Genomic DNA, 101,142 nt, shown 5'->3' on the forward strand with positions numbered 1-101,142 from the left:
TTTTTTAATGTTAGTAGGTATAGTATAGTATAGCGATATATAAAAGATTTCATGCCTAAGGCATTGAGGTCCCAGGTTCAATCCCCTGCACCATCAGCCAGAGCTAAGCAGGGCTCTGGTGGAACAAAAATCTGGTGCGAGTGCGTGTATATGTGAGTGTGTGTGTGTATATGTAATAGACATAAGGTGTTTGAGTAGAGTGATTGCTGATCATACTTCAAATGATCCAGAAATAAGTCTAGTCTGGACTGAACTACAGTTTTCCTCTACCTGTTTCCTCTATGAACTGATTGGTTGCAGTCTGGGAAGTGTTGAACTGTATAAAGCATTGGACTTGCAAGCAGAAAATCTGAAGTTCGATCCCTGGTAGTGCATGTACCAGAGTGATGTTCTGGTTCTCTTTCTCTCCTTCAATCTGTCTCAATAATAAATAAATCTCTCTTAAAAGGATTTTTTTTTTTTTTTTACCAGAGCACTGCTCAGCTCTGGTTTATGGTGGTACAGGGGATTGAACCTGGAACTTTGGAGCCTCAGGCATGAGAATCTGTTTGCATATCTATTATGCTATCTCCCAATCCCTCCTTATATCTTTCTCATAAGTAAAGAAATAAAATAATTTATTCATTCAGAAGTGAGAGTGAGAAGGACAGCAAGATATGCAATACCAGTGATCAGACTCTCAATCTCATGATTGAATTCAACACTATCCACAGACCCAGCTTCCAGGCCCTTGGACTATACATTTTCTTTTTTATTTAATTTTTTTATTTTATTTTATTTTATTTATTTATTCCCTTTTGTTGCCCTTGTTGTTTTATTGTTGTAGTTATTATTGTTGTTGTCGTTATTGTTGGATAGGACAGAGAGAAATGGAGAGAGGAGGGGAAGACAGAGAGGAGGAAAGAAAGACAGACACCTGCAGGCCTGCTTCACCGCCTGTGAAGCGACTCCCCTGCAGGTGGGGAGCCGGGGGCTCGAACCGGGATCCTTATGCCGGTCCTTGTGCTTTGCGCCACCTGCGCTTAACCCGCTGCGCTACAGGCCGACTCCCTTTTATTTAATTTTTTAAATTATCTTTATTGGATAGAGACAGCCAGAAATCAAGTGGGAAGGGAGATAGGGAGAGAGGCAAAGAGTCACCTGCAGCCCAGCTTTACCACTCGCAAAGCTTTCCCCCTGGAGGTGGGGACTGGGGAACTCGATCCTGGGTCCTGGTGCATTGTAACAAGAGTGCTCAGCCAGCTGTGCCACCACCCGGGCCCATGCATTTTCAACTGATATAAAATGGAGTTTAATAAATCAGTGTTTCCTAAATTTAATAAGATTGGGGCAGTCCCTCACACATGAAATTTTTGTGAAATGTCAGTATTTCATGAAGATCTTTCTTTTTTTCCACTCCCCACCCCCAAATCCCCCACCCCAACCCTGCTCAGCTCTGGCTTGTAGTGACGCAGAGGACTGAGCCTGAGACCTCCAAGTCTCAGGCATGAGAATCTGTTTGTATGACCGTTATGCTATTTACACCTCCCCCACCTCATGAAGATATTCATTTAGCTTCACACACCAAACACCTGTGAACTGTAAACCAACAAACTTAGATTTTCAGATGACTTTATTAGATAGTTTTTTAATTTTCTTACTGGACAGAGACAGCCATAAATTGAGAGAGGAGGGGGGAGATAGAGAGGGAAAGAGACAGAGAGACACCTGCAGCCCTTTTCCCCTGCAGGTAGGGACCAGTGGCTTGAACCCGGGTCCTTGTGCACTGTAATGTGAGCACTTAACCAGGTGAGCCACCGTCTGGCCTCGACTTTATTAGATAATACTAGGGACTCCAACCCAGTGAATAGCCTTCACATAGCTCTGGGGAAAAAAAAAAAGCCAAAAACACTCCAAAACTGAGTCCTGCTATAGATTTTTAAAAAATATTTATTAGTTATTATTTATTCCCTTTTGTTGCCCTTGTTGTTTTATTGTTGTAGTTATGATTGATGTCATTATTGTTGGATAAGGCAGAGAGAAATTGAAAGAGGAGGGGAAGACAGGGAGAGAAAGATAGACACCTGCAGACCTGCTTCACCGCTTGTGAAGCAACTCCCCTGCAGGTGGGGAGCCAGGGGCTTGAACCGAGATCCTCATGCCGGTCCTTGCACTTTGTGCCACCTGCGCTTAACCCGCTGCGCTACCGCCTGACTCCCTAGATTTTTTTAAAAGTCATTTTTGGGGCTTTCTTTCTTTTTTTTTATTCAGTCTGACTTCTTCCTTTCTTTCCAGAACAAGACAGAGAAGGAAAGATATCAGAAAACATAAGCCTCCTTCAGTGTGGTAGGAGCCAGAATTGAACCTGGGTCGTGTACATGCCAAGTGAGCTATTTTGCCAGCCCTATTATAGGTTATTTGTTTGTTTGTTTTCTTTATTATCTAGAAAAGAGGCAGAGCACCATCTGGCATAGGCTGGGTAAAGAAAATAGAACCCCCAGCTTGCAAGTCCTGCACCACTAGTGTAAATATCCTTATTTATTTACTTATTTATTTATCTTTAATTGCCACCAGAGTTATAGCTGGGCTCTGTGTCTATGTGATGAATTCAGTAATTCACTGACCCTAGTGGCTGTACCCTCTATTTCCCCCCTTATTTTTATTTATAGAACAGAGAGAAATTACAAGGGGGGATAGAAAAGGAGAAAGAGAGTTACCTGCAGCTCTGTTCCCCTGCTCATGAAGCTTCCACCTCCATGTGTGGACTGAGGGCTTGAACGCATGTCCTTGTGCATGGTAGTTTGTGCTCGACTTGGTGTGCCACCACCCAGCCCCTAGTGTAGATCTCTTATATGTGGTGTGTGAAGGGAGGTTACAATCAGTGTCTAAGGAGTTCTACAACACAGTAGCAATTAGACAATGCCCCCTTCTCCCCCCTTTTGTTGCCCTTGTTTTATTGTTGTTGTTGATGATGTCATTGTTATTGGGTAGAACAGAGAGAAATGGAGAGAGGAGGGGAAGACAGGGCGAGAGAAAGACACCTGCAGACCTGCTTCATCGCTTGTGAAGCGACTCCCTTGTAGGTGGGGAGCCAGGGGCTCCAACTGGGATCCTTAGTAGGGTCCTTGCACTTCAGACCACTGCGCTTACCCTGTTGTGCTATAGCCTGACCCCCCCAGTCAATACCTCTTATGACTCAACATTATCAGCATTGAGGCAAAGAAGCAAGGTCATTTTATTTTTTTTCTTCTAGCCTACTTCTTTTAAAATATTTATTTTTTCCTTTTTGTTGCCCTTGTTTTATTGTTATATTGTTGTTTTTGATGTCATTGTTGCTGGATGGGACAGAGAGAAATGGAGAGAGGAGGGGAAGACAGAAAGGGGGAGAGAAAGATAGACACCTGCAGACCTGCTTCACCTCTTGTGAAGCGACTCCCCTACAGTTGGGAGCCTGGGCTCAAACCGGGATCCTCACTCAGGTCCTTCTGCTTTGCGCCACGTGTGCTTAAACTGCTGTGCTACCGCCTGATTCCCCCCAGACTACTTCTTTAACTCATTCTCTTATTTCCCTTTCTTCATTTTCTTCCCCCACCCCCCTTTCCAGATCACTAGCTCATCTTTGGTATATGGTGATGCTAGGGATTGAGTCTGGGACCTCAGAGCCCCGGGCATTAAAGTTTTCCTTTAACTCCTGGGAACTGATGTCTGGTTGTTATACTGCAGTTACTCTTCCTCCACCTTGAATATCATGCTGGACCCTTTCTCTTTCACAGAAGCGGGGAAATTCCAGAGGCAGCTTCTTCAAAGGGCCAGTTCAAAGGACCAGGCTCACATCCACACTGTATTAATTGATTTATATTGAATAATTTGTAGTTGAAGATCCATTCGTGAAGGACAGACACATAGTTTACTATCCCTTTGTGCTTCATTTTTTATACACACCCCAAATCTCTATTTGAACTGGGCATATGAATACCTGGGTTGAAAAGGCCACAGGCTAGTGAAAGAACACATGTGGACAGTGAGCTGCCTTGCCGTTTGTGTGACCCCAATTCACGTCTCGTGACCACTGCATTGAAGGAAGCTTAAGCGCTGTGGTTTCCTTTACTCTATCTGTCTCTACCTAGAAATAAAAGTGTTTATTTTATTTTATTACTGGGTAGAGACAGAGAGAAATCAAGAGAGCAACGGGAGATAGACACCTGAAGACCTGCTTCACCCCTCGTGAAGCTTCCCCCCTGCAGGTGGAGACCGGGATCTTGAACTTGGGTTCTTGCAGACTGTAACATGTGCACTCAGTTGGGTGCACGACCACCTGTCCCCCTTAAAAATAAAAATATAAAGGGTCGCCTCTGAACGCATGGCTTGCAAAGGCACGGCCAATGATCTTTTCCTCTAATATTCTTCTAGGCAGCACTGCTTCTGAGTGTTGTACAACCGAAGAGCAAGCAGAGATCGGTCGCGAGGAGGAGCAAATTGCAGCAACAGCCGGAGAGTAAGGTGTCCGAGACCGGTGTCCTCCAGAGAACTACAGATCCCAGAACCACCTGCTCCTCGAAGGGGCGGGGCCAACGGCGTGTGGGCGGGACCTGCAGAGCAGCTCGCGCGAGAAGTGGCGGGAGCCGCACGATGGAGGCGCGGGAGAAAGAAGCACAGGTGATGGGCTGGGGCGGGCTTTTCGGGCTGCGGGACCTAGCGGCCGCGGGGCTCTCCTGGGCCGCCACTCCCCTTCCTCTGCCTCCGCCCACTGTCCGGAGGCTCTGGGTGCCCCAGTGCTGCTCCCCGCGGGGCGTGGACACTGATGGTGTCTGTGCTGGGTCGTAAGTGGACATTGCTGGGCTCTCCTGGTGTGGACACTGCTGCCCCCCTGGCATGGACGTTGTTGCCCTCCTGGTGTGGACACTGCTGCCTCCCTGGTGTGGACACAGCTGGTGACTATGCTAGGCCCCCGGTGTGGACACTACAGGCAGCCCGAGTCCTGACGGTCCAGCCGGGCCTGCGCTTCCCTGTCACTTGCTGCTAGAACTCTGCACCAGAGCCACTCCTGCTCCAGCGTCCCACTCTAGGTACCTCTCACACTGCAAGAGCCGGGCTGTGTTGGGATCAGCCCTTTAAAAAAAAATAATAAATTTATTTATTTATTTTCCCTTTTGTTGCCCTTGTTTTTTTATTGTTGTTGTAGTTACTGTTGTTGTTGTTATTGATGTTGTTAGGACAGAGAGAAATGGAGAGAGGAGGGCAAGACAGAGGGGGGAGTGAAAGATAAGACACCTGCAGACCTGCTTCACTGCTTGTGAAGTGACACCCCCCCACCCCCCCACCCCCGCTGCAGGAGGGGAGCGGGGGCTTGAACTGGGATCCTTACACTGGTCCTTGCGCTTTTTTTAAAACAAAGTTTTTTTAATTTATTTTTGAGAGAGATGCAGAGAAAGACAGAGAGAAACACCAGAGCACTGCTTAGCTCTGGCTTATGGTGGTGCAGGGGATTGAACCTGGGACTTAGGAGCCTCAGGCATGAGAGAGTCTGTTTGCATAACCATTATGCTATTTCTCCTGCCCGCTTTTTTTTTTTTAAAGATTTTATTTATTTATGGGCCCAGGTGGTGGTGCACCTGGTTAAATGTACATATTACAATGCACAAGGACCCAGGTGCAAGTCTCCAGTCCCCACTTGCAGGGGGGGAAGCTTCATGAGTAGTGAAGCAGGGCTGCAGGTGTCTCCCTGTCTCTTTTCCTTTCTAGCTCTCCGTCATAACTTCTCTCTGTCCTATGAATAAGATTTAAAATGTTTTTTAAAAAGATTTTATTTTATTTATTAATGAGAAAGGAGGAGAGAACCAGACATCACTCTGGTACATGTGCTGCCAGGGATCCAACTCAGGACCTCATGCTGGAGCGTCCTGTGTTTTATTCACTGCACCTCTGCTTGGACCCTGGGATCAAGTCTGGACCAGACTTTGCAGGTCTACTAACAATGCGCTAGCGCCACACTGTGAACTTGGAGGTGATTTGAGTGTGGCCTCCTGTTAGTCTGTGTCTTATCCAGTTTGGGAGAAGGATGTGTATTTCCCTGGGAATTCTGACTCTTACTGTTGGTCATTACATTTGCTTACTTTTTTTTCTGTCCCTTAAAAAAAAACAAACCTTTATTTATTTGTTAGAGACAGCCAGATATCAAGAGGGAAGGGGGAGATAGAAAGGAAGAGAGACCAAGAGACTTGCAGCCTGCTTCACCACTTGAAAAGCTTTCCCCCTGCAGATATGGACAAGGGCTTGAACCTGGGTCCTTGCACACTGTACCATGTGCTCAACTAGGGGCATCACCACCCGGCCTTTTTTTTTTCTCTAACCAGAGCACTGTTCAACTCTGGCCTATAGTGTGGAAGGACTGACCTGGGACTTCGGAGCCTCAGGCATCCAAGTCTTCTTGCATAACCATTACACATAGTCAACGACTGCCACCTCTCCAGATTCAAAGGAGGTCTCGAAACTTTACATCAGGCTCAACCTGACGCTGTTGACTGGCTACGGAAGAAGGGCAAACGCTAGAAGAAGAAACCATTACACCTTCTCCCCAGCCCAGTTGTTTGCTGGCATTTGTTCTCAGTCTCTGTAAGGTGTGAAGCACTAGGAGGGCATCCTGTACTTGGGTTAATAATCACAGAAGCGTTTAATTTGCTTTCGATCGAGTCTGTCATTACTGTGCTGTTGTAATAAACAAGACTTATTTTATGTGTCTTCCTCTTAACGATTAGGTTGCTGCATGGTTGAAAAAAATATTTGGGGACCACCCTATCCCACAGTACGAGGTGAACTCTCGGACTACAGAGATCTTACACCATCTTTCAGAGCGCAACAGGACACGGGACAGGGACATGTCCCTGGTGATAGAAGACCTGAGACAGAAAGCTGGTGAATATGAAGCAGAAGGTAAGATTGGTTCCTGAATTAAGATCCATTTTATTTATCACATCTGATCTCGAGAGTCACTTGGAGCAATGAGAAAAACAAACCCCACCTTCAGGGGGAAGCTTTGCAAACCGTGTAGCTGGGCTGCAGGTATCTTTTTGTCTCTATCTCCCCCTTCCCTCTCAATTTCCCCAACATGTTCATATTTATTTATTTATTTATTTATTTATTTATTCCATTTTGTTGCCCTTGTTGTTTTATTGTTGTTATTGATGTTGTTGTTGGAAAAGACAGAGAGAAATGGAGAGAGGAGGGGAAGACAGAAGGGGAGAGAAAGATAGACACTGCAGACCTGCTTCACCACTTATGAAGCAAGCCCTCTGCAGGTGAGGAACCAGGGCCTCGAACCAAGATCCTTACGCCGGTCTTTGCACTTTGCGCCACCTGCACTTAACTTGCTGCACTACTGCCCGACTCCCCCCTTCTCAATTTCTAGCGGTCTCTATCCAATAATAAATACATAAGTTAATTAGAGAGAGAGAGAGAGATGAGCACCACTCCTGTCCATGCCTTGCCTGGAAATGGAACTAGGAGCCGTGGGCATGCAAGTCAGATGCTGCACTGGCTGAGCCATCTCCTCACTTGCTGACTGTAGAATTTTGGATTTTGAAGACAGCAGAGGTCATCGATTGCATGACACCATAGTGTTGTGTAAGCTGCTAGTGTAGCTCTTTTGTTGTACCTAGATTCGTTGTCATGATAGCTTTTGTTTTTTTTCTCTTTCCCACTCGAGCTTTGAACCTGGGCAACTCCACCGCTCCAGTGGCTTGCTCTCCCCGCTCCTGTTTTGTTTTTTTAGTTTGTTTGTTTTTCTTTTGTTTAAACCAGAGCACTGCTCCTGCTCAGCTCTGGATGGTGGTGCGGGGGATTGAACCTGGGACTTTGGAGCCTCAGACATGAGTCTCTGCATAACCATTATGCTGTCTCCCCCCCCTTACTTTTTTTTTCTAGGCAGAAGAGAGAGACAGAGAGGAGAGTGAGCACCGCACAGCTCCACTGCTTTTGATGCTGCCCTTTTGCCTGTTGCTGCGATGTGGTGACTAATAGGCAATGGAACCCTGCACATGGTAAAGTACACTCTGTGCTGGTGCGGGGGGCCTCTCCCAGCCCCCTTATTTCCTTTCTTTTTCTTTTTTTAGTCAATAAACAATAGAACTACCATTTTGGGGAGTCAGGCGGTAACGCAGTGGGTTACACACATGTGGCATGAAGTACAAGGACTGGCGTAAGGATCCCGGTTTGAGCCTCTGGCTCCCCACCTGTAGGGGAGTCGCTTCACAGGCAGTGAAGCAGGTCTGTAGGTGTCTGCCTTTCTCTCCCCTTCTCTGTCTTCCCCTTCTCTCTCCATTTCTGTCCTCTCCAACAACGCCAATATCAACAACAGCAGCAGTAATAACTACAACAGCAGTAAAAAACAAGGGCAACAAAAGGGAAAATAAATATAAAAAAAAGAATTACCGTTTTGTTTTGGCGTACTATTAAGATAAGTAGATTGCAGTACCCCCACAGTCAGGATGTAGAACAGTCCTGTCCCCTCATAGACCACCCCCCCAACCCACCCCTGTGCCGCCCCCTTGGGCTTACACTTCCACCTGTGTGCTCCCCCCACCTCACCGTACTGGGATTTTGCTGCTCTGGACAGATGGACAGAGGATGGAAAAGGCCTCACAACTCTGAAGCCTCCCCTCGTGTGGGGGTCCAGGCTGGCACCCAGGTTGCACACGTGGCAAAGCAGGCAGCTCCCAGGGGGGTTACTTTGCTGGCCCACGTGTGTGTGTTGGCAGTTTTATTTCAGGGAGGGAGCAGGATAAAGCACCTGCCTCACCAGATGCAAGGTTCTGGAGTTCTGTGGGGTACTAAGGTGGCTGGGTAGCTGCATAGATGGTGGTGTGGTGCTACGAAGTCCTCCTCCTCTTCCTTTCTGTCTCCCCTCCGCTATATGTATGTGTATGTCTAAAATGACTATACATGATATGTCAGATATTTGAGTAAAGCTGTTAAAAACTAAAAGAGAGCATCTCCATCACTGTTGAACTCATGTCTTTTCAGCCAAGCAGCTTCAAGACTTTCTCATGGAGAGTGTGAGTCTCTCCCCTGCCAATCTCTCCAGCACAGGCTCCAAGTTTTTGAGTGCCTTGGTGGACAGTGCAGTGGCCCTTGAGACAAAGGACACTTCACTAGCCAGGTAATTCTTGCCGAAGTTTTGACTTCTGCAGCCATATGTGTTGTATGGTCTGGACCTAAGGATCTTTGGATTTGCAGGTTAATTTCATTTAGAAAAATGGAAAATAATCTCAAAATCACCTTACTTAATGATCTCCTTAGCGTTGCTCTCAAGGATAAATAACTTAGATTTATTTGGTATTGTGTATAGTGTTTTCTTCTAAGATTAGGTTTGCAGAATTACTCTGTGGACGTGTTTGGAAAAAGTTGAAACGTCACAATAAAGGAATCAACAGGGTTCAGGTTGGTGGTGCGGAGGGTTAAGCACACGCGGCGTAAAGCACGAGAACTGCTGTAAGAATCCTGGTTTGAGCCCCCAGCTCCCAACCTACGGTGTGGGGGGGTCACTTCATGGGCGGTGTAGCAGGTCTGCAGGTGTCTTATCTTTATCCCCCCTCCCCGCCCTCCCCTCCTTTCTCGATTCTCTTTGTCCTATCCAACAACAATGACATCAACAACAACAATAATACTAACAACAAATAATAATAACAACAGCAATGATAAACAACAAGGGCAACAAAAAGGAAAAAGTAGCCTCCAGGAGCCAGTGGATTTATAATGCAGGTACCGAGCCCCAGTGATCACCCTGGAGGCAAAAAAAAAGGGGGTATCAACAGACTGGGGCCAGAGGTAGTTGACTGGAAAGACATGTTCTGGCCATTCACACAGCCCAGCTTTAAGCCCCAGCAACACAAGGGGAAGTGCCGTGCCACTGGAGGAAGCTCTCACCCTGCTGTGTGTCAGTTTTTGTCTGTCCCAAAGAATATATGGCCTACAGTGGCAGAACCACACATGTGCAAGGCCCTTGCTTCACAGAGTTAGTGAGCAGGTGTAGAAGGGAACCAGCAAGCTGAGTGGTCTGGCTGAGTGGTTAATCTGCATCATGTCCCATCTACTGAGTAGAGAAGGTTAGGGGTCTGCATCCTAGTTACAGAACGGCTCAGCTCCTTTCCTCCCTTCCTTCCTTCCTCTCAAATCTTTTTTATTTATTATTGGATAGAGACAGAAATTGAGAGGTGAGGGAAAATAGAGAGGGAGAGAGACACCTCCAGCCCTGCTTTACCACTCATGAAGCTTTCCCTCTACAGGTAGGGACTGAGGACTTAAACCTGGGTCCTTGCTCACTATAATGTGAGTGCTTAACCAGGTGCACCACTGCCTGGTCCTGAGAGCAAATAATATTTAGAAATGAGGACCGATTGTTATTATTGTCCTTTTATGTGACCAAGACTTTTTCTTTTTTCAGTTTTATCCCTGCAGTGAATGATTTGACCTCTGATCTTTTTTGTACTAAATCCAAAAATGAAGAAATCAAGCTTGAGTTGGCAAAACTTGAAAAAAATCTAACTGCAACTTTGGTGTTAGAAAAATGTCTACAAGAGTAAGTAGTTGCTTCAGAAGTGGTGGCAGCCTTTTCTAGAAAGGGGCACTGGTGGGGGGGACAGCTTCATGGTTCTGCAGAAAGACTCCCAGCTGAGGTTCAAAGGTCCCTGGTTTGGTCCCCCGCAGTCTGAGCAGGGCTCTGGTCAAATACATAAATGATGCATGGCAGGCGGTAATAGACACTGTGGCATTTAATCTTGGCACTCAGTAGGATGTAATGTGCCATGTGAGGGAATGGGGCCATTAAACCTTAAATGGAACTTGACTTGGGTGTGGGCAGAGGTGGTTGGTACAGCCTTTCTCTTTTTTGTTTTGTGCAGTTTCTTTTTTTTTGGTCACAAACAACTTGGATTTTATAATTTTCACAATTTTACTGTACAACTTAAAAGTTGTTTTAAAAAAAAAATTTTTTTTAATTACTGTGACCTGGGCAGTGGTGCACCTGGTTAAGTGCACATATTGCCATGTGCAAGGACCCAAGTTCTAGCCCCTGGCCCCCATCTGCAGGGGGAAAGCTTCATAAGCAGTGCTGTTTCGGGTCTAATACTCCCTCCACTAAGCCGTTTCCCAGACTACAGCATGGACATTTTTTAGGTGTCCAGTGCCCAGAGATTAGAGATTGTGGGTCAGGAATACGTGTGCACAGTAACGTGGTGGTGTGCAGTCTTACTCAGCAAATAGTAACAGGTACAAGCAGTGTCACATTTAGAAGTGAGGCTTCCAGTCCCTCCATGGTTACACTTAGTTGTTTTTTTTTTCCCTTTTATTGCCCTTGTTGTTTTTTCATTGTTGTTGTAGTTATTATTGTTGTTGATGTCGTCATTGTTATATAGGATAGAAATGGAGAGAGGAGGAGAAGATAGAGGGGGAGAGAAAGATAGACACCTGTAGACCTGCTTCACCGCCTGTGAAGCGACTCCCCTACAAATGGGGAGGCGGGGGCTTGAACCGGGATTCTTATGCCAGTCCTTGCACTTTGCACCACATGTACTTAACCCGCTGCGCTACTGCCCAACTCCCTTGTTTTTATTTTTATCTGATTTATTTTACTTGTGATTTAGAGTTCCATGTGAGAGAGAGAGAGAGAGAAGCCAGAGCTCCACTCTGGTGCATAAGCCACTGGGAACTGAAGTGGGAGCCTTAGGTGTTCAAGTCCTGCCCTCCACCAGCTGAGCTCTTTCCTCAGAACCACCTCCATAATTTTAATCATCAGTAGGACGTATTCAGCATTTTTAAGCAGCAGATTTACTTTCCCCAAGAGTACTTGATTAATAATAATTTTATCTTAAAACTATTTAGTATCCTTTGAGAAAAATCTAGATGGCCACTTGGAAGATAACTAGTCTAGGTTCTCAAATTTATGGAGCATAATCCCGCCAGTGGATTACCTACTCTTCACTAATTCTGGTTGAATCCAAAACATAGGAGGATTTCTTTCTTTTTTTTTTAATATTTATTTATTTATTCCCTTTTATTGCCCTTGTTTTTTATTGTTGTAGTTGTTGTTGGATAGGACAGCGAGAAATGGAGAGAGGAGGGAGAAGACAGAGAGGAGGAGAGAAAGAGACACCTGCAGATCTGCTTCACCACCTGTGAATTGACTCCCCTGTAGGTGGGGAGCCGGGGACTCAAACCCAGATCCTCACTCCGGTCCTTGCACTTTGCGCCACCTGCACTTAACCCACTGTGCTACCACCCAACTCCTGGATTTCTTTCTTACAATAATTTCACTGAGGAAAAATTTGATTTTGGCTTTACTTCTTCAAGCGATCTCAAGAAGGCAGAGCTACACCTGTCCAGAGAAAGAGCCAAAGTTGACAGCCGTCTTCAGAACATGGGCTTCCTTCAAGCCAAGTCGGGGGAGCTCAGACTTGCAATCAAAGCTGCAGAGGTGTGTACACAGGGCTGAATGTAATTTTCCACACTCATTCAGGCTCCTTTTCCTTTTGTTTGTCAAACGAGTCTTTGGGCATTTCCCGTGTGGGTGACAATTAGTGCATGTATTTATTTTCCCTTTTGTTGTCATTGTTGTTGTAGTTATTGTTGTTCTTGATGTCGCCTTTGTTAGATAGGACAGAGAGAAATGGAGAGAGAAGGGGAAGAGCGAGAGGGGGAGAGAAAGATAGACACCTGCAGACCTGCTTCACTGCTTGTGAAGCGACTCCCCTGCAGGTGGGGAGCCGGGGGCTCAAACCGGGATCCTTATGCCATTCAGTGAGCTTAACCCGCTGCACTACTGCCCGACTCCCCCCAGGGTTATTTTTAAAGAACGCTTTAGGGCAGGGGTAGATAGCATAATGGTTATGTAACGAGACTCATGCCTGAGGCTCCAAAGTCCCAGGTTCAATCCCCTGCACCATCATAAGCCAGAGCTGAGCAGTGCTCTGGTAGGAAAAAAAAAAAAAAGAAAAAAAAAGAATGCTTTATTGGGGAAATGTTGGTTTACAGACCATTGTCACAGGTGACACACAGCTCCCTGACAGGTGTCAGCACAGGACATCCTGCACCACCTGCACCTGCTCTCCATTTTCCTCCACAACAGGGGATGGACCATCCCCCCCTCCCACCTCTCCTTTGCAGTCCTCGAATCTGCTGCTGTCTACCATATCTAAGTGAGTTTTGGGGCCAGGCAGTGGCACACCTGGTTAAGCACACACATTACAGTGCGCAAGGATCCAGGTTCAAGCCCCTGTCCCCCACCTGCAGAGGGAAAGCTTCACAAGCAGTGGAGCAGGACTGCAGGTGTCTCTCTGTCTCCTTCCCTCTCTACCCCCCCCTCAATTTCTCTTTGTCTCTATTCAATAATAAGTAAGTAATAATTTAAAAATATCTCTAAGTGAGTTTGACCCTGTGCTGTTTGTTTCTCAAGTCCCACCTCTGGGTGAAATCATCCAGTGTTCATCATCTTTCTTTCTTTTTTTAAATTTTTTAATATTTATTTATTTCCCCTTTTGTTGCCCTTGTTTTTTATTGTTGTAATTATTATTGCTGCTGTTGTCATCGTTGTTGGATAGGACAGAGAGAAATGGAGAGAAGAAGGGAAGACAGAGGGGGGAGAGAAAGATAGACACCTGCAGACCTGCTTCACTGCTTATGAAGCAACTCCCCTGCAGGTGGGGAGCCGGGGGCTTGAACCAGGATCCTTATGCTGGTCCTTGCGCTTTGCACCATGTGCACTTAACTGCGCTACAGCCCGACTCCCTCTTTCTTTCTTTTTTTAATATATATATTTATTATTTATTTTCCCTTTTGTTGCCATTGTTGTAGTTATTGTTATTGTTGTTATTGATGTCATCATTGTTAGATAGGACAGAGAGAAATAGAGGAGGGGAAGACAGAGAGGGGAAAAGAAAGATAGACACCTGCAGACCTGCTTCACTGCCTGTGAAGTGACTCCCATGCAGGTGAGGATCTGGGGGCTCAAACCAGGGGCTCGAACCGGGATCCTTACTCCAGTCATTGTGCTTTGTGCCACGTGTGCTTAACCCGCTGCGCTACCGTCTGACTCCCCCTCATCTTTCTTTCTTTTTTTTAACATTTTTTTTATATTTATTGATTTTCCCTTTTGTTGCCCTTGTTTTTTTTTATTGTTGTTGTAATTGTTATTGTGTAGTCATTGTTAGAACAGAGAGAAATGGAGAGAGGAGGGGAAGACAGAGAGGGGGAGAGAAAGATAGACACCTGCAGACCTGCTTCACCGCCTGTGAAGTGACTCCCCTGCAGGTGGGGAGCCGGGGGCTCAAACCGGGATCCTTGAGACAGTCCTTGTGTTTTGCGCCATGTGCGCTTAACCCACTGCGCTACCACCCGACTCTCCTCATCTTTCTTTTTATGGCTTATTTTACTTATAACGATTCTTCTATGTTGATTCTATGTTCTATTCTTCGTCCAAGTTGTAGCAGAAGAGAGAATTTCATCATTTCTTAGCTACTGAGCAGTAGTCCATGGTGTATATACACTGTAACCCCTTACCTGCTTATCAGACATCTGGCTTGCTTTCAGACTTGGGCTGTTTTTATGGCTTCTTTTGCTGTGCAGACTTTTCAGTCTGTTGTAATCCCACTGGTCTCTTGTTTTTGTTTTCTTGCTATTAGACTCAGAGTCTCTGAAGCAAATGTCGTGAGTGTCCTGCCAGTGTCTTCTCTTATGTATCCCATGGCTTCTGCTCTAGCATCCAAGTCTGATTGGTGTGCACAGCTAGAAGTGATGGGCCCAGGGTTTCCTCTGGCTGGAGATTGGTGCTTCTACCTGTCCGACAGTGCTGATGATCTGATCTAATGGGTATGCCCAGTGTGCTTAGTGTCTCTGTGGCTCCACAAGGGCTGAGATGCTGAGAGCAGAAGCAGCAACATCCCGTCTGGGCCTGTCAACTCTGAGCTGAGAAACAGACCTCTTTTTATACCTTTATCCTCACAACTAGGTAGCGCTTTTGTTTCCTCTCAGGAGGAAATACAGAGGAAACTTGTTACTGCCAAGAGAGTTAACTTGCTCAAGACTATAGACCCAAATTCATAGCCCACAGGCAAGCACTGAGACTCAGACTCCTGCAGCTGATTGTCGAAATGAGTCACGTGGACATAAAAATACATATACTTTTTTTTTTCTTATTCTTTTTTGTTCTGATAAAGAGAAATAGAGAGAGAGAAGAGAAATACCTGGGATTTGCGGGACAATGCTTTAGGTGTCTCTTATTCTCTCTTTCTCTCTAAGCCCTATTTAAAAAAATAGAAAAAGTTGCCCCTGGTAACAATGGATCATAGTGCAGGTGTTAACCCCCTGGTGATAAAAATGTCTTTTTTTTTTTTTTTTTTACAACTGAACCCCCTTTGTGTTGTGATTGCAGGAACAACTTCCATCTAGAGGCATGGATGCTTCTCTGTCTCACCAGTCACTAGTGGCTCTTTCAGAGGTAAATGCAGTTTTACTTTGTTTTACTTATTTTTTTAACCAGAGCCCTGCTCAGCTGTGGCATATGGTGATGTGAGGAATTGAACATGGGACTTTGGAGCCTCAGGCATGAGAAGCCAGAGATGATCAGTGCTCTCATAAAAAATTAAATTAAGGGGCCAGGTGGTGGCTCACCTGGTTGAGTGTACATGTTAAAATGCGCAGGGGCCCAGGTTTGAGCCCCCAGACCCCACCTGCAGGGGGAAAGCTTCACGAGTGGTGAGGCAGGGCTGCAGGTGTCTCTCTGTCTCTTTCCCTCTCTGTCACCCCCTTCCCTCTCAATTTCTGGCTGTTTCTATCTAATAAATAAAGATAATAATAAAAAAAAGTAAATTAAATTGGGGCTAGGCATTGGCACAGCTGGTTGAGCACACATGTTATAATGTGCAAGGACTCACGTTCAAGCCCTGGATCGTCACCTGCAGGGGGGAAGCTTTGACAGTGACGAAATAGGGCTGCAGGTGTCTCTCTGTCTCTCTACCTCCCTCAACTTCTGATTATCTCTATCCAATAAATAAAGATAATTTTTAAAAAATAAAGAGGAAAGTGCTTCATTAAATTTTTTTTTTAAGTAAATTAAGTTGGGTGGGTGTAGGTAGCATGATGGTTATGCAAACAGACTCTCATGCCTGAGGCTCCAAAGTCCCAGGTTCAATCCCCTGCACCACTATAAGCCAGAGCTGAGCAGTGCTCTGATAAAAAAAAAAAAAAAAAGTAAATTAAGTTAATAATAGTTAATAAAGTTGACAGTTCATGCATCGTAGGAGGTGGTGCTGTGGATAAGGTGTAGGATTTTCAAGCATAAGATCTTGAAAATGTGCCAAAGTGATGTTCTAGTTCTCTCTCTCTCTCTCATTAATTAATAAAAGAATAAATCCTAAAAAAAGAACATTGACAGTTGATGTATTTTATGTCCTGGTTCTACCCTTACATCTTACTTCTTCCTAGTCTCAGCATGTTGCACTCTTAGACAGTAGACCTGAATCCTATTCCTCTTATTGACCAGAGCCCTGCTCAGCTCTGGCTGATGGTGGTGCTGAGGATTGAACCTGAGACTTTGCAGCCTTAAGTATGAGAGTCTGGTGCATAACCATTGTGCTATCAACCCATAAATCCTGTTCTTAATAAGCGAGTGCAACCTTCCTACCCTACAAGTATTGTTTGTACTGGAAGTTAGTTGTCTGTGCATTTATCTTTGAAGCTCTCTATCTGATACATTATTTAAAATATCCTGATCTTAATGTTTTTAGTCATATTCTATTTCAGAAACGGGCATTATGAATATCTTTATAACTCTGTGACACTTTGCTTTTTTTTTTTTTTTACCCCTAGAAACTGGCAGACCTAAAAGAACAAACAATACCTTTGAAGAAAAAATTGGAGTCTTACTTAGACTTAATGCCGGTAATTATTTTTATGAATTATTAAAAAAAAATACCTCAAAGAGCAGTTAAATAATAAAGGAAATTGTCGGTTTGTGTCTAAGTATTTGAATTTTATGCCAAATTCTGTTATATCCACCTAGGATATACTTCTGTAAAAAAATTTGTTTTTGAAAAGAACTGTGACATTTGTTCTTCAGAAAATGAATTGATGCAATATGACCTTTTCTTTCTTTCTTTCTTTTTTTTTTTTAAGAATCCATCTCTTGCTCAGGTGAAAATTGAAGAAGCAAAACGAGAACTAGTAAGTTCAGTTTTTTAAAATTAGGCTTCTTAAATGAAATAAATGAAAAGTTAAAAGTAAAACTCCAGCTTTCCTTCTGTTCTCCGAGGTAAAACCACAGCCCCCAAGTTTCCATATGTCATCCCTGTGACTCTTGCTACTTTGGGGCACAATGATATATATTTTCCCTATAAAAATGCATAGTAACCTTTTATATATTTTAAACTTTTGCTTATTTTCCTGTATGGAAAAGACATTGAGATATAGAACATTCTAGACAGGACAAATTGGCAAGGGCTTGAGAGATGAACAGTGGAGGTCTCTCGCAAGTTTTGGCAAGCGCTGAGGGCTAACTGCTTAGTACACAGCAGAAGACAGGTCTGAAAAAGGTTAACTGTTTATAACCCAAAGAGCTGTAGGGGCCGGGTGGTGGCACATCTGGATGAGCACATGTTATAGTGTGCAAGTACCCAGGTTTAAGCCCCTGGTCCCCGCATGCAGGGGGAAAGCTTTGCAAGTGGTGAAGCAGAGCTGCAGGTGTCTCTTGGCCCCCTCCCATTTTGATTTCTGTCTGTCTCTATTCAATAATAAATAAACAAATAAATGAATAAGATATTTTTTTTAAAAAAAGAAAGGAAATGTATTTGTCTCATCATGACTCACCTCCCTAAAGGTTTCTTTTCCCCTTTAAATGTTTATTAGGATCAGGAATCTGAAAGACATTAAAGGAGGAAGTGTGGGGTTACGGGCAAGGTGTAAAAGTAAGGGGATGCTTCAAAGCATATTTGATGCTCACAATCGTATTTAAAAGGTTTCTTTCAGTGTTTTTCTCTTACTTTTCTTTAATATTGAAACACTTACTTTAGTCCTTAATAATATATGTGGCATTTCTTTCTTCCTTTAGGATTTCATTGAAGCTGAACTCACAAAGAAAATTGACATGATGGAACTCTGACCAGAGCCAAATAAACATTGTTTTCCCACAAAGTAAATTTGATAAGATTTTAAAGAGTTGCTTTCTCTTGGTCTTCCTTTAAAAATTTTTTTATTAATTAATTTATTTACTTTGAGTAGAGACAGAAATTGAGATGGGAGGAGATTGAGAATTAGCTTGAGATAGAGACTCTGCAGCACTGCTCCCCACTCACAGGTGGGGATTGGGAGCTTGAACCTGGGTCCTTGCCCGGCCCCTCTCTTGGCATTCCTTACTGATGTGCTTCCTGTGTCCTCGGAGGAGATGGCAATGTTATTCATCAGATGTCCTCTTACTGTTATTGCTCCCTTAGCTTCCCATTTCTAGTGGGAGCTCCCTCTGCAGTTCAGCTGCCTGGGTGTTTCCAGTGGGAGCACAAATCTAGGTCCCACTATGGATGGACATGGGTGTCTGCAGAGTCTCCAGGTCCTTGTGCACTGTAATGTGTGCGCTTAGTCAGGTGTGCTACTACCTGGCCCCTGTTAATTTATTTCTAAAGATTTATTTATTTCTGTCTGTGTATGTGCGTATGCATATGTGAGAGAGAGAGATAAGGAATATCACTCTGGTAAGATTGAACTTGAGACCTCACGCTTTTCCAGTTTAATGCTGTAACCACTGTACTACAGTCCAGGCTGCTGCCTCTGGGATTCAGACTAGATTGTTAACCAAAGGTGTCATGGACCAGGAGCTGCACAACTCTAGTGACAACCAAATAAACACAAACTTTCAAGATAAAGGAGGATGGCATCTCTCTCCCTCTCCCTCTCCCTCTCCCTCTCCCTTACCCTCCCCCCCTCCAATTTAAAATTAAATTTGAGCCAGGCGTTGGCACACCTAGTTGAATTCACTTATTCCCATGTACAAGGACCTGGGTTCAGGCCCCTGATCCCCACCTGCAGGGGGGAAGCTTCACAAACAATGAAGCAGGGCTGCAGGTCTCCCTCTCTCTCTCTCTCCCTCTCCCTCTCCCTCTCCCTCTCTCTCTCCTTTCCTCTCAATTTATTTCTATCTCTAATAAAATAAAAATAAAATAGTTTGAAAAAATTAAAGGAAGTAGGATGGTGGCACATTTGGTTGAGTGCACATGTTACAACACTCAATGAATGACCCAGGCTCAAGCCCTGGGTTCTCACCTGCAGGGGGGAAGCTTCACAAGCAGTGAAACAGTGCTGCAGGTCTCTCTTCTTTGTCTTCTTCATTTTCCCCTTCCCTGTCATTTTTACTGTCTCTATCCAATAAATAATAAATAAAATATTTTAAAAAGAAAAGTTAAATAAAAGGCAGGGGAGATAGCATAGTGGTTCTGCAAAGAGATTCCCATGCCTGAGAATCCAAAGTTCCAGGTTCAGTCCCCATGCACCACCATAAACCAGAGCTGAACAGTGCTCTGGTAACATACAGACACACTGATTGCCAGCCCACATAAAGTTTATAGTTGAAAAGATCTTGCTATCTTTTTTTAAAAAAATATTTTCTTTATTTACCAGAGCACTGCTCAGCTCTGGCTTATGGTGGTGTGAGGGACTGAACTTGGGGACTTTGGAGCCTCAGGCAGGACAGCCTCTTTGCAGAACCACTATGCTATCTACTCCCACTCCTTATTGCTTTTGTGACATCAGACACAGTGTCACCTTCCACTCTTCCACCCTTGTCCCAGACAAACTCAGTAACCTGACCCCACAGCTCTTAATGTCTGTGCCTCTCTTACTGTCTGGGAGTTTGAAGGGCACGGATGCTTAGAATGTTAGCAACAGAGGACAGTGGCGTCTAAAATACTCTGAGAGCCGGAAGCCCTGTCATCTGAGAATATGCCTGTGCTGCTTTGCTTCCCACCCACATTGGAGCCTCCTGTGCCCCTCCTAGAGACTGCACAGCACTGCAGGAAGCTGTGGTGGTGTGTGTTTCTCCCTCTCTTTCTCCCTGCCTCTTTCATCAGTCTATCTGAGAAATTTGACTGGAGTACTGAAACCCTTGTGATGACAACACAGGTAAGAGAACAGACAAATCCATAAACAGACAACACAAAAACTTTTAAAAAAAGGAAAAACAGGACAAGCCCTCCCCTCATTTTTTTTTCTTTCATCACAAGAGCTTCACCGCTGTTGGTTGACTTCTTCAAGTAGACAGAAACAGAGGGAGAGATACCCCAGTACTGAAGCTTCCTCCAGTGAAGTGGGGATGGTGATGATGACCTCCAGGGTTATTACTTTGGCTCAGGGCCAGCAATAAAAATCCACTGCTCCTGGCGGCTGTTTTATTGGAAAGGACAGAACTTGAGAGAGGAGGGGAGATAGAAGGGAGAGAGACAGACAATCTGCAGACCTGCTTCACAACTTGTGATGTATCCCCCTGCAGATAGAGAACTGGGGGCTCAAACCCAGATCCTTCCACAGGTCCTTGCACTTAATACTATGTGTGCTTAACCAGGTGTGCCGCTGCCCGGCCCCCTATTATTACTGTCTTCTGTAGTGCCATAAATAAGCACAGGGCCCCAGGCATATGCTATGCTCCTGGAACAATCCCTCCCCCCCCCCAGCCCCAGCTCAGTTTTCTGTTTTTAGAGATGGAGAGAGGGAGAAAGGGAGGGGGTGTGTGTTAAAGCACCACTCCACCATGCCTGACCACCTGTGTTTTTTTGGCCTGGGCCTTGGTTGGGTTGTACATCACTATGCAGCAGCCCAGGTGGCAGGCCAGGAAGGCGGAGAGAAGAGTGGTATGCTGGTCTCATAGCTGGGACAACCTCTGCTTGGAGTGATATTGTTTGTTGTTTTTTGTCACCAGGATCTCACTAGGAATTCACACTGATGATTCCACCACTCCCAAGAGACAAATACATTCTCCCTTTTTTTTTTTTAATTTCTTTATTGGGGAATTAATGTTTTACATTCAACAGTAAATACAATAGTTTGTACATGCATAACATTCCCCATTTCTTTCCTTTTTTTTTCCAGATAGGAGGTGAGAGATAAAGTAAGAAGGAAAGACACCACAACACTGCTCTACCAGAGCCCTGCTCAGCTCTGGCTGATGGTGGTGCAGGGAATTGACCTGGGACTTTGGAACCTCAGGCACAAGTGTTACTTTGCATAACCATTATGCTACCTACCCCCCTCCCACCACTGTTTTTTGTTTATTTGTTTTATTCTTGGTGTCTGTAGTGCTCCTATGTGATGCCAGGGATCAAGCCTAGAGTCACACTCTCTACTCAACCCCCTTCTGCTCCCCCCACACCCCAAAAAATGCTTAAAAGACTCTCCCTCCCATCCAGAATGATCTGGATCCACCTATGCTTATAAAACCTGGAAGTAGCTCAGGTGTCCAACAACAGATGAGTGGCTGAGAAAGTTGTAATCTAGGTAAACAATGAAATACTACTCAGCTGTGAAGAATGATAAATTTACCTTCTTCACCTCATCCTGGATGGAGCTTGAAGGAATCCTGTTAAATGAGAGCAACCAGAAAGAGAAGGTTAAATATGGGATGATCTCACTTGTGGCCAGAAGTTAAAAAAAATAAGAACAGAAGGGAAAACACGGGGAGTCAGGCGGTAGTGCAATGGGTTAAGCGCAGGTGGTGCAAAGTGCAAAGAACGGAGTAAGGATCCCAGTTCGAGCCCTCAGCTCCCCATCTGCAGGGCGGTTGCTTCACAAGTGGTGAAGCAGGTCTGCAGGTATCTGTCTTTCTCTCCCCCTCTCTGTCTTCTCCTCCTCTCTCCATTTCTCTCTGTCCTACCCAACAACGACATCAATAGCAACAACAATAATAACTACTACAACAATAAAAAGGGGGGCAACAAAAGGGAAAATAAATAAATTTTTTAAAAAAGAAGGGAAAACACAAAGTAGAACTTGGACTGAATTTGGTCTGTTGCACCAAAGAAAAGGACTTGGATGGTGGTGGTGGTGGGTGTTCAGGTCCTGGAACATGATGGCAGAGGAGTACCTAGGTGGGGGTTAGAGTGTTATATGGAAAACAGAAATGTTACACATGTAGCAAGTGCTGCATTTTACTGTTGACTGTAGACCATTAATCCCCCCCAATAAAGGAAAAGGAGAAAAAGGCTCCTCCTGAGACAGGCCAGAGTCAAGTCAACTAGGACTCACTGCTATGGGCTCGCAGACCGGCAACCTGCCTGCTCTCCTGCTTCAAGTCTGGGGGTGCCCCGAATTCTCAGGAGCTCTGCTTCTCTGACACCTGACTCCGCTACAGGAAGGTAGAAGGGTTCAAAGTCAACACTGCAGAGAAAGTTCAGTGCGCAGGAAGGGCCAGCACCTGCCACCCATTCCCCAATGAAGAATGCATCTACGAGCGTCAGACTGTCTCCTCTGCTCACTGGAGGATAGTGCACCTGCTTTGTGATGGACACTGCTCAAGAGTTGAGCCCGGCTCCCACTGCAATGAAGAAAACATCCATGCTCTGGTGTGTTCCTGTCTGTCTTTGTCTGAAAAAATCAGCTGGGAGGGGGCCCCAGCAGTAGTGCATTGGGTGAAGTGCACAGAGTATGAAGTTCAAGGACTTGAGCAAGGATCAGGGTTCAAGCCCTTGCTCCTCACCTGCAGGGGGGTTATTTTGCTTTACAAGTGGTGAAGCAGGTCTGCAGGTCTCTCTCTCCCTCTCCCTCCCTCTTTCCCTCCCTCTTTATCTCTCCCTTCCCCCTCAATTTCTCTCTGTCCTAGCCAATAAAATGGAAACAAATGTCTCCATGAGCAGTGAATTCATAGTGCTGGTATCAAGCCCCAGCGATAACCCTGGAAAAAAAAAAAAGTCAACTGGAACAGTGAGGTGCTGGTGGAGATTAAAAAACAGAGCAATACATAAACAGCTCTGCATTGGGCTGGAGAGAAAGTGAATATTCAGGTGACAAAGAGAGACTTAGCTCACACAACAGAGAGAGAAATCAGTTTAGCTGGCCTGGGCCAAAGAGCATGCAGTCAAGATGGTCCTTCCCACCTCCCAGGGGAAGCCAGGGAGCCCCCTAAGGCTGGCTGCTCTGGACAGTGTCCAACCTGGCCCTTAGCATGCTGCCAGTACAGGGAGCTTCCACAAGCTCCAATTCTTCTGATTCCTCTCTCTGGTTTGCGAGAAGGGCTCTATCTCCAGATTGTTTGTTTTCTGGATAGAGACAGAGAGAACTTGAAAGGAAAGAGGGAGACAGGGAGAGAACCTGCCTCACCACTTGTGAAGCATGCCCCCTGCAGGTGGGGACTAGGGACTTGAACCTGGGTCCTTGTACATGGTGATATATGCATTCAATCAGGTGTGCCACCACCTGACCCCTTTATTATTATTATTTTTGTTAAAAATATTTATTCCCTTTTGTTGCCCTTGTTGTTTTATTATTGTAGTAATTGTTGTTATTGATGTCGTTGTTGTTGGATAGGGCAGAGAGAAATGGAGAAAGGAGGGGAAGACAGAGGGGGAGAGAAAGAGAGACACCTGCAGACCTGCTTCACCACCTGTGAAGCGACTCCTCTGCAGGTGGGGAGCCAAGGGCTCAAACCGGGATCCTTTTGCCAGTCCTTGTGCTTTGCGCCGCCTGTGCTTAATCTGTTGTGCTACCGCCCGCCTCCCTAGTTATTATTTTTAATGTTTTATTTTATTTTATTATTTTAATGAGAGAGATACAGAGAGAAAGACAGACCAAAAGACCAGAGACCTGTCCAGGTTGGCTGATGGTGCTGGGGATTGAACCTAGGATCTCAGAACCTCGGACATGAAAGTCTTTTGCAGAGCCACTATGCTGTCTCCCCAGCCCCCTGAATTTACTTTTAGAGCAGGACTGGGAGGCTGAGAGCGCTGCTCTGGCTTATGTGGTATGAGGACAGAAGCAAGACTGCCTGTCCTACCCGTCTTTCCCAGCAGCCCCTGGCTAGTCTTTTCCCCATCCAGGTTCCTTTGCCTTCTGCCAAGGTGGCTCTTTTCCCAGGGCCGGGTCCCCACCATGCTGGCCTAGAGGTCTGGGTGGCCTCTGCACACACTGGAGCTAGACAAACAAAGCCCCGACTCCCCAACTCCCATTCAGCCCCCCATTGCCCACCTGCCTTCTATCCCAGGGCATCCAGGCCCTGGGGCTGGGGTCCCCAAAGATCTCAGCCTTGTCACCTCTTGCTCTTCTTCCCTTTGAGCTCAAGAGCAGCTCTGCAGCATGTCTCTCAGACCACATGCTGATGGACTGTGCTCTGCCTGCCAGGCCCTGGGGCTGCCACCAGGGGCCAGGAGGAAGCAGGAGCAAGAGCTGGCTCTGGGGGCACTGACTATCCTCCTCCTGAGCTTCTGGGTAGAGTCCAGACCCTTGGGGCAGATTCCTGGATGGCTCCTCCTGGCCTCTCACCCACTTGGCACCTGGCATTGCTTCCCTGTTTGAACATCCTTTCTGGTTTCAGAGCCTCCCTGCCAGATGCTGAAGGGAATGTCTGCGCTCAGGTCCCAGCACTGTGTTGGTAGGTGTCAACTCTGAGGATCTGCACTTTTGTCAGTGGATGAGAAAGAGGAGACACAACAGACGTGTGGAGCAGGGGTGTCCTGAGGGGCACTAAGCTGTGGTGATGGGCAGTGGGGGTCAGTCACCAGGGTGTCAGGGGAGCCCTTGTTCCTCCCACCTTGGGATTGCTCACTGCTCCATCCAGAGCTCCTCCTCCTCCTCTTCCTGCTCTCTTTCTTTCTTCCTTCCTTTCTTTCTTTCTTTCTTTCTTTCTTTCTTTCTTTCTTTCTTTCTTCTTCTTCTTCTTCTTCTTCTTCTTCTTCTTCTCCTCCTCTTCCTCCTCCTCCTCCTCCTCCTCCTCCTCCTCCTCCTTCTTCTTCTTCTTCAAGATTTTATTTATTAGTGAGAAAGGAGGAGAGAGAACCAGACATCACTCTGGCACATGTGCTGCCGGGGATCAAACTCAGGACCTCATGCTTGAGAGTCCAAAGCTTCATCATTGCATCACCACTTGGACCACACCACTTTTTTTTTTTTTTTTTTAACCAGAGCACTGTTCAGCTCTGGCTTATGGTGGTGCAGGGGATTGAACCTGGGACTCTGGAGTCCTTCTCTTTCTTCTTAAAGAACCAATCTTTCCCATTTTATTTTGTTATATTTATTTGATGGAGACAGAAATTGAAAGGGAAGGGGGAGACAAGAGAGGGAGAGATACAGAGAGACACCTTCAGCACTGCTTCACCAGTATTAACACTACCTTCCCCCTGTGGCTTCACAGGTGGGGACTGGGGTCTTGAGCCTGGGTCCTCACACCTAGTAACTTGTGCGCTTAATGAGGTGCACTACTGCCCAGCCCCCCCCCCCAGAGCATTTCTTTTTATCAGAAAAATGAGAGACATGTCTTAAAAATAGCTCTCTCAGGCAGTGTGCTCTTTTGGTTTGTGCATGAACCAGGTTTGGGCCTGGTCCTCACCACATTGAAGGAAGCTTTTACTTTGGTACAATACACCAAATCTAGTCCAAGTTCTGCTTTGTGTTTCCCCTTCTGCCCTTATTTTTCAACTTCTGTCTATAAGTGAGATCATCCCATATTCATCCTTCTCTTTCTGGCTTATCTCACTTCACATGATTCCTTCACGTTCCATCCAAGGTGAGGTGAAGTTACGGGCTAACCTGAGGGTGTTTCTTCCTGGGCATGTGCTCTCTGGGTTGGAGAGAACTTGACCGGAGCCAACCTAGGCTGCTGCTTACTCAGCGACGTGGGAGAGGAACTAGGAACTCTCGTGGCTGAGAGGGAATGCAATGCAATGCTTTTATTGATCAAAGAAAAATGCCTTTATATCTTCTGAAGCGGAAGTGGCAGGTCGGAAAAAGAAATGGCTAGGAGAGGGGGCGGAGTGGAAAAAAGAGTGCAAAGGTAGCAAGCTTCCATCTAACCAGTGGGGATTAAACCAATGCCCTGCAGGCAGGGCGGGTCTCAGACAAAACAATGATTATGTAAATAGACCACAGCATCAAGCAGTGGAGCAGGGGGGAGCTGGTGCAATGCCCAACATCTCCCCCTTTCTTTTTATCTAAAGGCCATTGTATTAGGAATGCAGTGCACTTTGTGAGTCTGATAGGAGGAGGCACACCTTTGGGGTTCTACTGTCCCTCTTTGTTCAACCTCTCGGTAGAGAGACTAACAAGATTGACACACCCCTCAGGTTCAGGCCCTGCCAAGCTCAACCACATCCTCAGAATTTCCCAACATCTCCCTCTTTCTTAATGACCATATATAAATGGGTCAATGTCTGTAAAAGACTCCATATCTGTCAGGGGAATAGCATTGGAGGGGTGAACAGAAACCTATATTGTGCAAGCGTTTTTAAAAGAACTGGAATAAGACATGGAGGGACAAGTAGGAGAGCAGCAAGAGCCAGTGTGATGTCGGGAGCCTGGTAGGTGGAGAGGGGGTTGCCTGATGGGTGGAAAGGGGGTGTTGCCTGATAGGCAGAGGAGTGGGAGCCTGATAGGATGAGGGGCGAGAGGGGTGATCTAGCATTGCAAAGTCCCAAAATAGCTGGTGGTAAGGTCTATGGACTGCTACAGCCAGTCTTTGAGAAGTCCAGCAGTGTAAAGGGAGTGTCCAAAAGTGTATCAGCAAGTCTGATAGAAGCGTAAGTCCAATGCCAATGACCAGGGGAAGAAATGCGGCACGTCTATCTTGATGGGGGAGGACAGCCACTGGAACTTTGCTTCTCTGTGGTCACATCATGGGTTTTAGGGGGTGCGTTGTAGTCATGCCATCTTGTGGTCAATGTCAGAGGACAGGGGTCCAAATGGATTTCCAGGGATTCCATATGAGCAGATGCTTCTTCATGTGAAGGCTTTGACATAGTTATAGTCAATTACTTGTGAAGAAAAAAAAAACTTTTGACAAGTTGGAAGTTTACTATAATTGATAACTCAATGATTATAATTGGTTTAAGTATCTTTATAATTTTGTTTAAAGGTCATCTTATGTGACCTAGTGTAGCAGTCTCTGTACAGCAGCATCTTCAGACCAAATTTAGGTAAAATATATGATTTTTAACTATTTTTTACTTTGGACTTTAAACAAACTCAGGTTACTTGAGAGCTAACACATGTTAGTGACAATGTGTTTTTTTTTTTTTTAACATTTACAATGTCAGATTGATGCCAGATTTGTTGTGGGTTAATTTCCACAGGATTTGTTTACAGGGCATTTTTTTTGGGCCCTCCAAAAATGTCCTGTATAGAGAATTTGTATTTTAATTTTGGAGATGATGAATTGTCACGTTGAATATTTAGACTTTTACCTTACTCAGTTACTTTAGCGAATTAATTTTACCTTTATAAGAATCATGTTGAAAACTCCTTCATTTAACTCTGCCTGGTAAGAATGCAGCTTCAAAGTTACACTTTTAACCATTAATGTTTACCAAACTTGAAACACACACATAAACATGTAGTTTATAACACACAGGAGGAGAAAAACCTTTGTTATGAAGACATATAATTTCAAACACAAATTTAGATCTGTACTGTCTTAGTTGAACCATCTTTACTCACACAGTTTAAGACTAAACGCTTCATATTTATACCAAGACTTAAAAAAATAAAAAGAGGAAAAAACAAGTTTTTTGGACTATTTCTGGATGTCTCCAGAAACCACGGCTGCGTCCAGCATTTTTACATAAAATCAATTAAGTTTCAGAGTACTCTGAGCAAAATGGGTCACACAAAAAATTTTGGTCATTCAACTCACTCAAAAATTTTTTTTAGTCATTCAACTCACTCATGAAACACAACTGGCCAGTCATAGCATAAGACATTCGGAGAAGGAGGGGGGAGAGGGCTCTGTGAATCAGATTTTTCAGATTCTGCCGTGTCGTATTATGGGTCCTGGGGTGCGTCCTGCAGTCAGTCCTCTTGCAGTGTTTCTTGTTCCTCAGGGATAGCAGCGCCATCATGCAGGTATTGCTGGACAAGGCGGGCAGGAAGCCAGACAGGTTTTGAGTATTTCTGCTGAAAAACGCATGTGAAACCCCTCCCCATGGTCAATAGGGGGTCAGGCCCTTTCCAAATTTTATCAAGTGGGTCTTTCCATTTGACCTTAATAATTGGGAGGGTGGATGGTGTTTACCAATGAAGGATAATAGGAGGTTGGTCTGAGTTTTTGTAAATATTAAAGAGATTTAATGTAGTTAAGGCTTTTGCCAGCTGGATATTGGCGGGGTATATTCCCCCTTTTCTTTATTTAATTGTGCCTTAAGGGTTTGATGGGCCCTCTCTTCAATGCCTTGTCCCTGTGGATTATAGGGAATGCCTGTAGTATGAGTAATGTTCCAGAGGGAACAAAAATCTTTAAATTGTTTGCTGGTAAAGGCAGTCCCATTGTCAGTTTTAAATTGAAGATGTATGCCCATTACAACAAAACAGGAGAGTGTATGGATTATAAGCTTTTTTGAGCTTTCTCCCATCTGAGCTGTAGCCCACATAAACTTAGAGAAGATATCAATTGAGACAAACACATATTTTTGTTTGCCAAAGTTGGGTAAGTGGGTGACATCAATTTGCCAGAGAGTGTTGGCTTTTAAGCCTCGGGGGTTAACCCCAAGAGTCTGAACAGCAGATGTCTTGATTAGACCTGCACAGGAGGAGCATGTAGCAAGAATACGTTTCAACTGTGCCAGAGGAATATCAGGAAATCGAGCTCGAAGGCCTTTAAGATTAACATGGGTTAGGGAATGAAAGTCAGCAAGATTAGTGACAGAGGCTAGAATTCCTGTGGAGGCGAAGCGGTCGGCTGCAGCATTCCCTTCAGACAGGGGACCAGGAAGAGGGCTGTGGGAATGAAAGTGTTGAACATACAGTGGCTGAGTTCGAGAACAGAGCATAGAGGCAATTTGAATTAAGAGAGGAGAAAGTGGGTTGTCATCAATTCTCACATAAGAATGAGTAAGCCATGGAAGTAAGTTAACAGTATACACACTGTCAGAAAAAAGGTTGAAGGATTCTGGTACAACTTTTAATGCAAGGAAAACAGCATAAACTTCTTTGTACTGAGGGGAATTATCAGGGAGCTCAGTAAAGAGAGGTTTGGGGTATTGCTGGTCTGGATAATATATAAGGGCAGCAGCTCCCTCTTTTCCACCATCAGTGAAGACTGTAGGAGTAGAGGGGATGGGATCTCGAGAGAAAAAGTTTAGGTACTAGTAGAGCCAAAATTGGTAAAGAAGCTATCAATTTATTAGAAGGAAAATGATGATCTAATTGTCCTGGAAAACCCATTAAACTTATGGCAAAATGAGACTGGTGATGTATGAGCCACTCTGCAGCTGTGAGGGAAAAAGGAAGAATAATTGAATCCGGTTCCCTTCCTAAGATCTGTATCGATTTGTTTCTTCCTTGGCGAATCGTAAATGCTAAGGCATCAATCTCGGTAAGAAGTCTTGGAGCTCCCCCTACTGGCGTATGAAGCCACTTGAGAATGCCATGCTTCTGCTACAGTGCCTCCACTACTGTGGGTGTGGAGTTAAAGATTAGAAGATTTACCAGAGAGGAGGGGGAGAACCAAATGAGGTGCATGTCTTGTAGAGCCTGGTTAACCCTTTCCAGTGCCAAGGAGGCTTTGGGGGTTAACATATGCTTTGAAGAGGGCTGTTTGTTTCCTTTTAACAGATCAAACAACAGTTGGAGGCAGCTATTAGGGAGATAAAGATACTGCCTAAGCCAATTTAAATTTCCAAGAAAAATTTGTAAATAAGCAAGAGTAAGATTAGAAGGAAAAGTAACACAAGGTTTTAAAGGATGAATCTGCATTAGGGACATCTCTGAGCCTAAGAAAGATATTGGATGAATTAGCTGTACCTTCTCAGGAGCTACATTAAGGCCACTTTTCTTTAAGGCAGGGATAATGAAATCACGTAGGGCAAGAGAGATCTGTATCTAATTCTCCCCATATTAAAACGTCATCCATATAATGATTCCCGTGGGAATCGCAGAAGAGGCAAACCCCTTTGGGGGGAGCCCCAAACCTGCATGGTTTTATTAACCACATGGAGATCTTGGAGGAGGCGCCATTTTCTGGAGTGGTTTTTAATCACAAAGAGTATTTCATGGGCTCCAGGAATGGCGAATGTGTACCAAGGACAATTGCTCTTGGATGAGCTCTTTTAATATTTCTAGCTTCTCCCTAGGCAAAGGCCACTGCTCCACCCAGACAGGCTTGTTAGAAAGCCAGTCTAAACGGGGAGTTCTGTTACGAACAGTGGCAGTTAGTATTGGGAGGTGCTGGTTGGGTCTAATAGCCTCGCAGGACTGAGTGTGATGCCCTGCAGAGGCGTCTGAGGATATTACTACATCAAGAGATTCCAGCAAATCTCTGCCCAATAAATTGGTGCTAATATCAGCTATCAAAGGACAAAAGCATACGGTAGTTACTTCTGGGTCTTCCCACACAAGCAAATCTTGTGTGAGGAAGGCTTGAGTCAACCCTCCAACACCATGTAAACATGGTCCTGGAAGGAGTTCCCAACTCTGGGGAACCTCTGCTTGCCTTAAAATGGTCTTGTCTGCTCCGGTATCAATCAAACATTTAAAAGGAATATTACCAATCCTTACTGTCATAGGGGTGAGTCCCTATTCTGGCGCCAGATGCCGGGCTAGCCTGAGGTTGTTTCTTCCCAGGCACGTGCTCTCTGGGTTAGAGAGAACTCGACCGAAGCCAACCTACTAGGCTGCTGCTTACTCAGCGATGCGGGAGAGGAACCAGGAACTCTTGTGGCTGAGTGGGAATGCAATGCAATGCTTTTATTGATCAGAGAAAAATGCCTTTATATCTTCTGAAGCGGAAGTGGCAGGTCGGAAAAGGAAATGGCTAGGAGAGGGGGTGGAGCGGAAAAAAGAGTGCAAAGGTAGCAAGCTTCCATCTAACCAGTGGGGATTAAACCAATGCCCTGCAGGCAGGGTGGGTCTCAGACAAAACAATGATTATGTAAATAGACCACAGCATCAAGCAATGCAACATGGATGGGGGGAGCTCGCGTAATGCCCAAAGTGAAGAAAGTGAATTCACCATTTTTAATAGCTGAGTAGTATTCCACTGTGTATATATATACCATAACTTACTCAGCCACTCATCTGTTGTTGGACACCTGGGTTGCTTCCAGGTTTTGACTATTAAAAATCGTGCTGCTATGAACATATGTGTACACAGATCTTTTTGGATGCGTGTGTTTGGTTCCTTAGATATATCCCCAGGAGAGGAATTACAGGGTCATAGGGAAGGTCAGTTTCTTAGCCTTCTGAGAGTTGTTGTTCTTCTCCTCCTCCTTCTTCAAAAACAACAATCCTTTAATAAACAAAATGAGCCCATCTCAAATTCCCCAATACTACGTTTGGGTGAACCAATTAGAGACAAAATTTCAGTTTAGAAGCCCAAGGAGGCTCAGTACAGATAGGGCTTCACTGACTTGTGCTTGGATAGCAGAGCTGAGGTGTGAGGAGGGAGGTGGGGCATCCACACCAGCTGCAGCCCGAACTGGAGGTGATGCACCCACTCTAGCAGTGGTCCTCTCTGTAGTGCTGGTGCTCAAGTTGCACAAGGTCTATTCCTGGGAGCAGATCTCAAAGCAATTGGAAAGTGCCCACCCTGGAGGACAGCAGGGGATGTGCCAGGCAGAGGTGCAATCCCCCCTCTCCTGCCATGTTCTGGATCCCAAAGTCTTTTCTGAGAAGCACCAGGCAGAGGTGACCGAAGGTCTGCAGCCCCCCCCCCCCCCCCAGAGCACGAGTGTGTGTCCTGCTCCCCTGGGCCCTCTGGTCCTGGGCTGAGCCAAGAGTTGCCCTGAGGATTGCTGGCATCTAGGGAGGAGATGGGCTGTGGGCAGTGGAAGAGACTCCGAGGAGTGAGGGGTAAATGCTCAGTTCTTTCTGTGAAAATGGCTTTCTTTTTCTCCTCCTCCTTCCTTTTTCTTCCTCCTCTTCCTCCTCCCCCTTCCTTCCTCCTTTTCCTCCCCCTCCCCTCCTCTTCTCCCTCCTTCTCCTCCTGCTCCCCTTCCTCCTTTTCCTCTCCCTCCTCCTCCCCTCACCCCCTCCTTCTCCCCTTACTTCCTTCTTCTCTTACTCCCTCCTTTTACCCCTTCGTCCTCCCCTTCCTCCTCCTCTCTGAGCTGTTCACTCCTCCGCCGCCAGGGGCGCTGTGCTGTTCTCAACCACAGGCTCTGCGCTGTCCCCGCTGCAATTCCCTCTTTCTCCGTCAGGGGCGCTGTGTGCTGTCCCCGCTCAGTTCCTCTTCTCCGCCAGGGGCGTTATGCTGTTCCTTCTGCTGTAGTTCCCTCCTCTTCCACCAGGGGCGCTGTCTGTTTTTCCCGGCTGCAGCCTCCGGAAGCCGCCGCTCCTGCAACCCCCCCCCCGCCGCCGCTCTAGCCGACATGCGCTCTGTGGTTCCGGGCGGAAGTGGGAGCCCAGCGGAGCGGCCTCCGGTGACATTTTCTGCGGGCGGCGCGGACGCGGCGGGGCTAGTGCAGGCGGGGGACGGCGGGTCTGAAGCGGCGTCTGTGTCCTGGGGAGCGGCGGCCCGGGGTCCGGCTGGGGTCGAGTCGCCCGAGCGCAGGTGAGGCGAGTGAGGGTCGAGGCTTTGGGTCCGAGGGGTCTGGGCTGAGTGCTCCGCGGCGTCGGGATCCAAAAGTCCGGGCTGAGAGGCTGAGGACTTCTTAGGGGTCCGGGGGCCGAGGGCTTTGGGCTGAGGGCTCCGCGGCGTCGGGGGCCCAGGGTCCGGCGGGGGTCGAGGACGAGGGCTGCGGGTGAGCCCGGGGTTCGAGAGGTCCGGGCTGAGGGGCTGAGGGCTCCGCGGCGTCGGAGGTCGCGTCCAGGGTGCGCGGGCTGTGCGGGCACCCAGTCCTCCTTGTCCCGGCGTCTGCGGCGACTTAGCGGCCCGCGGGGACGCTCCTCAGCGGACGCCCGGCGGGTGTTGCACGACTTGCCGCCCTCACGGCCCCGGAGCCGGGACCCGGCCCCCAGATCGAGGACGAGCTATGCCCCGAGATCCGAGCCCGGGTCCGATCTGCGCCATGTGCCCAGGTCCGAGTCCGGGATTCCGCGGAGCTGCTGTAGCGGTGCGAGCTCGTCCGCTTTTCCTCCTTCCCGCATCCTGGTCACCCTGCGCGGCCCAGCGGCGGGAGCTGCGGGAGCTGCGGGTTTTGCCATTGGCGCTGCTGGGCCGGGGCCACCTGGGTTCCTCCCACCCGGCGGTCTGTCCTGCGGTCTGTCCTCTCCCGGGTGTTGTAAGGACGGAGGCCATGAACTTAACTTTCTTCTTTTTCTTTCCTTTGCTCCCCGGAGCCTTACTAGGCTTGGGTGATGGTGTGCGGGGAATTGAACCTGGGGCCTTGGAGCCTCAGGCAGAAGAGTCTCTGTTGAACCGTGATGCCCGCCCAGAGTCTGTTAACTTTCTGATGTAGTTTATCTGACCTTGGTTGGTCCCCTCCCCTCCCCTCCCCTCCCTATTCTTCATCCCTCTGGGGGCGTGGACCCAGGGGCATTATGGGGTGCAGAAGGTGGGAGTTCGGCGGCTGTAATTGCTTTCCCGCTGGACGTGGGCGATGGCAGGTGCATCCACCCCCTCAGGCTGTTCAGTGGTGGGCTTGGGCTGAGCAGCTGGAAGCCCCCTGTCCTCTCCAGGGGTGTTTTGAGGACGGAGGCTGGTAACTTTGTAGTGTAGTCGATCCCACCCTGGCGGTCTGGCTGCTTGCTCCCGGTCACTGCCGCCTTTGGGTTTGAGAAGCAGTTTCCAAGGGCAGGCGCAGCAGATCCCTGCGTAGTGCGCTGCTCAGCCATGTGCTTGACGGAGGCTGGAGCTCGGCCGCACCGAGGGGAGTGTGGATGCTGTGGCCCCTTTCAGTCTTTCTCTGCCTCTCTGTCTCTAAAATAATCAGTCAATACGTAGGTGCATTACCCGATGCCCTGGCTCCCAGGCCTAACCATGAAGCTGCTTTAGTAGGAAGTACAGGGTTTTTGGCCCCGCTACTCCAGTAGCATAGGGCCAGGCTGAGTTACTCACCGAAGGTGCTTTCTTATTGTCAGAACTGTGATTCACGTCTGACTCTAGGAAACTGAGCTGAGGCTCCTGTGACAGGCTGTGCTGCTTTCTGAAGGAAGTGAAGTCTCAAGCCCCTGCCTTCCCTCAGGTAGAAAACAAGACTAAATCTAGATTCCTCTAAACCAGATTCCTTCAGGTGCCTTTCGCTACCTCTATCTTAGAACTTCAAAGATTTCTCATACTGTCAGCATTTTACACATGTAAGCGTCAAGGAGAAAAGTAGGAGAAACCTCAGAGGATCAGATACTATGATTTCTTTTCTTACTCCTTTTAATGCTTTATATATTTATGTATTGGATAGAGATGGAGAGATTTAGAGGAAGGGGGGAGATAGAGGGAGAAAGCGACACCTGCAGCTCTGCTTCATTGTTTTTGAAACTTTCCCCCTGCAGGTGGGGACCAGGGACTTGAACCCCTATTCTTTTTTTTTTAATATTTATTTATTTCCTTTTGTAGCCGTAGTTGTCTTCTTGTTGTAGTTATTATTGTTGTCGTCGTTGTTGGATAGGACAGAGAGAAATGGAGAGAGGAGGGGAAGACAGAGGGGGAGAGAAAGACATCTGCATACCTGCTTCACCGCCTGTGAAGCCTTTGAAGCGACTCCTCTGCAGGTGGGGAGCCAGGGGCTCGCACTGGGATCCTTATGCCGGTCCTTGCGCTTTGCGCTATGTGTGCTTAACCCGCTATGTGTGCCCGACTGTGTGCCCGACTCCCTCAAGATGATTTCTCAATGAAGTTTATCCCTGTAATCTCTTCATGGAAAGTGGTGCAGATTTTCCCCATTGCTGGCTCATACTGAATTCACAGTGAAGTTGTTTAGGTACTAACAAATTCAGTTTCTCTTTATTGTACTTATGTAGGAATAAGGAGTCAATACTTTGTTTTGTATTGTCTGTAATCATCCAGGGCTTATACATTAAAAATACATTTAGTATTAGATTCTCATTTTAAGAAGTTCTGTTAGAACTGAATACTTAAAAACAAGTCTTCCCAAGGTGTGTGTTTTATCATTGGCATTGGCATTGGCATCATGCAGGTTTCCTTACTGATACAACTGGTAACGTGTGAGTGTGTGTAGGCGCTCTGTCCAGGGCCTTGTTCTTGTCATCCCAAGTCCATGATACTCATGACTCTGTCTTGGGTATTTCTTACTCTGGCACTTGCCTCCAGGGCCATCTGGTCTTACAGTTTTGTTTTGATGAGTGCACAAATTGAATTCATGTACGAACAATTAGGATTTTTTCTTTTTGTTCCTTCTATTTTTAAAATTTTTAAAAAATATTTATTTTCCCATTTGTTGCCCTTGTTTTTTTTTTAATTTTTTTTTATTTAAGAAAGGATTAATTAACAAAACCATAGGGTAGGAGGGGTACAACTCCACACAATTCCCACTGCCCAATCTCCATATCCCACCCCCTCCCCAGTAGCTTTCCCATTCTCTATCCCTCTGGGAGCATGGACCCAGGGTCATTGAGGGTTGCAGAAGGTAGAAGGTCTGGCTTCTGTAATTGCTTCCCCGCTGAACATGGGCGTTGACTGGTCGGTCCATACTCCCAGTCTGCCTCTCTCTTTCCCTAGTAGGGTGGGTCTCTGGGGAAGCGGAGCTCCAGGACACATTGGTGGGGTCTTCAATCCAGGGAAGTCTGGCTAGCATCCTGATGTGTTGCCCTTGTTTTTTACTGTTGTAGTTATTATTGTTATTGATGTCATTGTTGGATAGGACAGAGAAATGGAGAGAGAGAGAGGGGAAAAGATAGACACCTGCAGACCTGCTTCACTGCCTGTGAAGTGACTCTCCTGCAGGTGGGGAGCTGGGGACTTGATCCGGGATCCTTAAGCCGATCCTTGTGTTTCACGCCATGTGTGCTTAACCCTCAGCGCTACTGCCCGAATCCCCATTCCTTCTATTTTTAAGAGAATTTATTTAGTGGGAGAGAGAACCAGAGCATCACTAAGTGACACATATGCAAGCTGTGCATTTTAAACTCACCATCTCTCCCACTGCTGATGAGTCTACTTACTCACATTTCTTTATTTACTTCCTTACCAAGGTTATCCTTGAGGCTCTGTGCCTGCAGGATGCCACTGTTCCAGGAGTGCATCTCTCTGTCTGTTTTCCTTAGAACAGTGCTCACTTCTGGCATGTGGTGGTGCTGGGGATTGAACCTGTGACCTCAGAACTCAGGCATGAAGGTCTTTGCGTAGCTATGCTATCTCCCCAGCCCGCTATTTCCTATTTTTTTAAAAAATATTTTACTTATTTATTAGATAGAGACAAGAGAGAAATTGAGAGGAGAGAGAGATGAAGAGAGAGACAAAGAGACACCTGTAGCCCTGCTTCACCACTCATAAAGCTTTCCCCCTGCAGGTGGAGACCAGGGGCTTGAACTTGGGTCCTTGTGCACTATAATGTGTGCTCTTAACCAGATGCACCACTGTCTGGCTCCCGCTATTTTCTATCCTAAAGTTTAATGTTGGTATTTACTGCGGTTGGAAATCCTACATGTATTATTTCGGTAAATACAAGGTCATTCTTATTTTCCTGTACGTAGCTGAGGATGTGACGGCAATGTGTATTCATGTCACCAGAATTAATAATACATGAGAGAACCTATAAGAAATAATCCACTCTCTTTAACAGTTCACTGCTGTGTGTGTGTGTGTGTGTGTGTGTGTGTGTGTGTGTGTGTGTGTGTAAAGAAAAGAGATATGGGGGAGTGAAAAGGGGTAGGAGACACATGACAGCCCTGAAGCTTCTCTTTATGTTGTCCTCACTCTCCATGTAGTGCTGGGTCTTGAACTTTGCTTCTGAACAAGGCAACAAGCAGTCTTTCTCTCTGACCCAGAAACATATTGCTACTATTCATGGTTTTCTTTTTAACTGTGTTTATTTTTATTATTCTGTAATACTGTAGAAAGTTTGGAGCCAAATGCAATCTTGGGTAGCTATAATTGTGCAGTAGAAGTGAAACAGACCTACTAGTAGCTGAGTAAAAACTTTTCAAGAGTGCAGAAAAGGGGAAGAGCTCTTGTGAAAACTTTGATAAAATCCTGGGGACATAATATTTGGGTGGTATGTTTTTATTCTTTTTATTTATTTATTTTCCTTTTTTGTTGCCCTTGTTTTTCTATCATTGTTGTGGTTATTATTATTGTTGTAATTGATATTGTTGCTGGATAGGACCGAGAGAAATGGGAAAGGGAGGGGAAGACAGTGATGGGGAGAGAAAGATAGACACCTGCAGACCTGCTTCACCGCTTGTGAAGCAGTCTGCCTGCAGGTGGGCAACTGGGGGCTCGAACTGGGATCCTTACACCGGTCTTCAAGTTTCATGCCATGTGCACTTAACCCACTGCTCTACAGCCCGACCCCCATTTTATTCTTTCATCACCTATTTCTTGTTATTTTATTTATTTATTTATTTATTTATTTATTGGGGAATTAATGTTTTACATTCAACAGTAAATACAATAGCTTGTGCATGCATAACATTCCCCAGTTTCCCATATAACAATACAACCCCCACTACCTCTGTCATCTTTCTTGGACCTGTATTTTCCCCACCCGCCCACCCCCACCCCAGAGTCTTTTACTTTGGTGCGATATATTTATTTTATTTATTCCCTTTTGTTGCCCTTGTTTTATTGTTGTAGTTGTTACTGTTATTGATGTCATTGTTGGTTGGATAGGACAGAGAGAAATGGAGAGAGGAGGGGAAGACAGAGAGGGGGAGAGAAAGATAGATACCTGCAGACCTGCTTCACCACTTGTGAAGCAACTCCCCTGCAGGTGGGGAGCTGGGGGCTTGAACTGGGATCCTTATGCTTTGTGCCACCTGCGCTTAACCCACTGTGCTACCGCCCAACTCCCCACCTATTTATTTTCATATATGTTTTTTTTTTTTTAATGTTTAAACATTTTTAAAGCTTTATTTGATAGGGCAGAGTGAAGTTGAGAGGCAGAGGGTGTGGAAGACAGACGGTTGATACCTGTAGCACTGCTTCATTGCTTCAGATTCAAAGGAGGTCTCGAAACTTTACATCAGGCTCAACCTGATGCTGTTGACTGGCTACGGAAGAAGGGCAAACGCTAGAAGAAGAATTGCTCATGAAGCTTTCTCCCCATAGTGGGGACTGGATGCTTGAACCTTGGTCCTTGTGTGCAGTAGCACATGCTGTTAAGCAGGTGTGCCACTGCACTGCCCCCTTCTATGACCAACTTACTGGTTACTTGCTGTGTGCCAGGAGTGCCAGAGTTGCTAGAGATTTAATGGTAGATGAGGTGGACAGGGAATATTGTTTGCTGTTGCCATGGCTTCTGGAGCCTCTAGCCTATGCTTTCAGATAGAAGGAGTGAGACAGGGTGGGGGAGATACCACAGTACCAGGCTCCCCCGTGCTGGGTGCTACTTAGGGTCACGCATGGCCAAGCTGACACACTGAGCAGCTCAAGGAACTTAGACGTTCAAATCTGAGCTTTAGGATGGACTTGGAGGCAGGCGGCTCAGGGAACAGTGATCTCAGATGGCAGTTTGGCCGGTGCCCAGAGCTCACAGAGGCATAGGCACCAGTAGATGAATGAAGGTGGGCCAGTTTGCAAAACTACGTGAGTCTGCTGATGAGTTGCTACCATTATTTTACTAAGGATTTGTTAATCGAACAAAGCAGAGTGTCACTCTGGCAGGTCACACTCAGACTCGGGGCCAGTGCTGGCAGGTGAGGCTGTAACTGCTGCCTTACCTCGTGGCTGTTGAAGGTTTCCTTTAAGTTCACTGAGTTTTATTTATATTGAATTTATTTCTTGGGGTTGCTTCTTGATCATCAGACTAGAATAATTGGACTGTTATTATTATTTTTGTCTAAATCTAGCCCTGAATTTAAATTTGGCTAGTTGCAAAACTTACCTAGACTCTTGCAGGTTTCATCTCATTGTACCTACTCTCCTAACTCTCTCAGGATCAGGATGGAACTGGAGGAAGTAAACAGTGTTTCTGCTTCTGTGTGGGCAGCTACTCAGTGGTCAGTTCATCCTCAGCCTGTAGTTCCTTGTGCTTTAAGACATACTTTGCTGCTTTTATTCTCTGCTGAGTTCCTAGCTGTGAGGAGAGGAAGTGTGTGTTGTCTGTACTATATATATTTACCATGTTGTTAGCTGCTGGGTAATCTGGAAGTCAGGTTTTCATTAGCATGAAGAGACTGAACAGAAGAATCAGTAGAAGGTGTTTATCCATATTTCTGAGTTATATGTTATTTTAACATTATTTTCTATGTCAGCATTTTGTTGCATACTAGAGAAAGGTAATGTTGGGTAGGGAAGTGGGGTGTGGATCAAGATGCTAGTGAAACAGGATTGTTTTCCTTTATGCATTTAAGAACAAAAACCTCGCTGCTCCAAGTCTTTGATTGTCAGAGAAATGCAAATAAAGACAACAGTGAGTTACCATTTCACTCCTGTGATAATGTCATACATTAAAAAAGGTAGCAGTAACAAATGTTTGAGAAGTTTTGGGAACAAAGGAACCCTCCTGTACTGTTGGTGGGAATGTAAATTGGTCCAACCCCTGTGGACAGTAGTCTGGAGAACTCTCAGAAGGCTAGAAGTGGACCTACCCTATGACTGTGGAATTCCTCTCCTGGGGATATATCCTAAGGAACCAAACATACCCATCCAAAAAGATTTGTGTATACCTATGTTCATAGCAGCACAGTCTGTAATAGCCAAAACCTGGAAGCAACTCAGGTGTCTAACAGCAGATGAGTGGCTGAGCAAGGTTTGGTCTGTATACACAATGGAATACTACTCAGCTATTAAAAACAATGATTTCACCATTTTCAGCCCATCTTGGGTGGAGCTTGAAGGAATCATGTTAAGTGAGATAAGTCAGAAACAGAAGGATGAATATGGAATGATTTCACTCATAGACGGAAGTTGAAAAACAAGGCAGAGTTTGGACTGGAGTTGGTATATTGCACCAAAGTAAGACCCTGGGGTGGGGGGAGGGTTCAGGTCCTGAAACATAATAGCAGAGGACCTAGTGGGGGTTGTATTGTTATGTGGGAAACTGGGAAATGTCATGTATATACAAACTATTGTATTTACTGTCGACTATAAAACATTAATCCCTAATAAAGAAATTAAAGAAAAAAAAACTCATCTGGTCAAGCTGTTTAAGCCTTGATGTAGCTTCCTATTGCAGCAGAATTATTGGGCTGGTGACCAGTTCACTTGGCTGGTGCTCTCAACCCAGGTTTGAGCCTGGCCCCTGCTACACTGAAGGAAGTTTCAGTTTCAGTACCTGTGGTGTCTTTTTTCAGCATCACTGCGCACACATATCCCCTAAGGAGAAGGATCAGCTGCATGGTTTATCAAGAGTTTCCTATAACTTTTCCACTCCACTTCACTAAACAATTTGCTCTGAACCTGAGGGCATGTATAGTGAGGCGATTTTGGGCAACACTTATCTTGGGGACCACAGTATGTGGTGACCTATCTTATTTATGTCTTTTTGCAGCCTATCCCTATGTGAACTGTTTTCTGAAGGAGAGTGAAAGTGGGCAGAGGAGAAATCCTGCAGGAAATATAGTGTCTGCTTTCAGTTCTTCTGATTTACAGATGGTACTTCTGAGAACTCAGAGTGTCTCCTGTTAGCTGTGGAGCCTTTTTTGGTTTTTGTAATTTCCTGGGCTTGTTTGTAGTGGTAGTGCTAGTGCTAGCCCAGAGACCTGTCCATGGTGGTGTTATCTGCAGCGTGAAGTGATTTGAGGGCTGTTACCACTCTTGGCCTATTTATAGAGTTTTTCTCAGTGGGGAAAACTGCCGCTGGTAAACAGGTTCAAAGCTGTTCTCTTCCTGTGGTCACCATCTCCCAATTAAATTTCTTTCGGTTCCAGTTGGCCAGACTCCGCTAGCTACTTTCTTCCAGCCTTTTAGCACTTAGATTTCTTTTTTTAAAATTTAATTTAATTAATTAATTAATTTATTTTATTTATTTATTCCCTTTTGTTGCCCTTGTTGTTTTATTGTTGTAGTTATTATTGTTGTTGTCGTTGTTAGATAGGACAGAGAGAAATGGAGAGAGGAGGGGAAGACAGAGAGGAGGAGAGAAAGATAGACACCTGCAGACCTGCTTCACCGCCTGTGAAGCGACTCCCCTGCAGGTGGGGAGCCGGGGTTCAAACCGGGATCCTTGTGCCGGTCCTTGTGCTTTGCGCCACCTGCGCTTAACCCGCTGCGCTACAGCCCGACTCTCAGATTTCTTATTCTACATTTTAAATAGAGACTTCTTTATTAACATGAGAGAGAGAGAAACAGAATTAGAGCATCACTTGGATGTATGCAATGCTGGGGACCTCAGGCCAGTCAGCCTGACTCTATACATGCGGCACAGTCTCCTGCTCTTCTCTATCTCTGTGTGTCTGAGACAAAGAGAGACAGAGAAAGACTGTAAGTGATGCCAGAGATCCACTTAATGTGACGCAGGGATCATGCAGGCAAGGTGTGTGCTCTCCTGCGGAGCCCTCTCTGTGCTCCCTGAACTTCACTGGTGAGAAAATAAAAAGCAAATAATTGTTCTCACACTGATGAGAGCTTAACAATAGTTCCTTAGCATGATGCCCAGTGCTCTGATTTCTCAGTTGTCTCATGAATGTATTTCTGGTTGTTTAGATCAAGAGTGATGTAAGGTCTATGCTTAGTTTTGTGTTCTGTAGGTTCCTCCTCCATTTCTTTTTTCTTTTCTTTCTTTTTCTTCAATTTTTAAAAATATTTATTTGATAGAGACAGCCAAAAATTGAGAGGAAGGGGGAGACACAGAGAGAAGGAGACAGAGGGACGCCTGCAGCACTGCTTCATCATTTGTGAAGCTTTCCCCCTGCAGGTGGGGACCAGGGGTTCGAACCCGGGTCCTTGTGCATGGTAACGTGCACCCAACCAGGTACACTACCACCTGGCCCCCTCCTCCATTTCTGTTTCCTGCTAAATGTGTTGAATAAACAATTCTTGTTAATTAGTTTTAACATTAAAGACGTGATCAGATTGGGGCTGGGCAGTGGCATACCTGGTTGAGTACATGTTACAGTGTGCAAGGACCCTTGTTGTTGGCCATTACGCCAGCTCCCCTGCATTGCTTGATGCTGTGGTCTATTTACATAATCATTGTTTTGCCTGAGACCTGCCCTGTCTGCAGGGTATTGGCTAATCCCACTGGTTAGAACCTTCACAACAGCTGCTATGGAAGCTTTCTGCCTTCGCGCTCTTTTCTTTTCTCCACCCCCTCTCCTAGCCATTTCCTTTTCTCACTTGCCACTTCCGGTTAAAGATGTGTGTGTGTGTGTGTGTGTGTGTGTGTTGTCTCTGATCAATAAAGGCATCACATTGTGTTCCCGCTCCGCCACCAGTTCCTGGTCTCTCTCCCGCATCACTGAGTAAGCAGCACCCCAGGTTGGCTCTGGTCGAGTTCTCTTCAACCCAGAGAGCACATGCCCGGGAAGAAACACCCGCAACGCTAGCCTGGCACCTGGTTTCCACCTTCAGGGGGGAAGCTTCACAAGTGGTGAAGCAGGGCTACAGTTGTTTCTCTGTCTCTCTCCCTCTCCGTTTTCCCCTTCCTCTCAATTTCTGGTTGTCTCTATCCAATAAATAAAGATAATATTAAAAAAAATTAAAGAAGACTTGATAAATTTAGTTTCTATAGACTTTATGCTCTTTTTTTCACTTTTGTTTCAAGGGGGTCAAGAATGCTTTATAGATGATGTTGAGTCCTGGTGTCAGGAGACATCATGTTTGCTTGTCTGCCCTTACTGCCCATCTCCATTAATTACTCATAATCCTGTACTCTAAATGCTTCTCGTCATTACCAGTTTTCAGTTTCCTCTTTCTACCAGGATTATTGCCAGGACTCAGTACCTGCATGACAACTCCACTGTTCTTGGTGGCTTTTTTTTTTTTTCCTTTGATAGTGATATTAAGAGAGAAAAATATCATTTAGTATTTATATATGGGCATTAGAAGAGGCTTTTTTATTTCAAAGAATTTGGGAACATCACAGTTCTTATTTAATTAATTAATTAATTAATTTATTTGCTTCCCCCCCTCTTATTAGTGATTTAATATTAATTTACAAAATTATAGGATAACAGGGTATAATTCTGTACCATTCCCACCACCAGAGTTCTTCCTTTCTTTGGAAACTGTAGTAGTTCTCCCAAGGTCACAGACATGGGTTGACTTATTTCTGTAACTATATTTATATGTACTTGCCTATTTTTTCTATGTCCCCATGTTCTCTTCCTAAGTCACACCTACACCTGTTACTACTTTCTGAGTGTCCTTCCTTTTTCCTCTTCTCTCTGTGGGTCCTGATGGAATTGGAGTTCAGAGCCCATATATAAATACTATTTAAATGACAGTAGTGCTCTTAAATAAGTTCAATATCTCGAAACAAAATTTACTTTCAAAATAATTCCTTTCAGTTGTGTTAGGATTTGATCTTTAGTTGTCCACTAAGAAGATGATAGTTCACCAGTGAAGATTCATTCATGGTTTGTCATGCAAATGACCCACCTTTAGGCCAGTACCTACAACATTGGGGGAGTGCTGGTGTTATGGTTTGTGTTTTATTCATCAGTAAATATTATATAAATATTGGCTATTTTTTCCTATATGATGGCTACCTGCTAAGTCCTGTAGATATATTTATTGAGACAAAGTTCCTTATTTCTGTTTTGTAGAGATCAGTATTCAGAACTCTCATTTTAGTTTAAAGAGGCTACTTATGTAGTGTTATGTAGCTTTAGGTTAAGCAGGTTGGAAGTTCAGAAACTGTTCTAAATATATCTATCTAAATATATCTTGGCCATTGGCCTACATATTCTTTTCTTAGAAATGAGGATTATACATTTCAGGTTAGCTGTGAGCAATAATTAATAAAAATAATTAAAATGTTCTGAAAACCTAAATAGAGATGTTTAGTTATCAGTGTTGCTAGACCACTTATTCTCTGCATGTTCTTACATTACCTAAAAATTACTTAAAGTCTGCAAATAATGAAACTTCAGAAACATTGAGGAACCTATGCTATCTGACTTGATTGTGCTTTCACTAGTGCTACAGGGGGCCAATGAATAGGCCACATTCCCTTTGTGTCAAGTCTATAGAGCAGAGCCACTAACTGCCAGGGCACTCTGTAAGCCATGGCCCTACACCTAGGAAATGTTTAGTGGGAAAAGGTCTATTGGATGTATGTGTATATGTGGCCTGTGTGAAAAAGATGAAATGGGTTTGTGCATGGTTATATGTGTGTGCCACAAGATGCATCACTGCCGGGCCCCTCCACAGGCCCATGATGAAGGCCTGGACAGTGAGCCAAGAGTCTAGTCATGGTAATTAATGTCTGGCTGAGGTTTCAGCACTGAGGTTTGGCTTCTCAGTAGTGAGCAGAAGTTTAAGGTTGCAGGTGCTCTACAGACTGCTTGTAGGACAGACACGCAGCAGGCCACTCACGGTAAATGGTACCTGGCTCTACAGCCAGACCTGGATCTGTTACTATGCCAGCAGAATTCTAATATGGCTGCCTCCATGCTTCCCTAATCAGAGGAAGGCTCAAGCTTCAGGCTCCCCTCTTGGATTATAGTTTTTATTTCCCGTTTCCTTCTGTTATAAAGTGACCAGCATAAGATTGTAAGATTGAGACGCTGTAAATTTCTGTTCACCCAGCCTCTTGGCTTGTGCAATTAAAGTTCTCTGTCTTATACGGTCTGTTTCTGATTGTGACTTATCCTGCAAAGGAGGTTTTCACTTTGGGTAAGGATGTCTCAGTTACCAGCCTGGGTGCTGTGCTTTGTGTTCCTGGATGTGGAAACTTGTTGGAGATCCAAGCCCATCCTCTCTCCTTGTCTCCCTCCTCCCTCCCCCCTTCCTGTTCCTCTCATCTCCCCTCTCATTTATTCCATGAGATAGCAATAGGTAGAGAGAGACTACAGCAGCACTCTGGCATACTTGGTGCTGTGGGCTGAATTGGTGATCTCCTGTTGGATGTTCAAAGCACTACCATTACACTGCCCTACTTACAGGCCCCCTCCCTCTCCCCCTGCATGTGAGAGAGAACCAGCAAATTACTTGGGCATGATGGTGGGGACTGAACTCAGAGCCTTGTGCTTGAGAGTTCAATGATTTATCACAGAGCTGCTGCCCTACCTGAGATCTGAGCTCATTTCTGTGCTGGGTTTTCCAAGTAGACAATGGTGGAGGGGAAGGAAGATAAGCCCTGTTGCTCAGCTGCCTTGGCTCAGTCTTCTCAGTTTTTATTTTCAGCCGGGCTTTCTTCTCATAAGGTAAAATGGTTTCCTAGCACCTCTAAACTAACAGCGCTCTTCAGCAATAAAAAAAAACCCACATTTAATGGCAAATTTAATGTATATTACAGATACTGTTATGCAGTGCTACATCAGTGAAAATTATAAAACTAATTTTATTTTATTTTTTTATATTTATTTATTTTCCTTTTTGTTGCCCTTGTTTGTTGTTAAAATTCGGAGGCTCTTGCCGGGCTGGCTTGCTTCACGGGCGGGTAACAGAGACGCGGAGACAACGGCTGGGCAGGGAAGCTGTATTTCTTTATTCAGGAACAACGATTCATAAACTAAGACAAACTAATCACCAAACAGAACTCTGCTGTCTCTTTGCGGCGGCACAAACACTCTCTCTTACTCTTGAACTCAGGAACTCTCCAACTCTGGCACTCTGGAACTCTCGTACTGGGGAACCCTCTGAAACTCTTCCACTGTGGAACTCTCTCTTACTCTGTAACCCTGAAACTCTCGAACTCAGGAACTCTGGAACTCTGGAACTCTCGTACTGGGGAACCCTCTGAAACTCTTCCACTGTGGAACTCTCTCTTACTCTGTAACTCTGAAAACTCTCGAACTCTGGAACTCTGGAACTCTCGTACTAGGGAACCCTCTGAAACTCTGGCACTCTGGAACTCTGGCGGGTTTCCTTGGGGCAGGGCCAAGCGGGCCCGCGAAATTAGCAGGACTGATCCAATTCTCTTGGTGGGGGAGGGCTAGAACAAACCAATGTAAAGCATACGACACTTGTTTTTTTATTGCTGTTGTTAGGACAGAAAGAAATGGACAGAGGGGGAGAGAAAGATAGAGACACCTGCAGACCTACTTCACCGCCTGTGAAGCAGCCCCTGCAGGTTGGAAGCCAGGGGCTTGAACCAGGATCCTTACGCCGATCCTTGTGCTTCGCACCACATGTGCTTAACCTGCTATACTACCGCCCGACTCCCTAAAACTAATTTTAATACCTTACAATTAGTATTTCAAACTTTAAAAAGATTTATTAGCATGGGAAAGAAAGGGATGGAGGGAGGGAGGAAATAGCATCACTTAAGCATAGGTGGTGTTGGGGATCAGACTCAGGCTTCATGCACAGTTTCAGGGCCATTGCTTCAGCCACTGTGCCTCTGAACTCTTGTCTTTTCTTCCTTTTTCATTTCTATTCCCTACTCCCTTCATCAGCAAACCTTTACGCACATACCAAGTGTTTTTTGCAGCACCTCCGCAGCTACAGATTTTCCCATTTAAATGAGTGTGTGCGTATGTGCATGAGTGTTATTTGTAACATCTTTGAGATCATTTAGAGAGTATCAGAGAGATTTGATCATCTGTGTTTGGTAATCTTTGGAAGAACTTTGGGCTAGAGATAGGACTCTGAGAACCTGTATGTGGATGACATCACCTAGAACTAAAAATAAAGAGAAAAGAGGGCCTAGAACTGAGCCATGAGGAACTAAATTTAAAGAGATGAGAAGGAATGAGTCACCAAAGCAGATAGAACTAGGTTGAGTTGGAGGAAGAAGGCAAAAGTAGGATAGTATGATGGTATAGATATCCATGGATGGGATTTAAAAAGCTGTGTGTTTATTGGTTAGAGACAGAAATTAAGAGGGAAGGGAGAGATAGAAGAGAGATAGCTTTACCATTTGTGAAGCTTCCCTTCTGCAAGTAGAACTGGGGCCTTGAATCTGGCTCTTTGCACATAGCAACATGTGCACTCAACCAGGTGGGCCACTGGCCCCAGGATGGACACTTTTTAGAAGGAGGGGATGGTAAATTATCATATTTGCTGAGGGAGAGTAAGGAGAGGAATAAAGGGTCTCTTGAATTTTTTAACAAGGGATAATAAAACTAGGTGGGGTGATGGGCAGAGAACTTAGATTGTACTGGGTTAAGCTGTGGAAGATGAGGGATTGGAATCGGTAGCTAGCAGAAGTGGAAGTAGATTTATTATTTTCTTTTGGTTAGTAATTCATAAGATTGCAGGGGTAAAATAGTTCCACACTGCACTCACCACCAAAATTCTGCATGTCGTGTCCATGTCCTGTTCCATGTTTGGCTGATGTAGGCCATTCTTCACAGGTATGAGGTTTCAGAATCTCAATGTGGTTTTAATTAGTATTTCTCTAATAGTAAGTGGGGCATTTTTTACATTACAGGGATTTAAGAGTCTCGGGCATGAAAGTCCTTTGCTTCATCAGCAGAACTTTTTCCCCTGACTGCTGTCTTATATTTTTCTTTGCTCATATATGTAGACAGAATTTTTGTATCAATTTCAAATGAAATGAAGGATGTAGTAGACTGAATATTGAGAGAAAGCTATGTTATAAATCCAACTGAAAAGTGTTCTTTTAAGGGAGATTGATACAGACTCTATCAAATGATATTACAGGCTAGCCTAAAATAAATCAGTAGAGGCATTTTTCTTGTAATAATTCTTCATTGTGAGAGTATAGCTTTTATTCTGGTAAGCAGGAGCTTTCTAGTTCTGTCAGTGAAAATTTAACCCCTTCAGTGTTGCTTTTTTGCTTTCAGAGATGGCTGTACTTAATCACAATCTAATTATCTTTTGAAAGATTTATGATTTTTCTTTAAAAATATTTAATGAAAGAGAAACACAGAAAGATGCACGGAGAGACAGACACATGCACACACACCAATAGTGCTCAGCTTTGGCTGATGTTGGTGCTGAGGATTGAACCTGTGACCTTAGAGCCTCAGGCATGGAAGTCTTTTACAGAACCATTATGCTGTCTCTCTAGCCCCCTGAACAGTATAAACACACCACCACCACCACCAGCACCACCACCAGCACCCCTCCCACCCCCTCGGCATGTGGAATGCTGGGGGTTTGAACAGACATGCAAGTTCTTTCTTACCTGAGTCACCGTCCTGATCCTCAGAGTGTATATAGTGTTTTGCATAAGAGCAGAGTGGGAAGTCATGAAGCAGTGATACTATGTACTGTGTGTGTGGAGATGCAGTTTATTGTTTTAGATGGCCCATGATGGAGGTGTTAATCGCTTGTATTTCATAAAATTCTAGGGTGGTAATAAGGGCAGTATTGTCAGCAGTTGGAATGCTTTATTTCACTTGCCTGAAGGAGCAGCATTTAATGAGTGGTGTCTGTGTTGACTTGTGGTTTCAACGGAAAAATGATGTAGCAACAGTAAACTTGTGATAACAGGTAACTTCGGTTGGCATTTGCCACATCAGGAGCGATACTTTAGTTTCAGTTTATGCATTCATTTTTGTGTCACTACAGTGGTGTGAATGGAGATTAGTGATGGTGGCTCACAATGGATGAAATTGAAAGGTGTAAAAAGCAGGACTCTTACTATGAGTGCTTAGTGATTCTCTGTTGCTATATCCAACCCCCATGAGGGTTTCCTGCTGTGTTTGGTCTTAGATAAGAACCAGTGTTGAACAGCCATTAATCATGGTCCTTCCTCGGCATCCAGTGTGCCAGAAGGTTGTTAAACATTAGACTGTGCTGCATGAAGGCTTCCTTCTTTCTGGCTACTTCATTGATAGCTCTTTTATCTATTTATTTATTTGTTTGTTTGTTTTTGACTCTGATTTTTTTTAATTGGGGAATTAATGTTTTACATTCAACAGTAAATACAATAGTTTGTACATGCAAAACATTTCCCAGTTTTCCATATAACAATACAACCCCCACTAGGTCCTGTCATCCTTCTTGGATCTGTATTCCCCCCCTCCCCAGATTCTTTTACTTTGGTGCAATACACCAATTCCAATTCAGGTTCTACTTGTGTTTTCTTTTCTGATCTTGTTTTTCAACTTCTGCCTGAGAGTGAGATCATCCCATATTCATCCTTCTGTTTCTGACTTATTTCACATAACATGAATTTTTCAAGGTCCATCCAAGATAGGCTGAAAACGGTAAAGTCACCATTTTTTGTAGCTAAGTAGTATTCCATTGCATATATATATATATATATATATATATATATATATATATATATATATATATATACATACACACACACACACACACACACACACATACCACAACTTGCTCAGCCACTAATCTGTTGCTAGACACCTCGGTTGCTTCCAGGTTTTGGCTATTACAAATTGTGCTGCCAAGAACATATGTGTACACAGATCATTTTGGATGGGTGTGTTGGGTTCCTTAGGATATATCCCCAGGAGAGGAATTGCAGGGTCATAGGGTAGGTCCATTTCTAGCCTTCTGAGTGTTCTCCAGACTGTTCTCCACAGAGGTTGGACCAATTGACATTCCCACCAGCAGTGTAGGAGGGTTCCTTTGAGCCCACAACCTCTCTAGCATTTGCTACTGTTACCTTTTCTGATATATGACATTCTCACAGGAGTGAAGTGGTATCTCACTGTTGTCTTGATTTGCATTTCTCTGACAATCAGAGACTTGGAGCATGTTTTCATGTGTTTCTCGGCCTTTTGGATTTCTTCTGTGGTGAATATTCTGTCCGTGTCCTCCCCCTATTTTTGGATAGGGTTGTTTGTTGCCTTGTTATTGAGATTTGCAAATTCTTTATATATTCTGGTTATTAGCCTCTTGTCTGATGTATGGCATGTAAAGATCTTCTCCCATTCTGTGAGGGGTCTCTTGGTTTGGGTAGTAGTTTCTTTAGCTGTGCAGAAGCTTTTTAATTTGATGTAGTCCCATAGGTTTATGCTTGCCTTAGTCTTCTTTGTAATTGGATTTGTTTCATTGAAGATGTCTTTAAAATTTATGCGGAAAAGAGTTCTGCCAATATTTTCCTCTAAGTATCTGATAGTTTGTGCTTTAACATCCAAGTCCTTGATCCACTTGGAATTTATTTTTGTATTTAGTGAAATATAGTGGTTCAGTTTCATTCTTCTGCATGTTTCAACCCAGTTTTTTCCAACACCATTTGTTGAAGAGACTCTGCTTTCCCCATTTAATAGTCAGGGCACTTTTGTCAAAGATTAGATGTGCATAGGTGTGGGGGCTTACTTCTGGGGTCTCAATTCTATTCCACTGGTCAGTATGTCTATTCATGTTCCAGTACAAAGCAGTTTTGATGACAGTGGCCCTATAATACAATTTGAGATCTGGGATTTTGATGCCTCCGGTTGTTTTTTTTTCCTCAAGATTGTTTTTTTTTTTTTTTTAATTTTATTTATTTTTTTATTTAAGAAATTATTAATTAACAAAACCATAGGGTAGGAGGGGTACAATTCCACACAATTCCCACCACCCATTTCCATATCCCACCCCCTCCCCTGATAGCTTTCCCATTCTCTATCCCTCTGGGAGCATGGACCCAGGGGTCATTGTGGGTTGCAGAAGGTAGAAGGTCTGGCTTCTGTAATTGCTTCCCTGCTGAACATGGGCGTTGACTGGTCGGTCCATACTCCCTCTCAAGATTGTTTTGACAATTCTAGGTCTTTTCTGGTTCCAGATAAACATTTGTAGCATTTGTTCTATTCTCCTAAAAAATGTGCTTGGGATCTCGATGGGGATAGCATTAAATTTGTATATGGTTCTGGGCAGTATATTCATTTGTTGATGTTAATTCTTCCAACCTATGAACATGGACTATCTTTCCACTTCTTTGTGTCTTTTTCAGTTTCCTTGAGTAGTGTCTCAAAATTTTCAGTAGACAAGTCTTTCACTTCTTTGGTTAGGTTTATTCCTAGATATTTTATTGTTTTTGTTGCTATGAGTGCACATATTATAATGCACAAGAACCCTAGTTAATTGTCTTTATTATTGGATAGAGACAGTCAGAAATTGAGAGGGAAGGGGGTGACAGAGAGGGAGAGAGACAGAGACACCTGCAGCACTGCTTCACCACTTGTAAAGTTTTTCCCTTGCAGGTGGGATCGGGGGCTCGCACCCGTGCCTTGCACATTGTAACATGTGCATTCAACCAGGTGCACCACCACCTACCCCCATATTTTCTATTATAAAAAACAAAACAAAACAAAAATAATACAAGTCAAATGAAAGGCAGTGGTAGACATTTGATGCATTTAGATGGCTTCTCATTGGGTGCATAGATGTTAATAATTGTTAAGTCCTCTTGATTGACTGATCCTCTGAGCATTAAGTAGTGTCCATTCCTATCTTTTTTAATCTTATCTATTTTAAAGTCTGTCGTTTCAGATATGAGAATAGCTGTTCCTGCCCTTTTTTTGTGGGCCATTGGCTTGTATGATAGTTTTCCATCCTTTCACTTTAAGTCTGTGTTTGTCTTGTTGAGTTAGGTGGGTTTCCTGTAGACAGCATATTGTTGGGTTGTATTTTCTGATCCATCTTCCTACTCTGCGTCTTTTTAATAGGTGAATTCAGGCCATTGACATTTATTGATATCAAAGATTGAAGATATTTTAACATCATTCTTGCAGAGTTTTAGAGTATTCTGATATATGGTGTATTTATGGTGGTCTGACTGTTTATAGGAGACCTTTCAGAACTTCTTTCAGGGCAGGCTTGGTGATAGTTGATTCCTTCAACTGTTGCTTGTCTGAGAAGGTTTTGATGCCTCCATCTAGTCTGAATGATAGTCTAGCAGGATACGGTATTCTTGGTTGAAAGCCTTTCACATTGAGTACTCGATAGATATCTTGCCATTCACTTCTGGCCTATAGTGTTTGTGTGGAGAAGTCTGCTGCTAATCTTATGGGTTTTCCTCTGTAGGTGACTGTTTTTCTCTTGCCACCTTCAGGATCCTTTCTTTATTCTTATTCCTTTCCATTCTAAATATGATGTGTCTTGGTGTCTTTAAGTCTGGGTTAATTCTGTTTGGGACCCTCTGGGCTTCTTGAATCTTTATGTCTTTGATGTTGTCTAGACTAGAGAAGTTTTCAGCTATTATGGCCTGAAGAATGCTTTCTTCCTCTCCCTCTCTTTCTTCCTCTGGTAAGCCAATAATGTGTATATTGTTTCTTTTGAAGTCATCCCATAGGACTCTGTTGTTGTTTTCAGTATCTCTTAATCTCTTCTTGAGATCTCTTACTTCTTTTTTAGTTGTCTCTAATTCATCCTCGATCTTGCTAATTCTTTCAGCCTCATTGATTCTATTCTCTCTCCCCTCTACTGTTTTCTGGTGTTCATCTGTTTTGTTACCCTGTTCTGATACTATTTTAGCTTGTTCAGCTAAATAGCTCAGCTATTTCAGCTTTCAGCTCTAATAACCTTGAGATAATTAGTGTTTTCTTCCATAGTCTCATTTGTTCCTGTATTTCTGATTACAATTCTTTCAAACTCTTTACTCACTCCTCTGTTTATTTCCTTAGCTAGTGTTTGGATGTTGACCTCATTATTTTGTGCTTCACCCTTTGGGGGGCTTTTAGCTGGACTCTTATCCTGGTTCATTTCTCCAATATTTCTTCTTGTTGGTTTAACTACTTTATATATTATGTTATGAGTTCCCTCTCTCAGTACTTTTCAAATTACTGATCACGGTTGCCTGGAATGACTTGTGTCTAAGTAAGGTAATTAAAGGGTTCACAGTGGTGGAAGTTAACAGTTGTTTCAGTAGTATTTTAATCCCTGATTTAGAGCTCAGTGGCTTAAAAGCCTCTTTTGTGCTTTTTCTTCCCTGTAGGCTATGGGAGCCTGAGGGCTTTTAAACTATAAGTAGGCTTCTTAGCTTAATCACTGACTCCTGACCAAGAGATAAAGCAGGGTGTGGCAGAGATAATCCAGTGGTTATGCAGAGAGACTTTCACAGCCCCACTGCTATGGTACCGAGGTATAGGTCTTCTCCTGAGTTTCCTGGTTAGATCTCTGTCCCCCAGTGACCCTCCCTGCCGCTGCTCCAGATTCTGAGGACAGTAGCAATGGAGACTCAGAGTTGCACTTGGTGAGTCTCAGGGGAGTCCTCTCCTCTCTTCAGTCGTCCCCTTGTCGGTGGAACAGACTGGAGGTGGTGTCTCAACTGATAAACTGCCGGACTGTTACCAGCCACTTAATCTCTCCCTAGGCTCCTCTCTGTTCACCAGGCACACGTGTTTGCACTCACTGGTGATTTGGTGGGTTCCTGAAGTCGTTCTAGTCCTGTCTTGTTTCAGTTCCCAGGTGGTTTCCTTTGGTATTCCTAGTTGATCTGGGAGAGGAGAGAAACACATCTGCTGCTCGTAGCCGCGCTTCCGGAAGTCTCCATTGATACCTCTTATTTCCCTAATCAAATCTTACCTACTACTGTAAAGTGTATTAATACTTTTCTCTGTTCAGTCCGCTTTCTTCTTTGAGCTGATGTTTTCATTTATTATCTCTACTGATACTGACGATGTTGTCTTTTATGGTTCTGTACTTTTAGTACAACCTTTATCCTCTTAAAATATTTATTAGAGAGCTGGGCAGGAGAACGGGCCCAGAACACTGTTCAGCTGACACAGAAGGTGGTGCCAGGGATTGAACATCTGTTGCCTGGGACCTCAGGCAAGCTTTGTGTTCTGATACACTGGGATACCTTCCTTTCCTCTGTATTTTTCTTTGAGGCTTGTGTTCCTATGAGTATTATTCAGCCCAAATCAAAGTTGATTATTTTTTAAAAATTAATTTTTTTATTATTCTATTTTTTTCTTTGACCTGAGCACTGCACAGCTCTGATCTTTGGTGGGATGGGCATTGAACCTGTGACATAAGAGCCTCAAACATTAAGTATTTTGTATAAATCACTATGCTGTCTCTTGCAGCTGACCCTTTCTTTTCCTCTCTCCTTTTTTTATATTAAAATTTTGAAAAATCCTTTTAAAAATACTTATTATTTTCTCCTGTGAGTGAAAGAGATTATGAGGAGGGGAAAAAAGAGAGGTCAAGCATGTACTGTGGTGAACAGGGTGGAACCTAGAGCCTCAAGCATGTAAATCCTGAACTACTGGTTTGCTCCCTCCCCCACTGACCACTAAGAAAGACACACACACCTCACACTGACACACCCCATGCACCCCATACACCACACACACATACACTCATACCCATCTCCCTCCATATGTATTTAGTGGTCCTGAAGGTGATGTAGTAGATAGCATTCAACTCTCAAGCATGATGTTCTGAGTTCATTGTGGGCAGCACATGTACCACAGTGATGCTCTGGTTTTCTCTTTTTATCACTAATAAATGAAATCTTTTTTTTTTAAGGCAAAAATTCAGTATTTAATGAGGACAAGAGAAAAGCAGACCATCACTCTGCACATGCAGTGCATGTGGGTAAGGCTGAGATCTCATCTGTCATCACGTTACCTCTCCAGTTGCCAATTTCCCAAGATCAATTTTATTATTTCATATGAATTTTTATTAATATTTTTTAATTTTTTAAGATATTTATCCCCTTTTTGTTGCTCTTGTTTTTATTCTTGTAGTTACTGTTATTGTTATTGATGTTGTTCGCTGAATAGGACAGAAGTGGAAAGAGGAGGGGAAGGCAGAGAGGGGGAGAGAAAGATAGATCTCTTTCACTGCCTATGAAGCGACTCCCCTGCAGGTGGGGAGTCAGGGGCTCGAACCGGGATCCTTAAGCTGGTCCTTGCACTTTGTGGCACCTGCGCTTACACTGTGCTACCGCCCAACTTCCTTTTATTAATATTTTATTTTAATGAGAGAAACACCAGGGCACTGCACAGTTTTGGCTTATGATAGTGCTGGGGATTGATTCTGGGAGCTTGGAGGCTCAGGTATGAAAGTCTGTTGAAGAACCATTATGCTGTCTCTCTGGCCCTGAATTTTTTTTTTTTTTCCTAAATAGGGACAGGGAGTAGGGGTAGATAACATAATGATTATGCAAAGAGACTCTCATGCCTGAGGCTCCAAAGTCCCAGGTTCAATCCCCAACACCAACATAAACCAGAGCTGAGCAGTGCTCTGGTAAAAAAAAAAAAAAAAAAAAAAAAAAAAGCAGTGGGAGGGACAGGTAGAGCTAGAAGAAGTAGAGAGAAGTATGGTGGGAACCATTCTCAAAACTGGATCATGCACATGGCAAAGCTTCACACTATCTATGTGAGCTGTTACACTCGTGTGGTTTTAAATAAGAAGCCAGAGCACCGCTTCAGTGCATGCGGCACTGCAAACTGAACCTGCAGATTCACCTTGTCCCAGCAGAGCTATTCTCCCAACTGCAACAAGCCTATGTCTCTAAGACCTGTGTGATTACAACATTTAGCATCCACTTAGGAGATAGACATGCTGTGTTAAAAAATTTGCCACTTGGGAGTCGGGCAGTTGTGCAGTGGGTTAAGTGTAGGTGGCGCAAGGATCGGCGTAAGGATCCCAGTTCAAGCCCCCGGCTTCCCACCTGCAGGGGAGTTGCTTCACAAGCGGTGAAGCCGGTCTGCAGGTATCTATCTTTTCTCTCCCCCTCCCCTCTCTGTCTTCCCCTCCTCTCTCCATTTCTCTCTGTCCTATCCAACAACGACGACATCAATAATGAATACAACAACAACAACAACAAAAACAACAAGAGCAACAAAAGGGAATAAATAAATAAATAAATAAATATTTTTAAAAAATTGCCACTTGGGAGTCAGGCGGTAGTGCAGTGGGTTAAGCGCATGTGGCGCAAAGCACAAGGACCCAGTTCGAGCCCCCGGCTCCACACCTGCAGGGGAGTCGCTTCACAGGCAGTGAAGCAGGTCTGCAGGTGTCTTTCTCTCGCCCTCTCTGTCTTCCCCATCTCTGTTCATTTCTCTCTGTCCTATCTAACAATGACATCAATAACAATAGTAAAAAAACAAGGGCAACAAAAAGGAAAATAAATTAAAAAATAATTTGCTGCTTGTGTTCATTGATTTTATTTTTGTTTTGTTTCATTCCTGTGCAGGTTCCTTTCCTATTATATCTTTTTCGACATTTCCAAGAGTCTGCTCCATGATTTAACTTAGAAAGTCTGAAATGAAGATGGAGGAGGCAGTGGGGAAAGTTGAAGAACTCATTGAGTCTGAAGTCCCACCAAAAACATCTGAACAAGAGACAGCCAAGGAGGAAGATGGGTCCGTGGAACTGGAATCTCAGGTTCAGAAAGATGGTGTGGTGGATTCTACAGTCCTTTCTTCAATGCCCTGTTTGCTGATGGAACTGAGGAGGGATTCTTCTGAGTCCCAGATTGCGTCCACAGAGAGTGACAAGCCAATGGCTGGCCAGGTGTATGAGAGCGACTCCTCTAACCACTGCATGGTTTCCCCTTCTTCTAGTGGCCACCTGGCTGACTCAGATACTCTGTCTTCCGCTGAAGAGAATGAACCTGCCCAGGCAGAAACAGCGGTCGAAGGAGACCCTTCCGGAGTGCCTGGTGCCACAGTGGGGCGCAAATCTCGGAGGTCCCGATCCGAAAGTGAGACATCCATGATGGCTGCTAAGAAAAACCGGCAGTCCAGTGACAAGCAGAATGGGCGAGTCACCAAGGTGAAAGGTCACCGCAGTCAAAAGCACAAGGAGAGAATCCGACTCCTGAGACAGAAACGGGAAGCAGCTGCGAGGAAGAAGTACAACCTATTGCAGGACAGCAGTACCAGTGACAGTGACCTGACTTGTGACTCGAGCACGAGCTCGTCAGACGACGAGGAGGAGGTTTCAGGGAGCAGCAAGACAATCACTGCAGAGATACCAGGTAGAGGGTGCTTTTTAAACTGACTGTAGACTGCCTGGTGGCATCTCTCAGCTGTCAGGTTCAGTTAGAGGAGTGACACTTGGAGAACAGACCCAGGAGCCCTGCAGCTCTGTGTAATACCAAGACTGCAGAGCGTTCCTGAGACCCAGTCTGTTTACAAATCCATCCTGAGGCTTCTAGTGCCCTTTAGCACATCGGCAAACATATACCTAATGGTTCACAGGAGGGACGAGAGTACTTTTTCTCAATGGAATTTATCATAAGTCTTTCTTTGTAACAAGTGGTTTGAACTCCCATCATTGCCTTCTTAGCACTGCTTAGGTTTAATATGCCCAGCTTTGTCGCTAAGTACATTTTCCTCAGGAATAGGCACCTTGCTTTATTGTTATATAGCCTCGGCACTTGAGCTTATGGTGTCTGAAAGAACCCATTCCGACTCTCAAAGTTTTCTAATAACAGTTCCTCTTAACGCCCGGTTTTATGTGTCTTCCCCCAATTTGGTGCATGATAAGCCAGTTATCCTTGTTGCACATTTTTTTCTATTCTAACTTGTCACTTGCACTGAAAGTAATATTTCTTTTTCCTTCAAAATTTTTCTCTTAATCTTCCAAGCTTTGGAATTTGTTAGAAGTGTGCTTCTTCTGGCGGTCATTGACAAGAGCCTGCCATTTATTTTCTGTGCTACACCTGCTGTCTGCATAGCATTACAGCTGCTTCTCTGTACTGCTAGGCAAGCTGGGGATGGATGTCATAGCACAAGGAACAAGAGATTTGAATGGCTTTTAATTGAAGAGATAATGATCACAAACATTCTGTAAATCACATAACATTTACAAGAGCAAATCACATAACATTTACAAGAGCATCATAACGTTGTTTATAGCTACTTTAAAGAGGGTAGTTTCGATTTCCCAAAGTTTTGTGGTCATTTTTTTCTGCTAGTTCTCTGAAGGTTTGTTTCTATGTGTGAAGAGAGCATAATGCTGATACACCAAGATTATCTCAAGAAAAATCATATTGTGGTTAATTAAACTATTACTAACTAATCATATATAAGTTCAGCAACAAGGCTGATTGGTTTAAAAGCACCTCCTAGATATTCAATTTATAATAATAAAGGCCTCATCCACACAATATATGAAGCTTTTTTTTTTTAACATAGTATATTCACAGTGCTTTCTTTTTACTCCTGTTGTGTGTGGTCCTTTGGTAGTTTCTTTTTTAATGTTACTTGGAAGAGGGTTTAATTGAAGGTTAGCAGTTTAATGCAAAAGAAAAGTATATTTTTTTTGGGGGGGACTTGTTCTCAGGCAAGGTCTAGATATATTTCAGTTTCATATTTAGTAATATTTAAAAGAAAACATTGTTAACTAAAACTGCTTCTGTATTCTTAAATTGTATTCTAATCTATTAATTAAGATTATGTTATATCTATTGACACAGTGCTGAATTCCACTCAGTAAATAGGTTCTTATGTAACCATAGCAATATTTTGCTTTTTTTATGGAATGGGAACTTAACTATAATTTTTTTCTTCATACCACTTAATGTTTGGGACTTTTGAAAGTTTTTAGTATTTTCTAAGTTAACTGTGTAGAATCAAATGGCAGGTAAAGTGCAGGGCCACTTTGTATGAGCACTTCAGTGGGGCACTGTGGTCTCTGCAGATGCCGTTCGCATGAGGACATGTATGAGCGGTCCTCTCTGCAGTTGTGCAAAGCAATGAAGATGGACAGAGCTCAATTTAAATATCAGGAGTTGGTATTTTACTTCTGAAACATTGTGACACTATGTTTTAATGTAATGCCTATGTATCCCTGGGGAAGGTAGATGTGCTCACCCTCACAGAAAGGGTGGTGGTCCTGAAGTATAAATGACAGGTACAAAGTAGGGACTGACTTGAGTGCAACGTGGATATCAGGTCAACTTAAACTGGATGTGCCTAACAAAACTCTTGAATGTTGAAATTTGAACCCAGCTACTTATACAGAATGGAAACCTAGAAGAAAAGCAAACTGCTGAGGTTCTTACTACACCTTTCTTCACCCAGGTGCAGCTACTTTAGTAATTCAGAAAATGGTTTGTCATCTGTTATTTGGTAGCAGATTAAACATTGAAGGGGTTATGCTCAGTGTTCTATTATGCCAAAAGATTTACCAGTGTGTTTTATTTTTAAAGCATTTTCTCATTTGGTTTACTGAAAAACAATTTACTTCTTTACTTTCATGAGTGAGAAATACACAGGGACTGCTTAGCCCTGACATAGGGCAGTATTGGGAATTGAACGCAGGTCCTCTGAGGCCTCAGGCATGCAAGACTGCTGTGCTACCATTGTGTTATTTTCTGGGCCTAATGTACTTTTAAAGAGTGGGAATGATTAATGATGCGGACTTGCAGTGCTTGATAATGCTTGCTTATTGAGTTTGATATCTGGGAACATATGTTTATAAAGACTTATTTTTAAAAAAGCTAACAGTTAATGACAGACAGCTTAGTGCCCACAATAAATCATTTTCTCCTTGAAGTTTTTGAAAATACATACAGTTTTTAGAATGTAAGTAGCATATCAAGGTAATTCTTGCATTTCTTTTTTGGGGACTTAGTATTTTGTAGTCAGTATTAATATAAAAAGATTGTAGTTATTTTGAGTAAGACTTACTAAATGTCCTATTAATTTTTTGGATGATCTGTTTTTTTTTGTGCTATTCTATGCAGTTTTATGATCAAAACATTTGGTTCTCCAGGTGAGGTCAACTTTCCTGTAAATAAATTGAGATAGCCTCAAAATAAAAGTAGCTATTTTTGTGAGAATTGACAGCAGACTTCATTTAATTCCAGTGGAATAATTTGTGTCAGTGTTTGGACAGCTGGGAAAAATTCCTCTAGTAACTGTTATTTTCATAATTGTTTAGCATATTGTAAGCCTCAGGACAGCTTCATCTTGACTTTTGGTTATAGTATGTGTGTTGTGGTTTAATAGTCTGTTCAGACTGAGGTCCCAAAATTAATACTTATTTTGGTAGGTAAGTGTTAGTTGAAGCAGTGGACTACTGGCAAAAGGTTAACTCCCAAACCCATATCAGGAATCTACTGGGGGGCTGGCGGTAGTGCAGTGAGTGGGTTAAACACACATGGCACAAAGCGCAAGGACTGGCATAAAAAATCTCCTGGCCTTCCTGAATCATGAAGTGATCAATAGCTCCTAATCCTCATTTAAACCCCCCCCCCTCTAGCTTTTGTGTTTTGATAGCTAGTTGGGAGACTTATTACACACGTTGATCACAAAACATCTGAACAGTGAGCTGGTGAAAACTGCCTAAAGTAAGTGCAGACGAGGCAGACAGTTGATGAAGTTTTCAGTCTGGCTGCTACTTAGAATTACTTGGATCATTTCAGATCTATGGCTTGCAGGCCCCATTTTGAACCAGTGAAATCAGAATTTGTGTATGACTCAGGCATAGCGTTCTTCTCAACTTCATTGAGGTATAGTTGACATTTAACAAGGTGTAAAGTTAAGGTGTATAATGTGCTGATTGGTTGTTTGTATTACCACAATAAAGTTGGTCAGCACAACTGTTACATCATAAGCTTATAATTTGTGTCTGTACGGGAGTCAGGCGGTAGCGCAGCGGGTTAAGTGCACGTGGCGCAAAGTGCAAGGACCAGTGTAAGGATCCCAGTTCGAGCCCCCGGCTCCCCACCTGCAGGGGAAGTCACTTCACAGGCAATGGAGCAGGTCTGCTGGTGTCTTTCTCTCCCCCTCTCTGTCTTCCCCTCCTCTCTCCATTTCTCTCTGTCCTATCCAACAATGATAACAACAATAACTACAACTACAAAACAACAAGGGCAACAAAAGGGAAAATAAATAATAAAAAAATAAAAAAGATAATTTGTGTCTGTGAATAATGTGAATATGTTGAGAAGTTTTAGAATCCACTCTCATACCCACCTTTATACACACTAGTGTTAACTAATTATATATATGGTACATTATGTACTGAGAACTTTCTCACCTGATAACTGGAAGTTTGTACCCTTCAGTTATGCATGTGCACACTCCTATAGTCCGTGTCTCTGTGTGAGGTATCCTTTAGATTCCACATGTCACTCTGTATGAGTGTCTGCCTTTCTCTATACTTGATTTCCCCTAGTGTGGAGATGTGAGCATCTGAGTCCTTGGTGGTGGTATTGAGCAACATGCTCAGTTAAGCAGCTGAAAGTCTCCTAGAGCTAAAAGTCATCATGGACCTGGGAGTTTGGTTCATTTCTGTGACTTAATGGGTATCAAGTTCCAGACAGTGGAATCTAGTTTTAAAAAATTTTACTAGACATAAAAACTCCAACATAGTTCTGCATTAAGTAACAAGCATAGGCATCTTTTCTTTCATTCCATTTAATTGGCTATTTTAAAAGTAGCAGTGTTTAAATGTGGTTTTCTCTATGCTATGGTGTCTCAATAACAGTGTCTCAATAACAGCACCTTGAACTGGAGGCTTTGAAATCTTTCTGACCATATCTTTTGGCAAGACCTCTGGTAGTAAAGCACTAAGTTGTTCCTCTTGAGTTGCCTTTCCAAGTGGTTTTCTAGAGAGTGTCTACATTTACTCTGTCTAGGCAAAAGCATAAGTTTTACTTTAGGTATGTCTTTTTCTTACAGTAGGCTATATCTTAATGTTAATAAAAGGAGAAGTGTGTACAAGGTGAGAATCCGGCCCCTAGCAGTGCATTATTTTGCTGTTGTTGTTTGGAGTAGTTCCAGGTTCATAGCAGACATGAAGCAGATGGCACAGAGATCTCCCCCATGTTCTTTGCCTTGCACAGCCTGAATCTCTGCTCACTAGCTATAGTTGAAGAACCTCAGCACATCGTTGTTGTTTCTAGAATCCGTTTACTGAGGACTTTTAGTGAATATTGTATGTGTTTTGACAGATGCATAGTTGGCCCTTGTTAAGACCTCAGAATGTCGTTTCTCAGTCTTTACGCTGATAGCTACTTTTATGAAGCTGCAGATTTTCTCCCTCTCCCTAGTATGAATGAATATGCTCACCATTTTCTGTTTCAGTTTTTAAATATCCATGTTTTGGTGCTTGTTGAAAATAAGCAGTGCCACAATCCAAAACAAATAAAACGTAGCCATTTCACTTCCTGTTCAGCATTTATAACAATAGATGATAAGTTGCTTAAAGAAAAGCTTGTCTTTAAATTCTTTAAATTTAAAGTCTTCCATAAATATACTACAGTTAGAAGAAATGTGTGTTTTCCTTGAAAATTTACACATATGAAGTATAAGAGTTTTTTTTTTTTTTTTTTGGTTTGTTTTGTTTTAATATAAAGAAAGGGGACAGAGTAGTGAGGGGGAAAAAGGATTAAGTTAAACATTTGGCAACAGTATGTCATGAGGTTTTATTTGTTCATTAAAATTGGGCTAAAAATATGTCCTATAGCCTTTCAGGCATTGAAAATGGGGACTAGATTGATATAAACCATTATCATTTTGATAGCGAGAAATGGGAAATCTTTCTTCTGCATCTTCCTAAAGAGCCTTGACATAACAGCACCCCATATTTCCAGATGCACCCTGAGAAAAGTTCATTAGGACTATTCTGCAGGGCTGCTGTTTATTTTTATTTATTTTTATTTTTTAAAAATGTATTTATTCCCTTTTGTTGCCCTTATTGTTTATTGTTGTAGTTGTTATTGATGTTGTCGTTGTTGGATAGGACAGAGAGAAATGGAGAGAGTAGGGGGAGATAGAGGGGGAGAGAAAGATGGACACCTGCAGACCTACTTCACTGCCTTTGAAGCAACTCCTCTGCAAGTGGGGAGCTGGGGCTCGAATTGGGGTGCTCACGCCGGTCCTTGTGCTTTGTGCCATGTACGCTTAACCCGCTGTGCTTAGCCCGACTCCCAGGGCTGATCTTTATAAGATCTGATGTAAACATGTCTTGAGTTGCACAAGGCAGGTTGACTTCTCCAGTCATTCACTTACTCAGTGGTGACTTGAGCATCTTACTACTGGGCATAGGGCATTCAACCATGAACAAAGGTCTGTACCCTCATGAAGCTTAATAATCATGAGGAAGTGCAGTAAGTGAATTTAAATACATAAAACACATAGGGATGTGACCTGTGGGTAGTAATAAATCATGATGTATGATAAAAACTGAATAGGAGTGGGTAGGAGGACTTAGCATAGTCAGGAGTGGTCTGAGGAGGCTACATGATTAGTAGCTTCATAAAAAAATCAGAAGTTCAGTGTAATTGGCTTTATTAGAGACCCAAGTTGTGTGAGCATCCAACTACAGTTGAAGAATAAAACATGTAGGATAAAGCAATATGGTAGAGTACATTCCAAATTGATTCCTAAGAAATCACTGTTCTGCTGGATATTAATAGCTGCACATATCTTCACACATTTGCATAGTATGGATTGTGTGAAACAGCCATCTTTCATTTAAAAAATGTTTTATTCATTTATTGAGTAGAGTCAGAGAAATTGAGAGAGAAAGGGGATATATATAGAGTAAGAGAGACACCTGTTGCCCTGCCTTGTGAAGCTTTCCCCCTACTGATGGGAGCCAGGGGCTTGAATCCAGGTCCTTGTATGTAGCAACATGTGTGCTCAAGCTGGTGCCATCACCTGGCCTCCCCCCCCCCTTTTTTCCCCCAAATCACTGCTTAGCTCTGCCTTATGTGGTGCAGGGGTTTGAACCTGGGACTTTGGAGCTTCAGGTATGAAAATCTCTTTGCACAACCATCTCTCCTACTCTCAAATCTTTTTACTATCGGACAGTTCAGAGCCACTAGTAGACTATAGAAGAGATGGTTTGTAACATACCCCAAACTTAACCATGAAATTTATAGAAAGCTAATCTAGTGGTCTATATGGATGGTGTATATTTTTTATGTAGTTTTTCATAAGGAGCTTAAAAAACAAACCAAGATCATTTGATGAGACTCAACTAGCTGAGAACTAATGCAGATAATATTGATTTATTTTGGGTTAGCAGCTAACATGATTTAGAATTTTAAAGAAAAAAAGTCAGTGAAAGTATCTAGGGCTGCACTGGTCATCAGCCAAGGTTGTACATTTAAGTCACCTGGAGGACTTAAGACAGACAAACAAAAACCTTCTGGTGCCTTGGTTCCTACATAAGTCTTGTATTTGTTAAACTGTCCCAGATTTTTTGTTCAGCAAAGGTTGTAATCCATTTACAGGATAGTCGTTGGTTGCACAGTAAGAAAATACATAATCCCAAGGAGATAGATGTATTGAAATTATAGAAACTGGTAGCTTTGCTTTTTCTTGGAATTGCTTTTCATTTGGTCACTTTGTTTGTTGTTGTATCTATATGACTGTTCTTAGTAGTGCTTATGCCATCTTTCTGAATTAACTTTTATCAAATGACCTCACTGTCTTGAAAGATGATTCCTGTCATGCTGGGGACCCTGGAGGAGCGCCCAGGGAAATGCCACGAGTCCTTGACAGGGTGCTGTGTGTCTTAGGAACTGCGTAGACAGTATGCTAGGAGAGGTCTTGAGCTGGTACTCCATGGCACAGAGGCAGAGAGAGCTGCTGATGGATGGAAAAGTTCACTCATCCTGACAGTAACAAAGAGAACCAGCAACTACCGGAAGTCAGGGGACTTACCTAATTAGTTGGCCAAAGAAGTTTCTGTCACCCAAACAGGTGCTCGCCTGCAGATGTGGGTTCCCACACACTGCACAGCAGCCTTTTGGTCCTTAATGACCTGCTGAAATGTTGACATTATGATGACCAAAGACAAAGCTTTTCAACTTGACTGGAAATGGTAATATCACAGAACCTTTGCCTCTCACAAAATTAACCGTGGTATGTGTGTGCTTTTTGCATTGTGTAAGAAGGAATATGCTTTGTCCATTGTATCTTTTGATGATGATTTAAAATGAAAGTCTTCTAAGAAACATATTTGAAATTTAAGGTACAGTTTGATAAATTTGAGCTTAAGTTTTGTTTCATAAGATTGGAACATGGAACCATTTTTGCATAATAGTGGCTTTCATTTTCATGCTTTTTATGTCAGAAATTTAGATAAGATGTAAAATAGAATTTTAGTAAATCAAATCGGTAATTAATATTGTGAGCATCTCTTAGCATTTTTTTCCCTAGCACTGTTGATTTTCTTCTGATTCTCATGAGAGGAATCAGATTAATTTGATCTGAAGATCATGAATGAAAAAAGGAAAAAAATCATGAATGAATGTCCTGCATGAGCATTTTTATATTTCATATTGCATTTAATGAATAAACTTGTTGCTAGTCTTTAATGATTTATAATATCAAGTAGCATTTATTTAGGAAGAATTTTAAAAATTAAAGCAAATAGATATGCAAGATTAACTCTAGGGAAAGAAAATTAGGCTCAAATCTGATTTTATGTATTATAGAGTAGTAGTTTTCATTTTTTATCTTAAGCTTTAAGTTCTGAAAGCTCTGTGTTTAAGACAGTAATCCTCCAGACACCATCTAGTGACATTGTTTTGTATAAAAGATGCTCTTAAAGGATACAGCTGGAATGGTTGTTCTAGTAGTTGTACATATTGAATGAGTTTTTAAATTACTAATGACTATTAGCTAATATATTACTAATTTAATTTGTTTTCAGTCTCTGGATTAAAAGGAAGGGGTCATTCAGGTGCATAAAACTAGAGTTTATGGGGCATGTGAAAGGGGAGAAAATAGCTCAGAATTGAATGACATTGTGAATATTTTCATATGTGACCTGTCATTGGGAAGCACGGGTATTTTATCTCTACTGACTTCGTAGGAGTATTTTGAGAAACAGCTACTTAAGTTCCTATTTTTCTTTCTTTCTTTTTCTTTCGTTCTTTCTCTCTCTCTCTCTCTTAAATATTTTATTTAGCTGTTAATGAGAAAGATAGGAAGAGAGAGAGAAAGAACCAGACATCACTCTGGTACATGTACTGCCAGGGGTTGAACTTGGGACCTCATGCTTGAGAGTCCAGTGCTTTATCCACTGAGCCATCTCCCGGACCACATCTGTTTTTCAATAGTAATATGCAGTTCTGCTAATATTTGCTGGTACATTTTCCAGAATGGTTCTATGAAACTTAACGTGCAATTTAAGTTGATTTTTCCCTTCAAATCTGTAACTAATAACTTCTCAATATGGAAAAAAAAGTTTATTGTAGTAGGTAATGATGCAGATTTGGAAAAAATCTTATTGTGTTCTAGAAGAGGAAAGACATGGTATATTTGTGGTTTCATACATGAAGTTAAGACTTTAAGCTTGTGTTGATGTGTTATCAGTGACTATGTGGAAATACTGTCCTCACTTTTCCTATTTAGTCCTGTATTTAAAGTTTGCAGTTTATTAACTAGTAGGCTAAGCTGTTTTTTTTTTTTTTCCTTCTTTTCCCATTTCTACTTTTGAGTTTGGAGATAATTATTGATTTAACTTCCAGGAAAGCTTGTTAATGTGCTCAGTTTTCACTAAGAATATGTCTGAAGAGATAAAAAAGAAAAAAAAAAAGGCTAGTTGTCTCTTCTTTCACTATGGGGTCTGTCAGATTTTATGAACTTGATATATGAAAAACAGGGCTTAGGTCTATATATACCATTAAGACTTGCTGTAAATATCTTAAAACAGGTTAAAGCCCTTATATAACACTAGAGTTTACACACACACTATAACCAATGGATTTTTGTCTGAAAAGATATTGTAACACTTGTGAAGTAGTTCAGTTAATATAATTTAAACAACAACACACTTTATATTAGTGGGAATAGCAGAACTGGAGGTAGTTCAGTTGTCAGCGTGTGCGTTTCTCCATGCAAAAGGCCATGGATTCAAGTCATGGCATGGTATGGGAGCATTATGGATGGCACCAGGGGAACTTCATGGATGGCGGAATAGTGCTGTGGTGTCTTCCTCTTAAAAAGGAAACCGGAAGAACATCTCTAGGTTTGGGTCACTGACCAGATTTTAACCAGCATTAATCTTTACTTGGGGTTGAGATGTTTCTAGGGAAGGTGGTTGTTTCAAGTTTTGTTCTGTAGTATCAGATTTGACTAGACCTGGAGTCCTAGACATAACAAGTAATTTAATTTCAGCATGTTACCGTGACTACTTTTCAGTGCACATATGTACTATTTCAGTTAACTAATAGGTCTCTTACTTTATGATGTAATATTTTATATAGTAAGCATGTACTGCAATGCTTTTGAAAAAATAGGAATTTGTCTGTAAGAGTAATTTAGGCAAATTACTCCCACTATCAACTGGGTGTATCCTACTTTTATTGTTAGTCTATAGATGATGTTGCCTTTATGAGAGAAAAGTTATAAAAAACATTCAGTGGAATAGAATTATCAAATTTAAGTTTTAGTAATTAATATTCAAGATAAGAGCATTTTGAATATTTGAGAACTTCTTAAATTAATAATTTTGAAGCCTTTTCTGTTTTAGGTAAAGAGGGAAGTAAAGGGCTTGGCAGAAAAGGAACAGTAAAATCCATTGATGTAATCCATGGGGCATGCCAAAACATTTTGGTTTGAAATGCTTAACCCAAGAATTTCATAGCAGAGACGTTAGTACCTTTTATCCTGATTGTCAGGTTCTCACAGTGCCTTGATAATTTGTTGTGTATGGAAAGAGTGTTGTTTTGAGAAAAAGTAGATTTTTAACAAATTGTGCTTTTAAATGATTGCACCTTTATCAGATTGCAGTTTAAAAGTTCCTCTTTTAAGAAAGATGTTTTTGTGGTATAGGCATTTTAAAGAAGTGTCAAGTAAATGAAATAGTTATAATTAAAAAAAGAAAGCATCAGTGCTGTGTGGATAACTGCATTTTATACTGCCTAGTAAAGTTGTCTAGAAGTGGGAAATAATTTTTGTTTTTTTGTGATGGTATTTTTATGTAGGTATTGTTTTGGAAGTGCCTAATGATCTTCTCTTAACTTATGTGTCACTTTAAGAGGAATAAGAAATGTATCCTGGGTGGGGGTAGACAGTGTAATGGTTATGCAAAGAGATTCTCCTGCCTGAGGCTCCCAGGTCCCAGGTTCAACCCCCCAAGCCACTAGAAGTCAGAGTGGAGCGGTGTTCTGGTAAAAAAAAAAAAAAAAAATCCTCAGGCATTTTTGTTGTCTGTCAAGAGCAAACACTGAAAAAGAAACTTTTTCAAACTTACCACATAAATTTAGACATTTTTATTTAAGAATAGAATTCCATGCCTGAACTAGTGTCATTCCTGTAATGCATGCATATGAAATTTTGCTGCTGATATTTAAAAAGGGAAACTACATCCTCACTAAAGGTGAACGTTTTCTGATAATCTGTTTACAGACAGTTTTCTGCCTAGTTTAGTCTATTGATAGCTGAGTGTTCCTAGGACACTAGCTGCCTACCTACTCATTTCAGGAGAATTTAACTAGCGGAACTGTCTTGAGCCACTCATCAGACAATAATAATTAGATGCATTGTTAAATTTCATTGTAATAAAGGTCCCAGTAAAGTATTAATTGAGAACACAACATAGTAAAGCTAAACCTTTCATTTTAATATTTTACGTGCAGTTTTTTTTTTTAACTTAGAAATAAAGGGTTCTGCCACCTTGGGAACCCCAAGAGAAAACCCAGTTGTTGTCGTTTTTAATTTTTTTTATTTAAGAAAGGATTAATTAACAAAACCATAGGGTAGGAGGGGTACAACTCCACACAATTCCCACCACCCAATCTCCACATTCCACCCCCTCCCCTGATAGCCCTCCCATTCTCCATCCCTCTGGGAGCATGGACCCAGGGTCACTGAGGGCCGCAGAAGGTAGAAGGTCTGGCTTCTGCAATTGCTTCCCCGCTGAACATGGGCGTTGACTGGTTGGTCCATACTCCCAGTTTGCCTCTCTCCCTCCCCAGTAGGGTGTGTCTCTGGGGAAGCTGAGCTCCAGGACACATTGGTGGGGTCCTCAATCCAGGGAAGCCTGGCCAGCATCCCGATGGCATCTGGAACCTGGCGACTGAAAAGAGAGTTAACATACAGAGCCAAACAAATTGTTGAGCAATCATGGACCCAAAACTTGGAACAGTGGAGAGGAAGTGTTAGGGAGGCACTCACTGCAAACTCTAGTGTACTTCTGCCTTCAGGCATATATTTTGCAGTAGTTTATGGATACGTGTGAACATAAGCTCTCTCTCACAGAAACTGGTGTATATCTAGGTTTTGGGACTTTGTTAGAAAGTGAACCACCTGAGATGAAATCAGAGTGTACTATAAAAGGAAAGGTCCCACCCGAGTAATGAAGCTGAAGGGTTGTCACTCCACACGTGAAGTCCCCGGACACAGTCCGAGGTGAAGCATGTTGAGGTGGCAATCGTTGGCGCTGGTTAGGTTGTGATCGGCAGCTGCAACATTATGTGATATGGATTGGGAGAGGCATACGGGAAAGTGGGCCCCATCCAAGGGCTCCAGGACTGGGGGAAGTAGGGGCTCTATAGTGGAGATGTGAGGTTCCCGCTGTCCTAGGGAGAAAACCCAGTTTTATTTGCCTGTTATCAAGTCAGAGGAATAAAGATTCTGTGTGTGTGTGTGTGTGTGTGTGTGTACGCATGTGTGTGTGTGTGTGTACGCATGTGTGCGCGTGCGTGTGTGTCTGTCTGTATCTCCGTGTCTAGCATTAATACTGAAATAGTTCTGTGTTTCTTACTGTTGTGTTTGGCAAATTGTTAGAGCTAGGTGGCTATGCAGTAGCGCCAGGGGTTTTTATGGGTTCAGGCAGTGGATACACTACCCATCTCTTCTTGAATGTATGTAAGATTAAAAAAAAAAGTCCTCCACATACATTTTGAAGGAGAAAAGGAGTATATCTTTTCTAAAATTAAAAACAAAGGCAGGGTTTTTAATTCTGTTTTTCCCTAGCAAATTGAGTAAAATATTTTACATTTAGACTTACAATACAGGCTCTGTTTGGTCATTCCTTACTGTTATGTAGATTGAATAGCTAGAGTCTGTGGGCATAGGTACATCTCTGTTTAATTAAGACTTAATATGAGTCTTAATTAAATATGAGGCCACAGTATTGAAAATGAAGTCATTTAAAATGTTGAACATGCTTGTTAAGAAAAGAAATAGTGGAATGTTTTTTGTTGAGCAGTACTCCAGGATGCTATTACTGCTCATGTTGACACACACGTAAGTTTGTGTTCTGATATAGTTATGCAAAAGTTAAAGGAGTGATTTGAAACAGATCTTGTGTTTTCATTTGTTTAGATTTACAAACTGTAGGCAGAGGGAGATTTTTTTTTAAAGTCGTTTCAGTTATATTTGTTTACTGGTTCCTTCCCCCCTTTCTCTTTTTGCTTTATGTAAACAGTACAGTGAGAACATAATGTAAAACATTTGTGCATCACTACACTGTGGAAAATGCAGGTTAAAACAGCTCAGCAAATCTGTCAGACCAATCTATTTGATCTGTTTGTGAAAGTTGTCCTCAGAATCCTCTCCTCAGTTGTTGTATGTGTAAAAAGCCTCTAATTTGTCTACAAGAGTTGTACATGAATAATTTGCAAGTACTACACTTTTAATTTTTGTTTTCTGTTTTTAATTCCCCTGAACTTTAGAAAGCTAGTGGGAATTAGAACCAATTTGTTAATTTACCAGTATTGAGTCAATATTTTCGGTCTATTTAGTTACCACAAAATAAAGTAGCATCTTAAAAAAAAAAGGACTATAATCCATAAGGAAGTGCACTTTTTAGTAATAAAGTTTTATTTATATTATAAATTTAAGATTTGGTAACAGTGTTATCATCTATTGTGACTTCTACTACTTTCTAACTGTGCATTTGAAGTGTAACAACTAATATAGATAAATAAAATGTTTAAAAGTGATTTGTTTCTTGTAACTCTATTGAGTAGTGTTGTATTAGTTAATTCACTCAGATGTTTCTGAGTCAAGAAACCTGCTTTTATATAGTTAAATAAATGGTATTAGTTTGTAGTTAGTATATTTGATACATTTTTAAAAGTAAAATAAATAAATAAATAATAGTGGGGGCCAGGTGGTGACACCTGGTTGAGGACATGTGTTATAATGCACAAGGACCTGGGTTCAAGCCCCTGCTTCCTACCTGAAGTGGGAAAGGTTTGGGAGTGGTGAAAGCAGTGTTGTAGGTCTCTCTTTCTTCCCCCGCCCCCTTCCCTTTTGACTTTTGGTTTCTGGCTGTCTCTATCCAATAAATAAAGATAATTTAAAAAAATTTAATAGTGATTTATATTATAGGAGATTAGGAGTATAATCCCACATCACTCCCATCATCAAAGTTTTGTGTGTCCCTCCCCCATCATAGTTATGTGTCATATATATTCTTTTTTTCAAGTTCATGACCTAACACTTAAGTTTTTACATGATATTTTGGGGACATAATTTTCAGGGTTTTTTCTTAACTGTTGCATTGAAAAAAAAAAAGTACCAGTGTTACATAAAAGCTACATAGATTCTTTTTCTTTGGATTTCCTACTAAGTCATTCTGTTAAAATTGAGGACTATTTGAAAAGCATCAAAATTGAGACTAACCTGGGGAGTATGGCCTGAATAGATGGGTATACATATGGGAAGGTAGCTAAAATCTGATCTAATTGTTACGTTCTTCAGTGTATGTAGTATGGGTAATTTTAGTTTTGGTTCTGTAGGTCCGAATTCTTAAAGCAGTAGGTTGTAGGGGGCTGGGCGGTAGTGCACCTGGTTGAGTGCACATGTTACAAGGCGCTAGGACCCAGGTATGAGCCCCCACAGGCCACATCTTCCATTGCCATTGCACTCCATGTGGTGCTGAGACTCAGACCTGGGCTGTGTATATAGTAGTGGACAGGGCTGCCCCATAGAAGTGATGACTGAGGTGTGAATATAATGGAAAAGCCCTGGAACAGACATTGACTTAATTTTGTTTTAAAAATGACTTGACCCCTAGATGTAAAATTTCAATGCATATTGTTATTTCATTTCCATTTAGTCCCATTTTCTTCTGATTTTCATGAAAACAGTAACATGATATTGTTCTAGTAGAAATGTGCAGCTTTTGATATTTAAAGACGTTTTCTTAGAGATGTGACTTTCTTTACATTTCTTTCTCTTTTGATTGAGGTAATCAGCTTTCTGAGATGCTTTAAGATTTTCAGATTGTTCTACGTATATTTAACATTTTTGATTATACTAGTAAACTACAGCATAATTACTGATGGTTATAAGTATTTTTTCTTATTTGCAAATAGAATTTTTTGTTGTTTTTATTGACTAGAGCTTATAGTACTGGGGATTGATTGAGCCTGAAACTTGGACTTAAGGAATGAATGTCTCTTGTGTAAGCCACTGTGATGTTTCCTTGGTGCAAATACAAATTTCTGCCTTTCTGTCTGTAAATATTTTGACTGTCATTTTATTGGCTAGATTCTACCAAATTGCAAATTCCTGTCTTCAACTCTTGTAGTATGATCCTTCCCCTCAATCTCTCATGCCCTCTCATTCTTTCTCACTCCATTCAAGTTATCTGCCTACCCCACACACCTATTCTCCTTTGGCTAGGTCATTTCTATTAATTCTTTTCAGTTGTAATATTTTTTTTTCATTTTTTAAATGAGTGATTTATAAAATTATGAGATAACAAGGGTTTAATTCCACACCATCCTCACCACCAGAGTTCTGTCTCCCACATTCTCTTGGGCCCTAAAACAGAAAAAGAGGAGCATCTTTCCTAGTACCTGGAATCTGAGAGGAACCCTCCTGACTTCATACTGAAAGGCTGGTACTATTTGTGTTAGTGGAAGGATTCTGTAGATAAGAACAGTCTAAATACTAAATAATCCAAATGTGGCCTTTATTTCACATTGAAGAAACACTTGTATATGAACACATCTAAGACAACACTTCATTTCAAACAAAAATACAAAAGCCATATTTGTGATGACTTCATGAATCCAGTCAAAGCATTTACTTAGCCAGCTGGTCAGTGAACACTGTCAAGCATCATCCCAGACAGCAATGCTTCCTCAAAGCATTGTATATTATCTGCAGAGGGGCAACACAGCACATGCTTATTCCATAGGAGAGGGAGCAGTGGGCGAGGATTTGAATTCCTTGTATTCTGTGTTAGGTCTTCTTGACCCTCAGTATGAACTTGTGGAGAAAGTGAGTCTTACAGGTTAAAGAGCAGTAGGTAACACCTTGACCTGTATATTTGCCCCACCCCTCCCCCCAGGCTAACTCCAGGTCTCATACTATGTATTCCTCACTTCTTGAACCCTGTGAACAGCTATAAACTCTTCTGGTCCCACCTGAGATTCCAGTTTCTCCTTTATAGAATGGGAACAGTAAATTATGTAATTACCTTGTCTAGTTGTAAAGTTCTATGCTTCTGATTGTCATATTTGAAGAGGAATTTATGAAATAAATGTAGTAAAGGTTGGATTTTTGTTTCTCTTACTCAGATCATTTGCATGATGTTTAGGATAGAACATTTTTTAATTCAAAGAAAACATTGGATCACAATAATTAGAAGGTCTGTGGTTCTACATAGACAAGTCTGAATCTCACAGTCAGCAGTGTGCGAAGAGACACATGCAACTGGATTTTGTTATTTGAAAAGTTAGAACCTATGAATAGACTTGGAGGGCAGTTAGAGGGTGCGAGCCTATTTTTAGCATAAATTGGATGAGTGGATATTCTTTTTTTATTGTTGATAGTTTTGTTTTTAATTGAGGGGGTTAATGCTTTATAGTGCAGTCATTGACACGTGTACAATTTCATTATGTACTAGGCTCCCAGTGCATATTCTAGTTGGTGTAGGGTTAGGAAGACATATGCAAAAAGACTTCCAATGTCTGAGGCACAGAAGGGCTCAGGTTCAGTCCGCATAAACCAGAGCCAAGCAGTGCTCTGGTAAAAAGAAGAAAACAAAGACAAAAAAGTACTTGTATTGCAGACCTGCTTCACCACCTGTGAAGCGACTCCCCTGCAGGTGGGAAGCCAGGGGCTGGAACTGGGATCCTTACGCCAGTCCTTGCACTTTGCACCACGTGCGCTTAACCCGCTGCACTACCGCCTGATTTCCAGTTTGGATACTCTATTATATACATACATATATATATATTCCCTTTTGTTGCCCTTGTTTTATTGTTGTAGTTATATTGTTGGTATTGATGTCGTTGTTGGATAAGGCAGAGAGAAATGGAGAGAGGAGGGGAAGACGGGGAGAGAAAGATAGACACCTGCACACCTGCTTCACCGCCAGTGAAGCGACTCCCCTACAGATGGGAAGCCAAGGGCGCGAACCGGGATCCTTACGCGGGTCCTTGCACTTTGCGCCCCGTGCGCTTAACCCGCTGTGTTACTACCCGACTCCCATTTTGGATACTCTTAACATGTGGTATATGCTTACACTAATGACTGGATTTTAAATTGCACATATTTCTACGTTTAACTTTACTTGAGGTGATTGTTTCAGTGTTTTTCAAAGTGAAATAATCTTAATAGCAATGCAGTCATTTTATTAGTATAGAGGAGAGGCCCGGTGAGGGTAAGGACAGTATAGAGGAGAGGCCCATAGAGGAGAGGAACGGTAAGGGGAAGGACAGTTTAGAGAAGAGGCCCGGTGAGGGGAAGACGTTATCACCAAGCTTGTCAGTTCTTCAGTGACTAAAGGGAGTTTAATTGGAAGCACAAGTATCTGCTTCTGCTAATAGCTGGGTTTCCCTAGCTCTCCTCAGCTATCTGATCACCACCCCCCTTCAAAGAAATACTTTTGAAAGGCAGATAAAAATCAAAACAGATTCTCTTACCTCATTTTTAAAGTTTGCATGGTAGCAAGAATCACATTTTAAGAGAATATCACTGACTGCCAGCATTCATGGATTCACTAGTACCGAGTAGTTCAGAGTCCAAGCCCGGATGTCAAATGCTTTGAACATACCATATTTAATCTTGGTTTGCTTATGATAGGTTTAAGACGACCTTGAAGTACAAGATCCTTAATTCTGGTATCTTGTTGGAAGATAAACTTAGCAAGGCAGCCATTCATTCCTTTATTTATTAAAGTTTATATAGTATTGACTTATTTCTATACTGGAAGTGAAAAAATTACAGTGATAATCTGTTTTAATGTTGACTGTAATTAAAATATAAAAAAATTACTCTTTGTTTATGATGAATACTAAATGTAAGCTAAGCTATAAGGTGTGCTGTGTGGAAGTATGGAAGACTCAAGACTGGAGCCAGATAACAAGGTTATGCTTGTGTTTCCTTCTGATGAAGACTTTCAGACAAGTTATCTCCATGGGTAGGTGATGTCGCTCTGCATGTACATGTCCACTTAGACTTTTTGCATGATTATCCATGTTGGAGCAGTACAATCTTGACTGTTGACCTGTTTCCTTGTTTTGATGGTCGGTGGGTGGGGAGACAGAGCAAAAGACTGAGTTTTACTAGTGATACAAATTTTAAAATCATTTATTAATTTACAAATGCAAAATGCTCAAAAAAGAACCAAAAAAAAAAAAAAAGAAGAAGAAAAAAGAAGTATTTGGTCAAATAGTCAATATTGTACTTGACCCTCATATCTTCCACACCCAAGTTTTGGACATCCATAATACTGATTGTGAACTCTGACGAGGACTCCAGACATGACACAACTTTCTTTTCTTTCTCAGAAAAGAAAAACTTGGAATAATTGCTTTTTGAGCTAAAATCCCACTACCAACTGATGCTGAGACTATACTTAAATTAAACTTAACTGTTGGGGGATTGGCAATTGTTCTCCAGTAGCCAAGTGACAGTCTTGATCGTCAGAATTTCATATCCCGGCACATCTTTATATGGCAGCGCTGAGCAGCCATTTACTTAACACATTTGAGTCAACTTTTTTTTTTTAATTTAAAAAAGCTATATAAGCATATGGTTTAGGGACTTCTCTTTAAAGGCTAGACAGTACGAGTGTGTTCCATGCTTCATTCAGCGATTCACACAGTGGATGTTTGTACTAAGACAGTGACCCTTCTGTGTTTTATTTTAACAGTTTATTGGCATATGCATTCTTCATAGCCAAGAGTTTCATAAACTGGTCGTGTTTAATGTTAGTTTTTAGCTATTTAAAAAATCTTTATGGGGCAGGGGAGATAGGATAATGGTTATACCAACAGACTCTCATGCCTAAGGCTCTGAGGTTCAAGGTTCAATCCCTATACCACCACTAGCCACAACTGAGCAGTGCTTTGCTAAAAACAAAACAGAACCAAAAAAAAAAAAAAAACTTTATGAAAGTAAGTGATTTGCTTGCACTTCATAAATGGCTTTTGGGGAGAAACATATTCATTTATTTCTGCTTTATTCTAAAACAGATAGTAGCAAGGGTATGTCTCATACTTGAACGAAAACTTTAATTTTGCTTTCTGCTGTAGCATCTGAAAAGGAGTAGTAGTAGCATTTGAAAGCATGTTATCTGCAAGCATGATTATTGAGTTCTTTTAGCATGCATTGCTGCAGTGTAATTACTTTGGGGGCCTCAGCTGCCTTTTTCAAACTAGCTAGGGTGATTTGAAGGTGGAAGGGATCTCTTTTTTCTCCCAGTAAGAACTTTAACATCTTGCTCTACGATGACCCACAAAATTGTATATTATTTCAAGCTAGTGTGGACTTTTGTCTTCCTCATGGGAAAAAATAGAACTTTTCCTTTGTAAGACAACCAGAGCTAAAATTCTGAAGACAGGGTTCTGTGAATAGTCTAGAATTTTGTAGGTGAGACAACACCCCCTGGTGTTGTGAGAAGGCTTTTCTGGGACTAGACCATCAAGTAGAGCTCTTAAGTGTTTCACCTCCTTTCCTTAAAAATCAGAAAAATAATTATTTAAACTCCTTCTCTATCTGCTGGGAACTTTTAGTATTAGCTACTAAGAGAGACTATATTCATTCAAAATACAGATTGAATTTTAGTAGTCTACATCAGTTTTTTTTTTTATAAATCAGTTGTGCTTTCTCTGTGAAGTCTTCGCTTTTTTTCTTACCTTTTGCTCCCGAGGAATGTGGCAGGAATTCAGTGAACCATTGTTCAGTATAGTCTTGTCTTCTGTTCTTCATAGTAACACTCTTACCTCCTTCCAAGTGTGTCCCTCATCTCTGTAAGCTCGGCAATTAGCTTTTCCACTTTCACATCATGTACGAGCAGTTATATGTGTGAAATGCAACTTTCCTGCTCAGATAGAATGACAAGATGAAGGCAGCTGACATTCAGAAGACTCAGTTTCAGGAATTTTTTTTTTTGCTTACCCCACAAGTTAGATACAAGTGTACATTTTCTTTCCTCCCTAGATGGACCTCCAGTTGTAGCTCACTATGATTTGTCTGAAACCAGCCCTGACCCAGAAGTGGTAAATGTGGACAATTTATTGGCGGCTGCAGTAGTTCAAGAGCACAGTAACTCAGTAGGAGGCCAGGACACAGCAGCCACCTGGAGGACCAGCGGGCTTCTAGAGGAACTGAATGCGGAGGCAGGTTGGTTGCCCTCCCTCCCCTCTGATGTCTAATGTGCATGCAGCCTGTCAGCACTTTCCTGAGTAGTAGGTCCTGCAGAGCAGGGTAGGCAGCCAGTCAGCTGGGACCAGAGGGCTGGTCTATGCAGGGTGCCCTTTGTCACTAGGAAGACTTGGGCAGTCTGTCATGCGTCTTTCCAAGTGGGAAGGAAGCTAAAACGAGCCAACACAGAGATTGTGAGTCACAGGCCTGGGTAGTAAATCAATAGACATGTTTCTTGGGGGTAACAATGTCTCCTATATGCAAAGACTACTCAGATGACCGGACCCTTCCTTCCCTCTTCACCCGCTTCTCGGTGCAGGACCTTGCAGCTTAGGGAAGGAGTGTTACTTGTCTTATGGGCTACTCTGAGACCTTGCTGCACCATTTCTTCTGCCTCTCAGTGTGCAGTGTCCCTGTGTGAATTCCTCTTCAGTACTTGTCATGTCTGTCTCTTCTAACCCTTTTCTTTCAGCTCCCACTTCAGTTGTTTTAGGAAGACTCTCATGTCCTACATTGTCTTAGCTCTGTGACGGTTCTTGGGAGTGATATTTATTTACTCAGTAGATGAACCCAGTTGCTGTTACTGTCTTTGAAAATCTTGCACAATATCCTCAGTTCTCCATGGATGTGCTCCTCAAAACTCTTTTTACTTTTCTTTTCAATTTAAACCTTTTTCTAAAAGTACTAATATTTAAATTTATGATTAGAGAGGGAAAGGTTAAGAAACTTTCTTTTTTTTGTTGTTGTTGTTCTTTTTGCCTCCAGGGTTATTGCTGGGGCACAGTGCCTGCATTATGAATCCACTGCTCCTGGAGGCCATTTTTCCCCCCTTTTGTTGCCTTTGTTGTTGTAGCCTTGTTGTGGTTATTATTGTTGTTGTTGTTGATGTCGTTTGTTGTTGGATAGGACAGAGAGAAATGGAGAGAGGAGGGGAAGACGGAGGGGGAGAGAAAGATAGACACCCGCAGGCCTGCTTCACCATCTGTGAAGTGACTCCCCTGCAGGTGGGGAGCCAGGGACTCAAACTGGGATTCTTATGCTGGCCCTTGTGCTTTGTGCCATGTGCGCTTAGCCCGCTACGCTACCATCCAACCCCCGAAACATACTGTTTCTGTAGTTACATGCCTTTGATATTATTAAGATTATAATTTCCTAGTTAATTTATAATTTGTATTGACTTTATGAACTAATAATAGTAATATAATATTATTACTTTCATTCCCCCACCAGAACACTGCTCAGCTCTGGCTGATGATAGTTTTGAGGACTGAACCTGGGACCTTTAGTGCCTAAGACATGAAAGTCTTTGCATAACCAAAATGCTATCTCCCAGCCCTGGTATAGTTATTTAATCTCTGCTTAAATTATTATGTTTGGGAAATGAGTTTTATATTAAAAAATAATGGGTTATAGTGTGTGTGTGGGTGTGTGTGAGAGAGAGAAAGAAGAGATAGAGATATCAGGGTCTCACACATGTGATTCCACTGCTTCTACTTTTTATTGTTTATTGTCTTTTATTATTTTTATTTCAGATAGAAAGAGGAACACCACAGCACTGCTCCATCATTGATGGGGCTTCCTTGGTGCTGTCTATGGTGCTTCCATATAGTACTGGGATTCGGACACTTGGTAAGCTGGGCAGTTTATGGGTATGCTATCTCCTGTCGCCTAGAACTGAAAACAGGAGACAGAAGTTAACAAATTGTTGTTCTTTGTCCTTAGCTCTTTCATAGTCTTTGGTTGAAATAAAATGAAAACTTTTTATTTGTTGAGTTTCTGGTTACTATATTTGGCTAACTTTGGAATAGAACCTGGGTATAACTTTTACTATGATTTGACAGCTAGCTGCCTATGTGGTCTTAGACAATGCTTTTTTTTTTTTTTTTAAATCTAGACTTGGTATTTTGTATGTATAAATACTCTGGCAAGGATCTTTTAAAGTTTTATACAAATACTTGAAAATTAATTAGGCATTGATGTTTTATATCAAAGGAGGGTAGTTGGACCAACTTTGTGCATTGTACATTTCTAAAATATGTAATTTGTTTTTCCCCTCCCCCCTAAAATACATACTTTGTTCTGTGTACTGGGTAGTTTTTATTTCATTTGTCTCTGCCATTAAAGGTAGAGCACTTGATAATGATTTTGGGGGGAAAGAACAACTGCTTTCCCCCTTCCATATAGACTTTGTGTGGACGTATGGAAGCACTAATTTATTATTACATGTCAATCTACAAGAAGCCTGCTAGTTCCATACAGTTTAATTTAGTTACGGTCTTGAACTGTCATTAAAGTCATCAGCATGGGTCTAGCATAACATTTTCAGATTCAAATTACTGTTAGCCTGGTTAGTTAAGTGTCACTTGTCTTAATGCCACTTAATTCTATTTTGATTGCCTTTCTGAATTTCAATCACATAAAAATATAAGATATGTCACTGGTATGTTTATTTACCACCATTCTTTTTTTTTTTTAATATAAATGTTTTACTTCTCTTCTATTTGATAAGACAAAAGGAAATTGAGAGGGTAGGGTGAAATAGAGAGGGAGAGAGACAGAGGAGAGACACCTGCAGACCTGCTCCATTCTTGTGAAGCTTCTTTCCTGAAGGTGGGCACCAAGAACTTAAAATCCGGTCCTTTTGCATGGTATTGTGTGTACTCAAACAGGTGTAGCACCTCCCAGCTTTCTGACACTATTCTGTAGAAATCGTGGTGAGGGCTGGGGAGATAGCATAATGGTTCTGCAGAAAAGTTTCATGTTTGAGCCTTCAAAGTCCCAGGTTCAGTCCTCAGCACCACCATCAGCCAGAGCTGAGCAGGGCTCTGGGTCTTTCTGTCTGTGTCTTTCTCATGAGAATAAAATTTTAAAAAGAATTTAAAAAAATGGCATCAGTTTATGAGGAGGGACACTCCCAGGATTTTAAATTGTTTCCCTTACTTTTCCCCTTCCACTCAACAGTAGTTGTGCATTTGGAATCCAATGTTGGCATTCCTATGTTTTTCTTAATATTTTTATTGTATTAATGTATCTGTGAACAAACACATTTTACTACTAAGTGGTTTAACACTGAGGTGACCATTGTAGCTTGCTTTTGTAGGTCAGCCTTTTGTAAGCTTTGTTGTTCTGATAAATGTGAATACTTCATTTTTTTGGCTAACTTGCTTTTATTGCTATTTGATATTCCACTATATTAAATTAAATGATTAACTTACCAATCTTCTTAATGAATTACCTTTGTGGTACCATTTCAGATGACAATGCCATGGACACTTCTTGTTTATATCTGTTTCTCACCTCTGTTCTAGTAGGAGGATAGAAAAAAAAAAGAATTTCCTCACAGTGAAAAAAAGTTCTTTTTACATAGGCAGAGACATAGGCAGAGACAGCCAGTTGCCACTAAGCTAAATAAAGCTCTCTGATTTATTTTCAGCTTAATATATGGTAATTGTGGTATCTGAATTTTTCTTCAGGGCTTATTCATGAACTAGAATAGGAAAAAACTACCACCAACAACAGTATTTGAATTTCTTTATGTATCTTTGGCTCATTCTCCATGTGTGCTTTATGCACCACTCTGCCATTGGTTTTCTGTGAGGTCTAAACGGGGCAGAAGGTAGGGGAGATGATGGAGAGTGGGCCTCAAAGGAAGAGAAGATCCTGCATCTTCCCAGGAACTTCCAGAGAAATATGTGTTATGCTGAAAAGTATGAGTGAAGGCCTGGTAGCTGGTTTTCAATTAGAAGAGGGACTGTATTCTTAGCTGTTGTAGAGCACGGCATCCCACAGACATGGTCTGGGTGCCCATGGACTCACTGTCTCTGACAGGAAATGAGACTAAACCCTCACACCATTTGGAGTCATTAAAACTCACCCGGAAATTTGTATTTAACTCCCCATCGTTAATTGTATTTTATCTTGCGCTCATTTTTAGACTAAACAATCAAGATGCCGGCTACACAGACCCTAACTGATTCTTAAGTGATCAGTTTTAGAGCACCATGCGGAATTTGTAAGATGCTAATGCCAGCAGGGCCAGATTACAGTCTTAAAGCAGAATTGCAATGCAAGAATGGTTTGGATTGACTTAATAGTGTGTAAATAGAAATGCTTAGTTCTAGATCCATAGTGGATAAAGAGTTAGAAGAGTCTTAGATATTAATGACGAGTACCTTGTTTTTCCTAAGATATTTTAACCTTAGGAGCAAATGTGAAACAATTTTGTTTTTCTTTTCTTTTCTTTTTTTAAAGATATATTTTTTAAAATATTTATTTATTCCCTTTGGTTGCCCTTGTTTTTTTAATTGTTGTAGTTCTTATTGTTGTTGTTATTGATGTTGTTGTTGGATAGGACAGAGAGAAATAGAGAGAGGTGGGGAAGACAGAGAGGGGGGGAAAGACACCTGCAGACCTGCTTCACCACTTGTTAAGCGACTCCCCTGCAGGTGGGGAGTCGGGGGCTGGAACCGGGATCCTTACACCGGTCCTTGCACTTTGCTCCACGTGCGCTTAACCCGCTGCACCACCACCCGACTCCCACAATTTTGTTTTTCATTTCACTTCCCCCCCTTCCTGAAAAAAGCTGGAGTGATATGTTCAGATAAAAAATGAAGTGTGCAGGGTCAGAATGAGGAACCTAGTCAGTAAAACTGTTTATTGAGGCATTTCAGAAAACACTCTGCAAGGTGGAATTAATTATAAATTAAAACTTCTGGAGATGGAACTGGGAGCAGAGATACCGAGAACTAATTATGTCATCATCTTCTGTTTTCTTTCTTTTTTAAATTTTTTTATATTTATGTATTTTCCCTTTTGTTACTTGTTTTTTATTGTTGTAGTTATTGTTGTTGATGATGTCTTTGTTAGATAGGACAGAGAGAAATGGAGAGAGGAGGGGAGGACAGAGAGGGGGAGAGAAAGATAGACACCTGTAGACCTGCTTCACCACCTGTGAAGCGTCTCCCCTGCAGGTGGGGAGCTGGAGGCTCGAACTGGGATCCTTACACCTGTCCTACCGCTTCGCACCACGTGCACTTAACCTGCTGTGCTACCACCCGACTCTATCTTCTGTTTTCTTAACTGCTGTTGTTGAATAATTAATGAAATGTTTGGTTGTAGCTTGTCTGTTTTAGGACAGTGAGTGCTCCGTCTCTGGGAGTCTACCACAGGTTGTGGGGTCTCAGTTCCTCTAGGTACTCGGCTTCCCAGTGAGTAGGCCTAGGAGTTCTGGGAGTGTGGTGGTAGCTGTCCAGACTATCCATAGGCAGGGACGCCCTAAGCTGGGAGCCAGTGGTGTTCTGTGAGTGTGAGACTGTCCTAGGCTCAGGCTGTGAAAGGGAGACACCGTGATGCTGGTGTAGGCACATGGGCCCAGGGGCAGTTGCTCTTCAGAACTCTGGTCCCCAGGCAGCAGAGACACTTCTGAGGGCTGCAGGAAAGGCTGCTTTTCTAAGGAGGCTCATTCTCACTACAAGCTCCATAAGCTTGTACTCTGGAGTGACCCAGAGGTGCAGGCACTTTCACTTCTCATGGCTGTTGGTCGTCCTTACCTCTTCCTCTTCATGGTGCTTCTCCCATTGAGCTTTCTGTACTCTCCTACTGTCGTCTCCACAGTAGTTCTCCACCACACTGAGCTCAGCTAACCTGTTAGCAGTCAGTCCCCTCTGGCTTCACCTTTTGCCCTGTTCGACAGTCTGAGTGACACACTTTATCTAATTGCTATCAAAGCTCTGTGAGCCCTATTCTCCTTCGCCAGTGCCTCAGCTCCTTACAGAGTTGGCTTGCTTATTTATTTGGTTTATTTTATTGTACCAGTCTGATCCCTGGACCCACTTCGTTGGCCTGCACTCATACTGTTAGGCACAGCCGGAGAAAATGACCTAGTTTGAGAGTTAAGGGTCCTGCGGTTTCCTGGCCTGTAGCGCTGCCCTACCACCCCCACTGCCTGAGCTGAGGCACTCTCTTTGCAAGGATCTGCTTTCGCAAGTTTCACTCTGCTACCCCACCCACATTTGTGCTCAGCAGGTGACTTGCTGCCCACTCACTGCTCAGGAGTGTCTCACTCTTCTGCCCTCAAACCTGTTTTTCATTGCCTCCCATCCCCAATATCGCCAGTTCTCCCCCATCTTTAAACACTGAGCAGCCACCTATGCTGTTCACCGAAGGCCACTTCACCTCCACTCAGGAGCCTGACCCAGAAGCCTGGCATCATTTTCACTTCCTGTGTTCCCTCTTTTCCCTGATAAACATCACATAAAATATTGCCCATCTTGTTTCCTGGTTCAGCTGTATTAGTATTTTTTATTTACTCCTTCAGATTTTATTGAGAGATTAGAGAAAGCTGGAGGGACTAGAGCACTGCTGAGCTCTGGCATATGCAGTGCCAAGGTGTGAGTGTGGGAGCTCTGGGTCCCAGGCACACAAGTCAGCCTCCCCCAGTCCCAGGAAACTGCAGCTCTTCTCTTCTGCCCTGCTGCCAGGTCCATTCCACGTTGTGTGGACAGGAAAGGCATTTTCAGCCCTTACTCAGCCTCTATATTTCAAGGCCAAGGCTCACCACTGACACTGCCTCATGTCTTCACTGAGAGTCAGCTGCCTTCACCCCCTCATATTTGGGGGATATGCCCTTTCTGCATGCTTCCAGGGTGCTCTTTTTTAAAAAGATAAGGTCCCCCCCACTGTTGTTTTATATACCTTTTAGAGGATTGCAGAGTATAATTCCACACTGAACCTGCCACTATGTTAATTCTGTGAAGAACACTCTTTTTTGCTGTGCTAATCTCACTGCTCTGACTGACTGCCCCTCCTCTCCCGGCAGAGAGAGACACAGAGATGGAAGAGCACCATAGCACCAAGCATCCACTTGTGCAGTGGGAACCTGACTGGGGCCTGGGCTGTGGGCTTGACGGGGCTGAGACAGACAGAGCTTGAGGGCAGACTACTGCATTGAGTCTGGTCTCATACAATAGAGACTGGTCTCATGCAGGAAGCAGGTGCCCTGCTGCCTGAGCTATCCCTATCCCATGGCCCCTAAAGTACTGTTTTTCATTATCTCAGGATGTACTGAAGCCTCATTGAGCAGAGAGACCAACGTGTTATGTGGTACTTACTGTAGAAACCAGTAAGCAACATAAACTGCTATAGCTACACAAAGTGAGACTGTTAGAAACATTAACTGTGGACAGGTAGACTTTTAAAAAGTAAGTTAATTTTATTTATTTTTTTCTTGCCAACAGAGTTACTGCTGAGGCTTGGTGCCTGCACAGTGAACTCACCACTCCTAGTGGCCATTTCACCCCCTTTTCCCCCTTCCCTTTACTGGACAGTAAAAATAGTGAGAGGATAGTGAAAAATTGAGAGGGAAGGGGAGATAGAGAGGGAGAGAGAAAAAGAAACACCTGCAATACTGCTCAACAGGGGTTTGAACCCAGGTCCTTGCTCATGGTAATGTGTGCATTCAGTTTTGCATCTGCTGTTTACATTAACTCCTGGTTCTCCACAAACCCATTCTTTTCTGCATATTGAGGAGCCAGGTGTGGAGACTGAGTTAGGCTAACTTTGGCCAGAACTGTTATGGAGCTTGTATCCTTTTATGCTGTGTCACTGACTATCATGCAGAGTCCATGCAGTGTGTGGTTCCTGCTCGCACTTGGAGAGTGTGTCTCACTGTAACTGCACTGACACACATTCTGAAGACCCTTGTGCCTGAGAGCTGTGAGCTGTTGTCCTTCCCAGAAGGTGATTTGGCTCTGTCTAGAGAGCGGCAAAGTGTTGGCTATTTTGTTGCTCAGCGCAAAAGAGGTGACTTACCCTTCCTTGCCTTTTAGATGTGCTCTGGGGCCAGACTTCACTGGTAGTTCAGTGTGAACGTGGCTCCGACGGCTTCTATTCCATTTACTGCTTGGGACCTGTATGGTTTAGAATTTGTCCTGTTAAGGATAATCAGTAGAGAACCCTGTTGTCTTCTAGGAGGTGACAGGCCTGTTTGGTTATTTAGAAGCAGAGTAGAGTTAAAGTTCAATGCAGAAGGGTTTAGCACAATAGTTTTAAAACTTTACTCTTGGCTCCCTAGGGCCTTATCGCATGATTTTACTGCTTTGGGCCAATTTTTCTAGAGGAACAGACCAAGATGTTGGAGGAGAAGCCCCCATGGCACTAGCTCCCCCCAGGGGGTATTTCTCCTGTGTGGCGTAGCTGGGCCATGTGGGTGCAGACTTGGGCCACTTAATGTCTGGGCAGGCACCCAACCAGATGAGCTATCTGCTACCCTGTTTATATAAATACGTACTCACCACAGTATTCAAAGTGGTGTTTTTTCTGGCTGGGGGGGGGGGGCAGTCATCCATCATTGGGGTTTCATTGTTCCAGACTAACATTTTCAGATAGGAAGATGGAAAGAGACCACAGCACCAGAGCTTCCTTTGTGGTAGGGTCTGGGCGTTAAGCTGGGTTATGTATATGGCAGAGCAAGAGTGCTGTCCCAAGTTTTCTCCTAAGGAATTGGAGTCAAGTGAGACTTGAGTGTTTTATTTTCCCATATTCCCACATTATTTGATTTTTTTTTTTAAAGCCATGAATGTGAATTCTTCCTCCATTCCTCCTTCCCTTTAGCAGGCCACTCACTGTCCCAGTTGATTTGACATAGGTAACAGTTTTACTGTGGCAACCCATTATAAGGCTATTCAGTTTCTGTGGTTAAATCTGATGAGAAGGATGTCATCACGTCATTTCCAGTGCTTCTAAGAAGTCAAACTGTAATGCTTTTCGCCCCTTCCTTTCTCAGGTCACTTGGATCCTGGATTCCTAGCAAGTGACAAAACATCTGCTGGCAGCGCGCCCCTCAATGAAGAGATTCATATTGCATCTTCAGATAGTGAAGTGGAGATTGTGGGAGTTCAGGAGCACGCAAGGTAGGGTATTAATTGGGTTACTGTGATGGTTTAAATTTCGAATGTTATTTTAACCAAAAAGCAAGTGAGAAGGAAATGTGGGCATGGTGGCATGACTAGTATGTACTGTGGAAGCTGTGACTTGACTTTTCTTTGGCTTAAGAAGCTTGTTTTTTGACTATGTGAGGTTTTGGAATGTGAAGAACATTGTAATTGTATGCCTGGTAATCTCCCTTATTTTAAGCCTATCTCTGTCAGTGGATAGCTATGGGGAGTTTCTTTGTGTGTCTTTGCAGGGAACACTCCTTCTCATCCATATTCTTTTGCTTTTCACTTAATCTTAAGATGTATTGGGAGCAAAAGATTTGGGGATACTTACTCACTGACATCACAGCTCCTTTTGCTTTTCTCCCAGAGTACCTCTCCTTGTCTTTCATGAAAACTTTGTTGAAACCAGTTATTTTGATATGGTCATAAAAAGTGCATTTCAAGTGGTGTTTTTGTAACTCGAGGAGCGCAAGTTCTCAGGATAAAGTAAAAAGAACAAGACAGTACAGCAGTGTGCAGCATTACAAAGCCAGCTTTATGGCAGCCAGGAGGTGGCCGAGCAGTTAGAGTCCAGGGCCTGCATCTGTGAGGCCAGGGTGGTGCTCTGCTCTTGTTTCCATTGCTCTTTTTCTACCATGTGTGCCTGAAGTATTAGATTTTGGAATATCTGTGTTGTTTTCACAGATAGCTTTTTTTTTTTTTTTTTTTTTTTCCTCCTCCAGGGTTATTGCTGGGCTCGGTGCCTGCACCATGAATCCACCACTCCTGGAGGCCATTTTTTTCCCCCTTTTGTTGCCCTTGTTGTAGCTTCGTTGTGGTTATTATTATTGCCCTTGTTGACGCAATTCGTTGTTGGATAGGACAGAGAGAAATGGAGAGAGGAGGGGAAGACAGAGAGGGGGAGAGAAAGATAGACACCTGCAGACCTGCTTCACCGCCTGTGAAGCGACTCCCCTGCAGGTGGGGAGCCGGGGGCTCGAACCGGGATCCTTACGCCGGTCCCTGCGCTTTGCGCCACATGCGCTTAACCCACTGCGCCACCGCCCAACCCCCATCACAGATAGCTTTTTCTATGTCAAAATAATACTTCCTCAAGTAAGTATGTATACCACAATGTCTGGTAGGGGATAGACAGCATAATAGTTATACAAAGAGACTCTCATGCCTGAGGCTCCTAAGTCCCAGGTTGAATCCCTGCACCACCCTCTCCTTCTCTCTGGTTCTCTCTATTCTGGTAGGAAAGACTTTTCATTATTCAATCCATCCTTTTGTTTCATTATTTCTTCTGCCTTGACCAAAAACTTTCCCCATAAAATTTCTCATCCATTTTCCTGTTTATCTTAAAGTTAACTTATCCATCACACAAAGAAGACAGAATTTACAATTTCTTCCTTCATCTCAGCATTTTTGTCATTATTTTACTTCTCTGTTGTTCCTTACAATATAGAAGACATCATCATTTTAAGCCCTGTATCTGGCCAGATCTTTGTAAAATATTTTAGCATTTTTTGAAAGTTCACACTTCATGCAACAAAACTTACCTTGCCAGCTGACAGGTTGATGTAGATCCATTATCTTCAGCTTCACCAGGGGCACATTGTCAGTCCACCAGCTTTCTTTTGAGTGACTTTTCAGCGCCTGTATTGTTACTCACATGTCCCTAGTTAAACAGTGAGGCTCCTGTATTATTTTATACAGTTCTCTAGTGACATTTACCAAGTCTCCCCTCTTCACTGTTTCTTTATGCTTGGAGTGAGGCATTCTGATTTTTAGCTTCTTTATTTGACATTACCTTTATCATGAAATCTTTAGTGTCATTTTGGGTCAATATTTTTGGTGTTTGGAGTTAAAATTATGTATCTGTAAAAACTCAGAAATTTAAATTTTACGTCCTTGCCCAGACCTAATACACATACACACTCACGCGAACACACATACAGACACTGTCCAGTGTACAATGTCTTGAAACTTGCTTTTCCATCCAGCTTGCCACTGGACTTTAAACATGCTAGCTCTGCTCTTGAACTTCATCAGGTGATCTTGGCTACATTTTAAATATATCCTGCAGTGACAGATCCATTCTGGTGGTTACACTGTGAATTATGGCATGTGGAGCAGGCAGATTCTGTGAGAGTACTTTGAGTTCACTCACCCTTTTGAAGGGATCTTCTATCTTGTCTTTGGATCTTAAGATTGTGTAAGAGTCACTGACTCTATTCTGTCTTTCTGGAATAGAAAAGTAGTGTATTCTTTCATTCTTGTCTTCCAAAAAGAAAAGCCACCTGATAATTTTCTAGACATTGAGATTAAGAAATGGACAAGCAGGTGGGTGTAGACTTTCCTCTTGGTTATGCAGAGTTGTCCTGTTGGTTGCCTGTGTCTCATCTGGAATTTATTTCTTTACAGATCTAGGGTTGCAGTTGTGCAGTATTGATGGGCCTCTGGCAGGGTCATCGCTTGGAAAAAGGTTTTAGGTTTTGATCTACATCTTTTTGTTCTAATTTGCTCTGCATGCCTCAGTAGAAATGTTTTGTTTGGGCTTAGTCATCCTCTCCTTGTTTTTTTCCTTTAATACATTACCTTGTTTGTGGACATTCTGAGTATTTAAAAGGCAAACACTCAGTCTTGTTTCTAAGTTCTCTTTGGGGTTGTGGTTGCTGTGGCTGCGTCAGATCCAGGTTCATGCTTTCATACTGGGAGCATCTGGTCTGACTGTTACACTTAGATTTCTTAGTTGCGATGTGCCTACACAAGAATAAATAGTCGTTGTCCTTTCCTTTCCTTTCCTTTCCTTTCCTTTCCTTTCCTTTCCTTTCCTTTCCTTTCCTTTCCTTTCCTTTCCTTTCCTTTCCTTTCCTTTCCTTTCCTTTCATATCCCTTTTGTTGCCCTTGTTGTTTTATTGTTGTAGTTATTGATGTCATCGTTGTTGGATAGGACAGAGAGAAATGGAGAGACGAGGGGAAGATAGAGAGGGGGAGAGAAAGATAGACACCTGCAGACCTGCTTCACCGTTTGTGAAGTGACTCCCCTGCAGATAAGGAGCTGGGGGCTCAAACTGGGATCCTTAGGCCGGTCCCTGCACCATATGCGCTTAACTCGCTGTGCTATCACCCAACTCCCTCTTTTTGTCTTTTATATACCAGTCTTATTGTAATTGCTCTGAGACATGAATCAGCATGAGAATTATGTTGAAACATGGTTTTCTTGTTTGCTTGTTTTTTCTTTTTGTATCTGTCTTTTGAAACTTACGGGTAAATACAGCCTAAGCCCATTTTACTGTGGTCTTTGGTCTGACGGCCATTGTTAATGTTGGTTCATCCTTTAGCAGAAGTCTGAGGACAGTACCTGTGGAGGGAGCCACAAGGTTTCTTTTCATCTCTGAATGGAAAAACAAGGAGGAATGTCACCTGAAAGGCCACACTCAGGCTCTGTAAATGAGCAAGAAAGAAGGATTTTTACTGTTGTTTCCTTAGGTTAGTAAGTTCGCTGTACCCAGTTGGCCACCTGAGCCTGCTTTCTTTCTGCTCTTGCTTTCCGCATGAAATCTCTGTTACTGGTGTTAGCACATGTAGGAGAGGGAGTTTTTCTTTCAGAACTCAGTTTGTAAAGTTTCTGTGAGGCTTCAGAGAGTGAAGCTTCCAAATTTGGTTTTATTGACAAGCCTGGAAATACAATCCTAGGCTATGTTTTATACCTAAGGCCAGCTGTAGGGAAGCGAAAGTGGTGCTTTCTGAGAGCGAGGCTCGTATCTGCATTAGAGTTGTATGGAGTCAGTGAAAAGCCAGCAGCTGTGTTCTTCCTCTGTAAAAGAATGTGATGGCGCCACAAACAGACCTGTGTTGCAGCAGTTACCTCACATCTGCTTCTGGGCATCTCTGTGGGACTGATAATTGCGGGCTCATTTTCCCTGGATCATTTTCCCTCTGCAGCTGTCAGTTATTCTTTAATGTTCACTGTCTTGTAAAATTAATAAAATATCCCTGAAGCATATTTTTGTTTTCTGATGACTTTTCTCTCCCTGTAGTACTTTTAAAAAGTGTCAGAACCTTTATTCTGCCCTCATCCATCTCCCGGTTATCATTTTGTTCTAGATGACCAAGGTCACTAAGTCATAAAGGCAGTGTGAATGTCTTACAATATGCAGAAATAGCCCGAGTGTTGCAGTAATGCCTGCAGGCTGCTCAGGCTCAAGTGACCCTCTCTCACCAAGAGATAGAAGTCTTTCTCCTCATCACTTTCCCCCACCTAGTCCTTGTCACCACACTGTCCTTACTTCTGACAGGATAGTTTTACCTGTTTTACTTGATTTAAAAAAAATTTTTTTTACATTTATTTATTTTCCCTTTTTAAAAAATTTTTTTAAATATTTATTTTATTTATTCCCTTTTGTTGCCCTTGTTGTTTTATTGTTGTAGTTATTATTGTTGTTGTTGTTGTTGGATAGGACAGAGAGAAATGGAGAGAGGAGGGGAAGACAGAGGAGGAGAGAAAGATAGACACCTGCAGACCTGCTTCACCGCCTGTGAAGTGACTCCCCTGCAGGTGGGGAGCCGGGGTTCGAACCGGGATCCTTATGCCGGTCCTTGTGCTTTGCGCCACCTGCGCTTAACCCGCTGCGCTACAGCCCAATTATTTTCCCTTTTGTTGCCCTTGTTGTTTATCGTTATTATTGTTATTGCTGTCATTGTTGTTGGATAGGACAGAGAGAAATGGAGAAAGGAGGGAAAGACAGAGTGGTGGTGAGAAAGACACCTGCAGACCTGCTTCACCGCCTGTGAAGCGACTACCCTGTAGGTGGGGAGCCGGGGGCTCGAACCGGGGTCCTAACGCCGGCCCTTGCGCTTTGCACCACCTGCACTTAACCCGTTGAGCTATGCTCGACTCCCACGATTTTTTTTTGTTTAATTAAGAACATTTGATGGATATGGACAGAGAAGCAGAGAGAGGAAGAGAGTAAGGGAGACCACAGCAGCAGAGCTCTTCCTCAGTGTGGTGGAGTCGGCACACAGCACAGCAGTGCACTACCCATGTGAACTGCTACTCTGGCCTCAGAAGCCATCCTAGATGTCAGTTTTTGACTGATAACTGTCGGGCTGTAACAGTGTGGTGATTATCTGGAAACCACACAGTTTGTGTTCTGCTGTGAGCCTCACCCTCCTTGGCTGTGCTCCCCTGCTTTGGGAAATGTTTTCTTCTTTCTCAGCTCTAGTTCATGAGAACCAGGATAGCTTTTGATCAGCAATGGGGTCTTCCTATTTCCCAGAAAAGCTTAGAGACTGAATCAAGATACAGTTAGAGGGTCAGGGCCTGAATCAGCTGATGAGGCGGAGCTGCCCCTCATCCTCAAGTTCCCACCCAAGCTGGCTTTGGGTAACTGGGACTATTTCAGACAAAAGTCACACAAGTGACTTACATTCAGGTTGTTGAAGAAGTGCCTTGGTCCCTTACTCTTCTCTCTCCTCAGTGGTAAATGCTACTGGACTCTGGAGAATCTACTCTGTTATTTCTTAAATGACACCCACTCCTCAACTAGGCAGTATTTCCTTTGAATTAATATTTTAAATTTTTTCAAGCTAGTTTTCATTTGTGATTAGTAGTAGTTTACAGGATTGTAAGATTGCAGGGTATAGTTCCACAATACACCCGCACCAAGGTTCTACACCCCCACCCTCCCAGTCATGACCCCAGAGTTCTCACAAAGTCGGTTTGTTTATTACTCTTGGTTCTCACTTCCTTACTGATTTTGCTGAGCATAGTCACCTCTAGTTCCATCCAATTTGTTCTAAAGGACACAATATCATATTTTTGATTGCAGAGTAGTATTTCATGGAATGTATATTATATAGCCTCTTTAACCAGTCATCAGATGACAGGCATTGTGGTCTGGGAGGTGGTGCAGTGGATAAAGCATTGGACTCTCAAGCATGAGGTCTTGAGTTCAATCCCTTGCAGCACAAGTTCCAGAGTGATGTCTTATTCTTTCTCTCTTTCCTCCTTTCTTTCTCATGAATAAATAAATAAAATCTTAAAAAAAAAAAAAGATGGGCATTTAGGCATCTTGCACTCTCTATTTTTAAAATATTTATTTATTTCCCTTTGTTGCTCTTTTTTTAATTGTTGTAGTTATTGTTGTTATTATTGTCATTGTTGTTGGATAGGACAGAGAGAAGTTGAGAGAGGACGGGAAGACAGAGGGGGAGAGAAAGACACCTGCAGACCTGCTTCACCTCTTGTGAAGTGACTCCCCTGCAGGTGGGGAGCTGGGGCACGAACTGGGATCCGGTCCTTGCGTTTCGTGCCACCTGTACTTAACCTGCTGCGCTACTGCCCGACTTCTGCACTCTCTAACTATTGGGAATAATGCAGCTATGAACACAGGGCTGCATATGTCCCTTTGAACTGTTGTTTAAAGGTTCACTGGATAAAGCCCTAAGAGTGGTATTGCTGGGTCATAATTCCATTTTTATTTGTTTACGGACTCTTTATATAGTCTTTCAAAGGGGCCTCACCAATTTGCATTCCCACCCACAATGGAGCAGAGTCCCTTTTCTCCACAGTCTCACCAGCACCTGTCACTTCATGTTTTAGACAGTGCTTTTTAGGTTCATGTGAGATGGCAGTTACTTTGGGAAGTGAGTTCTCTGGGAGGATCTGACTTTGTTCTAGTTCTCTGCTCACCTGGGCAGATGTGTTTTCACCTTGCTCATCTAGTGTAGAAACTAAGCAGAGTGTCCTTAAAGCCACTGCCTGGTGTTCTATCGTATAGTAACCATGGAGTAGCACAGAGCAGAGCACTGAATGCCCCTTCTGCCTCAGAGACTCTTGTAGAACTCTGCCAGGATCCCCTACTCCCTGCTCCCACTCCTGTGACCTTGGACAGGTCCAGCTGTCTTCTGTAGAGCATAGTAACAACAAACATGCTCCCCTAAAGGGAGCTCAGGCCTCCTCATCTAGTGTTGCCACTGGGGTTACTGCTGGGACTTGGTGCCAGCAATCATCTTTCTTTTATTTGAGAGGGGAGGGGAAGATAGAGAGACATCTGCAGCCCTGCTTCACGGATTGTAAAGCTTCCTCCTTACAGGTGGAATTGGTGGCTTAAACCCAGATCTTTGCACATGGTGTAATGTGTGTGTTCAGCTGAGTGCATCCCGGTCCCATCAAAAGCATTTCTGTAGGTACCGGGTACGTTCTTGGTGGCCATACTTTTGTGACTTCATGGTTATCCAGTCTAATGGGCTAAACAGATTTGTATTGGTATTTGTGCTTGATATTCTTGATTATATGTTAATTATTTTTAAATTGCCATCAGGGTTATCACCGGGGCTCAGTGCCTATACCACAAAGCCACCATTCCTGGCAACCATAGTTTCTTTTTGTTTTCCTTTTTTGTAGAAACATAGAAATTAAGAAAAAATGGGGAGATAGAAACCACTTTGGAAGTTTCCCCCTGTAGGTGGGGGCTGGGGGCTTGAACCTGGGCCCTTACTCATGATAACGTGTGTGTTCTACCAGGTGCACCACCACCTAACCTATCCCAATTTTAGTGCTTTGCACTGCCTAATATTTGACAGATTATCGCCTCTGGTTGGTTGATCTGTAGCTCATTCTGTTGACAAAGACAACAGCATCTGTGTTCTGCTCCTTTTTGGCCTGGAGGGATCTGATTTTCAGTTACTGACAGGAGTTGAAGGGTCCTGGGAGGGGGTTGGAGTTGGGGTGGGTAGGATTGCAACCTGAACCTTTCCCCTTGGTACCTTGATGTTCTTGTGAACTTGGTGGCTGGGTAACACTGCTTCACAGTTTCAGTTCTCAGGCAGCCCAGTATCTTTCCTTGTCTGCATCATCAGAACAAGGTGTCTGATAAAGACAGTCTCACTGTAGCTAGAGTCATTCCCCCATCACTTCTCACTTATCCTGTATAGGTACTGGCTGGTCACAGCCCTGTCAAGAGTGTGAGCTGCCTGCATCATCCTCATTACAATCAGCATTTAGTGGTTCAGTATAAGGCTCAGTTCTACCCATTGATTAGAAGGTGGAACTCAGATGTCAGTGTTTTGAAAGGTTTTTTTTCCCAGTGAGTTTTTGGTGAGATTTATCATAAGGCAGTTCTTTTTCTTTGGTAAGACCTTTTGGGAGAATTTAGTTTGTTACTTCACTGAATGAATGAGTCATGTGTTTCTGTTGTGACCTTTAGGATAAGGGAAGTTGATACTTTGTGCCTGACCTCATACTTATAGACTTGGAAATCTAATCTGTAAACGGTATTGCTGTTACTGTCCTGGAAGGCCTGTGTTACCAAAAGTAGCACAGTACTCATTGTTAAGCAAGTTTCACCTCTAATTCCCACTATTTCATTTGCTGAGACCAAATTTGTTTGGACATCGTAATTTCCTCTGGATTTTTGTTACCCTGTCCTGAAAATTGCAACGGTTTAGGTGAGTTTGGGGAAACATTATCTTATCACTGTCTGTAACTGATCTAGATATAACTCAGGAGTCACTGAGACAAGCCGCTTGACCTTTTTAAACCAAGCTGGGTGCAGAGACGAGAAAGCAGACACACTGATGTGGACGGAGGAAGGAAGAATAAAGGGGAAAAACTGGTTATAGATTTCCTGGGTTTGAGTGGGAAATGTTATCTTAATAAAAGCATTGTCCAACTAGACAGCATCTGATGCTTCCTTCTTGTCTTTCTGTGTCAAGATTAATGTTGCTTTTGCTCGTCATCTCAATTCCAGGTGTGTTCATCCTCGAGGAGGTGTGATTCAGAGTGTTTCGTCCTGGAAGCACGGTGCAGGCACACCGTATGTTAGCAGCCGACAAACGCAGCCATGGACTGCTGTGACTCCCCAGCAGACGTGGGCCTCGCCGGCAGAGGTTGTTGACCTAACCCTGGATGAGGACAGCAGACGTAAATACCTACTGTAACCAGTGTCACCGTGGCTCCTGGCACTGTCCTCCCACCTGCTTCTCCTCTCTGTGACATGGAAGTTCATTGTCACAGCTTCAGCCTCAGAAGCTTTTTGTGGCATTTGTATAATTCAAACTCATGGAAATAGCCCCTACTACCCCCCCCCTTTAGTTTTCTTTTTCCTTTCTTTTTATTAAAAAAAGTCACTTAGGAAAATAATTTATCAAACAGGATTTCTTTTCTTCCCCTCAGTAGGAATATGAGATGATGAATTTTGTTAGGCAACTTCATTTTACTTGGTGACTTTTAACCTTAGGAAACTCTGCCTTCCTTTTAGAATACTATTTTCATTACCAGGTAAAATGAATTTCCTTTTTGAGTCTTGTATTTATTTTTCAGTGTAATTACATTATGATCTAGACTTGACCACTGTTCACCCACCCACTTTAGGGCACCTGCATAGAGATTAGCCGGGTCCCCGTAGGACATGTGCATTTGAAAACCTGTCCTTGAACATTCTCTTACCCTAGGTTTTCTGCTTTCTTCCCTGACTCTCCTCCTGGTTAACTTCCCCCAGCACAAGTAATTGACATGTTGCTTTGTGTTTTAATACTGCTAAGATGACTTAGTTGGTCTCCTTGTTGCAATAACTCACAGCTATTTGGAAAATGTCTCCTTTGTGGGCAGTGGCATTTCGAGTAGATACCCACTGTGAGGTTTTACGGGGCATCTGAAGATTATCAAGAGATCAGTAAGAAAATCTTTCTCCCTCAACTTTCCTTTTTCCCCCCTTTCTTCTGGATGATGGAAACAATGCGAGGATACAGACACCCTTTCCTTTGGGGAAGTGCGAGAAGTTGGATGGCTTCAAAGGAAAGCACCTTTATCTTCATTATTTTCTTTTCCTAGCTTATCTTTCCGAAAGGAATGGTACAACCCTTGACTCTTGGGGCTACAAGTGCCCTGATGCTACATAGTTGGGTATTTTTCTCCTCTATCCTCTGGGGGGGGGGTGTCATCAAAATACACCTTTAAGAAATTAGATGCAAAGCACATTAGTTGTACTGTAGGTTTTACAGTATTTAAAAAAAGTAGCAGAGGGTAGTAGGAGCTTCAGGGAATTGAAGAAATGCCAGTGCTAGACTTTGTGGCATTAGTTACTTCTTACAACATGCTGTAGTTACTAGTGGGTTGTTTTACAAGCAATACTTAGACGTAGAACACTATGTACTATGTGCAGGCGGAGCAAAGCAACACCAGCTTAGAAGACTTCACCTTTTGTTTCCCCACAGCTTTTGTCTCCATTTTTGCCGTGGAGCATTTGTATAGCCCCTGGCCTCCCGGAATGCCTCAGCTCTTCCTTAATGGAGCATGAGAACCACCGTCTCCAGCTTTCACTTAGCGGACACACAGTACCAAGTGCCTTTGTGCATGAGGTGCGTGTGGATTGGGTGCTGTGGGTCCGCTGCCGTGAATGAGACCTGTGTGCGCATGCGTCAGCCTGCCGAGTTCACCCTCCTCACCTACTTACCTTCTTCCTGCTACTTCTCCCATGCACCTCTTCTCCCCTTGGAGTGTACCGAAGCATATGTTCTTTGAGCCTCTGGTAGCATCTCATTTGATCTGGCCTCTATTCTTTATCAACTTTTAATTTCTCTGTCAATCAACTTCTAACTGATCAGGCTTTCAAAAGACCACGAGCCTCCTGTCTCAGCACCTCACATATCAAGTGTCTCACACGGCCACAGTTCTAGACGAAAACCAAAGACCCCGAGGCCAGAGCAGACAGGGCTGTCTGCAGACTCACTACTGGTGTATTCTTGCATCTTGACATTTTACTTTTGGGTTTTAATTTATTGAATGTTACTGTTACACATTGTTTTTGACTTGAATTAAAATGTTAGACAAAGCAGAAATGTATAATTTCTGGTCTATGTTTTCCAGGAAAAACATTGGAAAAAAATAAGAGTGGATCATATGACTTGAAACTGTTGCAGCTTCATCCCCCCAGTGTCCTGCAGGGTTTGAGCCCCATTTTGACAAAAGTTTGTGCTTAGCCTGTCCTCACGTTAACAGCATTTATCTTGTCCTCGTCCACATAGCATGTGGTTTTCTGTGACATTGCCTCTAGCCCTTGACAGTTACTCTCTGTAAAGAGAGCACTTCTGATGTGCCGTGTACACTGTGGGCCAGTGCTGTAACCGAGCTCTCTTCTGACCTTTTGACTTAACATGAGGTGTACTCTTCTAGAACCCTGATCGCTGGACTGATGCACTATACAGAGATTTTTAGAATTAAGACACAGAATGGGAGGGAGAGGATGGAATAATAGAGAAGTCAGCTCTTTCCGCCTGCTACACTAACTACAGAGAGATTGTATTTCAGGTTTTTCATTGCTATATCCATAAGAATAAGGATTTGCTTCTCTTTCTGGAGAAAGATTAATGTTAAGTATCTGTGGTAACTAATTCCTGTGACGTTTGAAATTTCTTTCAAAGGATTTTTTTCTAACTGAAGTTTTGTCTTGGTTAGCATATATATACCAGAATCTGTCGAGAGTAATAATAACTCTGCTGAGGTGGTCAGTGGTCACAGGTTGAGTTGCAGCACTGATCTGGCGCAGGCCATCCATCCGGTTAGCAGGCTCCTCCCAGCCCGCTTGAAGCAGCGAGCAGCAGTCTAGTTGCTGCACCAGTGTCACTGGCCGCAGTGTGCAGATACTGCTCTTCAGTCACTGTCTTCTCGCTCTGGTGAGAGGGGCCAGAGTGGGTGAACTCTGTAACTGAGCGTCCCACCGTGAAGTCTGCGTTTATCGCCAGTTGTGAATGTGAACTGTCTGATTTGCAGATTTAGTCCATTACTTTTAGCAGACTAGCTCCATAGGGAACTGACTGAAAAATAAATTTGTTGCCTGCTTTTCATACTGTATCACAAAGTTTTTGAAAAAGCTGGGGATACAATTTTGTCTTCTTCTTCAGACTTCTCTTTTTTTTAAAGCAAAGAGCCCCTGACTCCTGTTTCCCAGTGTGTGTGTGGTGTGACTTCCATGTATATAAAATGACTGCGCCCTCACCAGACTTCCTCAGACTGTGCACTGGGTTTGTTTAAAATCACATATTGTAGTACAATGCCGTTGTATTTTTTTCCATTTTATTTAAAACACTACTACTTCTAATCTTTTAACAAAATTTAAAGGGTAGTGATCTTTTAAAAAAAAATCACTGGATAACTAGGAAATATTTTGTTGTAGTTTCTTTAAGAGTGCAGAGGTCTCTGGCCTTTCTGCTCCCCATACCGTGGAGGTGAATGTCAGCCAGTGTGCGGCTGAAGCAGCCTTGTGTGGCTCGAGTGTGGACTTGAAGCAGCGATGACAAGTCATTGCTTATGACTAAAGTCTTGAAATGTGTAACTCTAGTTTTAAAAGCAAAATTTGGTTCTACTTTACATTCATTATTTAGTTTTTGTTTCCTTTTAGTATTTAATGGTCTTTGGAGAAAAAAAATAATAAAACAGAGTGTTATATATATTTTTTGGTGCAAGATAAGATTTTCTGTTTTTTGAAATAAGTCTGTAGCATAAAGGTTAAACTATTTTAAGACAAAATAAAATAGAGTGTATTTAAACAATGTTAAGTTTTGAGGATTTCTTTTTTTCTCTGCTTCAGTCAGTTAGATGGTGCCTGGAGCAGCTGCCAGTTAGCTTTTGGATATATGAGCGGGTGAGATTTCGGTAACAGATTTTATTTTTATAATATGCCTGATTTTTTCCAAGCAAGTGACCTTTTCATGTTTTAGATAGAAATAACAAATAGCTTTGCATTAGCTTCCTGTAGACCCTGTCTGTCCAGCTAAGGCCAGTGAGATTCCAAAGAGGGCTGCGGGTTTTTTATGCTCCATACCATCACTCCAGGTACTGAAACCCAGCTGATAGTACTTACGAGAGACCAATGCACAAGGGTAAGGTGCTGCTTCCATTACCTGCAGTTTGCACGTGGCTGGAGTCACAGCAAATGCAGAGTATTTCAGCCTAAAAAGCTTTCCCTCTAGTTGGGTCCTATTTCCAGATTTTTCAGTTGATTGGTGAAGCAACAGGGGCTCCTCTACCGTATTAACATCTCCTTACTTTTGTACTTTTATGTTCACATTAAGGAAATGAGGAATAAGGCTTTTCTTTGTCAAGGCAGCATTCTTGGATCTCTCAGTTTTCCACAAGAATTTTTAGTTCTGGGGCCCTGGTAGTGCAACATTTGAACGGGTACTGAGCTCCATTGATAACCCCGATGACAAAACAAAGGGATTTTTAGTTCTACTTGTACTAGAAAGAGGTCTGTTAACAATTAGGAAATACATTGATAACAAGGAGGAAACAAACATATTCAGTTTTTTTTAAAGTGGTTCTTTTATGCTTATATCTGAGACCAACACATGTTAGTACCTATAAGAAATTATTCTTTCCTCAGACTATAGAAAAAATACTTGCTTTTGAACCCATTTAGCCTTGAAAGTTGCCTTTGAAGAAAAGACTAGACTTGAGTCAGTAATCTATGACTAGCATTCCCTCTCAGCTGATAGTTATCTACAGCTTTAGTCCCAACAAAGATTAGATCCATCTTCACACAATATGTAAGCATCTCTTCAACTCCAGTTTTGCAGCCAGAGTAGTGTGAATCTTTTCTGTGTTTTGTTTAGACATACCTATGACCCGTGAGAAAGTGGCCCTCCGAGGTCTTTGGCGGGAATGAGTTTTCTTTTCTTCCTTGGCTTCATGTTTGAGAGCACTGATTCACAGTGTCAGAGAAGTTCTTGACTGGGCACAACAGAAGGTCACAGTAGATACCAGAGATAACAGGGAACTCAGAGAACAATGCCAGTGCCAATCACGAACATTGCAGAGATGCTTAGAGAAACCTACTCACCAGTCAGGCTGGGACATTATTGGGCCTATCCATCTTACCGCTGTGCCACCCTGCAAATGGTCTGCTTTAGGGAGTGGGGGGGGGGGGGGGTTCTTGTGAAATATTAAGAGATCCAAGAATGCTTGCCTTAATAAAAGCCGTAACACTCCATAGTTCCTCATTTCCTTAATGTGAACATAAAACCACAAAGTGAAGAGATGCTAATATAGTTTTGCTGGGTATTCCTTTGATGAGGAGTCCCTGTCCCCCCCCCCCCCCCTTCTGCCACACCTTGAGGTAGGTGCTGGCAGTGAAGTCAAGCCTTAGAAAGAAGTAGTTGCGCAGCGGGTTAAGCACGTGTGGCGCAAAGTGCAAGGACCGGCGTAAAGATCCCAGTTTGAGCCCCTGGCTCCCCACCTGCAGCAGAGTCGCTTCACAAGCTGTGAAAGCGGGTCTGCAGGTGTCTATCTTTCTCTCCCCTCTCTGTCTTTCCCTCCTCTCTCAATTTCTCTCTGTCCTATCCAACAACGACGACATCAATAACAACAATAATAACTACAACAATAAAAAAGTGAAACAAGGACAACAAAAGGGAAAATAAATATTTAAAAAATATTTTAAAAAAAAGCAGTGATGATCACAGCTGATGAGCCTTGTGGCTCCCACTGTGCAGGCTACAGTAGGTCACACAGATGTAACTTCTCATTCTCTGGTGAGGGGAGCTGTAGAGTACAGCATCTTTTCTGTTT

The 101,142-nt window shown here is 42.9% G+C and overlaps 2 protein-coding genes across 8 annotated transcripts; both read left to right on the top strand.

The window, feature by feature from the left end:
- Nucleotides 1–4,502: 4,502 nt before the first annotated feature.
- Nucleotides 4,503–18,177, top strand: HAUS1 (HAUS augmin like complex subunit 1). Of its 5 annotated transcripts, none has more exons than XM_016185108.2 (9): nucleotides 4,503–4,635; nucleotides 6,735–6,909; nucleotides 8,998–9,133; nucleotides 10,418–10,552; nucleotides 12,322–12,445; nucleotides 15,398–15,463; nucleotides 16,834–16,905; nucleotides 17,140–17,187; nucleotides 18,071–18,177. In XM_016185108.2, exons 1-9 carry the CDS (start codon nucleotides 4,609–4,611, stop codon nucleotides 18,119–18,121), a joined length of 834 nt encoding a protein of 277 aa, XP_016040594.1. In that variant the 5' UTR covers nucleotides 4,503–4,608; the 3' UTR covers nucleotides 18,122–18,177. The 5 variants fall into 5 exon arrangements, with proteins under 5 accessions (XP_016040594.1, XP_060029799.1, XP_060029800.1 ...); XM_060173819.1 differs by lacking the exon at nucleotides 4,503–4,635 and adding an exon at nucleotides 4,812–5,045; XM_060173818.1 differs by lacking the exon at nucleotides 4,503–4,635 and adding an exon at nucleotides 5,828–5,983.
- Nucleotides 18,178–32,571: 14,394 nt separating this feature from the next.
- ARK2N (arkadia (RNF111) N-terminal like PKA signaling regulator 2N) lies at nucleotides 32,572–99,127 on the top strand. 3 transcript variants are annotated; one of them, XM_060173820.1, is made up of 6 exons: nucleotides 32,609–32,686; nucleotides 54,638–54,702; nucleotides 56,313–57,098; nucleotides 77,449–77,631; nucleotides 86,435–86,561; nucleotides 95,327–99,127. In XM_060173820.1, exons 3-6 carry the CDS (start codon nucleotides 56,384–56,386, stop codon nucleotides 95,514–95,516), a joined length of 1,215 nt encoding a protein of 404 aa, XP_060029803.1. In that variant the 5' UTR covers nucleotides 32,609–32,686; nucleotides 54,638–54,702; nucleotides 56,313–56,383; the 3' UTR covers nucleotides 95,517–99,127. The 3 variants fall into 3 exon arrangements, with proteins under 3 accessions (XP_007516009.1, XP_007516010.1, XP_060029803.1); XM_007515947.3 differs by lacking the exon at nucleotides 54,638–54,702 and having other exon boundaries at nucleotides 32,572–32,686; XM_007515948.3 differs by lacking the exons at nucleotides 54,638–54,702; nucleotides 77,449–77,631 and having other exon boundaries at nucleotides 32,572–32,686.
- The last annotated feature ends 2,015 nt before the right edge of the window (nucleotides 99,128–101,142 follow it).

This window comes from Erinaceus europaeus, chromosome 15 (genome assembly GCF_950295315.1).
Source record: "Erinaceus europaeus chromosome 15, mEriEur2.1, whole genome shotgun sequence".
Classification (NCBI taxonomy): Eukaryota; Metazoa; Chordata; class Mammalia; order Eulipotyphla; family Erinaceidae; genus Erinaceus; species Erinaceus europaeus.

Coding starts and splice junctions, on each gene's coding strand:
- ARK2N (XM_007515947.3), top strand. CDS start 56,384: ATGAAGATGGAGGAGGCAGTGGGGAAAGTTGAAGAACTCATTGAGTCT. Junction 57,099..77,448: donor AATCACTGCAGAGATACCAG/GTAGAGGGTGCT, acceptor TTTCCTCCCTAG/ATGGACCTCCAGTTGTAGCT. Junction 86,562..95,326: donor GGAGTTCAGGAGCACGCAAG/GTAGGGTATTAA, acceptor TCTCAATTCCAG/GTGTGTTCATCCTCGAGGAG.
- HAUS1 (XM_016185108.2), top strand. CDS start 4,609: ATGGAGGCGCGGGAGAAAGAAGCACAG. Junction 6,910..8,997: donor TGGTGAATATGAAGCAGAAG/GTAAGATTGGTT, acceptor ATGTCTTTTCAG/CCAAGCAGCTTCAAGACTTT. Junction 16,906..17,139: donor CTTACTTAGACTTAATGCCG/GTAATTATTTTT, acceptor TTTTTTTTTAAG/AATCCATCTCTTGCTCAGGT.